Raw genomic sequence first — 121,896 nt, 5'->3', positions numbered from 1 at the left:
TAAGCGTATTTTGATTGGTTTGCGCAAAAGTTATCACGTCTACTAACTACGGGAAATATTTATATCATTTTTATTGTTTTTTTTTTTTTTTTACTAGTAATGACAGCGATCTGCGATTTTTAGCGGGACTGCGACATTGCAGCGGACAGATCTGAACCCTAACTGACATTTTTGACACTTTTGGGGGGACCAGTGACATTACTACAGTAATCACTGCTAAAAATATGCACTGTTACTGTAATAATGCCACTGGCAGTGAAGGGGTTAACCCTGGGGGTGATCAAAGGTGCCGCCAAAACCCCTTCCCCTCCAGTCAAGTAATACTACGTGACTGGACCCAGGGGAGCCGCACTGTCGCAGTAATATTACTGTGGGCAGTCGGCAAGTGGTTACATAAAACGGGGGTGCACAAAGCAAGGTCCATAAAGACATGGATGAACGGGCATGGGGTCGAGAAACTTGACCAATTGTTCTAATCTCAACCCGACAGAACACCTTTGGGATGAATTAGAGTGGAGACTGCGAGCCAGACCTTCTCATCCAACATCAGTGCCTGACCTCACAAATGAGCTTCTGGAAGAATGGTGAAACATTCCCATAGACACACTCCTAAACCTTGTGGACAGCCTTCACAGAAGAACAGAAGCTGTAATAGCTTCAAAGGGTGGGCCAACTCAATAATGAACCCTATGGACTAAGACTGGGAGTCCATTAAAGTCCATGTGCGTGTAAAGGCAGGTGTCCCAATACTTTTGACAATATAGAGTATGTTTAGGTGTCCCTGTATTTATGACTCTTTTCATTCTCTCTACCCCCAGGGTTGGATAGTTCGTAGCAATCTCTATTATTACTGATTTATTACTGATATTTTCAAGGCCACATATCTTTTATTTCCGTCTCTAGCAGTTTCAGCATGATCACAAAGTCACTTTCACTTCTAACAATCCTGCCACACAAGGAAACATTTACTTTCAGTTTACAGAGAAGACAGCAATCGCAACAGCATTCTCTGTTGAAGGGAGTTCAGATCTGTTCCTGCCATTGGATATCCTTCTAAAATTATTTAACGTACAGGAAGGTACCAGGAATTCTTTCTTATTTTAGAAGGTTAATTCTCAAACTTCGGTGGCTTATCCAACTTTACTTAAAGACCAGGGAGCAAGTGACACTGAAGTCTTTGGTTTCATTTCCTCTGTCGTCTCTAATCAGCTATGGACCTGTCAAAAACAAGCAACTATCCGATTTCTGTTGGCTATAAGGTAAGAAATGTGATGGACTTTACAATGCCCACTATACCACAAAGTACTTGATTTAAATGATTATATAAGATGGATTTGATCTTATTTACAGTATCTCACACAAGTGAGTACACCCCTCCCATTTTTATAAATATTTTATTATATCTTTTCATGTGACAACATTGAAGAAATGACACTTTGCTACAATGTAAAGTAGAGAGTGTACAGCTTGTATAAATTTGCTGTCCCCTCAAAATAGCTCAACACACAGCCATGAATGTCTCAACTGCTGGCAACAAAAGTGAAAATGTCCAAATTGGGCCCAAAGTGTCAATATTTTGTGTGGCCACCATTATTTTTCAGCACTGCTTTAACCCTCTTGGGCATGGAGTTCACCAGAGTTTCACAGGTTGCCACTGGAGTCCTCTTCCACTCCTCCTTGACGACATCACAGGGCTGGTGGATGTTAGAGACCTTGTTCTCCTCCACCTTCTGTTTGAGGATGCCCCATAGATGCTCAATAGGGTTTAGGTCTGGAGACATGCTTGGCCAGTCCTTCACCTTTACCCTCAGCTACTTTAGCAAGGCAGTGGTCTTATTGGAGGTGTGTTTGGGGTCGTTATCATGTTGGAATACTGCCCTGAGGCCCAGTCTCCGAAGGGAGGGGGGTCATGCTCTGCTTCAGTATGTCACAGTACATGTTGGCATTCATGCTTCCCTCAATGAATTGTAGCTCCCCAGTGCAGGCAGCACTCATGCAGCCCCAGACTATGACACTCCCACCACAATGCTTGACTGTAGGCAAGACACACTTGTCTTTGTATTCCTCACCTGGTTGCCGCCACACACGCTTGACACCATCTGAACCAAATAAGTTTATCTTGGTCTCATCAGACCACAGGAGATGGTTCCAGTAATCCATGTCCTTAGTCTGCTTGTCTTCAGCAAACTATTTGCGGGCTTTCTTGTGCATCATCTTTAGAAGAGGCTTCCTTCTGGGACGACAGCCATGCAGACAAATTTGATGCAGTGTGTGGTGTATGGTCTGAGCACTGACAGGCTGACCCCCCACCCCTTCAACCTCTGCAGTAATGCTGGCAGCACTCATACATCTATTTCCCAAAGACAACCTCTGGATATGACGTTGAGCACATACACTCAAACTTCTTTGGTTGACTATGGCAAGGCCTGTTCTAAATGGAACCTGTCCTGTTAAACCGCTGTATGTTCTTGGCCACCATGCTGCAGCTCAGTTTCAGGGTCTTGACAATATTCTTATAGCCTAGGCCATCTTTATGTAGAGCAACAATTCTTTTTTTCAGATCCTCAGAGAGTTCTTTGCCATGAGGTGCCATGTTGAACTTCCAGTGACCAGTATGAGAGAGTGAGAGCGATAACAGCAAATTTAACACACCTGCTCCCCATTCACACCTGAGACCTTGTAACACTAACAAGTCACATGACACCGGGGAGTGGAAATGGCTAATTGGGCCCAATTTGGACATTTTTACTTAAGGGTGTACTCACTTTTGTTGCCAGCGGTTTAGACATTAATGGCTGTGTGTTATTTTGAGGGGACAGCAAATTTTCACTGTTTTACAAGCTGTACACTCACTACTTTACATTGTAGCAAAGTGTCATTTCTTCAGTGTTGTCACATGAAAAGATATTATAAAATATTTACACAAATGTGAGGGGTGTACCCACTTTTGTGAGATACTGTATGTCTAGCAAACTGCATTGTCAGCAAGCAGCTTTTTAGTTAATGTGTAAATTCTTTCCTCATTTGGGCTAGATACTTTAACACCTAAGTATGGATTGTGGAACATTTTTTGGGATCATTTTAGCGGTTTGAAAAACAATAAGTTAATATGCAGCTAAAGGAATGACTGGGCAGATGCAAAGACGTATCTGATCACATATCAGGAAGGAATAGAGTTTGGAATCTTTCGCAATGATGTTTACTTAAACGGTAAATACTTTTTTCATGAAAGGAAACCATTACTGAGAGGCTTTTAAAACGTACGTTTTCTGGCTTTTTCTGAATGTAATTCTCTCTGACTGACTCGAAACATGTACACAGATCATGAAATGACGTAATCAGGAGTGACGTAAGAACTCCAAATCTGCATGTATGTTCCAGGTCAGTCACTGAAGCCACTTGATTAGGGGTCTCCTAACTTTAAGGCTGCATTCACATGTCATCGTATAATCGCGGGCAGAACCGCCGCGGTTCCGCCCGCGATTCGGAGATTTATTGCAAATCACGGGACGCCTAGCGTTGCCCGTTGATTTGCAATAGCCCCCCAAACGCCGAGCGATGTTGCCGCGATTTACGCCCGCCGAATCGCGGCAACATCGCGCAAACAAAATCGCGGGACGCAATACGCTCCAAAAAAGTACAAGAGCTTCTTTGGAGCGTATTGCGTCCCGCGATTTTGTTTGCGCGATGTTGCCGCGATTCGGCGGGCGTAAATCGCGGCAACATCGCTCGGCGTTTGGGGGGCTATTGCAAATCAACGGGCAACGCTAGGCGTCCCGCGATTTGCAATAAATCTCCGAATCGCGGGCGGAACCGCGGCGGTTCTGCCCGCGATTATACGCTGACATGTGAATGCAGCCTTAAGTACAAAGGCCACATTGTATTTTTTACAAATATTTATGGGCCGCATAAAAAACAGCTTTATAAAGAGAGCCGAGCAGTGTCCCCCTTAGATTCAGGAGTTTTCATCAGAATTCCCCCTTTACATTTAAGAATACCCAGCAGAATTTCTCTTACATTCAGGAGTGCCCAGCAGAATCTCTCTTACATTCAGGAGTGTCCAGCAGAATCTCTCTTACATTCAGGAGTGCCCAACAGAATCTCTCTTACATTCAGGAGTGCCCAGCAGAATCTCTCTTACATTCAGGAGTGTCCAGCAGAATCTCTCTTACATTCAGGAGTGCCCAGCAGAATTTCTCTTACATTCAGGAGTGCCCAGAAGAATCCCCCTTACATTCAGGAGTGCCCAGCAGAATCTCTCTTACATTCAGGAGTGCCCAGCAGAATCTCTCTTACATTCAGGAGTGCCCAACAGAATCTCTCTTACATTCAGGAGTGCCCAACAGAATCTCTCTTACATTCAGGAGTGCCCAGCAGAATCTCTCTTACATTCAGGAGTGCCCAGAAGAATCCCCCTTACATTCAGGAGTGCCCAGCAGAATCTCTCTTACATTCAGGAGTGCCCAGCAGAATCTCTCTTACATTCAGGAGTGCCCAGCAGAATCTCTCTTACATTCAGGAGTGCCCAGAAGAATCCCCCTTACATTCAGGAGTGCCCAGCAGAATCTCTCTTACATTCAGGAGTGCCCAGCAGAATCTCTCTTACATTCAGGAGTGCCCAACAGAATCTCTCTTACATTCAGGAGTGCCCAACAGAATCTCTCTTACATTCAGGAGTGCCCAGCAGAATCTCTCTTACATTCAGGAGTGTCCAGCAGAATCTCCCTTACATTCAGGAGTGTCCAGCAGAATCCCCCTTACATTCATGAGTGCCCAGCAGAATCCTCCTTACATTCAGGAGTGCCCAGCAGAATCCCCCTTACATTCAGGAGTGCCCAGCAGAATCTCTCTTACATTCAGGAGTGCCCAGCAGAATCCTCCTTACATTCAGGAGTGTCCAGCAGAATCCCCCTTACATTCAGGAGTGCCCAGCAGAATCCCCCTTACATTCAGGAGTGCCCAGCAGAATCCCCCTTACATTCAGGAGTGCCCAGCAGAATCCTCCTTACATTCAGGAGTGCCCAGCAGAATCCCCCTTACATTCAGGAGTGCCCAGCAGAATCCTCCTTACATTCAGGAGTGTCCAGCAGAATCCCCCTTACATTCAGGAGTGCCCAGCAGAATCCCCCTTACATTCAGGAGTGCCCAGCAGAATCCCCCTTACATTCAGGAGTGCCCAGCAGAATCTCTCTTACATTCAGGAGTGTCCAGCAGAATCTGCCTTACATTTAGGAGTGTCCAGCAGAATCCTCCTTATATTGAGGAGTGCCCAGCAGAATCCTCCTTACATTCAGGAGTGCCCAGCAGAATCCTCCTTACATTCAGGAGTGTTCAGCAGAATTCCCCTTACATTTAGGAGTGCTCAGTGGAATCCCTCATACATTCAGGAGTGTCCAGCAGAGTTCTTATGACATTCAGGAGTGCCAGAATCCCCCCTTACATCCAGAAGTGCCCAACAAAGACCTCCTTACACAAAGAAAATGAATAAGGTATTGCGCTGACTGGAACACAACCTGCAGCCTCACAGGGAGCCCTTTGAGGTCCATATTGGTTTATGACAAGTGAGTGCATTTTTATTGTCCTTTAATTTTTTTATATAAATCGCCACACCTTGATGGAGGCACCCTCTTGTGTTTGTTTTTTAAAAGTCCTCCTTACAGCCAGGAGTGCTCAGGAGAATCCCTCTTTATATCAAGGATTGCCCATCAGGGTCCTCCCCTCACATCCTTGACTACCCATCAGAGTCCAAGTATGCCCAGCAGAGTCCCTGTTTACATCCTGGAGTGCCCAGAAGAATCCCTCCTTATATCAAGGAGTGCCCATCAGAGTCCCCCAATACATCCAGGACTTCCCATCAAAAACCCTGTTTACATCAAGGAGTGCTCATCAGAGTCCCCTCTTACATCCAGGACTGCCCATCAGAGTGCCCTTCCATCCTGGACTGCTTATCAGAGTCCCCCCTTACTTCTAGGACTGCCCATCAGAGCCTTCCCTTCCATCCAGGACTGCCCATCAGAGTCCCCCCTTACATCCAGGACTGCCCATCAGAGACCCCCTTCCACCCTGGACTGCTTATCAGAGTCCCCCCTTACATTCAGGACTGCCCATCAGAGTCCCCCCTTCCATCCAGGACTGCCCTTAGAGTCTTCCCTTCCATCCAAGAGTGCCCAGCAGAGTCCCACCCTACATCCAGAAGTGCCCAGAAGAGTTCCTTTTTCCTGCCAGGAGTGCCCAGCAGAGCCCCCCCTAACATCCATGTGTGCCAAGCAGAGTTCCTTACACCCATGTGTACCAAAGCAGAGTTCCCCTTTACCTTTTAAACAGCAGTAAAAAAGTAGTCCGGAAGCAGGGAGGCAAACCAGGTCTGGACATAGAAAATCTGGCCTTCCTGTATATGCTGACAGTGGGGCAATCATTATTGGTTACTAGGACACCAGTGGTCCTAGCAACCAAGCACTAGGGGCCAACAGCTGGCTGGTAGTGAATGCGCCGGAGTCCATATTACAATACACAGACCAGTGCATTCACTGCAAACTAGGCAGGGTATTTTCACAGAAAGTTGCTCAGGACAAACTCTTACAGCGAACTGGGTGTAGCCCATGGGCCATAATTTGGAGACTCCTGAACTAGATCATTATGACAACCAGGGAAACAGCATTTTCTGAAGAATGGTCGCTGCCATGTTTCCTAGGAAAAAAAATCTCCTTTAATGCAATCCCATTACTAAAGTGGTTCTTCCTGCTGGCGGCTACATAAATACAACACAATAGTGATGTAGCCTGTAGAAGGAACCATAGCGCAAAGCGGGGGACCAGTTATCCGACACACCCTGGAGTGTCAGATTCCAGTGTTTCCTGTAGCTCTCTAGGAGCCCAAAGATTTGAAAGTTAAAGCCCCGTACACATGCACCGATTGTCGGCCGTAAATATTCGTCCAACGGCCGATTGTCGGCTTGTTAGTATGATGCTTCCGACAACCGACTGCGACTTTTCGGCCGAACAAAATCTAATCTGCATGCTATAAAATTTTTGTTGGCCAACACCAGAACGGCCGATTGTTCGTCAGTCAGTACAGATTTCGGCCGACAAAAGCCAGATGAGCAAGACTGGGCATGCTCAGAGAAGAAAAAACACACGGAAAGTTAACCATCACATGACATCACTTCTGAAGTTGATTTTTGTTGGCCGACAAAATTTGTGTGCAATCTTGAGCACTTTTCAACCAACACGACAGCACTGGACAAAAGACGGCCGATCGTTCGGCCGACAATCGGTGCGTGTGTACGGGGCTTAAGCCTTAAACATGTTCTTTTACAGGGTACAGTATTTGTTTGCTCTATAGATGGTAGTTAACCCTCCTCTTATGTTAGCTTTCTGTTACTATCCATGATGTTAGGGTCGGTTTTGACCCGTGTCTTAAATCAGCCATAAAATACCCTCTGAATAATTATTTATCATCCAATTTGTTTCTTACCTCTTGGTTACCTTGTTAGGCTTCTTTATCCTTGAAAAGATTGGTTTTAATATTTTTGGTGTGACCCCTTAGACCTTTCTTTTGATAGCATACATCTCATTTTCAAATGTACAAAATGGTAAAATAAACCAGCAACTCTGAAACTCTGAAATGTATTGGTCCTATGTTTCTTCACTTTATTTAGAGAAGCAGACAAGCAGGCAAAGAGATAGGCCGCTCCCTAACTACAGCTCACAGGGTTGAGAGGGGATTGGCTGTCAGTGTTACTAAGCAGAGAGAGTGTTTATGATTTCAGTTTTGGCACTTATTAGTGTCCTAAAATCCTATATTATAACTGGGTCAGAATTGACCCTAACACCATGAACGTCTTAATTTTCACCACAGTATTTTATAATTTAGTGAAAAGGATTATTTTTCTATTACATTGTTTAAATAGAGGTTCCTGACAAAGCAAAAAAATCTTGATGCAATAAACAAATTTATGTGATACTACTAGACATTCAAAACCTGAAAACGGGTCGGTTCTGACCCTAACATAAGAGGAGGGTTAAGAAGAAATACAATTTGTGATTAACCAGAGGATCTCTGTAAAGTCTGATGAAAGATCTAAGATCTGTTCTTGCTTGTTACAATTACTAGATAACAAAGATGCCTTGTTTTCAATCCAATTTTTATGGAACGCTAAAATGATTAGTTTCCTTTTCTCTATGCTTAGTAACGAATATTTTCTAGCCGGAGACAAATTCTCATTAAGTCCCTGTTCACATTAGTGCGATTTGACATGTCAAAGCGCATGCCAAAATCGCAACCTATTGCTGGCAACGGCACTATCCCATTTGGAGAGATGCCAACTTTGCAGCGCCGCACCGATTTTCGAAAGTGGTTCTTGAACTACTTTTGGCGACTTAGGGGGTGATTTCAATAGACATATGCGCATGAACCCGCACAGATGTCATTTAAATCGCCCTTAAACTCGCACTAAAATGCGGGTTTGAAATTGTGTGAGTAAGGCTCCTTTCACACGGTCTGCCTCCGCCAGCGGACTCCGTGCTGCTCAGCGGGGATCGATCCACTGATCCCCGCTGTGCAGGCGAATGACAGCCCTGTCTCTGCTCTGTGTGCTGAGAGGGAGCTGTCAGGTCCCCGCTGTCCTCTATGGGGAGATTGGATGAGAGCGGACCGCCTGTCTGTTCTCATCCGATCCCATCCTTAGGGTGATGATGAGTGTTAGGGCTCTTTCTCACACTCCGTCCGTCGGACGGACTCCGTTTTTCCTCAGCAGGGGAATCGATTCGCCGATCCCCCGCTGAGCAGGAGGATGACAGCTGTCAGTTCCCATGCATCTCTATGGGGGAAATCGGATCGGAACGGACCGTCGGTCCGTTCTCATCTGATCCCATCCGATCCGCTGGACGGATGGAAAATAGGGTTTCCATCCATCCAGATTTCACGGACAGGATCGGAATCGGATAGCAGTGGGTGTCAGCGGAGATGTCTCCGCTGCCCATAGGGATGCATAGAGGATCCGATCAGGTCCACCTAAAAAACTGACAAGCGGATCTGATCGGATCGTTCGTGTGAAAGGACCCTTAAGCTAAACTCGCACGATTTCAGACCTGCATTCAGTGTGAAGGTACCCTAAATCTGGGAACTTAGACTCCATCATTAATTAATTTTTTGTACATGTTCATTTTGTGTGCCCCTTGAAGTGTACAATGTATGACATCTAATGTAAAGCCACAGTAAAACGTAATTGTTCAGACCTTATCAGCCTCTAGCAGAGAGGATAATGTGATCTAGCTAAACAGCTAAATAGCCTAAACACTAATATTTTTTATGGCAGTGCTTCAGACTAGCTGAATTATAAATGAACTCTGAAAGCTGGACTAAGCAGTAATATTGCAGGAAGAGAAAATGGTGCCTCCTGCTGGCAAAATAAAAATAGGACAAGTGCCAATATTACATGGAATACGTTACAGCCAAATGGAGTTCTAACACCTTGGAATGCAAATGCAACATAAACTGGAATATCCTCTATATACAGTATATAAATGGTTCTTCATTTTGAATAGGAAGCAGTTAGGTAATTTAAGCTTTAAAATAAATCAGTACAACTGGTTTGTCATTAGGAAACTGAAACAAGGAAGATATCCTTCTGATTTAAGGTTCCTGAAAAAAATGAAAACGTTACATACATAACATTTTGGATAAAACTTGCCTTAGCAAGATCTGGTATTTGCTGTCTATTACCAAAGAAAATATATACTGCAATTGTTCTTATATAACACAGACCCTGCTTATTTCCCAGCTTCCAACCACAGAATAAAAAATATTAATCCCAAATACCAATAACGCATCGGGAAAAAAAATTCTAACTGTAAATCATGCTTTCCAGTCTTTGCTTTTAGAAAGTGCACCACACCTGCAAGATATAAAAGTAATATACAGGCAAAACGCAGCTAACCCGCATGGGCAAACTGCAGTGCATCAGTGTGAAAGCAGCCTTTGGCCCCTTTCACACGATCGGGCCCGGCCCATTCTATTCAGGCAGATCCGATCGGACCCTCCATTCAGTTTATAGAGCGGCAAATGTAAACTGACTTGTGTCTGTTTACACCCGCCTACCTCCAATCCGATCTACTAAAAAAAAAGGAAGGGAATCTGTTCCCCTCCCTCGGGTAGATTGGAATCAAAGGCCCATAGAGCAGAGCTGGCTATGTCTGTCCGCTCTGCATATGCGGAATGGACACATGATTAGGGTATGACCGATGCCCACTCCTGATCTTAGAATTAAACCACCCTCCTTCTAATCATTCTAAACAAATGATACTGACAACGACTTTGGAGAAAATTGTGGCCCGTTAGGCCATTTTATTAACAACCAATTTAAACATTGTAAACAGTAAACCATAAATACTCCAGTACACTTAAGAGAATAAGGGGTTGTTGGTCTTGGGAGGCACCAAAAAATCCAATTCAAAATGGTATCAGTATCCAAAAACCCAACGGTCCCCAGCCGCTGAACACCAGCTCGGGAACAAAAGACACTTTACCACTGATACCCTTTGTTAACACTTCCCGGTTAATCCCCTATTAACCGGGATACACTAGAGGGCTCCATACCGTAGATGGGTCACCCTATGCACTGACCAAAAACCTGTTACCGCCTCCAAAGACCCCCAACCGCCAACGTCAACAACATTCCCCCAACAACCAAAAACCCCAAAATCCGATTCGACATCCTCCATGTTCACATTCCGAATCCCAAACTCGAGGGCGGGAGGGCGGGGATTCTTCCTTCTTCTTGAACGATCCTCACGGCTCTGCTTGCCACCTACAAGCCCAACCCAGTGTTACCACATCTGAGCCCCACCCCCCCCTTGCATAATCCAATCCCACTCTTGCCCACCAGCCACAGCCCACCAGTTAACCCTTTCCTGCCCAATGTCCCGTGTCCCCTACCAACCCCATCATGAGGCCCTGCGCCTATTTTTTTTTTTATTTGCTCCAGGCCTATCTGACCTGGCATCTGCCCACTCCGCTCTCCTCAGTGGAGGATTAGTGGACAGATCCCCCACTGAGCAAGCAGATTCCGCCCCGTGTGAAAGGGGCTTTTTAGGGGTTACAGGACAGTAAGGGCTTGTTTACATTACATTGTTGCCCACGACCGGTTAATAAATCACTTAAGTGGCCCTTGCTCTTCAAAAGGTTGAGCACCCCTGCACTAGAGCAGTGGTCCTCAACCCTGGCCTACAGGGCCCACTAACAGGCCAGATATTAGGTATTACCTTGGGGAGATGCAGACTAGAATACTGCAATCACTGAGCAGCAAATGATATCACCTGGGATGTATTTCAGTTATCTTGCAAACCTGGCCTGTTAGTGGGCCCTGTAGGCCAGGGTTGAGGACCACTGCACTAGAGGGTGCCACTGGCCAACCCTCACACAATCAAGAGAGTGGAAGAGTTCAATTTAGGAGTGCTGAAGTGTTTATGATATTTCAGCAGACACTGAAGTTTGCCAGTTTTGCTAACCATATCAATATTTCCACATGACCACATTTTAAAGTATGATAACCAACATACAATTGAATAGAAAAAAAAGCAAATTCTGATAGATATTAGACACGGTATTGATGTCATAGCTATTCTCATTGAGAAATGTAATGTTTCCCATCATCTTTCTACACCTTGTAATATAGTGGTGTTTGGTATCTAACTGATTGGTATTTTCCTATACAATCAGTTAGATGCTTGTTTTAAATGTAATTAAATAGTAACCAGGATTAGAGTAGAGTTTGAGACCTGGGAGTTTGAGAGAGGCCATGTGAATTAGAGCCAGATTCCAAAAGTGTTTTGCTTCTACATTATTTTATGACAGCCAATGCCCAGTCTCTGATTTAATGGCAGTTTACGATGCCTATTACCACTCTGGCTATTCAGACTTCTGCTAAGTGATGTTTAGGATGGGCTTAACTGGAATTCATTTGCATATTCGCAATGCCTAAGTACTGTTTATGCACGCCAACCTGATTTGCATGAGCTAGTTATTTTCTAGGGTGGGGAGGTCCAATCTTGCCTGTAGCTTTTTAAATGTTGCTGGCTCTTTCTGCCACACAAATATACGGTTTCAATCTGAAAGTTTTGTTGCATTTTTGAGAAATGAGGGTGGCACTATGCTTAGTAGGAATCTCTATTCTCCTCACCAAGTTTGTGGTTCATTAGGTTTACAGGTGCCAATAATGTTAATAATTTAGCAGCAATATACTTATCAGCAGGGCCATCTTTACTATTGATTGGACCCTGGGCAAACATTTTCTTGGTCCCTCTTAAATCCACTTATCAATTATTTGTGGGCAGTGCGGGCTCAAGGGGCAGCTGCTTTGGGCCCCACAACAATGACTGGACCCGGGGGAAGCTGCCCCTTTTGCCCTGCGTTAAAAAAAAGCCCTGCTTATCAGAGTTTTTCAGCTCAGTTAACTCTGCTGTTATCCTTTTAACATGTTCCTTAATCATATGTGCCTTTGCAAAGTCTGATTTGGGTTCTAGTGTTGCCCCTTTCTTTGCCAGGATTAAAGCTGATGCGCAATGCATGATAGAGGCGAATATCAAGACAGACATTGTCACCTTGCTCCTGCAATGCAAAGTGACAGTGTTTTTGTATAAGGCATCCCTTAACCCCATATACACACCTTAGTTGTGTATCTTAACAGCTCAATGCTCCTCTGCAGCCATCAAAAATTCCCAGCATGGTAATGGGGGAGCATATACAGTAACCTGCCCCCCCCCTGTGATAGTGCCTGGACCTAACAGACAATTGCTAGGCCCAATCAAGGTTGCAGACACAGCCAATTTTCATGGCTGGCTGTGTAGGAGCAAGGAACTGGAGGGAGTGCATGTACAGTGAGTTGTCAGTAAATGCCCTCTGCCCAGCATGGGCAAGATGACAGTGTCTCTTAATGATGCAATTATTCATGGGATGGTAGACAGGACTTGTTATTATCTTAACTTAATACTAATTAAATAATGAGATCTTACACAGCTTTGGAATTTAAAGGCCGCGGCCGTTTAATGCTTGTTAAAATTATCATTAACAAATTCATAAATCAGAATTGACCTGATTACCAAAATCCGGGTCAAACAAATCCAACTTAACTTTTTATAAATTATCCACATCAAAATTCAATAATAAAACATACACAAGCATCGTCCACCTTTGCATTACACACAGGTGACCAAAACAGGCATAAACTGACCGCGACAAAATTAAGAAAAAACAGGGGTGGGGGGGAGGGAGACAAAACTTGAACTTGACACGGCGATCTCTTCTGAGGTGATTGAAGACTTGTGAGAATGAGCCCCCTTATATAACCATAGGCAGGCTCTAAAGGCGGGATAAAAACAGGTTAAAACCAGAATTAAACTTAAACTCCCTAGCTACACATATCTCATAATATGATTGGGGGGTTATCTGACCAAACAAACACCTGAATTCTTAATCTGACCTAGTAACAGCTCAAAACTATAGCCTGTCCTCTAACTGCCTTGTTAAAAATTTTTTAAATTGGCCTGTCACCATCCCATCTGTAAAAAGGGGCTTATTCAAACCCCTTTTTCCTTACATGGGATGGTAGACAGGACTTGTTATTATCTTAACTTAATACTAATTAAATAATGAGATCTTACACAGCTTTGGAATTTAAAGGCCGCGGCCGTTTAATGCTTGTTAAAATTATCATTAACAAATTCATAAATCAGAATTGACCTGATTACCAAAATCCGGGTCAAACAAATCCAACTTAACTTTTTATAAACTATCCATAAGACAGGAGGGCTCACGCCCTCCTGTCACCACCCCACCACGCGGCCTTTTCTACACATGTACCCAGGTTGGCATTAAAAACATCTATCCCCAGATCCGACAGATGTACATCGTCAGACCTGTAAAAATCGGGGGTCCCACCTTCCAGCTCTAAGTGTCTGAAAGAGAAGACACCGATCCCGCTTAATAATTTAGATAAAGCTCGGTTAATTCTCCTCCTGACTCTTTCAAGGGGCTTGAGCTGAGCATGTCTAAACCACAAGAGTCTGGGTATAATTTCGGAAAATACAAACCGTATACCTGGATAGACAGACCTCAAATAGTTAAAATCGTCACGAATTTTGAAAACAAGATCCAGAGTCCTAAACTTCCCTATGTCGTTCCCACCCAGATGAACCAACATCACATCCGGGGGAGGAAGGACTCCTAGTAGCCTAGAGATTTCCGGTAAAAACTCATGCCAGAGCATGCCCCGTTTACTAAACCATTGAATATGATACTTCCGTGGATCCAAGCCAATGTTTTCGGTATAACAGCGTCTTCTGGCCCTTGCGCGTGCCCAATGTACGAACGAGTGGCCGATGATCCAAATCGATAAACATTGATATCCTGAAAATATCAACACGACATATTAGGACGAACATACGTACGGAATGCATCCGATTTCCATCTACCAATATTTTTTAGCATTTGAACATTCACTCCCAATCTGGCGGCCTCCGTGGCAGCGCCAATCCTGAAAGAATGAGAAGAGATACAACAATGATCTAATCTCAGGTATTTCAAACATTTTTTCAACACCGCGTCAAACTGATACTTGGTTAAACTCCTACCAGTTTGATGAACAAACAAGGAGCCACTGCAGGATAACCTCACAGATAAAAAACGCTTCAAAAGCAAAACTGGACATATATCTGAAGTCATGTATTGATTAAGATGAATCCATTTGCCGACACCTAGCTGGTCAGTTTTGGAGGATCGCAGCAAAATACTGATAGAGGACGCATAAATCTTAACATCCGAAAATCGCAAACCGGAATCGCTATTAACATTGTATATTAACTCTGAAATTCTCAACGCCGCAAAAAACATAAGCGAAAACGCCGCCTGAAACATATCCGACTCGTACTCGGAAAAACAAACATGCACAGTTGCACGACACAACCGCTCCAAAAGGCGAGGGGTAACCGCCTCCCTGCGATCAGGGTGCCAATTCGACCTCCTATAGCCTTTTAGCGCCTGGCGCACGGAAAAAAACGACGAACAAGGTGGATGATTATCCAATTTCATAAAAAAGGAAACACCCGCCAGCAATTTGTTAATATGCGACCAAGAGTAATTTTTTGAGAACAAAAAATTTAAAAAGGAAAGAACCAAAGACTCGGAAAAGGAATCATGAGAGACGCCAAGCGAAGTTAGGTGTGATTTCCAAACTTGCCAGGCCGATAGATATCCGGCCAGTGTAGACGGGGCGAGCGAAAGTGCAATATTATGCGATACCAAGTCTAAACTATGTCCCAAAGCTGATCTGGATAAAGGCAGCTGGTCCGGTCCGCTTCTGGAAACAGCTGAAAAAACCGCTCCATCTGCAGACGAGATAAAGAATCTGCCATACAGTTGTCTTTACCAGGCACATAAGAAGCCTTGATCCATATGTTCAACCGCAGACATTTGGAAACAAGGTATCGCAACAACCTAATGACAGGTGGGGATCTGGAGGAAAGACAGTTGATAGCAAACATCACTCCCCTATTATCTGTCCTTACCATTAAACGTTTATTCCTAAACTGGGTTCCCCAAACCTCCAGAGCAACCACAATAGGAAATAACTCCAGCAAAACGCTGTTCCGAGTATAACCCAACTGCAGCCATCTGTCCGGCCAAGAATCTGCGCACCAGTGAGTTCGCCAAATAGCGGCAAAACCCACGGAGCCCGCAGAGTCCGTAAAAAGACAAAAGTCCTTGTCAATAACAAAGTCTTCTTGCCATATTGTCTTACCATTAAAATAAAACAAAAACTGTAACCATACCAGCATATCTTCCTTAACCTCAGAAGACAACCTAACATGGGATGATGGGGATTTCAGACCCGATATAATACTGTACAACTTACGGGAAAACAACTTACCTAACGGTATGATCCTGGAAGCGAATGCTAACAAACCTAGCAACGATTGCATTTCTTTTAGCGTCGTCTTTTTCCTTCGAATCATTTGCAGCAGGCAGTCCTGTAACTTTTCAACTTTTTCAAGTGGTAGACTAAATTCCATTTGGTTGGAGTTCGGTATCAATAGTAATACCTAAAAATTGAACCCTAGTAGAAGGCCATTCCGTTTTTTCATGAGCCAAAGGAACCCCAAACTGCTCGCATACCTCAAAAATGTCTGAAGCAAATGCAAACAATCAGTGGAATTCGCCTGACCCATAAACAAAAAATCGTCCAGATAATGAACGATATCATCAAGACCAGCCCTGAATAAAACTACCCACTCTAAAAAAGTAGAAAAGCATTCAAAATAAAAACACGACAAGGAACAACCCATAGGGAGACATTTGTCGAAAAAATAATGATTCAAAAAGAAAAAACCGAGAGAGTTAAAAGAATCAGGATGAACCGGTAAAAGGCGAAACGCGGATTTAATATCGGTCTTTGCTAAAAGAGCCCCCTTTCCCAACCTCCTCAAAACCACCAGAGCATCCTCAAAAGAAGAGTATTGAACCGAAGCTTCATCCTCGCCAATCTCATCATTCAGCGACGCCCCAAAGGGAAACGACAAATGATGGATAAGGCGATAAGTATTAGGTTCCCTCTTCTGAACAATGCCCAACGGAGATATCCGGAAATTGGGAAATGGGGGGGAAAGAAAAGGACCTGCAAACCTACCCGCCGAAATTTCCTTACCTATTTTTTCTAACACTATGTCCTCAAGGTGATCGACCGACTTGAGGTTCTTAACAATTGTGCAACCGTAACCCGAAAAAGAAGGCAAATAGAACCCGTCAGAAAAACCATCAGTTACCAGAGTGGCTTTCTCCCGGTCTGGGTACAGCTGCAGCCACGGTAACATTGCGCGAAGTCTCACCGGGGTTATGGCCTTTTGAAAAATTACTGGATTGTTGTGAACTGTGCATCTTTTTGAAGCACTTGGCGATGGGGTGGGAACCTGCGCAAAAGGAACATTCGTGTTTATATTTGCAGGTTCCCGGCCACTTACACTGGGAGTCATTGTATGAAAAACAAACTCCCTTGCGAAAGGAATGAGGGGCGGGCTGCTGTTGAGCCCCCGGGACGGCCTGTCTACCGAAATTGGATTTGGGCAAAAACAGATCCAGCCAAAGGCTGACATCCTTCACACCCCATTTTAAATGCTGTTGTACTGACAACTTCTGGCGGAAGGCTACATCATAAGAAAACCAAGCCGTTCCGCCAAAGTTTTTATAAGCTTCCAAAATTATATCTAAGTGTTGAAATAAACCAACACTCTTACCCGGGTGCTTCTCACATAATACGGCAGCATAAATAAAAAATGCCTGTAACCAATTATTAAAAGTCTTAGTAACAGGCCGCCTCCTGTCGTCCTCATCTTTTTTGTCCCCCTTTGATACAAACTCCCTGACTGATGGCAGAAGAGAGAGTAGATCGATAAACTTACCATTCCATATCTTCTCCTTTATACTGTCAGAAAGGTGATAACCCAATGGTGACAACTCGCATGGCAGAGCCTCCCTGAGACATGTCTCTGGGAGATTCTGTGACTTAGCTAGGGCAATAGAAGCAGGGACCGGAGGAGAAGCAATACTGGGGGTCGGTTGACCCACTGGAGATTGCACATTCACAGCTAAAAGCCCACCAGATGGTGCCCAAACGTCCAAAGGGGAAGGTTCATGTACCGCAGTCAACATAGATGTGGAGGATACAGGAAGGTTGTGAGGACTAGAAGCAACAGGCACAGTTGCTACTGCAGCCGCAGAGGACACAGGCATAGGTGAAGAAATAGGCATAGCATCAGAGGATAGTGACAGTGAAGGATTGACATTGGTAGATGAAGCCGGCAAAGGATTGGAGGACTGTAGAATAGCTTGGAAAGAGCTTAGAAACCCCTTCATTAATTCTGACAGTGCCTCTGTCGTATTGGGCCTGGTAATAGGCCCCCCCGGAGCCCCCCCTACCCTGCTGATCGCATCGGGAAGGGGGGGGCAAGCAGACCCTCCTCTCGCTGAATTGGGAACAAGTGAAGGTGATTGGAAAGCCATGCCCCCCATCGGGGCCTGAACTGTGGAAACATGTGAGGTAGAGGGGCCCTGAGACCCCTGTAGTGCATCGATACCCCGGGACCCTTGTGCCATGGCAGATGCAGCACCTTGAGACCCATGTAGCGTGGCCCGAGAGGTGTAGGCAGTATTAATCTCACCTGGCCCTCGGACGGGCGGACGATCCGGAACCCTCAGGCGACGATCCTCTTCTGGTGCAGGAATCGAAGGACCTCCGGCGGAACGAGGAGTAGGCCCACTCCTCTCCGATGTTCGCGAAGATGGACGTGCCGACTGCACCCGTCCAGCGTCGGTGGTCGGCGAGAAGCGTCGTCGCGGAGCCCGTCTCCTCTTCGCCGGGGCGGCATCATCTGCTGCAGGTCTTCTCGATCCTCTTCTGCGCAGGTCCGCGCTCCGGGCGTCAGGATTCTGCGCCGGAGACCTCCGTCCCTCACCGGTGACGACATCCGACACCCGACTTGACCCGGCGACCGGCTCCGTCACAACCGCGGGACGAATGACCTCTTCCGGTGACGCGCCTTGACTCGCGGCGGACGGCATCTCCAGGCAACGTCGGATCCACTCCTCGGCTCCCGCTTCGCCGGCCCGCTCGATGAGGCGTCGCAGAAGACTCATGTTGCTAGAAGACTGGAACTGGTAAGTTGACCCGAAGCTCCAATGCTATCCAGGGGAATGAAACTTGACCCGAAGCTCTTCTTTCTTCAGCGGTACCGGGGCCTTGACCCGAAGTCTTCCTCCCGAAACACCGGCAGCTTGACCCGAAGCTCCAGGAACACCAGCACGGCAGTTGACACGAAGAACCTGCAGACACCGGCGGCAAGAAAGCCCGACGGCCCGTTAGAAAAAGGTCAGTCAGACAAAACTTGAACTTGACACGGCGATCTCTTCTGAGGTGATTGAAGACTTGTGAGAATGAGCCCCCTTATATAACCATAGGCAGGCTCTAAAGGCGGGATAAAAACAGGTTAAAACCAGAATTAAACTTAAACTCCCTAGCTACACATATCTCATAATATGATTGGGGGGTTATCTGACCAAACAAACACCTGAATTCTTAATCTGACCTAGTAACAGCTCAAAACTATAGCCTGTCCTCTAACTGCCTTGTTAAAAATTTTTTAAATTGGCCTGTCACCATCCCATCTGTAAAAAGGGGCTTATTCAAACCCCTTTTTCCTTACATTCTAATAAATATACACAGCTGCCAAAGTCAATTTTTTTTTCATTTTGGATAAAGTAAGGAATGGTTACAAAACACTCTCAGTTTTTTGCCTTAACTTAACTTTATTAATTTTAGAATTCTAATAAATATTGAATAAATTCAAACTCCAAATAAATATGCAAATAAAATTATCGCTTAGTCATAAAAAACTCAAGCGAATAAATAAATAAATCAGAAGTCCCCCCTCATAATAAGGGTGACAAACCACATAAAAGTGCTGGCGACAGGGGTGGGGGGGGGGGGGGGGGGGGAGCTCGCTACGCCGTACTAAACCAACTGAGCCCGGAGCCCTCACGCAGCCGCTTATATAGCCCTATTTGATCACGTGACAGAAGCTTCTAGAAGGTCACGTGTTCTCTCGTGTGACGCAAAGTCACGTTTTTCCCGCCCAGAAGACCCGTGCGTGGCTTAAAGGAATATTCAAAAGTTTTTGTTTTTTTTTAAATATCTTTATTTAAAAGTACAGCGGCAGCCACAATCCCATGTAGCAAGCCGCTTACTGCGCCTCGCTTGCCATTGGACTGTTCAAGCGATTGTATTATTCAGTATACTTTATTATAAAAAGTTTGATATATGAGTGCTGCACCTTTTGAATTCACCAATTAAATATGATGGAGGATCTACTTTGCAAAACATGGTCATTTTGTGAGAGTTTCTCCTGTTGTGGCACTTCAAGGCCTTAAGAGATGTGATAGGTATTCAGCAAATCAGATGCATTATTTCACTTAAAAGCCTTAAGGTGGTGTTTGAATTTTGGGTCCCTCTAGGCATCTAGGCAATGACATGCATGTGGTATTTTCACATACTGTGAGGGGTGAAAGAATGTGTTTTGGGGTGTAATTGTAAGTATGCCTATGCCTTGTGCTAGAAATAATTTGTTAACATGACAAATTTGTCACAAGTGTGAACCGAGCCTAAATAATATAACCCTATTGTTTTTTGTTTTTTTATTACCAAAGAAATGTAGCAGAACATATTGTGGCCTACATTTTCCTTTACTGCCGGTTCACACTACCGCGACTTGTCAGGCGACTTGGTCGCCTGACAAGTTGTGCTCCATTCTGTGCTATGGGAACCGTTTTAATAGGAGAGACTCAAGTCGCTCCGATTTAGAAAAAGGTTCCTGCACTACTTTTGACCGAAGTCGGAGCGACTTGCATTGATTTCCATTATGTGAAGTCCGTGCAAGTCGCGCCGAAGACGCGGTGCACGGCGACTTCACTAGTCGCCCCTGAAGTCGTGTCACCATAGTGTGAACCGACTCTTATACCGTAGTAAAAAATAACAAACCCAACTGCGAATAAATACCACCAAAAGCTCTTTTTGTCTGGAAAAAAATATATAAAAATTGATTTGTGTACATTGTTGGATTGGACAGAAGGGGATTTAACATATTGGTCTTTAAGTGGTAAATGCATTATAATTGGACAGAAGTGGCCCAAAAAAAGGATGTTTAGATGAAGTGATTAGTGAATTTACATGTTTATTCCACAAAAAAATACAATGCCCCTCTTACAGTTTAATGGACCTCATCAGAAGAATTTGATGCACTTGTGGTTTGTCACACTACTGTAGAATAATACAGTCACAATAGACATGCTGCCTTTAAAGCATATCTAAATCCAAAACAAAAATTGTATACGTATTTTAGCCTACATGTTTTTAGATATAGTGGCAGCATTTTTTTAGGCATCCCCCCCCCTTTATTTCAACTGGTAATCCTGAAAATAAAATTGTCTATTTGTGGCTACACTCTACTGCATATATTGGGGCAGCCATGGTTGTCACACAGGCCAGACTTCCAACATTTCTGTCTTTGCTGATCTCCATTAGATTTTAGATTGATGATATTAGTAGTTTGTATGAAAACAGAAAAATTACTGCGCTCAACACTCAGAGACACAAGAAAGTGCTTGTGTGCATATGAACTAATAAGGTATTAATCCAATTAAGTGATAAATAAATGTCCTTTCAAATAGGTGAATATATGTGTTAGTCCTTAAAGTGCTCAGTGCAAAAGGATCTCTCAGCAGAACCGGATGTACTTCAACTTGATGTGAGGGACCTCCACCAATAAATCCACCCAGTGCTCAGATAAGGTACTCCTTACCAGAGCTAGTTGACCCCTTAGTTATAGGGGGTCTCATACAGCATTGATCTCCACATAGATCTCCAGGCTATCCTTGCGATATCCTCATTATTGGTCAAGCTCCGCTAGCATAAGAGACTCCGGGATCAATGGTACCGTCTAACCACCAATCTTAAGGACGTTATTCGCTGGACAAATAATAGGTTTCACTGCACTTGTAAGTAACTTATTTTTCAGAATTGTTTCACCCAGGAATTGCTTCACTAACCCAGTAAGGTCAGCCACTTTTGTATTAGCTGGCAAATAGTCCAAGTAAACCAAATTCTTGATGAATTTATCTTGACCTCCTCTTGAGCTCATTAAGTCACTACCAGCAAACAGAGCCTCCTTGACAGACTCGAAATGCAAGGCTCCAGGAGGTCAAGATAAATTCATCAAGAATTTGGTTTACTTGGACTATTTGCCAGTAAATAACCCCCTGTGTCTTTTCTCTGTATAATAAAGTTCTTGTTTGCAGTTAAGCAGCAAAGCTCATGTGGACTGTGCACTGTATGTCTGTTCTGTAGAGATATATACAGAATTTTTACCATGATTTAGGAAGAAGACTACATATTTGATTTGTGGTGCCTGATTCGTGTTGTATCTGGAATTAAGAGAGTGAGAAATGAACAGTAATTATTCCTTCCTTGATACACCCAAAACATTGGACCATTTAGACCTTGAATAGATTTCGCAGTTCCCTATTCCAATACTTTTGTCCCCGTTTCTACCCACCTTTTCATTTTGAATATCAAAACAGTGTTAAAATGTATACAGGTATATTGTCATTTCCAGTGAATGTTCTCAGGTGCATAAATAGAGTGAATGGCCTGTTACTTTCCAATTAAGAGAACAAACTTCCTTGTTTAAAGAATTACCATTACAACCGATTACAACATAGTAAACATAAGAGGACATTGTACATGTTATACCTGGGGAGTTTGTCCTCACAGAGACAGTTGCTTTCGTAACACAGATTACACATTTTGTCTTTTTTGGATTGTCATCTTTATTTACCTAAAGTGTTACTAAACCCACAACAGTAAAATCAGTCTTTATATGCAGTCAAGCATGCTTGTTATTCTCACTGTGTAACCTAAGGCATTGAATACTCTGCATTATGCAAAAAGGCTGTCTTCTCTGATCATCCCTTCTTCCACTGTCCCCAAATCATCTCCTAATAAGACCAAGCCTTTTGAGTCTCTCTGCACATGCTCAGTTTGGTGTGTATTGCTAGAGAGTTTTTTTTTTGGGAGAGTGTGTGTGATCAGCAAAGGGCCAATCAGCACTATCCAAACAGAGGGTCAGGGGTCCTACAGCCTTATAGGACAGTCAGAGCAGTATGAAAACTCCTCCTACAAGCTTTAACCAGACACTGATAGAAGTCACAAGACTGCTATTTACTGCTGATAAGAAATTTTATTTAGCCGTTTATATTTACAGGAGACCAGATATAGTGAATGCCGGGTCCTAGGTTTAGTAACACTTTAACACACCCTTGGAAATAATATTTTAGCATTTAGTCCCGTTTCACACTATAGCGATGAAAGACATCGCATGTGATTTAGAGCGCACTGCTCTGAAAATCACAGGTGAAGTCTGTGTGATGCAAATTCAGCCATACAGATTGTATGGCTGAATTTGCATCGGATTCAGACACAACATGCACAGGACCCTTTTTTTGGTCCGCAGCAGAATCCAATCGCATTGTGGTTCACACCAATGCGATCCAATTCATGTCTGAACTGTCAGTTCGGACTGCGATATGTGAACTGATCTGGGGGTGTCGTCAACTTTGTATTGACACCCCCAGCAATTCGCATATGGCAGTGTGAAATGCCTGCGATTTTAATGCGATGCGGGAATCCGCAGTGGATTCGCAGGGTTCCCGCATCGCATATATGCACACCTCCCAACATTCTGAGATGGGAACGAGGGACACCTATAAGCAAAAGTGCGCAGGCATAGGACACATAATAATACATTAAAAAAAAATTAATTAAACCCACAAGTGCTTTTTTTACCACTAGTATTCCTTTATATTGGCTTGTGGAATTTACAAATGCAGCAATTTAGAAATTAGATGAAAGGTTTAGCATTGAGAAACATTTTTGAAAGATAAAAAGTGCATTTTATATACAACTATACAGATCAGACCAAAATGGGGGGCAAATGAGGAGGAAGGAGGGACAGAGGGACTTTGTTTTAAATCAGAGACAGTCACTGGAAATCAGGGACAGTTGGGAGCTATGTGTATGTGAACCGGCACTTGCCATGCAAAGAAGGGATGTCTTCAACTTTGTGAATAGTAGTTATTTTGTTTCCTTATGCTTGTATGAGCTCATAATAGATCAGTCATGCCATTTAGGAAATAGTCATTTTTTGAGGTTGCTAAAACAGACATCCCAACCTACAAAAGCTAATTTCAGGGAGGTGGCAAAGTCATTTCAGGAAGGTGGCGCTGGTGGTAGGAGTCAGAAACACTGCACATGCTGGGATATTTACAGTTATGTGCTGGGGGCTGGTTGCACCCCTAGCACATGTGACTTAGGCAGACAGAAAATGTCATGTCCTTATTTATACATGTTTGTACAAGGACATGACATTTTATTACGACAGAACACAGCTAGGTATTAAAAAACACACTGCAACAATTTACACACACTAATGCACATACCTTTTCTACTTATTTTGCAGACTATGCTGGTCTCTGTGGTGCTTGTCTCAGTGGTGCTGGGCTCTGTGGTATCTGTGGTGCCGGGCTCTGTGGTATGCCAGGCTCTGTGGTATGTCGGGATCTGTGGTATGCTGGGATCTATGGTGCTGGGATCTGTGGTGCTGGGATCTGTGGTGCTGGGCTCTGTGGTATCTGTGGTGCCGGGCTCTGTGGCATGCCGGGCTCTGTGGTTTTACCGGGCTCTGTGGTATGCCAGGCTCTGTGGTATGCTAGGATCTGTGGTATGCTAGGATCTGTGGTATGCTAGGATCTGTGGTATGCTGAGATCTGTGGTATGCTGGGATCTGTGGTATGCTGGGATCTGTGGTATGCTGGGATCTGTGGTGTTGGGCTCTGTGGTGCTGGGCTCTGTGGTATCTGTGGTGCCGGGCTCTGTGGTATGCCGGGCTCTGTGGTATGCCAGGCTCTGTGGTATGCTAGGATCTGTGGTATGCTAGGATCTGTGGTATGCTAGGATCTGTGGTATGCTGGGATCTGTGGTGCTGGGCTCTGTGGTGCTGGGCTCTGTGGTATGCTGTGGATATCCCGGCAGGGCTGAGAACGGCAGTGTCAAAGCTCAGCTGTCAAGACTGTGAGAATGGAGCTGCTATTTCCTCCGTAGTACCGGCTCACAGGCGGAGTGATATCAACTGCACTTGGCCTGTGAGAGGAGGAGTCATACAAAGGAAGCACACGGCTGCAGTAGAGAGCAGAACAGCATGCTTCCTCTGTATGGCTCCTCCTCCCACAGGCAGAGTGCACCTGATATCACTCCGCCTGTGAGCCGGACCTAAATAGGGGATCTGTTCTCAGTCATGACAGCTGAGCTCGCCTCTGACACTGCCATCCTCAGCCCTGCCGGGATATCGCCCTGGGCTCGTGGGTGTCCGTGAGTGCAGGACGAAATAAGGGAGACTCCTACAACTTGCGGGAGACTTGAGATGTCTGCTAAAAGGTTGCTGGAGGTGTAGCCTTTAGGTGTCAGAACCCTCGAATGTAATGCCAATCTGATCCAAAAAACCTTCCACCTATCATTGTAATGCATTAGGGAAATGTGGGCCTATAAAGCAGACCGGAGTTCGAAAATGAAGATTTTCTATGTTATAGGGAACATCTCTAATAACTGTAAAAAATGTACCTTTAGTGTTCATTTACTTCTGAAATATTGCAGTACATTTCCTGGTATGTGAGTGTTGACATGAGGAAGTAAAGCTCTGCCTATACTGAAAACGCCTACAATCTACAAACACAAACACAATGAAAAACAAGGCATGGGTAGTCAGTCAATGGAAAGATCAGCTGTAGGGAGACCACAGGTAATTCTGGTGACTAATCCTTTGCCCTCTGTCTGCTTTTTTGACACCGATTTCAGAGTTCTGTTCCTCTTCAAAGCAGTATTAACCACTTACCCACTGGGCACCTAAACCCCCTTCCTAACCAGACCAATTTTCAGCTTTCAGTGCTCTCACAATTTGAGTGACAATTACTCAGTCATGCAACACTGTCCCCATATGAAATTTCCGTCCTATTTTTCACACAAATAGAGCTTTCTTTTGGTGGTATTTAACCATAATTGGGTTTTTTATTTTTTGCGCTATAAATGAAAAAAGACTGAAAATTTTGTAAAAAAAATGCATTTTTCTTTGTTTCGGTTTTACATTTTGCAAATTTAGTCATTTTTCTTCATAAATTTTGGCCAAAATTTATACTGCTACATATCTTTAGTAAAAATAACCCAAATACATGTACATTTTTTGGTCTTTGTGAAGGTTATAGAGTCTACAAGCTATGGTGCCAATCATTGAAAATTGATCACACCTGATGTAATCTCATTTCTTGAGACCCTAACAAGCCAGGACAGTACAAATACCCCCCAGATGACCCCTTTTTGGAAAGTAGACATTCCAAGGTATTTAGTGAGAGGCATGGTGAGTTTTTTGAAGTTGTAATTTTATCCCACAATTCTTTGCAAATTGAAGATTTAAAAAAAAAAGAAATTATTTTTCACAAAATGGTCATATTACGAAGTTATTTCTCACACACTGTATAGGCATACTTGCAACTACACCCCAAAATACATTCTGCTACTCCTCCTGAGTATGGCGATACCACATGTGTGAGACTTTTACACAACCTGACCACATACGAAGCCCCAACATCCAAGGAGCACCGTCAAGAGTTCTAGAAGCAAAAATTACACATATAATTTTCTGACTACCTATCACAGTTTTGAAGGCCCTGGAGCACCAGGACAATGGAAACGCCCACAAAATGACCCCATTTTGGAAAGAAAACACCCCAACACATAATCTAGGAGGCATAATGAGTCTTTTGAACATGTCATTTTTTTCCACAAGTTTTTGGAAAATGTGGAAAGAAAACCAAAACGCATTTTTTTTTACACAAAGTTGTCAATTTATAAGACATTTCTAACACATAGCATGTACATAGCAAATATTACACCCCAAAATACATTCTGCTATTCCTCCTGAGTATGACGATACCACATATGTGACACTTTTCCACAGCCTGACCAATCCACTTCCACCTCGGATCTTCAGCCCCATTATCCCCGGATAGTCACCAAATTCGGCACACAATGGGATCAGGTAAAGGCCATTCTTAATAAACATTGGCAGGTTCTGACAGTCTCTCCTCTTATAGGCCCCATTGTAGGCCCACGGCCACTAGTTACAGCGAAAAGAGCAAAAAATCTCAAGGATAGTCTCACTCATTCGGAGTATGTCAGAACAGGCAAAAGTAGGGATTGGTTATCCTCATTACCCCAATTGAAAGGTATGTTTGCCTGCGGGAGGTGCTCTATATGTAGGTTTGCTATTAAGTCAGACTCCTTTTCCAGTTGTGATGGCTCGACAGACTTCAAGATCAATAGTTTCATTAACTGTCAAACCACACGGGTCATTTATCAGCTGATCTGTCCGTGCAACAAATCCTACATAGGGAAAACTAAAAGACAGCTTAAAGTGAGGATAGCTGAACACCTGACCGACATTAGGAAAAAAGTAGACAACAAAACCATCCCGTTACACTTTTTAGAACATCATGACTCCAAACCAGACGGCCTTAAAATAAGGGGCATTTACGCGCTGAAACTTCCACCTAGAAGGGGCGATTTTGACACCATCTTGTTACAGAAGGAGAAGTATTGGATATACAGAATGGGGTCACTTGTGCCCCGTGGACTAAATGTGGAATTTAGTCTACAACCTTTTTTGGAATCCTAATACGTTCTCCTCCCACCATTCTTGTGGAGGGCTGCTGGTTTAAGGGAACTAAATTGCTCTCTAGACATTCCCTGACCCGACTGTTATATCCATAACAAACCTTTTTACTTCTCTGGAACCCTCACTTTATGTCTGTCATTACATTTTTCTTGTAGACAGTTGGTGAGAAATATATTCATGTTCTTATATATACGGTTCTCTGATATATTGTGTTGTTCCCCTTCCTTCTTTTTCTTTTTCATTTTCCTTTTTTCTTTCTTCATATGCTTTTGGTCCATATCCTCTCCCTATGTGCTGGAGGTGAACGTAATCCGCACTACCATTTATCTTCCTAAGGTTGGTAACAACCTATATCTCTGTGGGGGATGTTTAACCCCCTGAGTGTATGCAGAGGCGAATTGACCTTGGCACATGGGGAGATGGCCTAGCATATGGGAGATACTGTCTGTTTGTACCCACATCTATATTAAGTCCCTTAATTCTTGTGAATCTAGGATGGTATTCCATTTTCTGTTTGGACTTAATTTTTGTTATGGAAAATGGCATCTGGAGGAAAGGCATGTGTATATATATGCATCATTCACAGCAAAACCTTTTCTTATCCTGTATTTGTTTTAATATATTTCTTAAGTGTTAAATCGGGTAATTTTTTGGCCTATATATGCTTTATTTCTCCCAAGAAATGAATAGCTTCCTCTATCATGGCATTCATTTCTATGGAGAAAGGAATGACGTCGGTGGGAGCATTACATGTGTTTATCCTTACATCTCAGTGAGGACATCTTGTGGCCAAAATTGCGTATTGCACCTCGCCCTTACTTGATTAGTATCACACCTGAATTCAATCAATTGGCCCCTATAAATACCTGTTTATATCCTTCCACCATTAGCTCTGAGGAAACTGGCTTGGCACCAGTGAAACACGTCAGCGTTTACGTCATCAGCTTGCATCCATTGGAACTGTGACCATCGTGACCATCGGGCACCGTATGGCTGGAGTCAATACGTTCCCCTGCCCTCAACGTCCGGCGTGACGTCGGGCCGCAATCGGCATGCCTGTACCCGTCATAGGGAAGTATTCAGCGGGGAGCTCAACACGGGGAACGCTAACGCCGGAGTGCACCGCCAGCAGGTCATTTGGGTCCACATTCCCCGGGAGGATTTCCATGGCTTCTGTCCCAGGATGGTAACCAACTACTTTCACTGTTAACAGTTTCTCTATTGATGTCTTCTGAGGGAATCTGCAGTCCACACAGTTTTTGGTTCACCTGGGAACCCCTCTGCATCAGCAAATCCCATTTGCCTGATATTTAGTTACCAACCATTTGGCTCCACCAGACTCTATTTTCTCCCATACAGGATTCTACACCATTATTACTCACTCACCCTAGGTGGTGAATTCATCCATGTGGAACTGTTTCTGTTGAGCCTTATATTGTCATTACAGGTTTACTGGCTTTTTGGCTTTGGGACTGTTTGATACCATCTACTCTATATCTGGCCTTTTGAGCCCGATACTTTATATCTTCATTAATAATTCTCATTTTCAGCCCCCTTATCCGACCCGGGTTGAAGTTCCTCTTTTGGATGTTATCATGTTTTTAATTTTGTTTTTATTCATGCTGTGTCACACCCATCAACACAGTTTTTTCTATTTTGCACTGGCATACGTGCCTAATAAAGTCAATTTTTGTTTGATTTTCAACAACGGTGTCCCTAGTTGACTCTTTCCTTGGGGGGATTCTTGTTCTCTCCATATGTTTGTTTCCACAGTAATTTTTGGTCAACGGCCACCTGGTGTTGGTCTGGGCTCCATTAAGCACTTGCTATTGGTCCCCTTTCATTGTGGCCTCTGGGTATATGCTCTAATTTAGTTTATATACGGCGACGGTCAGCCCCTCCCAGGCAAAGTGACGTACCGGTACGTCACTAGCCTGGGAGCCAATAGGGGGCGAGCGCGCGCCGCAGGAGGCCCCTGCTCCTTCCCTAAGCAGCCCGCGCGTGTAACCGGCGGACCCGATGTCCGCCGGTCACTCGCGATCGTCGGGTGGAGAGGGAGAAAGGCAGGCGGCTAATGTAAACACAGCCGCCTGTCATTCTCCCCTGTGTAAAAGCACAGATCATATGGTCCTGCTATGTAGGACCGTTGATCTCTGCTGTTACACACACAGCCACATCCAATCACAGTTAGAAGCATGCCCCTAGGGACACACTTAACCCCTCCCTCTCCAATAAAATTAACCCCTTCCCTCCCAGTGTCATTTTTTACAGTAACAGTGCATATGTATAGCACTGATTATTGTAGGAATGTCACTGGTACCCCCAAAAGTGTCAAAAAAGTCAATCAAGGGTCCGATCTGTCCGCCGCAATGTCGCAGTCCCGCAAAAAAAATCGCAGATCGCCGCCATTACTCGTTAAAAAAAAACAATAAAAATGACAAAAATCTTTCCCTTAGTTAGTAAACGCAATAACTTTTGCGCAAACCAATCAAAATACGCTTTTTGCGATTTTTCTTACCAAACATATGTAGCAGAAAACAAATTGGACTTTTATGTTAAAAAATTTTGATTTTTACATTTTTTTGGGGGGAATTTCATATAAAAAAATTTGAAAAATATTGTTATTTTTGCAAAATTTCGCTCTTGTTTTGTTTATAGCGCATGATCAAAAAATCGCACAGGTGATCAAATACCACCAAAAGAAAGATCTGTTTGTGGCAAAAAAAGGACGTCAATTTCATTTGGGTATAGCATCGCACGACCGCGCAATTGTCTGTTAAAGTCACGCAGTGCCGAATCGCAAAATAGGCCCTGGTTTTGCGGTACTGCGACATTGCGGCGGACAGATCGGACCCTTGACTGACATTTTTGACACTTTTGGGGTTACCAGTGACATTTCTACAGTAATCAGTGCTATATATATGCACTGTTACTGTAAAAATACACATTGGTAGTGAAGGGGTTAACTTTATTTGGGAGGGAGGGGCTGTGTGTGTCCCTAAGGGCGTGCTTCCTACTGTGATTGGCTGTGGCTTAAGCTGTAAGGACACTGATCAACGGATCTACATAGTAGATCCGTGTGATCAGTGTCTTTACACCGAGGAGAATGACAGGTGGCTTGTTTACACAAGCCGCCTGACTTTCTCCCTCTCCCCCACCGATCGCCGAGTGACCGGCGGACATCGGGTCCGCCAGTCACACGCGCGGGGGGGTCTGTGACCGCGCGGGAGCGGGAGCGCGCCTCCGCGGGCGCGCGCTCGCTCCCCAGACCCTCCCAGGCTAGTGAATTAACGTTAATTAACGTCACTCTGCCTGGCAGGGGCTTACCGCCGGTTAAAATTTTTTAACGGTTACTGGTTTAGAGTTACAGAGAAGGTCTTTTACTAGAATTATTGCTCCCGCTTTGACAATTGCGGCATTACCTCACATGTGTGATTTGAACACCGTTTGTGGGCGCGACTTATTCATGCTTTTTCTTTGGTGCGCGAGCACATGGGGGCGGGGTGCTTTAAAAAAAAAAAATTCCTATTTCTTTTCTTTTTTATTTTTTTTTACTGTTCCTTTAACCCCTTCCCTACCTGCGCATTGTAAAATGACACCAGCAGCTCTCTCCAGGTAGACGTATGACGTCTGCCCGTTCTCGCACGCCCCCGGGGGCGTGCAGCGCGGCGATCGGGATGAGGCGTGTCACTCTGACACAGCCCATCCCCAATCAGGGTAAAGAGCCAAACACTTAACCAGCTGTGTCCAATCACAGCCGGTCACAAATGTCAAGAAACCCGGTAACTGCCTGTTACCGGGTTCTCCTCCTCACACACTGATCCTGTGTGAGATGGAGATTATGGTAATAGGCAGTTACCAAATACAGTGCACAAAAAAAAAAGAAAACATACACAGATTGCCCTCAGTAATAAAGAGTACCTGTCACAGCCCATCAGAGTACCTGTCACAGTCCATCAGAGTACCACAGTACCTGTCACCAGCCCATCAGAGTACCCGAGTTCCAGTCACAGCCCATCAGAGTACCCGCGTACCTGTTACAGCCCATCAGAGTACCCGAGTTCCAGTCACAGCCCATCAGAGTACCCATGTACCTGTCACCAGCCAATCAGAGTACCTGTTTCCAGCCCAGAGTACCCAAGTACCTGTCTCCAGCCCAGAGTACCCAAGTACCTGTCTCCAGCCCAGAGTACCCGAGTACCTGTCTCCAGCCCAGAGTACCCGAGTACCTGTCTCCAGCCCAGAGTATCCGAGTACCTGTCTCCAGCCCAGAGAACCCGAGTATCTGTCTCCAGCCCAAAGTACCTGAGTACCTATCTGAAGCCCATCAAAGTAACTGAGTACCTATCTGCAGCCCAACCAGCCCATCAGAGTACCCGAGTACCTGTCTCCAGCCCATCAGAGTACCCGAGTACCTGTCTCCAGTGTCAGGGTTACCTCCTGCAGGTATCCCTCAAGGGTGATTAGTTCAGCTGGTTGCACTAAGGAATCAGGACACAAATGAATAAGGTTCAAATACATTTAATAAGCAAGTGACATATTCCAATGGCAACACCAGTGGACAAAAACAAGTAACCAAAATATAAATGTAACAGTAAACCCCAATTGTGACCTAACAAACACAAGGAGCAAACAATAGCAAGACATGACTGGAACAGGAGACAAGGAAAGCGGGGAGCCAAGTACAGGAAACAGGGTACAGGGAGCAGAGCTCAGGATAAGGGTACAGGTTGCAGTATAAGGTTTCAGGAACAAGCTCAAACAGGGACAAGGCTAGCAAAGAATGCTGAAGCCCTGAACCTTAGTGAAGGGCGGGCTTATATTCCCACAGCAGTCCTCCTCAGGTGCAGTCTAATTAAAAGGTACAGTCCAGCTGCAGGGAGATACCTGCTGGTGGGCCCTGGAACGGGGCGCACTTCAGCTACCGGAACAACAGAGCCACCAGCAGGTGACCGACAAAATAACACTGATACTGACACCCAGAGCATTAGAGTACCTGAGTACCTGTATCCAGCCCATCAGAGTACCCAAGTACCTATCTGCAGCCCATCAGAGTACCCAAGTACCTATCTGCAGCCCATCGGAGTACCCAAGTACCTGTCTCCAGCCCATCAGAATACCCAAGTACCTATCTGCAGCTCATGCCTCATTGAATATACATTGGCGTGTTTGCTTTTCAAAATGGGGTCATTTTGTGGGCGTTTCCATTGTCCTGGTGCTCCAGGGCTTTCAAAAGTGTGATAGGTAATAATGAAATTATATATGTAATTTATGCTCCTAGAACGCCTGAAGGTGCCACTTGGATGTTGGGCTTTTGTATATGGCCAGGCTGTGTAAAATTCTCACACACGTGGTATTGCCTTACTCAGGAGGGGCAGAATTTATTTTGGGGTGTATTTTGCTATGTACATGCTATGTGTTAGAAATATCTTATGTAGCACTGCCCCCTTGAGGGCTGCTGGATTTCTCACCTTTTCGGGTCCCCTGGGTTACCGGTAGCAACTGCATGCAGAATCTTAACACTTTACTTTCTGGCTCAGTCAATGAACAGTCTAGGGGTTGTTGTTTTTGTTATTTTATTTTATATGGGGATGGGAGAAGGGATGAGTGGGCTACTCCAACTTTGAACTATTCACAATGCTGAGGACTTCTGTTTGAGAACGCAAGCTTTATCCTGCCACTAGATGAGTCTGAGGTAAAGTTCTTTATGCATTTATCTTCAGGGTACACGCCTAGCACCCCCTTTCTATCCACCAGCTGACACCCATCCTCTGAGAAGAGAGACAGGCGCCATGTAGTAAGCCAAAGTAATTTATTACACAACGTTTTACATAATAACTTACACTGGGGTAAGCTTCAGTCCGTGTATCAGCGTATCCAGCCGCACGATCCGGCCGTCCACCGGCCCAGAGGTGACCTCACAGGAAGCTGGTCCGGAGATTTGGTAACACCGGAAGCCGCAGTGGAACGCAGGCTCCCGGAAATGACGCAACGCGTTTCGGAGCATGCGCACTCGGCTCCTTTCTCAAGCGTAAAGGTCCTGCTCCTGAGTAGCTGTCTCTCACCCCTCCCATCCCCTCCCTTTTTTCCCCTCTCTCCTGTTCTTTTTTTTTTTTCCCTTCTCTTTTCCTGCTGAGCGATTGCAAAAAGGAGCTTTTTTTACGCTTCTGTTCAGCTGCGCTTTACCCTAAACGTCTATTCATCCCACCGTCATCGCTTCCTATTTTGCGCTCTGGAGTAAAAGGAAAAAAAAAAAAAAAAGGGATAATCGTTTATCCAGCAGCATCATCGCTGAAAGGTCAATCATGGATCTTTTCTCTAAGTACCAGGTGGCCACCATGTAAATGTGGCAGTCCTTTACGCTTGAGAAAGGAGCCGAGTGCGCATGCTCCGAAACGCATTGCGTCATTTCCGGGAGACTGCGTTCCACTGCGGCTTCCGGTGTTACCAAGTCTCCGGACCAGCTTCCTGTGACGTCACCTCCGGGCCGGTGGACGGCCGGATCGTGCAGCTGGATACGCTGATACACGGACTGAAGCTTACCCCAGTGTAAATTATTATGTAAAACGTTGTGTAATAAATTACTTTGGCTTACTACATGGCGCCTGTCTCTCTTCTCACTTCTACTAGCGGATTCCTCGGAGTTACTCCCGCCAGTGCAGCCTAGTACTCAGCCATTTGGGACAGTTCCTAACAAGATTTTGGAGACATCCCCAGCATCCCTCTTACAGCGGTGAACTTTTTCTCCCTTCTTGCTTGGTCGGAAGCGCCCAACACCCATTTTCTTTGACACCCGTCCTCTGACTACTCTACTCCGGAGTGGCCCCCTTCCTGGTCAGGCCCTTAGACACGATCCCCTGTACTCACAATACTGCTTTCCAGGTTCTCCTGTGCCTCAACACCTTCAGACAGCTCTCCTGGACCTCTAGGTTCAGCTCCTGCCATCTGGCTCACCAGGCCGACTGCCTGTGACCATACACCAACCACTGCAGAAGAGGAGGCAGTCGTCACCCTCCTTCCGGGACTCTGCTCACCAGCCAAAGACCCCGAGCACGTGTGCTCCTGGCTTTTATACTACACCCCACAATGCACCAAGACAGCAGTCTGTGCCAATCCCTGGGGCTGTATGAAAGTATGTGTACTTATTGGCCTGGTTTCCTCCACTGTCCAATGTGCCTCCCCATTGGACCAGTGGGGACACTCCCCAAGACCAAATGAATCACACACTGAGCACATTGAGCAGACCTAACTCACAGATCCTGCTCCCTGTTAAGTAGAGAGAAATATATAATTTACCTGCTGCTCTTCTCATAGGCAGACACAGCCAAAAACTATACTCACTCTTTAGCACCTACCTAGAAGGGTGTTACACTTATAAATTGACAACTTTGTGTAAAAAAAATGTTTTAATTTTCTTTCAGCATTTTCCAAAAACTTGTGGGAAAAAATGACATATTCAAAAGACATTATGCCTCGTAAAATAAAAGTTGGGGTGTTTTCTTTCCAAAATAGAGTAATTTTGTGGGAATTTCAATTGTCCTGTTACTCCAGGGCATTTACAAATGTGATAGGTCGTCAGGAAATTATATGTGTAATTTATGCTCCTAGAATGCTCCCTGCATGTTGGACCTCTTTATGTGGCCAGGCTGTGTAAAAGTCTCACACATGTGGTATCACCATACTCAGGAGGAGTACCAGAATGTATTTTGGGGTGCATTTGCAAGTATGCATATACTGTGTGTGAGAAATAACTTGTTATGACAATTTTGTTTTAAAAAAAAAAAAAATAATAATAATAATTACTTCTTAAAGCGGAGTTCCGGCCACAAAATCATGCCTGTAGATTTTATGGCATCCGCTTCCTTATCCTTACCTGAGCAAGAATTGGATATTCCAGGCTTTTTTTTTTTTTTTTGCTTACTTACCTTATAAGAGAGGATAATATACTCACCTTACCATCCACTTCCTCCTTCCTCGGCCGCGGCCCGCACCGTCACTTCCGCTTTGCAATGATTCCTGGGAGCTGAACGTTATCGCTCCCAGGAATCAATGCGCCTGCACCGGCCCCGACATCAGTTCCCGTGTAGGCGCATCATACCTTGCTAAACAGCTTCTGGGCATGCCCAGAAGTTGTGCAGGGATGACGCTGCAGACCCGGAAGTGACGGCGGGGCCGGCACAGTGCATCGTGGGACCGAAGAGGACGGAAGAGGACACAGACAGGCTTCAAGCTGCCCACACCTGAGATGGCAGCGCTGGAGAAGAAATTTTAAAAGTAAGTATTTCTTCTAAAAGGTAAGTGCGAACCGGGACAGATCAGAGGCTATCCATTGTGGAATGTACTAGCCCTGACTGTCCCGGGGGTATGTTCATTGAAATTTTTTTTCTGTGGCCGGAACTCCGCTTTAATTTTCCCAAGAATTGTGGGAAAATAACAACCTCAAAAAATTCACCATGCCTCTTACCAAATACCTTGGACTGTCTACTTTCCAAAAAGGGGTCATTTGGGGGTTACTTGCACTGTCCTGACATTTTAGGGCCTCAAAAAAATTAAATACGCCGTCAGTACATCAGGTGTGCTTAGGTGTGATCAATTTTCAATGATCGGCACCATTGCTTGTAGGGTCTGTAAAATGACAGCTGTAAAATGTCAGGGATCAATTTCTCCTTATTGGATCGATATGTAGTGGAGTGTGTGGCAGGAGAGGTAAGTTTTTTCATTCTTCTTTGCAAGTACATTTTTCATTAGTACATTACATCAGGGTCGCTTTAAACTGGTTTTTCGTTTGTTCAGTTGTGTTATCTGAATCAGATCATACAATTGAACACCCGGTTTGTATTTGGGGGCACTGGGGGGGAATGGGCACTCAAGCTTACCGTCTGTTAGGGAATGAAGGAGGCATACAAAATATGGAGAAATTTACAGTAGTATAAGGGATATACAAAGACATAGAAGTTTACAATCTTTTGATCAATACTGAATTTTTCTTCCTGATACCTACTATACCTCCGTTCCTGGCCGATCCTCATACCAGCCTACTATGGGTCAGACCCGTACATCTGACCCCCTAGGACAACCCCTAACAAGCTAATAAATCAGAAGTGGCCCCCGAGCCAATGTTTGATGACAAGTACTTGCAATGGAGAATCCTGAGTGGGAACATCTGGCTGACATGAGGTGGAGCCAGAAAAGAAAATGACAGTAATTATTAAGTAGACAATTTTGCGTAGCAATACCACAAGGGAGGGAACTATAAAACAGAACACCAAAAAAAAAAAATTACACCAAATAAATGTATTTAGCTAGAGCAGCTGAGAGAACAAATAGCCAATCTGACATCTAGTCTATAATGGCGAAGGAATGTGTTGGGTATGCTCCACCTTGCATTTCTACAGATTGTCTTCACTGGAACTTTAGCATACCTTGTCCATGGAGCTGCCCTGCCCTTTATTGAATGAGCCTGTATTTCAGAGGGAGGAGAAAGCCCCATTGGCCTATGCTCTTGACAATCCAGGAAGAAAAGATTCACGGTGGAACCACTCTGTATTTTTTTGATCTGGGTGAAATGACAAGAAGACGGTCTTCTAGCTTAAATGAGGCTAATCAGCAAAAATATGCATATTCATTGTGTACTAAATATAGTTTGGACCAATCTTGGTAAGTTTGAGGAAGAAGGTTGAATACTGGCAGTTCTGTTTTACAGTTATGAATGAACAAAGAAATCGCTTTAGACAAGAAGGTAGGAACTAGTCTTAGAATTATCATATCTAATAGTCTAACACAAAGCAACTCCCTAGAAGAAACCCGCCTGGCCAAGGCTAATGCAACAGGGAGGAGAGCCCTTAAAGTGGATCAACATAGGTTAAAATGTTACTGGATCACACAGAGTATTCAAGAGAGATTTCGGAACCAATGTCAAGTCCCATTTGGGAAAGAGTGACCTAAATTGGCTACTGCTTGTATGAACTGTAAAACCAGCTGTTGTACAGGCCATTTTGATCTTGTTAATGTAGCAAGTATGAACATTTGAATGCATAAAGTGTGTCCCAAAATCCAATCCCGGCTGAAAAAAGGGAGGGAGTGAGTGAGCAGAAAGTCCAACACCAGTGAGGTGTTGGATTTGAAGAATTTATTTGGACTATTCACCATTTCTCTTATGGTTTTGAACCCTCATTATCACTTTTTGGGACTGTCCTTGGTTCTCACCAAATATTTATAAGTTATTTGCACGTTTTTATGCCATGTGATTTCAATTTTTATTTGGTGGTTTTTTATATTCATCCATGCTTTTTACATTTATGATTAGCGCTACACTTTTTGCTGTGCTGTAGTGAGCAGAAAAACCCTGTTCTTATAAGGAAAGGAAGAAAATTTTTCCAAATCCTCTTATGGGTTGAGGTGGATGGGAAATTTAGTAACTTTTCTCAAGGTCTGTATACCCTTTTCTGAGACCTGCTGCTCTGTTATTTGGTGCCCTTCAACGTGCAGGCCATGGTGTTCCTGCTTAAGATTTAGATTTTTGCATTTGGCTAGGGTCAGTGTCACTACTGGTAGCATGGGGCGATACCTGGATCCATTAGAGGTTGCACAGGCAGTCCAACTCCTCCAGGGTGGCACATCAATACATGCCATTGCCATGACCAATGTAGAATAGATGTCACCCCCAAACTCTTAGGCTGCTTAAAGCCAAAGGCTCCACCCCCATGCCATAAACCTTTCCCTTTACCTAAATAATTGAGACCACACCGTGCTTGGAGTTAATTGGCCACAGCAGCCATTTTATTAACCCTTTTACCTTAAAATTAACATAAGGAGAAAAAACATTCCTTACAAACATAAAACAATCAGTCATTAGGCCTGTTGGTCTTTGAGGCTCCTCCAAATAATTCCAAATCCTGCATTGCGGGACCTGTGCCCTGATAGGCCTCCAGCCGCGTCACCGGCTCGGAGACAAACCACTCCCCGCAGTGCCACCATTTTGAATTCCATTTAAACTGACATTAAATGGAATGCACCATAGGGACCCATACCAACGATGAGTCCCAACCATACCCTTATCCTAAACTGTTCACCTCCCCCGCCAGCAAAGACCAACAAAACGCCCAGCTGCCATGACAATATAAAATTCCCCCAGAAAGGACAGAAAGCACAAAAGACATGAATCAAAATCAACCATAACAGTCCCAGAAATTAGGGAGGGTGGGTGGGAAGCTTCTTCTTCCTTCGTCCGTTGAACTTCCACTGACCTCCAATCTGAGGGGCCACCCCTCCTAACTGTACCTCAACCCCTCCCAAACCTGATACACCAATCCCTGAATACCCCCCCAACTCAAAACAATTTAATTTAACTCACACCTGCCCTGTCTCCCCTCTTCACATGGTCATGTCTGCCCTGCGCTATTTTTTTTTTTTTTTTTTTTTTTTCGCTTCGGGCCTTGCTTGACCAATGTAGAATAGATGTCACCCCCAAACTCTTAGGCTGCTTAAAGCCAAAGGCTCCACCCCCATGCCATAAACCTTTCCCTTTACCTAAATAATTGAGACCACACCGTGCTTGGAGTTAATTGGCCACAGCAGCCATTTTATTAACCCTTTTACCTTAAAATTAACATAAGGAGAAAAAACATTCCTTACAAACATAAAACAATCAGTCATTAGGCCTGTTGGTCTTTGAGGCTCCTCCAAATAATTCCAAATCCTGCATTGCGGGACCTGTGCCCTGATAGGCCTCCAGCCGCGTCACCGGCTCGGAGACAAACCACTCCCCGCAGTGCCACCATTTTGAATTCCATTTAAACTGACATTAAATGGAATGCACCATAGGGACCCATACCAACGATGAGTCCCAACCATACCCTTATCCTAAACTGTTCACCTCCCCCGCCAGCAAAGACCAACAAAACGCCACCAGCACCCAAGGGTGACACCTTACCCTTGCGTGCCCCTCCAAACCCTCAAGGCTCGCTGGATCCCATCCTGTAATCCCAGGGCCCATAAATCTATACCCACCGCATTGAGGTGGACTCCATCATCCCGCAGATACCGCCATGTGTCCACTTCCAACTCCAGGTGGCGAACCACCAACCCCCCATTCCGACACACAAAGCGCCCCACTTCCTTGTTCAACTTAATCCGAGCCTTATTAAGGCGCGCGACCGACCTGGCCATGCGCCAGGACGTGCGGGCCACCATATCCGACCAAACTACAAGCAGCGCCGGAAAAGCCGTGCGCAGCCTAAGGAAATCCAACTTTATGTCCCTGATCAAGGCCCGCGCGGACCTGGCCCCCAAATCGTTGCCCCCGGCATGCAGCACCAAAACATCTGGCTGCCTGTCCAACCGGGCGAAACGATGCACTTCGGGAAGGACCCTGCCCCAAGTAAGCCCCGGCACCCCCAGCCACCTGACACAAGCCTCGTGCCGAGAAAAACCAAGTTGTCTACCATTAGGACGCACATCAGCTCTCCGGGCCCCCCAGAAAACATACGAGTGTCCCACGATCCAAACAAGGCAGGGTTCCAAACCTACAAGAAAAGGGGACAAAAGGAAAAGAAAACCAACCAATAATCAGATAACCAGCCGGGCCCACACCCCCCCAGCGACAAAACCACCCCCCGTACATACCCTACACCAACAGCTGTGGACTAACGTACAACAAGAACCTCCTAGACTCCCAGCGCCCAATGCGTTTGACCGCATCGTCGTTCAATCCCCAGCGTGCAGCCTCAGTGGCCGCCCCGATCCGAAAGGAATGAGATGCAAACCTACTGGCATCCAAACCCAAAGAGCCCACACACCTTCTGAACACCGATACAAATTGAAAACGAGATAACGACGACCCGTCCGCATGCATTAAAAATGAACCGGGCCGCGAAGGGCGGATTGCCCAGTAATCCCGAACCGCCCCTACCGGGCACAGCGGTGAAGACGGCACCGCGAACAACCGGACACGGACCCCCTTGCCACTCTGGTCCGTTTTGGACCGTCGAAGGAGGATAGTAACCCCCTCCCGACCGACAGAGACATCCTGACCCAATAGGCCCCCCGGCACCGTCCGGGAGGAGCTGACCAATTCCCCAATCCGGAAAGCCCCGAAAAAAGCGAGAGAAAAGGCCGCCTTAAACAACACCACCTCGTAACTCGAGGCGCAGTGCTCCCCCAATTGCCGGCAGACGTCCTGCAAAAGAGCGAAGGACACCGGGCGCCTAGTGTCCCTCCTCCGATAAGCCCTGGAATAGCCCCGTAACGCTTGTCTTACCACGAAGTCCTTCGTGTAATCCTGACAACCCAGAAATTTAAACAGAAAGGCCAAGCCGGACAACTTGCGAGCCACAGCGGAAGCCGACGCGCCCCTCTCAAAATGATCAGAGACAAAAGAAAGTAACACCCACCTGACCTCCGGACCCAGAGGATCCACCGATGCCACCCGCAACACCTCCAGCCACTCCAACCATACCTTGCAATAAGCCGACCACGTGGACTCGCTCACCGACTTCCTGATCCATCCAGCGAGGACCCCAAGGCAATCCCCCATAGCCACTCCGGACACGTGACTCCGCGTTGCTCCGCTGCCGGTGCCAACTCCCGGAACCTGTCCCACTGAAAACGAGACAGCGCGTCAGCAATATCATTCTTAACCCCCGGAATGTGCACCGCGTACAGGAAAACATTCAACCGTAGACACCGCAAAACCAAATACCTGAGGAGGCGCACCACCGGCTGAGACGAAGCCGACGCGCGGTTGATCACCTGAACCACCCCGAGATTGTCGCAATGGAGGCGAACCTTCAGGTTCCTGAACTCCGCCCCCCAAATCTCCAGGGCCACCACCACCGGGAACAGTTCCAGCAACACCAAGTTGCTGACCAGCCCCGCTACCTGCCATGCCCCCGGCCAAGGGGCGGCGCTCCACGCCCCCCGGTGAAAAGCCCCGTACCCCGCCGAACCAGCAGCATCGGTAAACAGTTCCAAATCAAAGTTGCTGATCGGCCCGGCCATCCACAAGGATCTACCATTGTACGTGGCCAAAAAACCGTGCCACAGACGCAAGTCATCCCTGTGTTCCCTGTTGAGCCTGACGAAGTGAGTGGGCAACTTCACCCCCGAAGTCGCCGCCGACAGCCGTCGGCAGAAAACCCGGCCCATGGGCATAATGCGGCAGGCAAAATTCAATTTACCCAGCAACGACTGCAAGCTGCGCAACTGAATCTTGCGCAAACCCAGCACCCCTTCAATTTCAGCTCTCAAAGCCCCCAATTTATCCTCCGGTAGGCGACACTCCATGGCCTCCGAATCCACGACAATGCCCAGGAAGCTGAGCACCGTGGTCGGGCCTTCCGTCTTGTCGGGGGCCAACGGAATGCCGAAGCTCCCGGCCACATGCTGCAACGTGGCAAGCAGGATCGCGCACCCGTTGGAAGAGGGCGGGCCCACACACAGAAAGTCGTCCAAATAGTGGATCACCGAATTCACACCGGAAACCTCCCGAACCACCCACTCCACAAAGGAACTGAAGGTCTCAAACAGCGCGCACGATATGGAGCAGCCCATAGGAAGGCAGCGATCCACATAATACGCCCCTTGCCACCGGCAGCCCAGCAATCGAAAACTGTCCGGGTGAACCGGGAGCAACCTGAACGCCGCCTCAATGTCCGATTTGGCCATCAAGGCCCCCCGCCCATAATGTCGCACCCAGGCCACCGCGGCGTCAAAGGAAATGTAAGACACCGTACAGGCATCCGGGTCGATGGCGTCATTCACAGACCCACCCTTTGGGAAGGAGAGGTGGTGAATGAGGCGAAACTTGTTGGGTTCCTTCTTGGGAACCACCCCCAACGGCGAAACCACCAAGTCACGCACCGGCACCTCCGAGAACGGGCCCGCCATGCGACCGAGAGCCACTTCCTTGTGCAACTTATCCGACACCACCAAAGGGTGGCGCAATGCTGAACGCAAATTCCTCGCCACCGGCGGCACCGAGGCCAAAGAGCAAGGGATACGAAAACCCACCGCAAAACCCTCCCCCAGAAGTCGGGCAGCCGCCCTATCGGGGTACCTATCTAGAAAAGGCCGCAGCCTTTCCACCCTCACCGGCGTCGTCCCCTTTGTGCGAAGGCTCTCCAGACCGCCCTTTTCCGGACTTAAAACACAGAGCCAAGGAATGGGAACCTCCGCAACCGGAGCATTCATGTTTGAAGCGACATGTGCCACCGAACTTACAGGAACCCTCATTAAATTGCCAGCAGAAACCCCTCCTCTTTGCGGCCGGCTGTCCCGGGGTCGCAGAACCACCGGCCCCCCCTGGAAAAAACTGATTCGGAGCCTTCGCAGACGACATGAGCCGCATCCACAGGCTGATGTCCTTGTGGTCCCACCGCAAGGACGGCCTAACCGCCTTCCGCTGCCGGAACTGTTCGTCGTACCGCAGCCAGGCCGACCCCCCGTAAACCCGATAGGCTTCCCCTACAGCGTCCATGTAGCAGAACAGGGCCGAGCAGTTTTCCGGCGCCTTTTCCCCTATGACGCCCGCCAGAATGGCAAAGGCCTGCAGCCAATTGGCGAAGGTCCGAGGGATAAGCCGATAGCGTCGCGCCTCCTCGTCCTCCTTCTTGCGCTCCTCCGGTTTAACCCTGTCCAGGTGAAACTTCTCGAGGGGCAACAGAGTGAAGATTTCCACGTACTCACCCTTCCAGATCTTCTCCCGGACTTCCTGCTTCAAATGTGCCCCCAATGGGCCCTCAAAACAAACATATACCTCACCTTTCGCTGAATCGTCCAGGCGAACAGCGTCCGCCTTCCCCTCCTTCGCCGTCCCGGTCTTGTCCCCCGCCGCCCCGGCCGTCACTGCCACCACTGCCGGCGCACCAACAACCTGGGGAGGGGCCCCAGCCCCCCCCGCAACTGTGGAAGACGGCCCCGCCAGCCCCGGGGCCCCCCCCGGCTCCGTGCCCGAGCCCCCCGCCGGAGGCACCCAAGCCGCCGCTGGAGACAAGCGGCCCCCGTCCCCCGGGGGCAAACGCCCCAAGAGGTCCCGTAGACCCAGGAGGAAGCCCCTCAAACCCCCATCATCACCCCCTTCCGGGGTCCCCGCCCCCCACTGGCCGGGACACCCCCACCCCCCGAGCCCCTCCAGCACTCCCACCCCCCACATCAAACAAGCCCCGCAAATCAGACAAAGCCAGAGAAGGAATTGTGACCTCACCTGTCTGCCCAGGGGGGGCGCCCCCAGCCGCCGATCCAGCCTCCCTCGTCGCCGACCGACCACCGACATCCTCTTCCACATCCGATCCGGACACCTCGCCTTCCGAACGATCGTCCCCGGGCACCGCCGACATCCGTCCACCAGGTGTCGCACTCCCGCCATCTGCAGAGCCGAGCGACAGGCGTCCACGCCCCCGTACTCCAGCTCCGCCCGACGGAGACCTCTGTGAACCAGCCGAACTTCCGATGACCCGGCCACGTGACTTGCCCCGCCGCGTCAACTCTCTGCGCCCAGCCGAGGCCGACTCCGAGTCCCGCCGATCACTGCTGCCACCGGCCGCCATGAAGCCGCTCCCACGCCGAGGCACCCCTCCGACCGGAGCATCGCCAGTAGGGGAGCCCGCCAGTCCAGTAGCACCCCGGCGAGAGGGACGGGGAGAGACCGAAGGCCGCCTCCCCCCACTACCCCCAGAGCTCCGTCCATGCAGAGGATTCCTCCCAGAGGCGCGCACGGCCGCAGCAGGAGGACGCTTAGCCGGCGGCCCTGAAGGGTCCCTGTCGGGGCTCCTAGGATGACGCTGAGCTCGAGGGGAAGGGTCCGGTGAAAAACGCTCCGGCGGCCGTGACCGCCGAGCCCGCGGGACCGCAAGCCCCTCCGAATCCTGTGCAGAGTCCTGAACCCCCATCAACGTGGAGACCTGGGACCGGAGCCACTCAGTCCCCTTCACCGCGGCAGCGGCCTTGATTTGCTCCAGCAAAACGTCCAAATCCGCCATCACAGACCAGGGAAGCTGAGGTGAGATGCTCTGCAGTGAAAAAGGTGGGTGACCAAGCTTCTTCTTCCTTCGTCCGTTGAACTTCCACTGACCTCCAATCTGAGGGGCCACCCCTCCTAACTGTACCTCAACCCCTCCCAAACCTGATACACCAATCCCTGAATACCCCCCCAACTCAAAACAATTTAATTTAACTCACACCTGCCCTGTCTCCCCTCTTCACATGGTCATGTCTGCCCTGCGCTATTTTTTTTTTTTTTTTTTCGCTTCGGGCCTTGCTGAAGGTTTGCTTTGTCTCCCAGCACAGTCTCAAGAGCATGGAGGAAATTCCATGAGACAGCCGGTTACTCTAGGAGAGCTGGACAGGGCTGTAGAAGGTCCTTAACCCATTATTAGGACCGGTATCTGCTCCTTTGTGCAAGGAGAAAAAGGATGAGCACTGCCAGAGCTTTACAAAATTACTTCCAGCAGGCCACTGGTGTGAATATCTCTGATCAAACAATCAGAATCAGACTTCATGAAGGTGGCCTGAGGGTCTGACATCCTCTACTGGGTCCTGTGCTCAATCCCCGGCACTGTGGAGCTCGATTGGCATTTGCCATTAAACACCAGAAATGGCAGGTCTGCCACTGGCACCCTGTGGTTTTCACAGGTGAGAGCAGGGTCACCCTGAGCACATGTGACAGACGTGAAAGGGTCTGGAGAAGCTGTGGAGAACGTTATGCTGTCTGTAGCTTCGTTCAGCATGACTGGCTTGGTGGTGATTTAGTGATGGTCTGGAGAGGCATATCCATGGAGGGACACAAAGACCTCTACAGGCTAGACAATGGCACCCTGACTGCCATTAGGTATCGGGATGAAATCCTTGGACCCATTCTCAGACCCAATGCTGGTGCAGTGGGTCCTGGGTTTCTTCTGATGCACGACAATTCTTGGCCTCATGTGGCGAGGGTATGCAGCCAGTTCCTGAAGGATGAAGGAATTGATACCATTGAATGGCCCCCACGCTCGCCTGACCTAAATCCAATAGAAAACCTCTGGAACATTATGTTTCGGTCCGTCCGAAACCGCCAGGTTGCACCTCAGTCTGTTCAGGAGCTTAGTGATACCCTGGTTCAGATCTGGGAGAAAATACCCAATGACACTGTCCGTCATCTCATTAGGAGCATGCCCTGAAGTTGTCATTCATGCATACAAGCACGTGGGGGCCATACAAACTAAGGACCATTTTTAGTGCTGCAATGAAATTTCAGCAAAATGGACTAGCCTACTACATCATTTTTTCAATTTGAATTAAGCCCTCTATAGGTTGATAATTTTTATTTCCATCAAACAATGTGGCATTCATTCATTCCTAACATATTGCCCAGTTCATATCAGTATAGATATCCAGCATGATATTTTTCCCCATTGAGATCTGATGTGTTTTCAAAGTGTTCCTTTAATTTTTTTGAGCAGTGTATACATATATATATATATATATATATATACACACACTCACCTGCCACTTTTTTAGGTACGTCTTGCTAGTACCGGGTTGGACCACCTTTTGCCTTCAGAACTGCCTTAATTTTTCATGGCATAGATTCAACAAGGTGTTGGAAACATTCCTCAGACATTTTGGTCCATGTTGACATGATAGCATCACGCAGTTGCTGCAGATTTGTTGGCCGCACAGCCATAAAGCAAAACTCCCGTTCCATCACATCCCAAAGGTGCACTATTGTATTTAGATCTGGTGACTGTGGATGCCAATGAAGTACAGTGAACTCATTGTCAAGTTCAAGAAACCAGTTTAAGATGATCTGAGCTTTGTGACATGGTGCATTATCCTGCTGGAAGTAGCTATTAGAAGATGGGTGCACTGTAGTCATAAAGGGATGGACATGGTCAGCAACAATACTCAGGTAGGCCATGGCATTGAAACAATGCTCAATTGGTACTAAGAGGTCCAAAATGTGCCAAGAAAATATCCCCCACACCAAAACACCACCACCAGCCTTCTGACCCTGCCATCTGAATGTTGCAGCTACAATTAAGTCCAATTTTGGTGAACCTGTGCTAATTGTAGCCTCAGTTATCTGTTCTTAGCTGACAGGAGTGTCACCCAGTGTAGTCTTCTGCTGCTGTAGCCAGTCTGCTTCAATCTTCAATGTGTTGTGCATTCAGAGATGGTATTCTTTATACCTTGTTTATAACAAATGTTTTTTTGAGTTACTGTTGCCTTTTTACCATCTTGAACCAGTATGTCCATTCTCCTCTGACCTCTGATATAAACAAGGCATTTTCATCCACACAACTGCTGCTCACTGGATATTTTCTCCTTTTCAGACCATTCTTTGTAAACCCTAGCGATGGTTGTGTATTAAAATTCCAGTAGAACAGCAGTTTTTGAAGTACTCAGACCGGCCCATCTGGCACCAACAACCATGCCATGTTTAAAGTCACTTAAATCCCCTTCCTTCACCAGTATCAAGTTCGGTTTGATGTCTAGATGTCTAAATGCATTAAGTTGCTGCCATGTGATTGATTAGCCATTTGTGTTACCAAGCAATTGAACAGGTGTACCTAATAAAGTGGCAGGTGAGTGTGTGTGTGTATATATACTGTATGTATATATATATATATATATATATATATATATATATATATATATATATATATATATATATTATATTAATAATATTGGAATAGTAGTATCACTTTTTTTCCTAGGTACTAAAGTCTAAAGGGCTTTGAAAATTATGGAGACAATGATTTTAAAAAATACACATATGAAAACACACACATGTCGGCGGGGTCTACTGCGACCGTACATGTGGGGTAACACTCACGCCGAGCTCGCTCATTAATGCCCGGGACCAGGCAGAGACTGCGGTCATGTGAAGAATTAAACATTAGGGCAGTTCCCTGACTTAGAGATGAGCGTTCGCTGTGTACAGCAATTAAAGTAGAGTTCCTCTGAAAAGAGACTTGTCCCATGTCTCCACACACTGTAACTTGTAGGTTTGCATTTGGAGGGACGGGCTGAGCCTGCACCCACTCTACCAGTCCAGCGTACCTCTGTTACCTTACTCATTGTAACAGAATAGAGTCTCCTTTAAGCACCTAGCACGGACCTCATGTGTGCTCCCACTTAACTCTGTCCTTCCCATACCAGTGACCAGGCCATAGGTCTCTGTAACACTAGTCTGCTCCCGGTTACCAAGGCAAATGGACTGCAAGGGTGGGAGTCAGAACACCGACCCCCCTCGCTACCGGAGGACCTGTCACCATACCAGGTACCATGCCTAATGACTGGTTGCTATAGCTTGTTACTTCACTTGGTTGCCCATAGCAATTATATTAATCATCCTTGTCTTGCCTAGTTATCCGTTCTGTAGAAGTGTTACTTCATACCCCTTAGTGCAATTACAGACCCAGAGTATTTGGAATATGCCCTGACTAGCGTAGCTCAGAGGTCGCCACCAAACTTCTTCATACTCCAGCCCCCTTTTACCCCTAAAAAAACGCATGACACAAGGTGGAGTTAAATGGCCGTCAGGCCTTTTATTAAACAAAATAAGCAATAAATAATATTAACATTAAAGCGGAGTTCCACCCGAAATTTATACTTACCTCCATCTTCTCGCTCCCGGTCACCTGAAAAACAAATGGATAATCGCAATTTTTTTTTTTTTTTCACTTACCTTTTAGAGAAAATATACTCACCTTACTTCCTTCTTCCTCCCCTCGGCGGCCACGGCGATTCGTCACTTCCTGGCTTTTGCAATGATTCCTGGGAGCTGAACGTCATCGCTCCCAGGAATCATTGCGCCTGCACCGGCCCCGACGTCAGTTCCGGGGCGCGCGCGTCATTCCCTTCTAAACAGCTTCTGGGCATGCCCAGAAGCTGTGGAGGGATGACGCGCGCGACCCGGAAGTGACGTCGGGGCCGGTGCAGTGCATCGTGGGACCGAAGAAGGAGGAAGAGGACCGAAGAGGACGCGGAAGAGGATCGTGCTGGCTTCAAGCTGCCCACACCTGAGATGGCAGCGCTGGAGAAGACAATTTCAAGGTAAGTATTTCTCCTGAAAGGTAAGTGCAACCCGGGACAGATCAGAGGCTAGCCATTGTGGAATGTGCTAGCCCTGACTGTCCCGGGGGTATTTTTGTAAAAAAATGTATAACCAGGGTGGAACTCCGCTTTAACCAAAGATAGATGTCCCCGGCCGCAAAACACCGCCTTGGGGACATTAACACTTCCTCACAGACCTTACAGGTCTACCACTAACTGGTCCCTCTTATTGGATCACATCCAACCAGAGGACACCATACCAACCGATAGTTCCCCACTTGTACCCCACCAACAGATTTTAAACACAATCCAAGGGGTCCCAACCGCCACTGCACCACAAGTGTAATGCCTTACACTTGTGCACCCCTCCAGACCTTAAAAAGCAAGCTGCACACCATCTTCCAGACCTAAAAACCATAGATCGGTACCTACTGCTTTTAAATACACACCAGCCTCTCTCAGGTAGGGCCAGGTTTCCTGCTCCAACTCTAAATGCCGAACCACTAGCCCCCATTCCTGACAAAGAACTACCCCACCTCCTTTTTGACATTGATACAGACCTTCAATCCATCCACAGACCTTGCCTCCCACAAAAACGTGCGGGCAACACCTCTCCCTTTTGAACACATTAATTCTATGCTGTTTGGTTCCCCTTTCACCCTGTCATGCCAGCCCTATGCTTCATTAGTTCCTCATAGCTCCAGGCCTTCCTGAACAACTTTTACTCTTGGTGATGGCGTCAGTAAAAGGAAATATAGAGAGGGTGAATCTCCCTAACAGGCACAAACAACAATAAAAACCTGATGGGTGATCCAATCCCTCTCAACTCTATTCAAAATGTAAAAGAAATGCTTTTGGTTATTCTTTGAAGTTAGTTTTTAGCTACCTTATGTGATTTTGAGGTGCTTTGAGCTGTTCCCGAGTTGCCTAATTGTTGCTTTAAGCTGCTTTCACATTCACTTTGACTTGTTTGAGGAAGAAAAGTAGTTCAGATGCATACTAATATCTTTGTACACAAGCTCTAAAAAGGAATTGAAAGAAAATCCAGATTACATACATAGAAAGATTATATAGATCATATTCTGGATTTCTAGAAAACATTTTCAAGTATGGTTAAGTTCATCTTTAAAAATAACTTATGTGTACTGTTTGATCAAATATATTTAATCATGGTTAAATTTCAACAGGTCAGACCAATGAAAAAGCTTTCAACAAAGTTAACAGTACTTCCACACTTTCAGCAGCGACTACTTGATCATCGCCGGTCACATTGCTCATTCATTGAAGAAGTAATATGTAAAGTGCCTGGAAGTCTCAGTGAGTATACAACTCATATTGGCAATCCTAGTGGCTAAATATAAAGCACAAACCCTACATTAGTTATATAAAGGGTTATATTTAGTGAAATGCAGAATAAAATGCTTTATAGATTACTGTTTATTTCAGTTAAACTGACAAAAATGATTTCCGATTGGTTGCTGTCATGATGCACATGGCTGCAACCAACAATTATTTTCATAATCAATTAGTTAAGCCTCGTACACACGCACCGATTGTTGGCCGTAAATTTTCGATTGTCGGTTTGTTAGTATGATGCTTCCGACAACCGACTGCGACTTTTCGGCCGAACAAAATCTGGTGTGCATGCTATAAAATTGTTGTTGGCCGTCACCAGAACAGTCGATTGTTCGTCAGTCAGTACAGATTTCGGCCGACAAAAGTCAGATGAGCAAGACTGGGCATGCTCAGAGAAGAAAAAACACACGGAAAGTAAACCAGAACATGACATCACTTCTGAAGTTGGTTGTTGTTGGCCGACAAAATTCGTGTGCAGTCTAGAGCACATTTCAACCAACACAACAACACTGGACAAAAGACGGCCGATCGTTCGGCCGACAGTCGGTGTGTGTGTACGAGGCATAAGCCGATTATTGTTTCGATGAATCGAATAATCAGATAAATACCTCAAAAAAAGTGTGGTGTATAATTTAGTTAATATGTAATGTTTAAAAAAAAAAAACAATTCATTCTTGAGTCTCTATATGCAGTGGTAAATTTAAATACACAGCTACAGTGGGTACGGAAAGTATTCAGACCCCCTTAGATTTTTCACTCTTTGTTATATTGCAGCCATTTGCTAAAATCATTTAAGTTCACTCTTCTTCCTCATGAATGTACACATAGCACCCCATACTGACAGAAAAATACAGAATTGTTGACATTGTTGCAGATTTATTAAAAAAGAAAAACTGAAATATCACATGGTCCTAAGTATTCAGACCCTTTGCTGTGACACTCATATATTTAACTCAGGTGCTTTCCATTTCTTCTGATCATCCTTGAGATGGTTCTACACCTTCATTTGAGTCCAGCTGTGTTTGATTATACTGATTGGACTTGATTAGGAAAGCCACACACCTGTCTATATAAGACCTTCCAGATCGCAATGCATGTCAGAGCAAATGAGAATCATGAGGTCAAAGGAACTGCCTGAAGAGCTCAGAGACAGAATTGTGGCAAGGCACAGATCTGGCCAAGGTTACAAAAAGATTTCTGCTGCACTTAAGGTTCCTAAGAGCACAGTGGCCTCCATAATCCTCAAATGGAAGACGTTTGGGACGACCAGAACCCTTCCTAGAGCTGGCCGTCCGGCCAAACTGAGCTATCGGGGGAGAAGAGCCTTGGTGAGAGAGGTAAAGAAGAACCCAAAGATCACTGTGGCTGATCACAGCAAAGGGTCTGAATACTTAGGACAATGTGATATTTCAGTTTTTCTTTTTTAATAAATCTGCAACAATGTCTACAATTCTGTGTTTTTCTGTCAGTATGGGGTGCTATGTGTACATTCATGAGGAAGAAGAATGAACTTAAATGATATTAGCAAATGGCTGCAATATAACAAAGAGTGAAAAATTTAAGGGGGTCTGAATACTTTCCGTACCCACTGTATATGTTGTAAAGTACTGCGTAAACGGCTGGCCCTATAAAAATCCTGTGTCATAAAAATAAATAATAATGGTTAGAGAACAAAATATCTAATCCACTCTGAGAATAACAGACAGAAGATATATATGTATATGTATTAGAGTTTGAATCTCATACATATCATCAGACTCCAAGATCAAATTTTTATTTTAAAGGAAAAAAAAAATGAAAAAAAGAAAAAATTGCCTAAATCACTGTTTTGAAGATTTTTAGACAGGATTGTAATATATTATTTTGCATGACAGACACTCTTGTTATAGGCAGGTAGCCTGATACAAACTACCTGCGCCTGCTGTCACTAAGACATTTAGTAGCAGCAGCATGCTTTTTGTATCACCTGTCATAATGGTGTTTATTACAAAAATGAGCCCTTTATAGTACAGCAGATATTAACTACTATAAGCCCCCCTTCACACAGGTATGATTTGCCATACCTTTTGACAGTTCCAAATGGCATGACAAGTAGACCCCATTGTCGGCAATGGAACCGTTCAAATTGCCGTAACTCATATTATATATCTTATATCATATACAGTATGTAGTTATAAATATACCCAGAAGTAGATATTTTAACTGGGATACATTTTTTATATTAAAGTAATACTAAAGGCTGAGACCTTTTTACAGGGATATATTCCTTTTGAATATATTGCACCACACTGGTAAACTTTTACTTTAAATGGAATTGTAATACTTTTATATTACCTCCAGCTTTTCTGGGTTCAGATGCTGATCTTCCCTGCACAGAGCCCTTAGGCCCCTTTCACACCTGTCCGTTCCGTTTTCTGCTCAGCGGGGGATCGATCCGCCGATCCCCACTGAGCAGGCGGATGACAGTTCCGTCTCCACTTGTTGCGCGGAGACGGAGGTGTCAGATCCCCGTTGTCCCCTATGGGGGAATCGGATGAGAACGGACCGCCTGTCCGTTCTCATCCAAACTGATCCGCCAGACGGATTGAAAATAGGGTTTCCATCCGCCCGGATTTGATGGACAGGATCGGATGTCAGCGGACTCCGCTGACATCCGCTGCCCCATAGAGATGCATGGGGCATCCGGTCAGATCCGCCTGAAAAACTGACAGGCAGATCTGAACAGTCCGCATGTGTGAAAGGGGCCTTAAGCCCCGGTTCACATTTGTGCGATCACGGAGATCGCATTTAATTCGGAGCGCACTGCTCCTAAATTACATGCGATTTCATGTGCAGTGCAAATTTCAGCCATACACTTTGTATGGCTGAATTCGCACCGCATCCACACTAAACTCGCACATGAGGCTTTTTTTTTAACCACAGCAGAATCGGATCGCATAGTGGTTCACACTTGTGCGATCCGATTCTGTGCAAACTTTCAGATCGCACTGCGATATGCGATCGCAACTGGGGGATGTCGTTAGCTTTTAATTGACACCCCCTGCGTATCCCATATGGCAGTGTGAACTGCCAGAGGTGCGGATGCGATACGGGATCATGCTGCATATTCGCAGCGTTCCCGCATCTCACAAATGTGAACCGGCACTCAAGTGATTGTAAACATTGTTTATTTTTTTTAATAACAAACATGTCATACTTACCTGCTCTGTGTAATGGTTTTGCACAGAGCAACCCCCATCCTCCTCTTCTGGGTCCCCCCGCCGGCACTTCTAGAGTTCACCTAAAGCAACCTGCAAAGTATGGTATAGATTGCTCCTATGGCAACGTTAAAAAAAACTTCTGCTTTAGAATCACTTTAAAACAGTTATTTCTCCTCCCCAGGACTACATGTCCCATGAGGCATTGCTCTTCACACATTCACAACTTCTCAGGCACTTAAGCTGTACTGAGCTGTATGTGTGCTGCACTCTGTATACTGACATGTCAACAAATAATGCATTCTGTATGCAGGCCAACTAATTGGCTGACCAACTAATCAATAATAAAAATAGTTGCAGCACTTGGTTGGGGCTGTGGCTGGAACGTGGGGTGGCCCTGCTCTGACACTGATGGGGCATTTCACAGGTGCCCACGGCATTCCTGAGGGGTTGGAGGCTCAACTCTTTGCTAAATCTAACAAACTCCGCCCTACCTATAGACTTCTTCAGAAAGTCTGGGATAAGGCCAGACAGCTACAACAGGTTACCGGCTACACTTCTTATAGTCCCATATGGCATAATAAAAAAAATAATAAAAATAGTTGACAACTATTTTTATAATTGATTATAATCGATGTTGTTTCAGCCCTACACATGATTCTGCATGTTATTACATGAAGTCTTAACCACTTAAGCCCCGGAAGATTTTACCCCCTTCCTGACCAGGGTTTTTTTTTGCGATTTTTTACTGCGTGACTTTAACGGACAATTGCGCGGTCGTGCGACGCTGTACCTAAACAAATTTGACGTCCTTTTTTTCCCACAAACAGAGCTTTCTTTTGGTGGTATTTGATTACCTGTGCGATTTTTTGATCATGCGCTATAAACAAAAAAAAGCGTAAATTTTGCAAAAATAACAATAGTTTTCACATTTTTTTATATGAAATTCCCCCCCAAAAAAATGTAAAAATCAAAATTTTTTAACATTTTCGGCCAATTTGTTTTATGCTACATATGTTTGGTAAAAAAAATCGCAAAAAGCGTATTTTGATTGGTTTGCGCAAAAGTTATCTCGTTTACTAACTAAGGGAAAGATTTTTGTCATTTTTTGGTGTTTTTTTTTTTTTAACGAGTAATGGCGGTGATCTGCGATTTTTTTTGCCTGACTTCGACATTGCGGCGGACAGATCGGACCCTTGACTGACATTTTTGACACTTTTGGGGTTACCAGTGACATTACTGCAGTAATCAGTGCTATACATATGCACTGTTACTGTAAAAATGACACTGGCAGGGAAGGGGTTAACTGTATTGGAGAGGGAGGGGTTAAGTGTGTCCTAGGGGCGTGATTCTAACTGTGATGGGACATGTGTACTATTGTAAAAACAGAGATCAATGGTTCTACATAGTAGAACCGTCTGATCTCAATTTTTACACAGGGGAGAATGACAGGCGGCTTGTTTACATAAGCCGCCTGACTTTCTTCCTCTCTACCGACAATCGCAGTGAGATCGCTATTGGCTCACAAACCGGTGACAGGCTAGTGACTTACCGGTACGTCACTTTGCCTGGCCGGGGCTAACCGCCGCAGTATATCTACTTGCGGTGGTCGGCAAGTGGTTAAGGGAGTTAAATTAATAAAGACAAATATTCTGTTCACTTTGCAAGGGAATTTACCCCAGATCTTTGTGAATGTGGAAACTTTACCTTTGCAAACAATTACCCCAAATACCAAATCACGGGAAAGGGAAAATAAACTATTTTTTGCTTACACACGATTGGATGATGGAAGTCAGCAGAGCTTCACCTCATTTACTAAGCTCTGGGGCAAATCAACTTCACTTCCAAAGAGAACAGCCTATTTGCCTTTAGTACATCAACCCCAATGTGTCTATAATTGTCAAGATTAAAAGAAGGACCTGAACACACCAATTCAAACATCAGGTGACATGATCATTTTTACAACAAACTATAGCTGAGATGCCAATGCTCATAATATACTCATTACTTCCTTTTATGTGACATTATATAATCAGGTAGATTTTGAAAGCTTATTGATTACTAAATAAAAAGCGTAGCCTATCATGCCCAGACAGTTTACTAAGTCATACTTTGGTTATCAGGAATTCATCCATCCCTGTGGAGTAAAGAGGATGTCATCCACTGGCTAAGATGGGCAGAAGAAGAATATTCTCTCGATAAAACAGATGACAGCAAGTTCATACTGAATGGAAGAGCCCTGTGCATTCTTACTAAAGAAGATTTTAAATCCCGCTCGCCAAGTTCAGGTAAGGTCCCCAATGACATATCACAAATAATAATTAATAAATCATTTTCATTGCTTGCATTTTTATTGCAAAGGTTCTTGTTAGACTTTGGGAAGTAGAAAAAAATGAATAATAAAAACATCAAAATAAATATTGATGATCTTTTTTGGTTTGCATGTGCAATCACTTTAGAGCTGTAGAACTTAACCACTTAAAGCGGAGTTCCGGGCACAGATCTAATTTTTTGATGAACATACCCCCGGGACAGTCAGGGCTAGCACATTCCACAATGGCTAGCCTCTGATCTGTCCCGGTTCGCACTTACCTGCAAGAAGAAATACTTACTTTGAAAATTTCTTCCACAGCGTTTCCATCTCTCTTGTGGGCAGCTGAAGCCGGCGCGGTCCTCTTCGTTGTCTTCTTCCGCGTCTTCTTCTCCCAGAATGCGCCGCACCGGCCCCTCTCGTCACTTCCTGTTTAGCAGGGGAATGCGGCGTCGCCCGGAAGAGACGTGCGGGGCCGGTGCCGTCGCATTGATTCCTGGGAGCGATGACGTTCAGCTCCCAGGAATCATCGTGAGGCAGGAAGTGACGGGGTGAGCCTCGGCGCTGGAGGAGGAAGTACCCTGAGGTGAGTATTTAGGATCTTTGATTACAAGGTGAGTGTACAAAAAAAAAAAAAAATAACTATCCAATTCCTTTTCAGGTTATGTGTAGCTAGCGGAGGGGCACAAAAAAAAAATACCGATTTTGTGCCCGGAACTCCGCTTTAAGGACCGGAAGGTTTTACCCCCTTAATGACCAGGCCATTTTTTTTGCGATACGGCACTGCGTGACTTTAACGGACATTTGCACGGTCCTGCGACACTGCACCAAAATAAAATTGATGTCCTTTTTTCCCACAAATAGAGCTTTCTTTTGGTGGTATTTGATCACCTCTGCGGTTTTTATTTTTTGCGATATATAAACAAAAAAAGAGCGACAATTCTGAAAAAACATTCCCAATAAAAAAAACTCTCTGGATGAACACAGAAACAGTTTTTTCTGTGTTCCTAAATAGCAGGAACACAGATTAATCTCTGACAGTAGTACAGCATCTGCCTTGTTTACATTGGCAGACCGCCGTTCTGTCTACATGGGGAGCAATCGCGGGTTGCTGGCAGAAATCCCGTCTGCCGGACCCACTGATTGGCTCCCACTCTGGCCAATCCACGCGTGTGCATGGCTCCAGCGGCACGCGTTCCCCCCTCTGTTACACAAAGTGATGTACAGGTATGTCGTTTTGCGTAATAGAGCCGACCTGCCACAGTAAAGCTATGGTGACTGGTCGGCACGTGGTAAAGTAGAAGTTCAGGCAAATCTAACTAACACTAAACCTGCACTTTGCCACATTCTAAACCTAATCTATCTAACCCTGTTGAAAGGTAATACCCCTTGCAGGGCCATCTTACCGAATGGGCACGCAGGGCAGTTGTCCGGGGGGGCCCTACCTGCCCAGTGACCCAGCCCCAGCCAAGCATTAGTCCCGATTCCTGTGTGCATCCCGCCGCCGAACTTAGCAGGTGGCAAGTGCCTGTCGGCCTTGTGCTGCTGTCAGGCCACTTGGGCCATGGAGGGGGGAGCCCACAGTTGCAGGAATGCCTGTCTGCCTCCATGGGAACAGACATACACACAAAGGACAGTCGAGTCTTACTCCCATCTGTGTGTGTGTTCTCCGGACCCAGCCGATGAACTTGGAAGCTGTCATTAGCCTGGCACTGCTGTACCAATAAATATATCTTATCGAAAATTTGCTTCAGCTGTCAGCGGTGGCTTCAATGTGGAGGCGGGTGCAGGAGAGGCAGCCGACAACGGAAGCCCCATAGTAACTCTGTGGGTGTTGTCACTTCCCAGGCATTTCACAGCCTTTGTCGGTCCTCTCCTGCAAAGACTTTTCGTCGCTGGAGACCGGACCGGATTGGTTGCAGAATAGGAAAGTACAGCAATTTTTGCTTTACAGGGTTACACAGATTAGGGTTAAGAAGAAAAGGTTAAGCGCTAGTTAGGTTTTGCCTGGACTTACACTTTAAAGTGTTACTAAACCCACAACAGTAAAATCAGTCTGTATATGCAGTACAACATGCTTGTTATACTTACTGTGGAACTTAAGGGGTTAATCCTCCGCATTGTGTAAAAAGGCTGTTTGATCCTGTCTTCTCTGATCCTCCCCTTTTTGCATTGTCCTTAAACCATCTCCTTATAGAACAGAGCATTGGAGACACTTTGCACATGCTCAGTTTGTTGTATATTGCTAGAGATATTTTTTTACTTGGGAAAGTGCATATGATCGGCACAGGACTAGGGATGCACCGATCCGATATTCGGATAGGATATCGGCGCTGATTTGGCCATTTTAGATGGATCGGGGGATCGATAACATTGACCGATCCACTGGCCGATCCGGTTTTTGCTTGGTAACGGCTCAGCCATCCCTTACTAGGTGCAGTAGTAGTATGGGATGGGAGCCGCTACTTCCTGTATAGGTCCGGCTCACAGGCGGAGTGATATCAGATGCACTCCGCCTGTGAATGGAGGAGCCGTACACATGAAGCAGTGGCTTTGCTCTGTACTGCAGCCACTTGCTTTGTGTGTAGCTCCGGATCGGTATCGGCGATTTTACAATGCCAGATATCGGTATCGGTATCTGGTCCAAAAAAGTCGGATCGGTGCATCCCTACACAGGGCCAATCATCAAAGTCAAAACAGAGGGTCAGGGGCCCTGCAGCCTCATAGGACAGTCCGAGTAGAATGAAAACTCCTCTTAAAAGCTTTAACCAGACACTGATAGAAATCACAAGACTGCTATATACTACCGATGAGAAAATGTATTTAGTAGTTTATACTTACTAAAATAATTGCATTTCCATGTTCTGTGTACTGTGGGAGACCAGATATAGTGAATGCAGGGTCCTGAATTTAGAACCATTTTAACCTTTATCCCGTTATGTGTGATTATGCTGTTCACCTGAAAAGCAGATCTAAGTGACTCCATGCATTGTATTTGGGGATGAATTTTAATTACCATCCTCTAAGATCCTTTAGGCCCCGTTCACATAGGGGCGACGCTACTTCGCACCGCGACCTCGGAGCGGCCGCCACGGACTTCATAACATTGAAGTCTATGGCGGTCGCCTCCTGGTCGCCCCAAAAAGCTCCGGACCCTTTTTCTAAGTCGGAGCGACTTGTGTCGCTCCTATTAGAACGGGTCCGCAGCTTCCCTATGGGAGGCGACCTACGGCGACCTGTGAGGCGACCAGGTCGCCTCACAGGTCGCCTTAGTGCCGGTTCACACTGGGGCGACCTGTGAGGCGACCTGGTCGCCTCACAGGTCGCTGCAGGTCGCCTCCCATAGGGAAGCTGCGGACCCGTTCTAATAGGAGCGACACAAGTCGCTCCGACCTAGAAAAAGGGTCCGGAGCTTCTTTGGGGCGACCAGGAGGCGACCGCCATAGACTTCAATGTTATGAAGTCCGTGGCGGCCGCTCCGAGGTCGCGGCGCGCTGCTCGCACCGCGATCTCGGAGGTTGCCCCTGCAAGTAGCGTCGCGGTAATGTGAACCGGCGCTTAGTGTGAACGGGGGCTTAGCTGTGCCATTCTTTTTATTTTATTTATTTATTTTTTAACTCTTTTTATTGATGAAGGAAAAAAACAAGATACATACAATAGGGCACTCAACAGGAATGCCAACAAGTCAAACAAAGCACATACAGAAACGGTGCATCAATTCAATTAAGTATACTGTAAAGGTAGTATCCACGGTATACATGATATGTAAGCAAGTCATTATGGATGACAAACATCACTATGCAGCAAAACACGGTACAAGGTAAAGCAGGCAAACATGACATGAAAGTGGCACTGAAGTCGGTACAGCCTTAGATCTTTTTGGCTAAACATTTTCAGTTTTCCATTCAAAAATAAGTGAGCTGCACTGTACACTGCAATGTGTAATCATGTGTAGCATCTGGAGGTATGGAAAATTAACAAAAACATTTAGCCTGGGTTTACACTGTTGCAGTGCGGGACACCACATGTAATCCTCACAGGAATTGCAGTACATTCCTGTGCAAATTACATGCGGTGCCTCTGGGGTGCGATTTGAGCCATGGATTTGTATGGCTCAAATTACTCCGTATTCGCACCAAACTGGTGCAGGACCCTTTTTGTCTACACCAGAATTGGATCGCATGGGTGCCAACAACCATGCGATTGGATTCCACAAATCGCGCTGCGATTTGCAAACTGATTGCGAGGTGTCCTTAAATTAACATACACTCAGCAATCTGTACACATGGACGGGTTGTGATTCAGATGCGGTGCCGAATCCGCAGCAAATTTGTTGTGAATGCGCACCACATCTAGTTTAAACGCAGGCTTAATCTTGAGGAACGGAGACAGGATACCCATGACAGGCCACTGCCATTCCAGGCAGTTGTGGTCATCTTCAGGTCAGGGTGTAGCACAATCACTTGGGCCAAAACGAATAAAATTGTTTAAGGAGTAATGGTCCTGGGCCTCTACTGATTAATCAGGACATAGTAGTGAGGAAAAAAAAGAGAAGAGAAGCTGAGTCGTCTTTCATGTCTGTCCAGCTACAAGGATACCTAGGAAGGGGCTCAAATATTCGCGTTGCTCTATTAGCCACAAACTAGAAGTGTGCAGGATATATTATTAAAATATTGTTTTTGCTAGAAAACAATGATATAAGCAATAGTCAGCATGAATTCATGAAAGCCCAAAGTTGCCAAACAACTCTGATTTTTTTTTTTATGAGGAAGCAAGCACAAATGTGAACAAAGGAGTGGCTGTGGATATAGTATACTGTACTTGGATTTTGCAAAGGCATTTGGCAAGTTCCCTACACATGTCTAATGTGTAAGTTAAAGTCTGTATACAAAATGTAGTTTGTAGATAGATAGAACATTGGCCATATTCATATTCAGAGAGTAGAGATTAATGATTCATACTCTGAATGGTCTAAGCTTATGAGTGATGAATCCCAGGGTTCAGTGTTAGGACTCTTATTTGTTATCACATATGTATATATATATATATATATATATATATATATATATATATATATATATATATATATATAATAAAGGGTCTGGGATTAATTGTACCATTTAAGTGATGACACCAAACTATGCAGTAGAATAACATCCTTACAGGACGTCTCCTGACCTCAATGCAGTAATTGGACAACTATGTGGCAAATGAGATTTAATATTGATAAGTATAAAGTTATGTTCTTGGAACTTCCAACTGCACCACCTACAAAATTAGACACGGTGTGCAGTAAAGCCTAGTACCCACTGGCCGAATATTGGCTGGTTCAACAGAGACCGGGCGACATTCAGCCAGCATGTACAACAGCTGGTCCGACAGAAGCCGGTCTAAAGTCTGGCTTCTGTCGAACAGGCACGCTGAAAAACCAGCAGCCGATCAGCATCAAGTCAGCACTGGCAGCCAGTGGCTGCAAGCGCTGACCGGTGTGTTCCGGCAAGGGGGGGCGCCCCCCTTTCAGAACACAATAGGTCAGCGGGGGAGATCGCTGTACTAACATTGCATGATTAGTACAGCGAGCTCCTCAGTTTTTTCCGTTCAGCCCGCAGTACCAGGCATTAGACTTTGCCATGAACTTAAAAAATGAATCTGTAGGGGGAAACATCCACCCACCAAGCCACCATGAAGATACTGTAGTGTGTACACTAAAATATGATTGTACAATCTTCCTTAAATTGACCAAACCAGTGTAATATGATGACAAAATAATATCATTCATTTTGTCTGTTTCAAATCAGACAGGCCCTTGTGATGCATACTTGTTGGTAGATCTAAAGAAGATTGTACAGTCAGATTACATAGTATATGGTGAGCTTTACTCTTTTGGAATCACTGCTGCAACATATGACAACAGTTAACAGCGCCAAAGTAGTGAAGAGGTTCTAATTTTCTGTCTATTAAAGGAGAAGTATAGCCAAAGCTTTTTGGTCTGTACTTCTCCAATAGATCACAGGAGTGTAGTTCGTTCTGCACTTCTATGACTCTTTTTCGGCTAACAGCTGGCTAAAGCCCTCTGTCGGCTGACGTCACACAGAGCTGGACCAGGTTCTGAAAAGATACCGACCTTATGGTCGGGGATCTACCCAGATGCCTGGACTGGCAGTCGGCTCAGCCTCTCAGCGAGCTGCTGGGGGACTGAGCCAGCTGCTCCCACCTGCTCCACAGCCCAGCGTTCCAGTGAGCGCTGGAGGGGCAGAGCAGAGAGCCGGTGACTGACAGTCATCAGCAATCTGCAGCTTGAAGACTGAGAGCTGATCAGCAGTGTTTGATTGCTCAGTTCTTGGTCTTAGAGCGGGTTGGGGACAGCTGCAGCATCAGACCGATGCTGCATCCACACCTAGGTGTGTATAATAATTTTATATATATATACATATATTTTTTTTTTTGTGAACCCTTATACTTCTCTTTTAAATATTGTATATGTATGTAAATCCAAAACAGGTATAGAGGTACTCATGGGTCTTGCAGTGGAGGTACATCCAAACAGCCGCATTTTTATTGTTGACATTTTGATGAAGCTCAGTCCATCTTTCCCAAGACACTACAACATGGAAATGAGCAGACAAATAAACCTAAAGTCCCAGAAGAATAGGCAGAATCCAAACAAGGGAGACCGCTCTAGGTGAGGCTGGGATCAGGTGCTGGTCGGATCCGCAATCCAAGGTAGCTTCAAACAAAAGAAATGACCGCACTTCCGATAACTTCAAAGAAAAGGAGTGTCTTTATTCCACATCAATCGAGTTGGCAAATACAAATACACACTGTGAGTGCAGGACAATCGGTGGACGCGTTTCACGACTGGATATGAATAAGCGACATATCCAGTCGTGAAACGCGTCCACCGATTGTCCTGCACTCACAGTGTGTATTTGTATTTGCCAACTCGATTGATGTGAAACCTAAAGTCCCACCCATCAACAACTACCTCCGGTGATGACAACACACAGTGCAAAGGAAAAAAAACACACATAGGGTAGAAGTCAAGCAAAGATCACAAAATGAGCAAATCACAAGGGTAAATAAAAGCAAAATATACAACACTCAAGCTTAAATAAAGCTAAACAGAAATGGCTCATGCACAAAAAAAGGCCAATGCAGAAAAAGTGGACATAACAAAGCATATTGTCAGCACTCACAAGATGGCCACCATTGCACATGGCAATCACCAGGTAGGAATGGACCACCCATAATTAGAAACAAAACACAATATTAAATTGATAAGTGATGCGCAAGGACAACAAAGCAAAAAATGAAAAATTAAAACACAGCTACAAAAAAACACTATGCAAGACCAAACACCACACATGTGCCAAAAAGTAAACAAGTGTAAGAGTATGAATAGCACCCTACACAGGACAAAGACAATAGATCCACAGAAAACACTGACAGTGCACAAAGACACAAAGATAGGAATACACACACATCTACGTAGTACTCCGCAACTAGATAGAAGAAACCCAAGGACTCCGCTATATGAAAAGTTTCAGGAGGAGGACAACTGTTATCAGGGCCAAAATAGTGAGGAGTTTCTATTTCTCTGTGAATTATATGGATGTATGTATATATATATATAGAAATACCACAGAAAACACCACTACAAATAGGTAAATGTGATCCTCTGCGCTTACAAGATGTTTCAAATAAATAACGTATAGTGCAGCTACTTAAAACTAGAGTCATATGTAAGTAAAATTCATCACAGAAAATCTTCAAAGAATTCTATAGAACTTTAGTAGCGCAAGGATGGTGCCACCCTCCTGTCATATAGTGCAAACAGTGCATAAATGTCAGGGAAGTGAGTGAGTAGAAGAGAGAGCGACACTCTCTAACTGTCTGTGTAGCAAGTGGAAGCTCTCAGATAAGCTGAGACACGAGCTGCTAACAACCTTGTCTGGCCTGCCTGGCACCCTTACTTCGGAGGAGCCTGACCCCTGTATGGGGCCAAAGACTAGCGGTGTGTTCTAAGGCCAGTCACCATCTCCGTGTGAAGTCAACACTCGCTACAACAGGAGGAAGTTTTGCAGGAGCCAGAGATACCAGGAGGGATTGACCTTATCCATTTATGCATCTGTAGCCTATTCCATGAGAGTGGTTAGGCATGGTTCTCAGGTGAGTGTGCATTTTTCACCAAATTCTCCCCAGCACTGGTGGTGGTGATATTCTCTGGTGATCCCTACATTGACACCGACAGGACCCTCGTCATACTGTGACATAAATATTTTAAGGACTTTAAATAAGGACTTGTGAAGGACTATTGCTGTATGGTCACAGATGGTTATTTTATAATTTTTACGTTCTTTATATGCTATTTATGCACTGTTTGCACTATATGATAGGAGGGTGGCACCAACCTTGCGCTACTAAAGTTCTATAGAATTCTTTGAAGATTTTCTGTGATTAATTTTACTTACATATGTATGTATATATAAATAATTATATTATTATGATTTTTTTTTTTTACATTTTAGGTGATGTATTATATGAACTGCTACGATGCATTAAGACTCACAGACAGGGGCTCACAAGTCATCCTGACTTCAGCCAGACGATAAGAAAATACAACCATCTTCATACTCAGACTTGTATAGGTGAGTAAGATCATTTGCAATAGTATTTTTTATTTTTTTTGCTAGGTACAAGATGTGTTATATATTAAAAAGTGTACATTTCACAATGCATATAATTTTTATGATGCACAGGCTCAGAAACCCTGAACCATACTTCATTCCACAACCACTGAGCAGCATTTGCCTGACCTGAAACATGCTATTTAATGAATGAAAATAGCAAGGCTCAAGAGGGAATAAAGTAAATGTTAAATGACAGTTACAATGAATTCATATGTAGGGCACTCATTTTGCAACCTGCAACAGTGCAGACTAAATGTTCAATGTGACATGGATACTGTGGATTGACTTCTAAAGGAATGTACTCTGTTTACTTAGCAAAAGACATGTTCATATAGTTTAGTAAATAAGGTGAAGCTGCGTTGACTTCAATTGTTCAATTGCATGTAAAGGTTTTTTTTTTCTTTGCAGATGATCAAAGTGAACACAGCTTTATTTACTGATTTTTCTTAAGAGCCGGTTCACACTGAGGCGACACGACTCCTTACTACTTCGGGGGCGACTTGTGCATTACCATGCACCACGACTTCGGAGCGACTTGCAGGGACTTAACATAATGGAAGTCTATGCAAGTTGCTCCGAGGTCGCCCGAAGTAGTACAGGACCCTTTTTCTAAGTCGGAGCGACTTGTGCCGCTCCTATTAGAACGGGTCCTGTAGCGGTCAATGGACCGCGGGGGAGCGCGACTTGTCAGGCTGACAAGTCGCCTGACAAGTCGCGCTAGTGTGAACCGACTCTAAGGCCTCTTTCACACGGTCCGCCTCCGTAGGCGGATCCGTGTTGCTCAGCGGGGATTGATCCGCAATCCCCGCTGAGCCGGGCGGATGACAGCTCCGTCTCTGCTTGCAGAGCGGAGAGGGAGGTGTCTCAGCCCCCGCTGCCCTCTATGGGGGATCGGATGAGAGCCGACTGCCTGTCCGCTCTCATCCGATCCGATCCGATCACTGAACGGATGGAAAAATAGGGTTTCCATCCGTCCAGATTTCACGGACAGGATCGGATACGGATGGCAGCGGGTGTCAGTGGAGGTGTCTCCGCCGACATCCGCTGCCCCATAGAGCTGCATGGAGGATCCGATCAGATCCGCCTAAAAAACTGACAGGCGGATCTGATCGGATCGCCCGTGTGAAAGAGCCCTAATATACTTTTTCCAAAGTGAACAGTCTAGACTCCTTTAGTAAACAAACCCCACTGTGTTGGTATTGAACTGGTTCTACATAATATGGGAGCTTACAATGTAACCAAACAAAACTGACAACTATTATTGGTTTAACAATCACACGCTAAAAGGTGCGAAAAAATGCTGTAAATTAGGAGTGCTTTCATAAATAGAAGTGTAATAGTTTATTTTTATACATTTTTACAAAATGGAAAGTATATGAACGGAAGAGAAATCCAGATCAAATTCATGGCTGTATGACCACCCTTGGCCTTCAAAACAGCATTAATTCTTGCACACTTGCACACAGCTTTTCAAGAAACTTGTCAGGTAAGTTGTTCCAAATATCTTGGAGAACTAACCACAGATCTTCTGTGGATAAAGACTGTCTAAAATATATCTGTCTCTTCATGTAATCCCAGAAAGACTTGATGATGTTGGGATCGGGGCTCTAAGGGAGCCAAACTATTCCTAGGACTCCTTGTTCTTCTTTATGCTGAAGATAGTTCATAATGACATTTGCTGTATATTTTGGATACTTGTCCTGCTGCAGAATACATTTGTATGGTATGTTGGATAAATATCTGCCTGTATTTCTCTGTATTTCACACCATTGGTCCTGACCAAATCTCCAACTTCATTTGCAGAAGTGCAGTCAAAAACATGCAAAGAACCTCCACTATGTTTTACTACTGTCTTCAGACACTCATTATTTTACTGCTCTCCAGCCCTTCTGCAAACAAACTGCCTCCTGTTACAGACAAATATTTTACATTTTTACTCATCAGTCCAGAGCACCTGCTGCCATTTTCTGCACCCCAGTTCCTATGTTTTTGTGCATAGTTGAGTCACTTGGCCTTGGTTCCACGTCAGAGTTATGACTTTTTGGCCATGATTCTTACATAAAGTCTCTGGTTAGACTTTTCCAGACAGTAGATGGGTGTACCTATGTCCCACTGGTTTCTGCCAACCCTGTGCTGATGACACTGCTGGACATCTTCCGATGTCAAAGTGAAGTAACCATGATGTGTCAATCATCTGCTGCATTAAGTTGCCTTGGCCGACTATTGTGTCTATGGTCCATAACATTGCCCGTTTCATTGTGCTTCTTTAATAGAGATCCCAATCTGCTATGAAATCTTTGCCTGGAAGAAACCTTGCTGATGTAATATAACTACCTTGTGTCTTGTTGCTGTGCTCAGTCTTGCCATTGTGTATGACCTGTGACATGAAACTGTCTTCGACAACCTCACCCAGCTGGGTTTAGCTGTTCCTCACCCAGTTTTAAGCCTCCTACACCGCTATTTCTGTTTCAGTTAATGACTGTGTTTCAACCTACTGTATGTATGGAATTGATTATCGTTAGCACATGCTTGCTATAATGGGTTAATCATACACCTGACTCTAATCCTACAAAATCCCATGACTTTGTTCAATTGTACAAGGTGATCAAGTTTAAAGCGGAGTTCCGGCCACAAAATTGACATAATCGATTTTGTGGCCATCCGCTTGCTTTTCGTCACCTGAAAAGGAAATGGATAGTTACGATTTTTTTTTTTTTTTTACTTACCTTGTTATTGTAGAAAAATATACTCACCTTTCTTCCACTTCCTCCCTCGGCAGCCGCGGCCCGCGCCGTCACTTCCGGTTTGCAATGATTCCGGGGAGCTGAACGTCATCGCTCCCAGGAATCAATGCGACGGGACCGGCCCCGCTCGTCACTTCCGGTGCGGCGCCGCATTCCCTGCTAAACAGCTTCTGGGCATGCCCAGAAGCTGTGGAGGAATGCGGCGCCGCACCGGAAGTGATGAGCGGGGCCGGTGCAGGCGAATTCTGGGAGAAGAGGACACGGAAGAGGACGCAGAAGAGGATCGCGCTGGCTTCAGCTGCCCACATCCGAGATGGCAACGCTGGAGAACAAATTTTAAAGGTAAGTATTTCTTCTTGCAGATAAGTGCGACCCGGGACAGTACAGAGGCTATCCATTGTGGAATGTACTAGCCCTGACTGTCCCAGGGGTATTTTTATTGAAATTTTTTTTTCATGGCTGAAACTCCGCTTTAAGAACTGATGTTGGTTTGAAAGAAAAAGGGTAGTCACACCAAATATTGATTTGATTTTCATGATTCTTCAGTTTGCTCAATCTGCATGTTGTAAATTGAAAAAAATAAACAATTATTAAAATATATATTTGTAATAGCCTTTTTACTTTACAGCGTTTCTGCACACCTGCCTAAAACTTTCGCACTACTGTATACTGTATATAGTTTAAAGGAGGTGTAATTTGAAATGTTTATTTATTTGCTTTAGTCAGCTACAAAAGTATACAGACTTCAGAGAGATTTTACTGTCTTTCTATATGCACATTAATATATAATATACTATGCTTATTCAACAGCAGAAACACCAAAATGCCCTACAAAGACAAAAGAAACAGAGGTTGCAGGCAGTATCCTCCAAGATGCTCCTCTCAATCTTTCTCAGCGAATGCCCAGAACTCCGGAATCTCCAAACAAAGGGGGCTGCGTAGATGGAAAAATAAAAGGTAAATACATACTGGATATACTTGTAGGTGCAATAAAATGAAATGAAAACCCTAACATATAGCTACTATAACTTGGGACTGGTGGTTTGGTCTTCTTTGTTGCTTAAAGCCTTATTCTAGATGGATGTTGTAAAATAAATGTCAAAGTAGGGGAAGTGGGCAGTGCATAAAAAATATATACATAGCAAAAGCAGTTACAAAAAATACACAAAAGATAAAAAGACACACAATTGGCAATTTGCTATGAAAATAAAAAGGAATAAAAACAGAAATAAACTTTACCGAAGCTTATTTTGTGGCAGAAGTATACCGGAAACCGCGTGGGAACTCCCCAGTTCAGAACTGGCTTCAAGGAAGAACAATGAACATATCTCAGGTTTCCCAATTTATTGGAATATGAATGTGGGCTGGACTTTAGCCCTTGACCAGTCAACCCCAGGGGGTGTCCCCACCTCAGCCCACACGATGTTCTGTGTTCTGAACTGACCACAGTTGAATTGGCCCAGAACGGCGATGACCGCTGGGTCAGGGATAGGAGTTCTGACACCAGCGCATCGGTCTGATCGCGACAGTACCAAACACTGCCTGCCTGCCGCAATCAGGCGCCATACAATGGTTTTGTGCAATTCTCCAGGACCCCACACATGCCACAGACACAGATTTACATGTACTTGTAGCCCAACACGTGAATCATAAGAAGGGATTATTTTCATCTCTCTGCCACTAATATTTTAACTTTTATGAGAAATAAAATACATTCCTTTGATCTGATGATATCAATCCATGCTGGCAGACTGTTAGGAGCCTCTCACTGAGTCCCTGCAGATTTCCGCAGCCAAAATGACTAGTAGTCTTCTTTTGAAGCTTCAGGGAGGTAACAATTCTCTTGTTTACTAGTATGGGATACTCTAATTGGCACCCAGGTGTCAACTCTACCCCAGAGAGAAGCTCTGTCCTTTCAAATGCTAATAAAAGGACATATTGACTGATAATAAATACTATTTCTTAATAGCCCAAAATGACAGTACATATACAATTATACTATTTCTACAGATCACTTCATATCTCGCTAATGCAAAGCTACCCTACTTTGACGTTTATGTCACAGATGTATTCTTTTTTTTAATTTTGAAAAGCGAGGAAAAGGGTTAGAACCTCTGTCAGGATTCTACAACTTTAGGGGTATTGTGTGTGTGTCTGTATTAGAGGTATTTTCCCTAGTTGCATGTCCCAGTGACACCTCTGTGGCACCAAGGCAAGAGATGAGGGGAAAATCGAGACATGAATAAAAACCAGATATAGGTTTTAACTATTCCATACTGTATTAAATTATATATTTTTGTTCCAGTCTTTGTTCTCTATACCCTCTGACTCCCTATTACTAGGACAGAAAGTGAGAATAAAACCTCTCCAATGGAAACCAAGATTGCAATTGAACCATAAGAAAAGTTCTAACTAGGGATGCACGATACATTTTTAAGACTGAGTACGGGTACCGATACTTTTGCTAAAGTACTCGCCAATACCAATTAACGATACCCTGCGGTGCAATTTGAGGTCATACAAAATGAATGGGCTCAAATTGCACTGCAAAAAATCACATGTGATTTGAACAGCCTCGGGCAGGAAAAGAAGAAGAGCAGAGATCTTACCGCTACCACACTGCCACCTCCTGTACACAGAGAGAACTGCAGGCGCTGCTGTCAGACCCACCATCTGCAATACCTGGGGAGAGAATACAGAGACTGATATATACTGCACTGTATATATACTAATATTTACTAATATATAATACTACAATACTAGGAGAGATCAGACAGAGCAACAAAGACTGATCTATAATATCTAATATCTGCTACAAAAACTCTAACATATACATTACACAAATCTCCATTATACGTTCATCTGAAATATATACCACACCAACCTATGATATATATGTACTATAATATATATATATATATATATATATATATATATATATATATATATATATATATATATATACTACACTAACATATAATATACACTCACCGGCCACTTTATTGGGTACACCTGTTCAATTGCTTGGTAACACAAATTGCTAATTAGCACATCACATGGCAATGACTCAATGCATTTAGGCATCTAGACGTGGTGAAGACGGCTTACTGAAGTCCAAACCAACCATCAGAATGGAGAGGAAAAAGGATTTAAGTAGCTTTGAATGTCGCATGGTTGTTGGTATCAGACGGGCTGGTCTGAGTATTTCAAAAACTGCTGATTTACTGTGATTTTAACACACAACCATCTTCAGGGTTTACAGAGAATGGTCCAAAAAAGAGAAAATATCCAGTGAGTGGCAGCTGTGTGGATGAAAATGCCTTGTTGAGGTGACAGGAGAATGGGCAGACAGGTTTGAGATGATAGAGAGGCAACAGTAACTCAAATAACCACTCGTTACAACCAAGGTATGCAGAATATTGTGGACACACAACACATCGAACCTTGAAGCAGATGTTCTACAGTAGCAGAAGCCCACACCGGGTGCCACTCCTGTCAGTTAAGAACAAGAAACTGAGGCTACAATTTGCACAGGCTCACCAAAATTGGACAATAGGAGATTGGAAAAACTTTGCCTGGTCTGATGAATCTCGATTTTAGCTGCGACATTCAGATGGTAGGGTCAGAATTTGGCGTAAACAACATGTAAGCAAGGATCTATCCTGCCTTGTATGAACGGTTCCGGCTGGTGGTGTTGGTTTAATGGTGTGAAGGATATTTCTTGGCACACTTTGGGCCCCTTAGTACCAACTAGTTATCGTTTAAACACCACGGCCTACCGGAGTATTGTTGCTGACCATGTCCATCCTTTTATGACCACAGTGTACTCATTTTCTGATGGTTACTTCCAGCAGGTTAATGCACCATGTCACAAAGCTCAAATCATCTTAAACTGATTTCTTGAACATGACAATGAGGTCACTGAACTTTAATGGCCTTCACACTCACCAGATCTCAATCCAATAGAGCACTTTTGGGATGTGGTGGAAAAGGAGATTTGCATCATAAATGTGCAGCCAACAAATCTTCAGCAACTGCTATCATATCAATATGGACCAAAATCTCTGAGGGATATTTCCAACCCCTTGCTGAATCTATGCCACAAAGATTTATGCTAGTTCTAAAGGCAAAAGTGGGTCCAACCCTGTACTAGCAAGGTGTACCTAATAAAGGGACCAGTGAGTGTATGTACACACTATAGAAGGATATCCTTTGTTCATTTTTGTCAGAGGTTTACAACCACTTTAATTTACAAAATAAAGTATTTTGACATTGTATGGAAAGAAAACTGGTTGCAGAAGCGTGCCTAGAGGGCGATGATTAATGGCATATTTTCTGAATGCAATAAAAATCAAAAATCAAATGGATGGGTAAGCAGCTGTACACCAGGATAGGTCAAACCTACCAAAACCTATAATATGCAGTAAAAGAAAATAAAGTGCAGCGCTATAAAATTACAAATAGTGCATAAAATCATTCACATTAAAATGTATAAAATGCACAATAAAAAGAATGTGGATCATAAATCATAAAGTTCTTAAAAGCTGATATCATTTTATACATTTTAATGTGAATGATTTTATGCACTATTTATATTTTCTGAATGGTCTATTCGTGGTAAGTGCTCTGTCCTAGGGCCAATTCTGTTTAACTTGCTCATAAACAATATTGAGGTTGGACGCTTAAGAAGGATATAATCGCAATATATAGATCTTTAAACAGTGACTTTAGTATTGGGAGGAAACTATTTAGCCTTAGTTCTCCAAAGAAGAGAAGTTCAGTCTTAAACTGTGCGTGGAGTTCTCTACTATGAATCTTACAAATACAAGCTAACAAGGAGATTGCCCAGTCTATAGAGTAACAGATTGGCCTCAGCCGGTCCCCTCCCTAGCCCCCCCAACGTATTTCACACAATCATAGGCTTACTCTACAACTAATCCTGTGATTGGGTGAAATACATTAGAGGAGCATTGCTGGGGAGGGAACAAGCTGAAGCCCATCTGTTACTCTATTGACTGGGCAGTCTCCTGTCTGCCCCTCCGTGTTTGTTATATTCATAGTGGCAGAGGTCAAGACAAGCTCGCTGGAGGCTAGCATGTGACAGTGTTTCAGAGTCACTGGTCTGTATAAATGTACACTTGGAGTAGTGCTTTTTTGTTCACATGGGTCACAGGGGTTCTTTACTGTTAGAGCGGTAAGGATATAGAACTCCTTTCTACAGCTGGTGGTGTCCGCGGGGAGTGTAGATAAATTCAAAAAATTTTAGATGTGTTTCTTTGTGGACACAATGTAAATGGGTTTTGAAAATTATAGTGACATAAACACAAACTCAGGTTAAACTGGATGGACCGGTGTCTTTGTTCAACCTTACCAACTATGTACCTATGTAACCATGATTTTTTTGCACGCAATTTCAATGCCTGACATATTTGGTATTTATTTACTCAATGCAGTCTCGCTTTTTTTTTTCTTTTTACCAAAAAAGGGAATTGTGTTGTGTTTGTGTGCACTAATTTGTACAAAAAATAAGTGGTAAAAACAGTTGCGCAAATATTGCATAACATAAATCTTTGCAACTTCTTTGCAACTATCATTTTGTTATACAGGTATTCTCCTTTAAGAAAATATATACTATTTTGGGAGTTTAAGTAATTTTTAGGCCTACAATATATGTTTTATCATGTGTGAAAGAAAAAAAAACAATTTTTTGCTTGCTAGGCATACAGATTACAGTTTTACACCTCCATCTTACTAGTGTCAGGTCACCTGTGGCCAGGTGACAACTGCACCCTGTTGGGGACAGAGGTGCACCACAAGGTAGTGAACCCAATAGCTGACTGCTGCGGATTGAGCCCAAGATTCCCCAGGGCACGGAGTCTAAGGCCCAGCAGGTGTTCACCAGAGCCTCTAATGGTGAGGATAGCCTTCGCTGCAGCTGAACCCAGGTCGCAGCCCCTGGAGTCCCCCAGGTCACGCTCCGTAGGAAGAGAGGGGAAGCAGCCACTCAGGACACAAGGGATAGTGATGGGTCAGCCGAGGTCGGGGAAAACAGGCAGACGAGGGTAACCAAGAGACAGGCCAAAGGTCAGGGTCACAGGGAAACAGGAGTAGTCAGAGAAGAGCCAAAGATCGGTACACAGCAAGGTAGCCGTAGCACACGGCAGAGAGGAACACTAAAGCTAAGCTAAAGAAAAAGTTGAACAACAAAGCAGACCTGCAGTGCACTAGTTAATATAGACTTCCTGGAATGGCCTGGGGTGGAGCCATACAGGGAGGAGTGACGATAAAAGGCAGCCAGAAAGAGAGTCAGGCCTCTAATGGAGACATGGAGGAGAAGGTAAGCTGCCGGACACTATTGCATGTCCATGGCAACTAGTAACTGACAGAATCTGTGGGTGATAATAACTGGAAACTATTTTCATTTAATTTTTTATGCTTTTTACCTGTAAAGGATATATTATGTACATTTAAGTATATTAATATTAAATATATTAATTTCCATTTTGAATTTAGATTGCAGGCTGCTGTGGGATTATTTATACCAGCTACTTGATGACAAGCGCTATGAACCCTACATTAAATGGCAAGACAGAGAATCCAAAGTGTTTAGAGTGGTGGATCCAAACAAACTTGCTGCGCTGTGGGGAAACCACAAGGTGCTTTCTATTTTGCACATTAATGAAAATGTTATGCTGTATATTTACCTCTGACTCTGCCATTCTCTACTGCCTTGAGGCTTTGTACATACTACTAATTTTCTTTTCGTTCTTTTCATTTTCTAGTTTTCAACCCGATGGGTTGAATTACCAAACACTGACAGCTCAGGTTGGACCTGCTGTACTAACTATCCGATGTTAGAATAGCGATCTCCCCTGCTGTTCTATTGTGTTCTGGCAGGGGGACGGCCCCCCCGCCAGAACGCTCCGGTCAGTGCTCTCAGCCATTTGCTGAAAGCACTGATTGGGAGTCGGTTGGCCGCCCAACATTCGCCCGTGTGTACTAGGTTTAGTCATTCACCAACCATAATATTTGAGTCCCCCCCCCCCCCCCAGTCCTTCCAGTGAGCAGACTGAAAAAGTTTTCTTGAGTTTGGCTGATTTTTATTTTAGGACATAGACGCTTTAAAAGTGTTCTGCTGTGCCACAGTTTAAAGTCATTTATACTTTATAGATAATATTCATATGCTGTATGGTCAGACAGAGTGGTATAAACCTTGCCATCAAGCTTTTGCACAAAGATAGTATTCTTTCTTGTCTAGCCTGAATATCACTGAAGTTATCATTGATTGCACCAGTAGTGACCATCATACTGACACCATTGTCACCCTGTGACAAACAATGTGCTGTCAGGTTGTTGGAGGGTCAAAACATGATCAGTGTTTGCTTGTAAAGATATCTTTGTAGCTTGGGCTGAGCAATATATACCTAAAGCCTATATAAACACAAACACAAAAATGTAATATATTACAGCTTACCAGTTTTTAGATGTGGTGGCTGCATTAGTTTTCTTTTTTAAGCTTTTATTTTCTTTATTTTCACATAGTGTTCTGCCCAGGAACACACTTCCTATCTTAGGGTGGCTACAGTCAGTACTCCACTCGATCTCTGGAGGAGCAATGTAGTCACAGCAACATTTTCAACCTGTGAAAGGGTAGTGTTAAATGGACTAGTAGATTTAGATAAGTGACAAACAAATTAAAACCTACCTAAAGGGAACACTTTTTGATGAGTTAAAGAAACAATTTTTTTTCTTTTCGCATAAAGGTTTTACATAAATGAACAACTGCTGACCATTTCAGGCACTTCTGTAAGTGTTAATTTATTTGTCTCGACTCTGTAACTGCCACTATTGCTGGACAACTTGATCTGTTAAAGAAAATTGGGAAAATCCTGGACAACTGGAACCTTCCCAGCAATGTCACACCTCCTAACACACCAAGGCTGGGAAATAAATATTTATTGTTGCAGCACACTGGATATCAGTACCCAAAAAATATCAATGCAACAGTAAACACTTTAACAAGTATACCAGTACAGATGCAAAATAATATGTAACGCTGAAAATAACAAGTGGATCAATATCCTTGTCCTTAAGACCTATACTGAGGGGGGGATCCTTATTAAAGGCAATGCAAGAAACAGAGGTCCATAGTTTCTATCTAACCCCTTCCCACTGACCAGTGTGTTGGTGTATATTTGGTCTAGATCCTGCACTGACACACTAAAACGTGAGCTATCCAAAACCTGACAAGATGCCCAAATGTTGTCCCAAATAGGTGATACTCTTCCCTTAATAGTGGTCAGAAGGTTGTGGCCAGTGGCATCTCACTATCACAAAAGTGAATGACTCGTCTCCTCTCACTCTCTGATGTCACTAGTCGAACCTTTCTGTGACTCCAGCACACCGTAGTAATTGTCCACTCGTGAATGTAGAGCCTCATTGTAGGGGGGGGGAAGCCGCCACTGGCAGGCGGGGTTGAAAGGGAGTCGATTCTCCTCTCAGCGATCAGCCAGGAAACTGTGGGGAAGGGAGAGGAGAGGAAGAGGAGAGCAGCCCGATCACACAGAGAGGGGAACTTCTTCTGTAACACAGCTTGGATCTGAAACTCCAGCCTCTGTCAAAAAAGTCCCGCCTTCTGGACAAGCTCCTATGATAGACAGCACACTGGTCCAATGCTGGAAAATTGAAGTAGTGTAACGACTATGATAAGAGACAGTCCAGGAGGCGGGACTTTGTTTGAGAGTGGCCGGCGTTTAAGATCCAAGTTGTGTTACAGGGAAAGATCCTCTCTCTCTGTGTGATCAAGCTGGCTCTCCTCCCTGTAATCCCCCGTGCAGTGATAGGCTGCATTGATGGACAGTGATAGGCTGCACTGATGGGCACTGATGAGGCTGCACTGACGAGGTTGCACTGAAGGGCACTGATAGGCTGCATTGATTGGCACTGATGAGGCTGCATTGATGGGCAACGATAGGCTGCAATAACGGGCACTGGTAGGCTGCATTGATGGGCACTGATGAGGCTGCACTGATGGGCACTAATGAGGCTGCACTGATAGGCTGCATTGATGGGCACTGATGTGGCAGCACTGATAAGCTGTACTAATGGGCACTGATAAGCTGCACTGATAGGCTGCATTGATAGGCACTGATAGGCTATATTGATGGGCACTTATGGGGCTGCACTAATGGGCACTGATTGTTGTTTAAGTTGCTGCTAATATTTATTTTTGTAACCTAATTCTGCATAAAACATTGAACTGTATCACTTCATGAGATAATTTACGAGGACATGTTTAGGGGCAGAATTAGGTGCAGAGCAGGGTAGGGATTGGGTGGGGCAACTGGTGGCGAGTAACTGTTAAAGCCTGGCTAGTAGCTCAGGACTTGACATTTTGAGCCCTGGTCTAGTAGACAGCCTACTCACTGTCCTCCAAATCTCTGCTCCCAGCCCAGGAATTTTTTGCCTTTTTCCTTTTCTGCAGATCCCTAGGCTTGATGGGACTTGTAGTTCCAAAACATTCTGCAGCACCAGATACAGTCTCTCTTGGGACATCTACCAGAAGTCCTTGCTCCTCCCAGCAGGCTCCGTCCTTTCCCAGGCAGCACAGCAACAGCATTACTGCTTCCTATGGTTTCCCGGGTCGTGGGCGGGCCTTTCCTCTGGCTGTACACAGCTCTGCAGCATCTGTGTCCTCTCTCCCCTCTCTCCCCACACAGCCACTCTGGCTCTCTTTTGGGTTGAGAGAGGAAGATAAGGTGTGAGGACGGCAGTACAGTGATAGTGATTGCCTGGTCCATGCTGCAAAGCAGAGCAGTGCTGTGGACTGGGGCTACAGGTGATAACAAAAGAAAAAAATCTTTAACCACTTGCCGACCGCCGCCCGACTATATACAGCGGCAGTCAGCCCCTCCCAGGCAAAGTGACGTACCAGTACGTCACTAGCCTGGGAGCGAATAGGGGGCGAGCGCGCACCGCCAGAGGCGCGCTCCCGCCCCCGCTCGTACCCGAAGAAGCCGTTGCGTGTGACCGGCGGACCCGATGTCCGCCGGTCACTCGCGATCGTCGGGTAGAGAGGGAGAAAGGCAGGCGGCTGATGTAAACAAAGCCACCTGTCATTCTCCCCTGTGTAAAAGCACAGATCACTCGGTCCTGCTATGTAGGACCGTTGATCTGTGCTGTTACACACACAGCCACATCCAATGACAGTAAGAAACACGCCCCTAGGGACACACTTAACCCCTCCCTCTCCAATAAAGTTAACCCCTTCCCTCCCAGTGTCATTTTTACAGTAACAGTGCATATGTATAGCACTGATTACTGTAGTAATGTCACTGGTACCCCCAAAAGTGTCAAAAATGTCAGTCAAGGGTCCGATCTGTCCGCCGCAATGACGCAGTACTGCAAAAAAAAAATCGCACATCGCCGCCATTACTCGTGAAAAAAAAAAAACAACAAAAATGACAAAAATCTTTCCCTTAGTTAGTAAACGCAATAACTTCTACGCAAACCAATCAAAATACGCTTATTGTGATTTTTTTTACCAAACATAGGTAGCAGAAAACAAATTGGCACATATTCAGGATCAATCAGGTATTTTTCATTCTAATCCAGAAACTATCAATCACAATTTTACGGATTATTATCAGGCCCTATATAATACTAGGATCAATTATTCAGGAGATGAATTGGATCATTACTTGCAGGCAGTGGACTTTCCGGTCTTAATCGATAGAGATAGGGCCAAATTAGATGCCCCTATTACTCTCTTGGAGATTCAGGAAGTGGTGGCTTCCTTACAACCTGATAAAACACCAGGACCGGATGGAATTCCTGTTGAATTCTATAAGGCCCATATGGACCTTTTGGGCCCGCATCTATTAGCCACTCTTGCAGGATCTCTAAATGATGGGGAACTCCCTAAAACAATGAGCGAAGCGGTTATCGTTGTGATCCCTAAGCCAGGGAAGGATCCATCATTATGTTCATCATATAGACCTATCTCTTTATTAAATGTGGATGGGAAGATCCTTTCAAAGATTTTGGCCACTCGACTTAATAGTGTTATTATAGACTTGATTCACCCGGACCAAACCGGATTTATACCTGAACGGGGCACGGACATCAATATCCGGAGATTGTTTACACATATGGCCTTGGCGTCGGGGGAGGGAGCAGGTGTGGTCGCCTCCCTCGACGCCGAGAAAGCATTTGATTCTGTTGAGTGGCCATTTCTTTGGAAGATCCTAGCTAGCTTCGGGTTTGGCCCTAACTTTGTCTCATGGATTAAGCTTCTTTATGGGAATCCTACGGCTAGGGTCCGCACTAACTCATCCCTGTCGGATAAATTCCCTCTACTGAGGGGCAACCGACAGGGATGCCCGTTATCCCCGGCCTTGTTTGCCTTGGCTTTGGAGCCGCTCGCGATTATGTTGCGGGCGGACCCACAAGTCCGAGGCATTAAGGTGGGGGTCATTGAAGAGAAGTTGTCCTTATATGCAGACGACACCTTGATCTATTTGGCTGATGCTTCCACTTCATTACATAGGGCCCTACAATTATTCGACATCTTTGGTCGTTTTTCAGGTATACGTATTAACTGGTCTAAGTCTATCCTCTTTCCATTACACCCATCGGTACCTTTAATTGATACTCAGACACCGTTGAAATGGGTACAGGATATGGTGTACTTAGGTATCAAAGTGGGTCCAACATTGGATGTGTACCAGCAAAATAACATCGACCCTTTAGTTTTACAATTAAATAAAAGGTGTGCGTCATGGCACATGCTTCCCTTGTCCCCGGTTGGCAGAATTAACTTATTAAAAATGAGTTATCTCCCGAAATTTCTGTATTTTTTTCGTAACTCCCCCATTGATATGACTAGAACCTTTTTTTCGAGATTAGATAGTATGGTGACAACTTTTGTATGGGCCGGGCGTACTCCACGAGTCGCAAGGCACACGTTATATCTTCCTCTTGCAAGAGGAGGTTTAGCGTTTCCTAACTTCAAGCTGTATTTTTGGGCGGCTGTACTGGTGACGGTTCGGTGGTGGTTCTCCCACCCCAAAACTAACTCCGCAGTTACATTAGAAGCAGCATTGCTGGGTTCCTATGCGGCCCTTAGTAATCTGGTTTTCCGGGGTGAACGGGCACATCCTCAAATAACCAGTCTGATGAAGACGGTGCTGCGGATATGGACTCGGGCGCGGGTGATATATAATACACCTCTACATATATCCCCCCACACTCCGCTGTGGGGTAATCCTAATCGAATACATCTGTATCAACTTCCTGATCCCCAGCTATGGGCAGCCAGAGGGATTGTGACCATGAAACATGTTATTAAAGATGAAAGATTTCAAGGCTTTGACGCTCTCCAGTCTACCCACTTATTGCCTCCCACTATGGGGTTTCGTTACCGCCAGCTTAGTCATGCTATGCAGGCTCAGTTCCAAGGCCCTGTTGTCTTGGAATCAGACCCTTTGGAGAAAATGCTAACTTTTAAGGTAATAGGGAAAACTCTCTCTGCTATATATTTTATACTCTCAACAGATCATAGTCAGTCTCTTGAGAAAACCTATAATAAATGGAAGGATGACATCCCAGACCTGACTGTTGAAGATTGGGAGGACTCGGTTAATAATTAGATCCCCTCAATGATAGCGGCTAGGGACAGATTCATGCAACTCAAATTCTTACATAGAGCATACTTAACGCCGCAACGTCTTGCTAGGATATATCCTATGAAGGATCCTTTGTGCACCAGATGTGGACATGAAATTGGTACTTTTTTACACGTTGTTTGGTCGTGCCCTGAGCTGGCAACTTTTTGGAAAGCGGTGACGGATACTATTGGGGAAATTTTTGACACTATGATTCCTTTGGACCCAAAGGTAACTCTATTGAGTAACCTTACAGAAGTGGCTGGGGATAAATATGCTAAAATGTGCATTATGTATACCCTGTTTTATGCCAGGAGAGAAATCCTTTTGCGATGGAAGTTACCTGAACCTCCCACCCGATCAACCTGGATAGCTGCCGTTACTAAGACACTTCCATTCTACCGTTTTACATACGGTAGTAGGAACTGCCCAAAAAAATTTGATAAAGTGTGGTCAGCCTGGATTGATGCTGTAGGCGTACCAATGTCACCTGTTCCATAATGATAGAAGCAGGAACTTATTTACTAATTGATGATATTCTATTTTTTTTATATTACATTATATATATATATATATTTTTTTTTTCCTTTTTGTCCCTAAATTGGTTTATTGATATTCCCCTTCTCTTCCTCTCCCAAATATTTTTTTTTTTTTTTTGTGTGTTTGTATGTATGGATAATATTTTTTCTTGTGCAGAGTAATGTATTGTAAATATTTGTCTTGTTTACATGTCTAACAATAAAATAAAAATTTAATTGTAAAAAAAAAAAAGAAAACAAATTGGCCAAAAATTTAAAACAATTTTGATTTTTACATTTTTTTGGGGGGGAATTTCATATAAAAAAATGTGAAAAATATTGTTATTTTTGCAAAATTGTCACTCTTTTTTTTTGTTTATAGCGCATGATCAAAAAATCGCACAGGTGATCAAATACCACCAAAAGAAAGCTCTGTTTGTGGGGAAAAAAGGACGTCAAATTAATTTGGGTACAGCGTCGCACGACCGCGCAATTGTCCGTTAAAATCACGCAGTGCTGAATCGCAAAATACCCCCTGGTCAGGAAGGGGGTAAAATCTTCCGGGGCTTAAGTGATTAAAATAAAACACAAATGCAGCGACCACATCTAAGAATTGTTATTCTGATGTATTTTTTTTTATTTTAGATATGCTTTAAGGAAAACAATATGCTTTGGTTTCTGCTGCCTTCCATTTTTAATTTTAGAAAATCCCACCACACACACTTTTTAATGCTTTTTCTATTTTTCTTCTTCTTGCTGTCTCTGCCATTGCAATATTTTTTTTTCCGCATTATTTCCATGTTTCCTTATGTCTCTTTTGATCTCAATCACATGTGTAAACTGACAATTGTTGAATAAAGCCACAACACAGCAGGGCATAAAGGAGCATTTGTGTATTTATGTAGATCTCCAGATACAAGGGCAGCAGCAGCACAGAATTCTGGTGGCATCCTTCTCTTTGATAGCAAATGCACATTGTTCTGTTAATTATAGCATCTTGGCCTCTGAACAGTATATAGTTATATTTAGGGGCAGTGGTAAAGTGCTAAAAGTCTTCAGACTGCTACATGCGTGCAAAGATAGACATATAGTTAATAGTTTTTGTATAGTGTTGTAAGTTTTTTTAGTAAATAGCGGTATCTTAGGGAGTGGACTATAGTTATCTGTGGTTATACAGTGATTTAACTTCTCAATCTGTTTTCATGCAGAATCGTCCAAACATGACCTATGAGAAGATGTCAAGAGCTATGAGACAGTATTACAAAATCAATCTTTTAAAAAAAGAATTTGGACAGAAACTAACTTTTAGGTAATAATAAACTTGTTGTTCATGTTCTAGTCAGATGTTGGCTTTATCACATGGCAAATATATTACACAGCATTAGAAGAACATTTTTAGCCTAGTGATACCCCCGTAGGGGCTCCTGGTATTAACTGGTTCTTCTCTAAAACTACAGAGGCTGCCCACCACCGCAAGCACCAGTCTATTCACACAACTCCAATAAAACAGTCCAGGGGATGTCTTTTTAGTATTTATTGCTTGTAGAAGCTTTAACAGGAGAGGGGTTTAGGGTCACAGGATACTCCAAAACAATCAATAGCAAAAATAGGGGGACAAACTTCTCACTATTCTTCTTAAAGCAGCCTTTCCTTGAGGTAACAGGGAATGGCTAGTATATCTAGGACAACATCAGAGCAGCTCCAGTCCATGTAGCAACCTTTGGCACTTAGTTCCCCTCTAGGACAAGCATACCCAATGTCCACAGCCAGCGTTTTACTCACAATGTTCTTGGAGCTGTTTACCCCCCAGCCTCAAAAGTTTCTCCTTAGTGAGAGTGATAAAACAATCCTTCCCTAGACCCAGAACTTCAGAACAGTGCCCTCCAGCGAATACTCCTTTTAGCGGTCTTCCCTGGGCCCTCAGCCCAGCTCCTGCTGAGACCTACCTACCTAGACTGCAATCTCCTGTTGCAGAAACTCTCTCCGAGGGACAGTAGCCCCCCAGGAGACTGGAACTCTGCCTGAAGAGGAAAGACACTCACCCAGAACATCCCAAGCATTTATGACCTTCCCAGCCACCTTCTGCATGTCTCCTTCCAGGGATTGGGCTGGAGCATGATAAATATTCATACTGGTCATCTGCATGTCCCTGCTCTATATTCTGGAAGCTTTTTGCAAAGATAGGCAATCAAACACCCGGCTTAGAAAACTCTGAACAGACAAATTAAATCAATTATTGCTTCACTCCCTACAGTGAAGCCAAAAATTCAATTTACCTAGCTGCCTAACTAGGAGGGCACTACATCAGCATGAAAAATAGAGTGAAATTAGAGCCTTAACAGTTATTATGGCATATCTCACCTTCTTTAATAACTTCATGTAACATATCAATTGCATACATAATAAAAATCACATTGTGTTTCATGATATTGCAGGAGGGCATAATACTGGAGGATACATGAAAAACAATGATAATATTATAGGATATGTTTATAAGAATGTCCAGGGCATAGTAATGAGATAAGAAAAATCTATCTCATTGTATTGCACATTAGCAGTTCCAGGGACCATGCAGTGGTTTTGTATATATTTGAGTTCCTTATTTATTACGGTCAAAACTGAAAAAACAACATATATATATATACATACATAAATACATACATACATACAGTGCCTTGCAATTTTTCCTTTTTAAATGTTTTTTATTGGGATTTTATGTGATAGAACAACACAAAGGGGCACATAATTGTGAAGTGGAAGGACAATGATAAATGGTTTTCAAATGTTTTACAAATAAATATCTGAATAATATATATCTGTTTTTTAGTCAAATACAAATACATATGAAATATTGTTAATGTTTTTTTTTAGTCTTTTTTTCCAGCATGCTGAAAATGATTCCTTTTAATATTTTTTAGGCTATCATCTGTTTTGATGAAAGCCTGCTTGTTTACAGAGCTCAATAGCTCAAGAAATGTACTCACCCCGGTGGAATGAGGAATGACTCATCTTTCCTCACCTCCCCACCTTGATTTTTAAGATGACTGCCTACTAAGGTTTAGATACAGTTTAAAAGTAACAGCTCCTGTTCTGCTCTCTCTTTAGAAAGCTCTGTTCACACTGGTGCACTTTTGCCACGCTAAAACGCACCTTTCCAGTGAGACAAAAGTGCACGAAAATTATTCCCTTTTCAATTCTATGTCATTGTTCACCTCACTGCACTGCATTTTGAAGAGTCCTGCATGCAACATCTTTGGTGCCTTTTTTAAAAGTGCAACAGAAACTTCTAACCTTTACAGTTAATAGAAAGTCAGTAAAAACACACCAAAAACGCACCGTGGTGCTTCTTTGGTGCATTTTTTGGAGTCACAGGTCAAGTTGTTAAGGGGCCGGTAGTCGCCGGTGTCCTAACAACTAGTGACTTATCCCTGCTGTTAGCAGCAGGGATGAGTCATTGGTTGTTAGGAAGCCGGCACATGCTTGCGTCCTAACAACCTATGATTAATCCCTGCTGTCAGCTGGGGATTCTCAGCTGACAGCAGAATGTAAACAAAGAAGCCCATCAGTAAAAATGAAAAACAAAAAAACGTGGAGGCCCCCCCCCCCCCCCACCTAAAGGGTCTGGTATTGATTTTCAGCGGGACCCATGCCAAAATGACAAATAAAGATGGCATGAGTTCCCTCCAAAATCTATACCAGGCCCTAATCCGAGCATGCAGTTTGGCAGGCTAGGAATGGGGAGAGAATGCTCCCCCTCCATGAGCTATACTTGGTCACATGCCCTCAACATGAAACAAAGCACCATGTCCCCATGTTGATGAGGGCAAGGGCCTCTTCCCCCCACACAACTGTGGCCCAGTTGTTGTAGGGGTCTGTGGGCAAGGGGCTTATCGGAACCTGGAAGCCCCTTTAACAATAAGGGGGACCCCCGAATCCCAGCTCCCCCCTATATGAATGAGTAGGGGGTACATAATAGCCCTACTTATTCATAACAAAATATAATTTTGTCCTTAATCACAGCGCTTAAACCATCAACCATAAGTTATACCAAATAATACAAAATTAATAAAATATAATGTCCCATATCATGTATAATTCATATAGTGCAGCTTTTTTTTTTTATTCAAATGTTCTTTATTGAAAAAGGTTTTTTATAGTGCAGCAGTAAAGAGAAAGTCCATCAATTAATAACAACCTTCAAGTGCTGTTGCAGCTATCATTTATTGTGTGCAATACTGTTCAATAAAGTTCTCCATGCAAATTGTGCAAACCAAATTCTATTGATCATAAAGTGCTCTTCAAAAAGTGCTCTTATGTTCAGCATAAAGCCACTACCACATACGAGAACTCACCAGACAAGATTGACCCCTTGCTAGAGTAGGTCAGTCAGCACTTTCACCCAAGGGGTTAATCATCCAAGGTAACACTGCACCATGGTCAGGGATTCAATTAAATCAGAGGAGATAAAGGGCTTCAATAGTATAAAAACCTTTTTTAATTAGGCGACTGACATATACAACTTTAAAAATCCATAAGCTATTATGTTCGCATTTAACTGTGCATATCGCCCTGCATCCGAGTTATGTAGCCATTTTATCCAATGCTGGCTTCACTATAACAAGCGCAATCCCTGTTTGAAGCTCATATCATTCGGGCCTCTCACTACATACAAGTGTCTCCAGCGGACCAGCTTTCCTTCCTGTAAAGAACATAACAATAATAGAAAACGTGCTGGCAGCAGAAAAAAAGCTGCTGGCAAAAAAAAAAAATCAGACAAACTATATTACAGTGATAATTGTGTAATTCACCCTGCTAAAATATGATAATATGCAAGGTGACTCAAGGTCAAGATTCTGTGCAGGCCAGTCAAGTTCCTCCACCCCAATTTCGCTTATCCTCGTCTTTATGGACCTTGTTGGTGCACTGGTGCTCAGTCATGGTGGAACAGGAAGGGGCCATCCCCAAACAACAAGCTGGGAGAATTAAATTATCCAAAATGTCTTTGTAGGCTGACATCTTAAAAGTTCCCTTAGCTGGGACTAAGGGGCAAAGCCCTACCCCTAAAAAACATCCCCATACCATAAGCCCCCCTCCACCAAAGGATTTTGACCAGTGCACAAAGCAAGATCAATAAAGACATGGATGGGCGAGTTTGGGGTGGAGGAACTGGACTGGTCTGACCTCAACCCAATAGAACATTTTTAGGATGAAGTAGAGCAGAGACTGCGAGCCAGGCCTTCTCTTCTGCATCAGTGCCTGACTTCACAAATGCACTTCCGAAAGAATGGTCAAATATTCCCAAAGACATACTCCTAAACCCTGTAGACAGCCTTCCCAGAAGAGTTGAAACTGTTATAACGTCCCAATACTTTTGGTAATATAGTGTATCTCGTTATTTCAATCAATGGTAACATCAATGGCAACCCTAAATGCAGGAAATTCCACATACAATCAAAATGGAAGAATTCACATAGTGTAAAACTGTTAAAAAAGTTTATTGCACTTCAGAGTATGATTACTACTCACATACCTAAAATCAATATGCACCTTGTATGTAAAACATTCCCAGGATGCAAGATAGAGGTTCCAAACAATGGTTCCACGCTTACTTGGACTAGTCATTTTTGTGAAGGATTGTTTGGAACCTCTATCATGCATCCTGGTTATGTTATACATACAAAGTGCGTATTGATTTTATTTATGTGAGTAGGATTCACACTTTGAAGAACAATAAAACTTTTTAGACAGTTTTACACTATGTGAATTCTTCCATTTTGGTTCTATGTGGAATTTCATGCATTTACAGTTGATATTGATGTTACCATTGATTGGAATAATGAGATACAGTAAACTGCTGAACTCCAGCCAAACAATATGAACCAGATTTTTGCTTGATGGGACTTATATATGCTGATTTGACTCTGTAGTGGAGTCCTCATGTTCTGGTAAGAGTCCATTGCTTGTGGTTGGTGAAAGTTCACGTAGTGATTGCCAAAGTGGATTGAACACTCCCTTTCTGTAAAGTGTCACTGCAGTGTTTTGGAAGACATAATTTGGACTTACTTTTTTTATCACTTACATATACACATTTGTTTGTTTCATATTTTATATGTTATGTCTCACCTCAACTGGGTCACCATATTTTAGCGTGACAATTTACACAATTTTCTTCCTATAACCCCAACTGAGGAATACTTTGGAAAGTATTGCACAAGATATATTCTAGCTGCAAGCAGCACTTGAAGGATGTTATTCATTAATGGACTTTCTCTTTAAAGCGACACTTAATGGATTATGCACTATATGGGACATTATAATTTTATGATTTAATCATTATTTCTTTTTTGAGAGCCTTTGGCTTAAATCTAAATAAAATCCATTTGATTTTACTTTTATTATTTTGGAGTTCAATCCTACATTTTTCAATACCTTGTTACCTGTAAAGTCCCAACCACTGTAGGGGGTTCTTTTTCAACCAGGGATTATGGTAACACTATACCCCAGGTTGTCTACATAACATAACTCTTTAAAACAACACTTAATGGATTATGCACTATATGGGACATTATCATTCTATGATTTAATAATTTTGAATTATTTGGTATAATTTGTGGTTGATGGTTGAACCCCTTCACGCCGACAGTTCGCAAATATGCGGCCCCGCTGGACTGGGCTTGCTTCCGTGGGGCCGCATATTTGCATACCTCTCGGCTGGTTCCGGGTCACCTGATCACTGTGATAGCCTCTGATTGGCTATCACAGTGATCGGTCACTGGTAAGCCCCGCCTTGTGTTTTCTGTCACTGTGAATGGACGAGAGCGATACATGGTATCGCTCTCTGTCCTTGCAGAGATAGAAAAAAATAAAAAAATAAATAATAATTTAAATTAAAAAAAAATAAAAAAAAAATAAAAAAAAAAATACCTAGGTCAAGATTTGATCAAAGTCAGTGCCAGGGTTAGGGCTCTTTCACACGGGCGTTCCGATCAGATCTGCCTGTCAGTTTTTTAGGCGGATCTGATGCCCCATTCAGCCCTATGGAGCAGCGGATGTCAGCGGTGACATGTTCGCTGACACACGCTGCCATCCGCATCCGATCCTGTCCGTGAAATCCGGACGGATGGAACCCCTATTTTCCATCCGTCCTGGGGATCGGATCGGATGTGATCGGATGAGAGCAGACAGGCGGTCCGCTCTCATCCGATTCCCCATAGAGAGCAGCGGGGCTCTGACACCTCCCTCTCCACACACAGTGCGGAGACTGAGCTGTCATCCTCCGGCTCAGCGGGGATTGGCGGATCGATCCCTGCTGAGCAGAGCACAGTCCGCAACGGAATGCAGACCATGTGAAAGGGGCCTTAGTGTCAGGATCAGTATTTTTTGGTCAGGGATTTCTTCTTTTTTTTTTTTTTTTTTTTAATTAGTATGAGTGTCAGTTAGTGTCAGTGTGTTTTAGGCAGGATTAAAAAAAAAAAAAAAAAGAATGCACACTATTATTTCTGGGCTGTACTACAGGCACAAACAACAACTTACATACACATATGTTGTATTGCTGCAATCATCAGGAGCAGGAGAATACATTTTGTGTTGTTCTTTGGTGATAGGTTATGGTAGTAGCAAGAAATATACAGTTATATTTTGAAAAAAAATTTTTTTTTTACTATTTTGGGCCACCTTTTCCTTTGATAATAATAAAAAAAAAATATCCATTACTATTTACCACCAAATGAAAGCCCAATTTGTCCTTAAACAAACAAGGTATAATCCACCTGGATGAACAAAGTAGTTGTGTTGATGTGAGCGGTTATGCTAGCACATGTCAAAATGACAAAATTGGGCTTGGGCATTAAGATTTGTTTTACCCTTAAGGGGTAAAGCCCTTACCCTTAAGGGGTTAAGCGCTGTGATTAAGAACAACATTTTTTGCAAACACATTGGGTGTTACGCACAGCAGCTGATAATCTTGGTCATTGAGTTAATATTTTTTTGCTCACTGAGCACAGGTGTTTAATATTTATCCAAAAAAATAGATTATACCCTAGAAAATTAACATGTACCATGTTTTTAAGCGCACAAGTATGAACGTATCCTAATCCTTAGTTTATTGTGTTAGGATGCCCCATGTATCAAATATTTCTTTCTAAAACAATTATTTATTATAAATAGTAAAATCAAGTGTAAAATCTATACACTAAGAAATCCAAATACAAAAAAATAGTTTTCATTATAAAAGGCTTTTTCGTGTCCCTTGGTATTTTGGTCTTGCTTAGCCTTTGTTGCCGGACCTCATGATTCTCTGACCTCATGATTAAGCACTGCTACCTGCTACTACAATGTCCAACAAGACTGCTTCACTACCTATTAGAAACACCGCAAAGCCGCTAATACATGGGAAGTTGTAGTCATTACTAATTAACCGCTTGCCGACCGCCGCATGACTATTTACTGCGGCGGTCAGCCCCTCACAGGCAAAGCGACGTAGTACTACGTCGCTAGCCTGTGAGGCTCTAGGGAGCGAGTGCGCGCCGCCGGAGGCGTGCTCCCGCGCGGTCATGGACTCCCCCGCGCGTGTGCCCGGAGGACCCGATGTCCGCCGGGCACTCTCGATTGTCCGTTACACCGGAAGAAAGGCAGGCGGCTAATGTAAACAAAGCCGCCTGTCATTCTTCCCTGTGTAAGAATGGAGATCAGACGGTTCTACTATGTAGGACCGTTGATCTCTGTTCTTACACTAGTAGCCACAGCCAATCACGGTTAGAAACACGACCCTAGGACACACTTAACCCCTCCCTCTCCAAAACAGTTAACTCCTTCACTGCCAGTGTCATTTTTTCAGTAACAGTGTATATGTATAGCACTGATTATTGCAGTAATGTCACTGGTAATCCCAAAAGTGTCAAAAATGTCAGTCAAGGGTCCGATCTGTCCACCGCAATGTCGCAGTCCCGCAAAAAAAATCGCAGATCGCCGCCATTACTCGTTAAACGAAAAACAACTAAAATGACAAAAATCTTTCCCTTTGTTAGTAAACGCGATAACTTTTGCGCAAACCAATCAAAATACGCTTTTTGCGATTTTTTTTTACCAAACATATGTAGCATAAAACAAATTGGCCGAAAATGTTAAAAAAATTTGATTTTTACATTTTTTTGGGGGGGAATTTCATATAAAAAAAATTGAAAAATATTGTTATTTTTGCAAAATTGACGCTCTTTTTTTGTTTATAGCGCATGATCAAAAAATCGCACAGGTGATCAAATACCACCAAAAGAAAGCTCTGTTTGAGGGAAAAAAGAACATCAAATTCGTTTAGGTACAGCGTCGCACGACCATGCAATTGTCAGTTAAAGTCACGCAGTGCCGAATCGCAAAATAGGCCCTGGTCAGGAAGGGGGTAAAAGCTTAAGTGGTTCAATAGAATACAATTTTCTTTCTACTTTCTATGGCTGTTAAAAGTTTTGAAGTTGTCTGTAGAAACCGGTAAATCTTACCCATACAAATCTTGACGTTTCAATTCAACGTAATATAGAAATGCAGCAAAAGTAAATGTATCCATCAACTTTGCTATTAAACTTGATTTTGGAATGGCTGAACAATACAACTGTATTCAAACGTATAATGCATTTACTCATCAAAACTGTTTTTGGAACTGTGTACTTGCAGGTTTCTCAGGTCACCTAAAGAGAAATTACCATCGGAGAAGCTACAGCAGTTGGAAGCTAATGATGTATTGGATCCTAGTGATGTATTAGATTCAAATGAAGATGGGTTTGCAGTTTCACCATGAGATTTTGCATTATTTGAGTGTGGTTGTAATTTTGTAAATTATGTTGACTATTATGTTTAATATGTAACTTATGACTGTATAGGCTGTATACAGATGGGCAAGGCTGTTCACTCCTCAGAGACCTATAGTTTTCAGTTATCCAGGCATTCAGACATATCCATTTGTATAGAAACTTCTGTTCTAAGGTGAGGGACTGAAGACAGTGGGGAATAGTATGTCAGATGTTTTATTATATATTATATTATAATGCCTGTCAAACTTTTACAAAGCCTTCAAGTGTATGTAAACCCAAAATCTATTATTCAGTATGATTGCCATAATTCCTCACTGTTTCCAATTTTCTCAAGCAAATCATTTTTGGGGGGTTTTCCATTGCAAATTTACCTACCTGGAGATCCTGGCAGTAAAAGCATGTCCTGTTGAGGGTTGACAAAGCTAAACGGCTTCCTCTCAATTAGCAGCACTGTCAGCATGAGTAGAAGAAAGAGCTGCCGAACAATGGATATGTCATAGGTGTCCACGTTTATTGTAGAAATTGTCCATAAACATAGCAATCACAGTCCCTGCCCTAAGACTATCTTTGACCCTTTTTCTCCCCCTCCTTCCACTTTCACTTTTTTTTTCCTTTCCCCTTTATTTCTGACCCCTACCCCTTCTTCACCCTTCCCTTTCAACCCATAACCCTTCATGTGCCCCCCACCCCATGTTTTACTTTTCCATAATTTTTTCATGTTTCAATGTATACATTTTCTACACACACATTTTATGTCTCACTACATGATCATTGTCTTTACCTACAGTGGTGATCGAAAGTTTGGGCACCCCAGGTAAAATTTTTTATTAATGTGCATAAAGAAGCCAAGGAAAGATGGAAAAATCTCCAAAAGGCATCAAACTACAGATTAGACATTATTTTAATATGTCAACAAAAGTTAGTTTTTATTTCCATCGTTTACACTTTCAAAATAACAGAAAACAAACAAATGGTGTCTGCAAAAGTTTGGGAACCCTGCAGAGTTAATATCTTGTACTGCTCCCTTTGGCAAGAATCACAGCTTGTAAACGCTTTTTTGTAGCCAGCCAAGAGTCTTTTGATTTTTGTTTGAGGTGTCTTTGCCCATTCTTCCTTACAAAAGTCTTCCAGTTCTTTGAGATTTCTGGGCTGTCTGTCACCCACTGCTCTTTTAAGGTTTGTCCATAGATTTTCAATTATGTTGAGGTCAGGAGATTGTGAAGGCCATGGCAAAACCTTCAGTTTACGCCTCTTGATGTAATCCCCTGTGGATTTTGAGGTGTGTTTAGGATCATTATCCATTTGTAGAAGCCATCTTCTCTTTAATTTCAGCTTTTTCACAGATGGCATCAAGTTATTCCCAAGATTTGCTGAAATTTTATTGAATCCATTTTTCCTTCCACTCGTGAGATGTTCCCTGTGCTACTGGCTGCAATACAACCCCATAGCATGATTGATCCACCCCAATGCTTAACAGTTGGACAGAGGTTCTTTTCATTAAATTCTGTGCCCCTTCTTCTCCAAACGTACCTTTGCTCATTCCGGGCAAAAAGTTCAATTTTAACCTCATCGGTTCACAGAACTTGTTTCCAAAATGCATCAGGCTTGTCTATATGTTCATTTGCAAAGTTCAAACACTGATTTTTGTGGTGAGGACGTAGAAGAGGTTTTCTTCTGATGACTCTTCCATGAAGACCATATTTGTACAAGTATCTCTTTATAAGTGGAATAGTGTACCACAACTCCAGTGTCTGCCAGATCTTTCTGGAGGGATCGTGCAGTCAAACGTGGGTTTTGAATTGTTCTTCTCACAATCCTGCGAGCTGTTCTGTCTGATATTTTTCTTGGTCTTCCAGATCTTGCTTTAACTTCCACTGTTCCTGATGACTGCCATTTCTTAATTACATTCCAAACAGAGGATATTGACATCTGAAAACACTTTGCTATCTTCTTATAGCCTTCTCCAGCTTTGTGAGCGTCAACTATTTTCAGTTTCAGTTTTCTAGACAACTGCTTAGAAGATCCCATGGTGCTGATTGTTGGGGCAAGGTCAGATGAGTCTGGGCATTTAAAACTTTTGAGATTGACATCACCTGGTCTTCCCAGACAATGATTGAGAACAATCCATGACACTGGAAGGTCTCAGCCTTGCAAAGGGGGAAGTGCATGCTATAAATTCTGCAGGGTGCCCAAACTTTTGCAGACACCATTTTTTTGTATTCTGTCATTTTGAAAGTGTCAATGATGGAAATAAAATCTAACTTTTGTTGACATATTATCAGAATGTCTAATCTGTAGCACATTCATACAAATTTTTACCTGGGGTGCCCAAACTTTCAATCCCCACTGTACATACAAGGTTTAATATTGAAAATATAATATTTAAGTACTTGTTTTATTGATATTAATATGTTTTTAATTTATGATGTAATAAATATAAGGTTTTATATATATATAGTGTAAAAATGGGGTTATATTATACATATATTTATATAGATATATATTTGTATTGAACTTTTTATAGCTTCTTAATTTCACATTGTATTTTTTTTTTAATTTGTAATTTTTATTGTAATTCTGATGCATAGTTTGACATCCCTCAGGGGAATACTCTCCCATCTGTACAAGTAAGCCCTGTTCAGATCAAAATCAGCGAACGTTTGTGATTTATCCTGTGTGCGTCATCAGCATGTTGTTGTGGGTTATTGAGCTGCCTACAATAATTTGTTCTGCAGGAGGCAAGCGCAGACCTGTTAGGCAGACTGCTTGGGTTCCAGGCATTTGTCCATGGGCACATACTACCCTAAACATTAGTACCACTTGGTGCGCTGGCTAACCGCAGCAAATTTCAGCCTCTCATAGAGTTTTACAAGCGGCCAGTGTTGACGTCTCTGCCTTGTACCTGCACCTAAACACTGGGATTTCATGCACCGAGGCTAATACCCTCAGTGTGCATGAGGCCCAAGAAAATTGTATACAGTCAGGCATGATATCAGACATACAGGAAAAAAGATTTGGGGTTTAAACTTTTAATTAATTCGTTGAAAATACTCCTATTGGATGTGTGTTGGTTGAGAAATGTAAAAACTGAATTTTTGTAAAATCTTACCGTAAAATTCCTTTCTCTGAGTCCTCCGACACTCGCCGCCTCCTCTAAGTCATCACTATTGGGTATTGACTTCCGCTCCGCAGGAGTAGCTACTCCTGCGGAGCGGAAGTCAATACCCAATAGTGATGACTCCGAGGAGGCGGCGACTGTCGGAGGACGTAAGAGAAATGTCATTTATTGTGGTTACTGGGCTATTGCTTATAATTAATTCACAGTGTTTTCTGTAGTTACTGATTTGTCGATATGCATGCTAAACATTTAATATGAACTTTTGTGGGTACACAACCATAACACTACATTAACTTAGTGATTGAAGTGGATAACATTTATTATGTCATAAGAAAAACACTGTGGTGTAGGGCAATAGAACATAATGGGATACCTTAAAGGAAACGTCCACTTTTAATTAACTTGTGCCTCTTTGACACCAAATATACAGTTCAGGGGTGACCTGGCCAATCATAATCCAAGCTTCCTTTGAGCTGTCAACCTGATACACTTATCCCCTTATCCAAGAGCAAACTGTATACTGGAAGAAAAAACTGATTTAGATTTATCAAAAACCATATAATATGAGGTCAAACCTAAACAACACTTTCAATTTGTATTTACTCAGGCAGGCCCTTGCACTACATAGATGAAGGTAAATCTAAAGGAGATTGTACAGAAATTGTACAAGAACATTGTATAACGTGTGGCTAGCTTTAACTCTAGTGCTCTTATATGTTATATTCATACATTCATTGTTAGAAGATAGCTGGTGGGTGGCACAAAACCAAAATGTTCTTATTTATTAGTACACAAGGATTGAGCATCTTGTGTTATAGGGAAACTGTACTGAAAGAAATATGGGGGCTGCCAGTGCTGACCTTCTAAAAATCAATAGTTGCCTAACTGTCTCTGGTTTCAATACTTTCTTGGTCTCGGACCTGGAACAATCAAGGAGATTACAAAGCCAGAATTCATGATCTACTGTACATACTTGTCACAGGTCTCTGAGGCATGATCTAAGGTAGCATAAGAGCCAGGCACCTGGAATTTTCAGAAAAAACGGTCAGCATTGTTAACCCCCCTCTGTATGTGTTTCCCCCCCTCTGTATGTGTTTCTGCCCATAGGTCAGGGTCTGCCCTCTTTGTTTCACCAATGAGTAGCTGAAGTGGATGCTTTAAGTGAACTCAACTTGGCATGAGTACCCTAAATATCAATAGTGTTGAACTGCATTACCTTATTTTGTCTGCAATTATCAGCATTGGTCTTCAATTTAATTCTTGTGTCCTACTCTGATCATAGACATAGGCTGTACACAGGGTCTCAGCTTCTCTGAAAGTTAAGAGTAAGCATTGCCCCTCCATGTGCTAAGTCTTCCCCATACCATTCTTTACCTGTCAAATGCAAGAGCCATTATTGTTTACTGGGGTTTCAGGATTCAGCAGTTTAATGACAGAGATGAGACTTAGCTTTCAGGGCAGGAGCTTAATATTGAATTTAAAGTGGTATTAAAGGTTTAAATACAAATACTATACTTAGCCTCGAGCCTTCTCTTCTCGGGTCTCTTATCTTTTTCCCCCCCTGCCGAGTGCCTCCATAGCAGGATGCTCGCTGCAGGGGCACTTGTGCGTCACACAGAACAGGCTCGGCCCCTCCCCTGCTGCCTTTTCACTGGCTGTGATTGACAGCAGTAGGAGCCAATGGTAGGAGGCAGGGAGCTGGGACACTCGTGCACATTGCTGGATCAGGCTTAGATAAGTATGAGAGTGCTGCTGTGGGAGCTGCATACTGAAGGTTTTTCAATTTTAGGCTTTACAACCACTTTAAAGTTGAGATCCTATGCACAGGCTAGGGCTTGGAAAAAGAGGGCTCAAAAAGGTCACACAAATTGATTTGAAGACAAACAAATGTACCTGCAGGCATCATAAGGTGCCTGCATATTAGAAATAGTTTACCTTAACCAATTCAGCCCCGGAAGGTTTTATCCCCTTAATGACCAGGCTATTTTTTGCGATTCGGCAATGTGTTGCTTTATCTAACAATTGCACGGTCGTGCGACGCCGTACCCAAATACATTTTTTTTCCACAAATAGAGCTTTCTTTTGGTGGTATTTGATCACCTCTGCGGTTTTTCGTTTTTGCGCTATAAACAATAAAAGAGCGTAAATGATGAAAAAACACCAATATTTTCTACTTTCTGCTATAAAAAATCCCCAATAAAAACAATTTATAAAATCATATTTTTTTATCAGTTTAGGCCAATTTGTATTCTGCTTCATATTTTTGGTAATAAAAATCCCAAAAAACATATAATAATTGGTTTTGCGATCAATACTTAATAAAATGCACTGTTACTGTATAAATGACACTGGCATGGAAGAGGTTAACACGGGGGGTGATCATGGGGTTAAATATGTTCCCTATTTGTGCTTGCGAACTGTGGGGGGGGGGGGGAGGATTGAACAGAGGCAGAGAGAGATCTGTGATTTAGCTTAGCTTAGCTGAATCACACAATCTTTGCCTGCCTCTTTGACAGGAGAGCCGTTTTGCATTGTTTACATTCCAGATGACTCTCCTGCCGAAGATTGTGGGAGGCCGGCGGCGATTGAGCTCGCTCCTCCCGTGGTCTGCCTCCTGCTTTGTCTAATCACAGCGGGAGTGCGGCTCCGGCACGCGCCGCCAAAACCGCGTTCACACAATCATGTAGATCTACGTGATTATGCGTAGGTGAGCCACCCTGCCTCAGAAAATCTGTGTGGGGTGGTAGGCAATTGGTAAAGCAGATCCTCAATCAGGGAGCAGGTACCTTTTTTTGAAAGGTACCTGCTCCCATTTCCTCAATCCTTGCTTAGATTAGGATGAAGTCAGTTTAGCTCTCCCCACACTAAGCTGATGGTGAGACATCAGGAAGTCACAGCCAGCTCCCACATCTAAGATGAAAGCTCCAGGGATTCAAAGCTCAGCTCAGCTAAGAACCAGTTCTGGGAAAGACAGACTCCAAGAGCTGTCAAACATCTGTTTGATAAAAGTCAGTAGCTACAGTATTCATAGCTCCTGACTTTGAATGAAGGGGGAGGGAGCCCTCTTTAACCATATTTTAGCCAAAGTTTCAGGAAATGTTCCTATTCAGCCTTTCTAAAGCCATTTCTAGAATATACATTGGTCTACAAAGTACTTCAGTTTAAATCCTGCAAGTTAAAATTGTAGTTTCATTACCTACAGCAGAAATAAACTGTATATGAACACCACAAATTGAAAACACTATTTAGTTCATTTTTAAAATTCAAAGCAAACTCACCCATCCATCCATGTCTCCATGCTTTATTTTGTTGAGAAATTACTTTGAACCCCCTCCCCCCCTCCCCTCCTTAGCATTTCTAGCCAAGGCCATCTTGAGTGAGAGCAAATATTCATGTAGAATTTAATTTCCTGGAATCCAATCTGCCCTTAGCTCAGGCATGCAGTCAGGAGGGTGTGGTTAACTGAGAAAGCCCCTCCTCCCAGTGGTGTATTTTGGTTTTGTGCTGCCCTAGGCAAGACTAAAATTGTGCGCCCCCGCGCCCCCCCCCCCCATGTAAATGTTCCCCACTCCTTTTTTAACAGATGTGACTCCATCCAAAACTGAGGGACTACATGGGGGGGTGAGAGTTGGCGAGAGAGAGGGTGGGTGAGGGAGGAAGAGAGAGAGGGGATGAGAGAGAGAGGGGGTGGGTAAGGGAGGGAGAGAGAGAGGGGTGGGTGAGGGAGGAAGGGAGAGAGAGAGGGGGATGAAAGGGAGAGGGGGGATAAAAGAGAGAGGGGGGATCTAAGAGAGAGAAGGGGGGATGAGAGAGAGAGAGAGGGGGAGGAGAGAGAGAAAGAGAGAGGGGGATGAGAGAGAGAGAGAGAGGGGGATGAGAGAGAGAGAGGGGGATGAGTAAGAGAGAGAGAGAAGGGGGGTGAGAGGGGGGATGAGAGAAAGAGAGGAGGAGGATAGAGAAAGAGAGAGGGGGTGAGAGAGAGCGAGGGAGGTGAGAGAGAAGAGGGGTGAAAGAGGGGGGTGAGTCAGAGAGGGGGGGGTGAGAGAGGCGGTTCTAGCAAGCAGTGGCCAATAGAGTCTCAGGTGGAGGGAGGTTGGCTTTTTTGCTGCCCACCTGCAAAGTGCTGCCCTAGGCCTGGGCCTTGTTGGCCTAGGCCAAAATACAGCACTGCCTCCTCCTCCTCCTTTAGATGGAAGAAAAAAATGCACATGAAGACTCATCTATGACATAATTTTGGCCTAGGCTGCAAACAGGAAGCAACTGATGAAGAAATGTAAAAACGAGTAAATATGATATACCTTCCTATCTGTTTACTAAGCAGAAATGGTCAGTCAATCAAAACTGAATCCAAGATCAGCTTATTACTTCTTTATAAGATGTAAAGATCTCTGCACCTTGGTTTCCAGGTTTCTTCAATAGCTGCCAAAAGAGGTGTCCTAGTCACTGCTGTCTAAATTGGGGGGAAGGAGGCGGGGCTGAAAGTTTCATAGATCGCCGCAATCGCCGTGCAGTGATCTTCCCCGAAAGTGGGGGGCGGGTATCTGGTTTTCACTGGTATTGACTCCCCCTTCCCCCCCAAAAAGTGCCAAATTTGGCAATGGAGGGGGGGTGCACACAAGTGGAGTTCCCCTTTTGGGTGGAGCTCCGCTTTAAGGCATAGTAGTTGGGAATTAAGGCACACTTAAAAATCCTTCTGACATAGCAAGTTAGAAGAGAAAGATAAATCATGAAAAACTGCCAGTATATTAAACACTCCTGGGGGTTAAAATATGTTAAGTGACTGAATATTTATTTCACCATCGCATTAGTTGGAGTGTCATGACATCTTATGCAAACTTTTGTCACATGTTATTTGCTTTTTATTGGCTAAATAATAGCATCAGAAAGTAGTGGTTACATTTTGTTATTTTAGTCTTTGAAAATTGTTTACCTTTGGCTGTTTTCTGTTTTTTGGGCCTTCTTTTTCAGTTTTGTGTATGGTATATTATATTGCAATTACATTGTTTAGAAACCTTGTTCCATCATTTTTGTTTGTTATTCATAGTACACATCATCCACTACTAATGTATATGTAAATAAATAAAATATTTAAACCACATATTGCTGTAGTGCCATATTTGTGCAAGACCATATACAAATTTAAAAATACATTCCCATGTGAATCCATCGCTTTGCTACTTCATCATCTGATCATTAAAAGTGCATTCCTATCTGTACTCCCCAGTCAGAGTAAAAGTCTTGAGACTCCAACAATTGTTCACTATAGTCACTAAAATTGTGCAAAACCCATTGACTGCCAAATGCGGAATGTTGGGTTCACATCAGGAGTGTAGTGACGTTGCAGGTCCTATTAGTACAGAGGTCTGGAGCAGAGCTGCAACACTGATCCAGAGGAGAATTATGCTGGCCATAAACTATACGAAAAATCGTTCAAACTCATTTTAAAAAAACAAACACTCGGCCGTGAGAGCAAACAATCGTGCCATCATGTAATGACCGATGAATCGTTCAATAGACAGAAATGAATCAGTTTTTTGTTTGTTTTTTTCACATATACCTAGTGCAAACAGTTTGTATGAGAAACACTTTAACCTTTCAATTTATTGGTCGTTTGGCAGAAAATTTCCAAACTTGTCCTTCGTTTTTTCGGCTCAAAAACGTCACAACTGATTACCGATTCGTGCTCAATAACTGGCCGAAAAACGAAAGATCTGTCCAAATGACCAAATTTCGGCTGATTTTTCATATAGTGTATGGCCAGCATTAGGCTCAGATTATGGGTGTGGCTAAATTGCACTAAGTTGGAGGGGCTTAAAACTTAAGCATACACTGGGACATATTCATGTACCAACAAAATATGCTTTAAAGTGACATTAAAGGTTCATTAAAAAAACATACTTACCTGCTCTGTGCAGTGGTTTTGCACAGAGCAGCACCAATCCTCCTCTTTTTGGGTCCCCCGCTGGCACATCTGGCTCCTCCTCTTCAGCCCACAATAGAAAGCCATTTGATTTGGGGGTATTGGTGCATGCTCCCTCCTATGCTCCGCTCTATGCGTCCATAAGACACACAGAGTTGTGACTCGGCCCCACCCCCGCTATTTCCTCATTGGCTCACTGGCTGTGATTGACAGTAGCAGGAGCCAATGGCTCCCACTGCTTTTTTAGCCAATGAGGAATGAGAGACCTAGGAGCAGCTTAGCTCAGGTGAGTATTAGGGGGGGCTGGTGGCAGGGCCGTATCTGCCACAGGGCAAACAAGGCATTTTTCAGGGGGGCGGCGCCACCTCCAGCCTGAACACGTGTTTACCCAGCTTAGCAGAGCGGTGACAGGCAGCGGAGCCAAGTCTAGGCGATGCAGAAGAAGAAGCAGATGCCCTAGACTAGTGATGGCAAACATTGGCACCCCAGATGTTTTGGAACTACATTTCCCATGATGCTCAACTACACTGCAGAGTGCATGAGCATCATGGGAAATGTAGTCCCAAAACATCTAGGATGCCAAGGTTCGCCATCACTGCCCTAGACAATTTACTGGAGGGGGAGTGCAGGTGAAGTGCAGTGAGCAGGCAGCCCTGGGGGGAAAGGCAGGACAGACAGGACACAAGCAGGGCACACACATCCACAGCTGAGCATAGACAGAGGCGCCGCCACCAGGTACTGGAGTCCAAGAACACTGACAAGCGACAATCGGTAAACAAAGGTAAGTCCAAAAATCTGACCCTGAGCTTCCTACAGATGAAGAGCGACCACCAGGGAGACTATGTGTGGTGCCAAAGTGACAGCTTGATAGAGGCTCTCTTGGGCGGGTTTCTTAGCATTATTGGTCTGGCTGGGGATGACAGGCAGGAGGACCATGGTATTGGTATTTACCGCTGTTAGCTACTGGTTGCTAGCGGGCACAGCAGTACAATGGGGGTGAAGGTGAAGTGAAGATTCTGCTTGACCACTTAGAACATGCTGCACACAAGCAGGAGCTCACACAAGGAAATTCCTCACATGACCATCAACAGGCCTCTCCCCCAACCTCATGGTATGTAGAGAATGTGGGGGGGGGGGGGGGGTAAGGGAAAAAGGAGGGCACTTTGTCCTGGGGGGGCTCGTGCTCTGTGTACTAGAAGGCTAAGGGGTGGGTAAGCTTTGTCCTGGGAGGGAGCTGTGCCCTGGGGATGGGAGGAAAGGGAGAGCTCGATGTACTGGGGGACTAGAGGTGGTTGGAGCTCTGGAGTGGGGGCTGGGAGAAAGGGGGAGCTCTATGTACTGAGGGAGAATGGTGAGTTAGGCTTGTAGTGAGGAAAGGGCTAAAACTGTAAGACCTATATTAAAGTGGAACTTTAGTCTTGAGTTTTAAAGTGGGTGGACAGGCCGGAATTTTAATTGTAATGAAATAGAGGGTCCAATTGGGTCTGCCTGAAAAACAGACAAGCGGATCCAATTGGACTGCTTATGTAAAAGTAAAAGGTGGGTCGAATTTAGATGGGGGCGCCTGATTTTAGTCCTGCCTAGGGCAGCACAAAACCAAAATACACCACTGGGTGGGGGGGCCACTACACAAAGAAGGTTTTTTACCTTCATGCAGATAATGCATCAAGGTTACAGCCTTGAGCCTTGAAACCACGTAAACTTCTGTGCCACAAGTAAAAGTCTAACAGACACATACAAACCTCAACACAAACATTTGTAAAAAAAATGAAACTTTTATTACATATGCTTTTTTTGTAAACAGCCTACTTTCAGTGGTTGGAAGAATGTCATGTACAGTATCTCACAAAAGTGAGTACACCCCTCACATTTTTGTAAATATTTTATTATACCTTTTTATGTGACAACACTGAAGAAATTACCCTTTGCTACAATGTAAAGTAGTGAGTATACAACTTGTATAACAGTGTAAATTTGCTGTCCCCTCAAAATAACTCAACACACAGCCATTAATGTCTAAAGCGCTGGCAACAAAAGTGAGTACACTGTTAAGTCAAAATGTTCAAATTGGGCCCAAAGTGTCAATATTTTGGCCATCATTATTTAACAGCATTGCCTTAACCTTCTTGGGCATGAAGTTCACCAGAGCTTCACAGGTTGCCTCTGGATTCCTCTTCCACTCCTCCATGATGACATCACGGAGCTAGTGGATGTTTGGGACCGTAGCCAGATACTGTAGCCAGCCTGTGGGAGCCAGAATTATTGTTGGTTGGTAGGGAATCAAATACTTTTTTATTTACTGAACTGCAACCAATTGTATCGTGTTTTTTTCTGGATTTTTGGTTGATATTCTGTCTCAAACTTACAAAATCTGCAGGGGATCAAATAAATATTTCCCCACTGTATACTGTTTAAAGTGGCCTTTAAAAGAGAATTAAAGGTTTATTTGTTTATTTTAAATCATACTTACCTAGGGGGAGCAGCATCGATGTGATGCTGCCATATGTTCACCACCATCTCTAAGGCTAAGAACTGTGCAATCAAACACCACTGATCGCTCAGTTCTCCCCGCCGATCTGTCATTTACAATACGTGTCTAGCACTTAGCTGACTCATTGGGGTTAACAGGGCCGGATTAAGAGCATCATGGGCCTGGTACTGAAGATTTTGGTGGGCCCTTTTATGGAAATAAATAAAATAAAAAAGCAAACAATTTTTTGCTAAGGAAGTGAGAGTCTCCAGCCACCCCTACATTTACAAACCGTCCCATAGGCGTTTATGGACAGGAGAAATCAGGCTCATGCTGCTGGCTGGGTGGGCCTATCGTAAGGGAGGGGGCCTGGTGCTGCAGCTCCAATAGCCCCTATGTTAATCCGGCCCTGGGGGTTAATATACTAAAGGAATAAAACATCTTTACTTTGCAATGTGTGTATTCAAAATATTTTTTTTCAGTTTTTAATAACATTATTTTGTATTTAACCCAATGAACATTTTTTTCCACTTGCTGATTAGAAGCTAAGCACAGTGATTGAAAATAAGTGTTTTCTCCCTCTAATGGCTAATCAACAAATTGTAAAATTTACTATAACTTAACCAGTTCCCTACTGGCGCATAGTAATTTTGACGACGGCAGGAATACTTCGTCCCTCTGGGCAGGTGTCATATGACGTCCGCCCCTTCTCGCCGCTACTGCGCGCCCCTGGGGGCACGCAGCACGTTGGTCGGGGATGAGGCATGTCGCTCGGACAAAGCCCATCCCTGATCAGGGTAAAGAGCCAATGAAATGAAATTGGCTCTTTACCATGTGACCGGCTGTGTCCAATCACAGCCGGTCTCATGAGAGGTCTCTGTGTACGCTGCTCTAGCACCCCCGGGGGCACGCAGCGATTGGGGACGAGGCTTGTCCCTCGGACAAAGCCCATCCCCAATCAGGGTAAAGAGCCAATGAAATTGGCTCTTTATCACATGACCGCCTATGTCCAATCACACCTGGTCATAAATGTAAACAAGAAGGGGGAAACTGCTTGATACTGGGTTCTCCTCCTCACACACCAATCCAGTGCGAGGAGGAGATCAGATCGTGGAACAGTAAGTTCTCATTTACTATGTGAATTATTGTGCCCTGATTGCCCCACTGAATAAAGAGGACCTGTCACCAGCTTATCAGAGTACCTATCTGTGAGCCCATCAGAGTACCTGTCACCAGCTCATCAGAGTACCCAAGTACCTGTCACCAGCTCATCAAAGTACCCGAGTACCTGTCACCAGCTCATCAGAGTACCAGAGTACCTGTCATCTGCTTATCAGAGTAACCGAGTACATGTCATCTGCTTATCAGAGTATCCAAGTACCTGTCACCTGCTCATCAGAGTAACCGAGTACCTGTCCTCAGCTCATCTGAGCACCTGAGTACCTGTCACCAGCTCATTAGAGTACCCGAGTACCTGTCACCTGCTCATCAGAGCACCCTAGTACCTGTCATCAGCTTATCAGAGCACCGAGTACCTGTCACCTGCTCATCAGAGTACCTGTCTCCAGCTCATCAGAGCACCCAAGTACCTGTCATAAAAGCACCCGAGTACCTGTCACCAGCCCATCAGAGTACCTGTCTCCAGCTCATCAGATCACTCAAGTACCTGTCACCAGCTCATCAGAGTACCTGTCACCAGCCCATCAGAGTACCTGTCTCAAGCTCATCAGAGCATCCAAGTACCTGTCACCAGCCCATCAGAGTACCTGTCACCAGCCCATATGTGTACCTGTCTCCAGCTCATCAAAGCACCCGGGTACCTGTCACCAGCCCATCAGAGTACCTGTCGTGCAACCCAGCAGTACCTGACATGCATCCCATTAGTACCTGACATAGATCCCATAAGTACCTGACTTGCAGCCCAATAGTGCGTGACGCGTAGCCCATCACTACCTGTCGTGCAGCCCATCACTACTTGTTGTGAAGCCCATCAGTGTCACCTGTCATACAGCCACCATGTCCAAAAAAGTTCACTACCGAAGAGGCATATCAATTTCTAAGCCTGACGGATGAGAGCAGCGGGGAGCTCTCACTGTCCGATTCCAGTTCCAAATCCGGTTCAGAATTAGAGCCCTTTGAAGGCAGTACATCGGCGACTGAATCGGAGGAGGAAGCAGTCCGTCCTAAAATAAGACGCTCTGGAAACCAAGCAGCCACCAGCAGCGCCATACATCCCAATGGCCAATCGGCAAATGCCAACAACGCTAGACTTCAGGAGAAAAGGCCCAGAACAAGCAATAGAATTTCACGCCAGACCCAAGGAATTAGAGCCCAAACTCATGTTCTGGATGCCTTAGCAAACCCATTGTGGCTGCCTTCAAGCTCAGGGTCAGGTACAATCCCCCCTTTCACAGCACAGCCAGGTGTGCAGGTCAACACCAAAATAATTTCTGTGATTGATTTTTTAAATGTATTTTTCCCTGATGAGTTACTTCAAAGCATCATGGGCCAAACAAATCTTTTTGCCCAACAGTACATAGAGAACAACCCCAACTCATGCTATGCCCATCCTTTTGAATGGAGACACCTGACAGTGGAAGAGCTTAGATTGTTTTTGGGCCTTACAATCCATATGGGGCTTACAAAATGTAGCACCCTCCTAGGTAGGTGCTAGTGAGAGAGTATAGTTATGAGTTTTGTCTGCTTACCAGAGGGGCTGCAGGTAAATCTATATTGTTATCTGCCTTCCAGGGAGCAGGATCTGTTAGTGAGGTCTGCTCATTGTGCTCAGTATGCGATTCATTCAGTCTGGAGAGTGTTTCACGCTGGTCCAATAAGGAGGCATGTTGGACAGTGGGAGGAAACCTGATGAATGGGTGCATAGGCTTTTGATACAGTCCTGATAATTGGCAGGGGGCAGGTCGCCTCGGTGCATGCTGGAGATACTGTATAAAAGCCAGGAGCACATGTGCTCTGGGTTTTTCGTTGGAGAGCAGAGTCCCAGAGGGAGGGGGCGGCTGCCTCCACCTCTGTAGAGGTGCCATGCGGTCGCAGGAGGTCATCCTGAAGGCCAGAGGAGCGGTTGAGAGGAGCTGAACCCAGAGGTCCAGGGAAGATGACTGAGACGAGAGACACTGGAGACCCTGTGGCTGCAGTATCGTGAGTACAAGGACTCGTGTCAAGGGGCCTGATCTGAGGGGGGCCACCCCTACTCATAGGGTAGTCAGTGGATGGGTGTCAGCAGAAAGAGGACACTAGGGAGAGTGTCCTGAAGATAAAATAAGATATTGCCCACCAAGTCATCTCTAGGGAAAACAAGAGACGTAATCCCATTCATCTAAAGTGGCAGGATGAAGTAACAGCTTGGCTTTTCCATATCTACAAGTGAAGTAGAGAAAATAGAAGTCTTCAGATATTGTGAAAAGTTAATTGGTGTATCCCTCTATTTGCTTCTCTTATCCCCATTATAAAATAAACAACAAAACAACCAAATACCCCTGAACTGTTTATTGAAGTGAGAGCCAAGAGGAATGTAAAAATTGCATTTGCTTATAGCCGTGTATTGGTAACCAGGGGCACCCGCAGAGTGGATATCCAGCAGTCCTTATGGAGGCAGTGCTACAAAAAAAAAAAAAAAAACGAATTGCATTCTTATAGGTCTACCTACCCCATCCACCACATGCCATTTTTTTCAGCTGTCATGTCCAGGTCCTGCTATGACACGATAATGCGCTTCCTGCATTTCAGTGAAATAGGTTTTCCAAACTTTATTTTCTTGACCAGAACATCTCTGTGGACAAATTCCTGGTCCATTTCACAGACTGGCTGGAATTTAAGCATTTTACATTCCCAGTAAGAGGACCAGGTACAGATTAAATCTCAACAAGCTCTGTGAAAGCACCACTAAATATGTGTATGCCTTCCACGTGTACGAAGGCAGAGACTCCCAGCTCCAGCCCCCTGAGTGCTCAACATACATTCTTATTATTATTATTATTATACAGGATTTATATAGCGCCGACAGTTTGCGCAGCGCTTTACAATATGAGGGAAGACAATACAGTTACAATACAAATCAATACAGGAGGATTTAGAGGGCCCTGCTCGTTAGAGCTTACAATCTAGAAGAATAAGAAGAAAAATTGTCTGGGACCTAGCATTCCCACTGTTGCAAAAGGGGTATCACATTTAGATAGACAATTATTATACAAGTTTGCCCCTTTTCCGACACTTGAACCTTAAGAAAATGTTGATAATAAAGGTGGAAATAATCAGCGCAATCCTCAAAATAAAAGTGATGAACACAAAGCTGCAAGCAATCAGTGCCTAACACAAAACACCCACAGTAATCAATAAATAATATTGCTGCGCTAAGTGAATAAATGTTAACCAATATCGCTTAAATATGTGACAAGTAATAGACAAATAATATGGTGATATTCGTAAATTAATATGAATCAAACAAACCAAGATATTAAATGTCCCAATTAAAAATAAAAATAAAGTGACTTAATATTGTATGTGAAAAAGTCCCAATACACAGTGCAATCTCAGTGACAGATAAATAAAACAATCTTCATCTGTGCAAAAAAGTGCTGCATGCTTCACTCCAAGTGTTCCAGTGACAGAGACTCAAATTTTTAATTGGGACATTTAATATCTTGGTTTGTTTGATTCATATTAATTTACGAATATCACCATATTATTTGTCTATTACTTGTCACATATTTAAGCGATATTGGTTAACATTTATTCACTTAGCGCAGCAATATTATTTATTGCTTAAGAAAATGTTGGCCTGCGGTAAGCAAGAAAAAACAGGAAGGGCCACAGCATCTAGTCACCACAAAGCGATGAAGGGGGAATCCCCAAGCCTTAGGAACGAGAAAGTTTTGGCCGTTATATAAAGGATGTGTACATCATGTCCACTATCCACAAAGACACCTCGGTGGAACTTCACAGAAGATGCGGCCCCGTTCAAAAGCCTGGGTGTATCCATGATTACAATAGGTTCATAGGGGGGGGGGGTGGATTTAAATGACCAAATGCCGCAGCCCTATCTATCAACATGAAAGTCCCTCTTCTGGTATAAAAAAGTCGCAATTTAATTTTTCCATTTGGCCATTTATAACGCATACATCACCTATCACAAATCTACTGAAACACCAAGCACCTTCCTCAAATGTATACTGTCACTGCCCTGATCTACCAGCAAGGATCCCCCCAGAAAGCGTTTGCTCCGATTGTGTCAGTAGACTGCATGAGTGCCATCTCCCTGACAATATCCCACCATCAGAAACCGGAAGAAGACATAAAAAAAATGTAGGGTGTGTAGCAAAAGAGGAATTAGGAAAGACATCAGTTTTCATTGTCCCCAATGTCCCTCCTAGACATATGCCGGTTTTCGGTTATGCGATATATTGCGGTATCGCATATCCACAGTATTGATATTACCATCATTTTTAAAATACCGTATATTTCTGTCTGCCCCCGCATCTCCCCGCTGTGTCGGACTCTCAGCTCAGCTCTCCTCCTACTGGAACGGAGCCGCTACTTCCTGTATAGGTACGGCTCACAGGCAGAGTGCTATCAGATGCAATCTGCCTGTGACAGGAGGAGCCATACACAGGAAGCAGAGGCTTTGCTCTATACTGCAGCCGCATCCTTCCCGGGCTCAGACACAGTGCCACTGCCTACTATTATCTATGCAAATACCTACCTACCCACTATATACTGTTACTGTATATATATATATATATATATATATATATATATGATACTGTATATAAATATATATATATATATATATATATATATATATATATATATATATCTATATATATATATATATATATAAATATATAATATATATACTGTATATATGCACAGGCATAGCAGCCCACATTACATTATTATATAGTCAAAAAGCAGTGTTTGGCCTACCTGATGACTGGTCCTGGCGCTCGGCTCCGATCCGATGGCCTGGTAAGTAAGGGGGCAAATCCTTGCGGTCCAAAAGTGGTTAAACCTGCAGGAGGACCAGTGCTTTTATTTATAAATATTGCTTTAGGCCTGGTTCACATGCATGTGGGTTGCAGTGTTGCCAACCGCCCGTAGATTTACGGACAGCCCGTTAAAACAGGGCACTTTTCTCCTGCCCGTAAATGCCGTAGCAGGAGAAAAGTGGCAGTAAATCTACGGCGGCGGCGGCACTGTCAGAACTGCGCATGTGCGGCGCGCAGTTCCGGAGATCCCCGAGTTATCGACGTCGGACGAGTGCCACGGCCCGCCTCTGCCTCCGCCCCCGCCTCCGCCCCCGCCCCTTCGCACTCATTTATGTTTTCCCGCCTGTGTAATGAAGCCGACCCGGCCGGAACTTCGCCTGACACAGCCTGAGCTTCATCCGCTCACCGAGGGGGGGGGGGGATCGGCGTGAGCTATGGAGGGGTCACCTACCTATCCGTGTGGGCATAGCCGTGCTGGGCACCATGGCCACTGACTGTCCAATCCATCCGCCCCAGGTAAGTCATACTCAGAGCCAGCTCCTCTCATCTGGATGGAAGGGTGAGGGGGGGCACACACTGGTCCTGGCGTCACGAGGAGTCGGAGATGTTTCATGTAAGTGCTGTAACTTGTACTGCCTTGCCTTTCCTGACCCACTTCCCTGCCTCTGAGTCTCTGACCCGGTCCCCGCCGGACACTGTCACTCCATTCCCTGCCTCACTGCCTGTCACCTAACTGCCACTCCGGGACCCCAGGGGAGCTACCTATCTATCCACTTATTTATCTACCAGTAGTACCTGTGTGATATGAGGGGAGCTACCTACCTACCCACCCACCCATCCATCTATCTACCTACCTGTGTAATATCAGGGGAGCTACCTACCGGGTAGGTAAGTAGCTCCCCTGATATCACACAGGTAGGTAGATGGATGGGTAGGTACTGGTAGCTCCCCTGATATCACACAGGTAGGTAGATAGATGGATGGGTAGGACCTACCTCCTCCTGTATCATGTCCGCAGTCTCTGACCCTCTCCTGTACCATGTCCGCAGTCTCTGACCTTGTCCTGTACTATGCCTGCAGTCTCTGACCTTGTCCTGTACTATGTCCGCAGTCTCTGACCACCTCCTGTACCATGTCTGCAGTCTCTGACCCCCCTCCTGTACCATGTCTGCAGTCTCTGACCACCTCCTGTATCATGTCCGCAGTCTCTGACCCCTCTCCTGTACCATGTCCGCAGTCTCTGACCACCTCCTGTATCATGTCTGCAGTCTCTAACCATCTCCTGTACCATGTCTGCAGTCTCTGACCCCCCTACTGTACCATGTCCGCAGTCTCTGACCACCTCCTGTACCATGTCCGCAGTCTCTGACCACCTCCTGTACCATGTCCGCAGTCTCTGACCACCTCCTGTACCGTGTCTGACCAGAGTCTGCAGACTCTGATGTAAGGGGGATCTCTGTGCTGGCTGGGTTATGGTAACCCAACCTTCATGTAAATTTGAGAAATATGTTTTTTGACTTTTGTTTAACTTAAACACATTGCTAATAGCACTAGCTATATGTTTATAGTTAAAATATTGATATTTGCACTGTTTAGCACTGAAAATTGTTATTTTAGGTACCTTTTTCAGTGTCCGTAAAAAATGCGGCTTGGTCAGTAAATTTCATGATTTTTTGACAGTAAAAAATTGGTGCCGTCCGTAAATTTTGGACGTTCTGCCAGTAATTTTACCTCCGAGGGGTTGGCAACACTGGTGGGTTGGCGGCCCACATTTGCACAGGCATAGCAGCCCATTGATTTGAATGGGCTTGGGCTGCTTTGCCTACGTTTTCAGCTGAAAAAAGGTGCATGCAGAATTTAAAAAAATGCAGTGGCCGTGAAATCCATCCTGCTTTTGCACCATGCGACTTACCTGTAGTTCCTGGGCCAACGTATACAAAAACGCAGAAAGCTTGCTAGAGTAGGAACTGCAGTTAAGTCGCATTGTGCAAAAGCATTATGGATTTCAAGGCCACTACATTTTTTCAATGCTGCATGCACCTTTTTTCTGCGGAAAACTAGGGCACAGCAGCCCATTGAAATCAATGGGCTGCTATGCCTGTGCAAATGTGGGCCGCTAACCCGCATACATGTGAACCAGGCCTAAAGCAATAGTAAAGTAATTTATAAATAAAAACACTGGTCCTCCTGCAGCATTTGCCTTAATGACCAGGCCACCTGATCGGAGCTGAGCACCAGGACCAGTCATCACCAGGTAGGCCAGACACTGCTTGACGGCTTATTTTAGGCCTGGTTCACAGAGCCTGTACTGACTGACTGTATAATATTGTGCAAAAGAGAACCAAAGTCCTTAAATTCAGCAATGAAATTGAAGTGAGGTAGAAATTTAATAATTTAAATGTATTAATTGAATACTGTGATAATACCGTATACTGTGGCAAAACCTTAATTAATTAATCGCAGCATGGAAATCTGATACCGTCACATGCCTAGTCTCTCCCAACCTGACCTATGCATCGGAGAATGCTTCAGATGCTATCACACTGACCTAAACTATTAGCCCATATTTCTAACAGACTGCGATTTCCCCGTTTTCAATTTCTGTACTGAATATTTCCCTGCTGCCTCAACCAGCCATATCACTTCCTTTCATGTGAACTGACCCTGGCCTGTTTATCGACTATACCTCTGCCTGCCTTCTGCACTGTTTACCTGCCACGTTTCTGCCTTTCACGTGAACTGACCCTGGACTGTTTATCGACTATGCCTTTGCCTACCATCTATTTCTGCCTTTTACCTGCACTAGCCTCAGCCTGTTATGACCATGTTTTTGCCTGCCATTTGGACTGATGTTTCTTTTAGGATTCAAAATAACACAGGAGTCTCACATATGTGAGGGGCTTCAGAATAGTGTTCTGAGTTGAGAAAAACTGTTTTTGGTTTTCTCTGGGTTTTGTAATTCCCAGAACAGGGTCTGGAGTCCGGAGGCTTTAAAGTGATTTGGGTTGGAGAAGCCTCCACCCCTGTTCCCATTCTTTCGTAACCGAGGCCCTAAGCTTGATGGTCCTGCCTGCTGCCTGGACCAATACTTTGGCTGTGCTGACAATATCTCTGATTGCACTGACCCAGGACTTTTTATTGAACATGTGCCTGTTGCCTGGACCAATATTTGGGCTGTACTGACCATATCTCTGCCTGCTGCCTTTACTAACAATGGACAGTATTCCTGCCTGCTGCATGGATAATACTTTTGCTGCTGCTGACCACATCCCTGCCTGCTACCTGGACCAATGCTTTGGCTGTGCTAACAATATCTTTGCCTGTGCTGACTATGGATAGTATTCCTGCCTGCTTCCTGGACGATCCTTTCACAGTCTCTGTCTATGTTCCTGCCCGCTGCCTGGACCAATGCTCTTCTCTGTGGACCACTGCACTGCTAAAACCACAAGGTAATCTTTTGTTTACCCTTTGCTCAGCAGAACGTATTTTCGTGTGTATTAATGTGTTAGACATATGAAGGGCCTTCAACAATATGATAGGTTGTCAGGAATTTATGTGTGTGATTTATGTCCCTAGAACTCCTGATGATGCTCCTTGGATGTTGGGCCTCTCTTTGTGGCTAGGCTGTAAAAAAGTCTTACACATGTAGTATTGCCATACTCAGGAGGAGTAGCAGAATGTATTTTGGGGGTGTCATTTTTTCTATGTACATGCTATGTGTTGGAAATATCTTATAAATTGACTACTTTGTGTAAAAAAAAAATGTTTTAATTTTTTTCCCACATTTTCCAAAAACTTGTGGAAAAAAAATGACATGCTGTATACTTTCCCTTTAAAGGGCACATGGTTAGATTAAAGGTATACAGAAAAAGGAGGGGGGTAGGTCTAACTTGAATGGTTGGGTGTAAATTCCCTGGGAACACCGCGGGTATGGCGGTCCTACCCCTGGCTCTATAACATATGCAGAAAAAAGCTGTACTGGAAGGGACCAGTAGACAAAAAGAGAGCCTTTTGGGGATGGATGAATGACACACAGGGATTTGCATTGTTCAAATAGAATGTGTTTTATTCAGGTGTGAATAATATAAACACAGGTATAGGCTATGGTTCAGGCAGAGGAGTACAGAGGTATTAGTGGTGCAAACAAGGAGTGAATAAGATAACTATTGTAATGTAACCGACATAGTGAAATGGTGGTAATAATAATCAAATGAGGTGATAAACAATATAGTTCAATAAAAAACATATAAATTGCAATGAATCATCCAGACATCCGGTGGGGGGGGGGGGGGGGAGGGGTGGCACTGGCAGAGAGATCCCTCAGGCAAATCGCCTTGAATAAACCATGTGAATAATCGGTATGTAGGGGGATCATGGGCAATCAAAGGCAGTGACAAGACTCGGTGTGCAAGAGCTAAAGGTGCCAGAGATCTGGCAAGGGTACACAGGTTTTCCAGAGATCAGTATAATACCACAAAGAGGTGTGGGGGTCCCACAGGTTGGCCAAGCTAGGGCCGAATCCTGGCAGGAATTCCTAGGATTGGGGCCAAGGACCAGGTGGGGAGTAAGGGAGGGGGAGGTGGGGGAAGGGTGGGAGAGCAAGAAGTATGGAAGTAGCTGGCAGGGCTGGTAGAGCGGTATACTCCTGTTGTACAGGAAAGTAAAGAGGAGGAGGGGGGTGTGCATCAGATCCTGCAGGAGTAATAAATCAACCCTTGTGTAGGGGTCAATAGACAGTACCTTAGTCCTGTGAGCACTACCCGCCTGATTCCTGCTGCTTCTGTGCAGTCTGTCCTTCTGTAGACCGATGGGATGGATGAGTCACTGCTCTACTCTGCTGCTCTGCTGTTGTTGGTCCTTCCTGAGCCTCGTCCTTTGGCGTGGTGATTCCTGGGGTCCTGGGGGTCTGGGTGGGGCTCTATGTGGTGTCCGTGGAGTTTCTGAGATCCTGGGGTGGGATGTGGTTTGTATTTAAAGGTAAACTTAAGGAAACTAGCTAAATACAGATTTGAATGACATTTCAAATGTTTTAGTGAGTAAAGCCTCGTACACACGCGTAAAAATTCGTGAATTTTCGTCCGACGACCTATCTGCCGATTTTCGGCTTGTTAGTATGATGCTTCCGACAACCGACTCTGACTTTTCGGCCGAAAAAATTATGGTGTGCAGGCTATAAAATGTTTGTCCTCCGTCAAAACACGTCCGATTTTCGTGCAGTCAGTACAGATTTCGACAGGGAAAAATCTTATGAGCAAGACTGGGCATGCTCAGAGAAGAAAGAACACAAAGAAAGCAAACCAGCACATGACATCACTTCTGAAGTAGAATTTTGTCGTGCGGGAAAATTCGTGTGCAGTCTAGGCACATTCCAACCAACAAAACACCACTCTGGACAAAAGACGGATGACCAGTTGGCGGAAATTAGTTGCGTGTGTACTAGGCTTAAGAACATTTGTTAGGTCTTTTATCGCTGTCTGTATGTATCTAAGGAACATTTACAGTATCCACATTTTACAGTTACAAATACTAGAAATGAGCAGAATATCTTTAAAGGATGCAAGGACACCAATAAACCACTCTAGATTTACAAACGCAGGAATAGATTAGTACCAATAGCTTTTTCTCACTGTGACTCCACTAGGGAGCATACCATTACATTCTGTGTGATCAGTGGAACAGGATCTAGAGGGAAAATCTTAATTAGGATAACCTGGCAGATGTTATAACTGTTCTCTGTTTGACCAAACTGTACAGGCAAAACTTTTTTTGGAGCTCAGTGGACAGGGGTGATAATGCTGATTTACAGTCAAGTGAAAAGGCTGGAGGAGGATGATGTGTAGAACAGCTTCTGGCCCTTTAAGCCTTGCAGCAGAACATCTCCTGGTTTCAGATTTTCGTTCTCCTCCTTCTGGTGATGGACAAAGCTGAGAGTAGAAAGTTCTCCCCCAGGATAAGAATCATCTTGGCAGAGACCAGAAGAAATCAGGACTCTGGCTGCAGCAGCAGTCTAGAGCTTTTAACCACATCCACCAAATTTGACTAGAGAACAAAGCTGTACAGCCCAAGCAGCAGGGCTGGATTTACATCTCATGAGCCTATAGGCAGAGGATTCTACAGTGCCCCCTGCCCCCCCCACTCCATAACACATCTACTACATTACCCACCGTCTCCTCTTCACATACCCCTTCTACTACTTACTACCCCTATACCCATCCCCCATCTCTCCACATACATCTTTTACTGCCCCTATTCCCACCTCTCCTCATAGCCCTTCTACTACCCCTATAGCTACCTCTCCACATACCCCTTCTACTACCACTATACCCACAACACCTCTCTCAGACACCCTCCATAATCTCCCATTAAACAGACAGTCCCCTTATTTCCTCATTAATCTTTTTCTTCTCTCCATATTTCTCCACTTTTAGTCCTCACACTCAATTTCCTCTTTCTCATTCATTGTTGGCAGCCCTGTGCTCGCTCCTCTCACATGTAATGGTCACCTGCTCTCTCATATCACAGCTGCCATTAGGGGTCTCCTCAGCGCCTCCATTCCTGGAACTCTTCCCTCTCACACAGCCCTCAACTCTTCCTCCCCCTCATGCCTATCCCTGGTATCTCTCCACATTCTTTCTCTCACTCTCTCTCCCGCCACCTCCATCGCTACACAGTGCACAGCACTTCCAGTCAGACCACTGATCTCACTTTCCTCCCCACCAGATTGGACTGTAAACCTTCCAGCGGGTGGGCCTGCTACAACAATGCTCCCTGCATCCTGGAATCACATGCCCGCACTGCGATTGCCCCTTCCCAGGCTAGTTTCGGGCCGGCAGCGCAGTCGGTAAATCATGCCGTCGGACTGGCGCACAGACACCAGAGGGGTGACACCGTCGCAGTCAGATTTCACTTCCTACTTGATGGTGTCACCCCTCTGGCGGCTCCCCCGCAACCCCATAGCGACGCCACTGGCGGCCACCTTTCACGTGCTTACAGTGCCTAATGAGAAATCCAGCCCTGCCAAGCAGAGTCACAAGGGAGTGAACTGTGCAGATGGAGTAAAGCTGAGAGCTGCAGGGCTGTGTGTCTGGTTTAGAGCCCAAGTGCCTGCTGTTCTGCATGCAGGGAGCAGGAGAGAGGCCCAGAGCTGGGAGCTGCCTTTTGCCTGATTTCACTCTTAAGTTTCGGCCTACTCTCCATTCACTTCCATTATGACCATAAGAGTGGTCATCTATAAATAGATTTTGACTAAGATGGCAGTATTAAAACACAGAGAGACCTATTGGTCACCCTGATATGTTTATTTGGCTGCTGTTGTCACTTTTGCTGTTTGTCGTTGAATTCTACCATAAGAGGTTTGTACTGCTTCTATTTATCTTGGAGTTACAAATACTCTCCCTAGGAGAGTGAGCACTCCTACAAGTAATCCAAGGGTCCCAACAACAGCAGACTTGAAAGCCCACTGGTGAGTAGTTAGATATGGCATTTCTACAGTAGGAAGGCTATACTGCTGTTGGAACAGTTATTTGCATTGGTATACTGTAGAGCAGATGTCACCATAGTCACTCAAAATGAATGCACAGATAATTGGATGACTTATCGTTCACATTTTGTTGCATGATGCTAATATCGAATTCAACAGTGCTGAATGCGCTCTACTAAATGTATGATTTTTATCGTACGATTATTGAAAAGCTTCCTGTTTGCATAGCTACTTATTGAAAGTGATGTCATATACATGTGACCCCTGTGTCTGCCACGCCTTTTGGCTATTTCCATTCGTATTGTAGAGGCATATTTGCATATTTTCAAAGTACTGACCGAACGTTGAGAGACATTGTAACAGCCTGCAAATGATTTTCTGGTCGTGTTTTGCGGTTTGAACATCGTTCTTCCATCTCCATCCAGGTTATTTTTGTGTTTCCGATTATGCGTGGTCTTTGTCTATCGTTTTTTAGCAGACGCATACTGTACTGATTAAATGATTGTCATTCGCTAGGCTATCGTATAAGAAACGTTTTTGTAGTTGTCTCTTCGGATAATGTTGGACGAACTGGTGTGATCAGCTGTCGAAAGCTGTGTACTAAAGATCAGGTTATCGTGCGATCAATTTGAAAGCAATGTTTTTCTTCCGATTATCTGATCATGTGTAGGAGGCATAAGTGAAAATAAATGTTATTTATTAGAGAAACAGTGTGGGTGACAAGTAATATAAACACAGCAATCAATACAAACATCTAAATACACCAAAATACAAAAACTCAGTGAACTTCTAAAATAGTTAACCTATCCAATGGAATAAAATACAACTAACCACATGCTATATACAGATTGCGAAATAGGGCTGAGCAGGATCAGGCTGAGGAGAAAGGAGTGCGCCAGAATGGTGAGAAGGTACAAATAGGAGGAACAGCAACAGAAACAGAGTTACAGGTTACAAGAAACAGAGAACATGGGGCACATGGGCAAAACATTGAGGCACTGTGGAATTCTAGAGGAGGGGTTAAATACCCTCCCATTAGCAAGCATCAGACGAGGGCTAATTTCTGTGATCTGCTGGCTACTGGCAGACATTTGCTGTTGGACATCGGGGCAACACCCATCAGAAAACACAGCACCACCAGCAGGTGATTTCGTTTTTTAAAATTATCTTTTTTACTGCTTTACGTCATCATGCTAGTACTGCTGTAACAAATAGGTGTGTCAGCATCATATGTATAGAAACGTTGGTTCTAAAATCTAATTGAACATCTAAATCACTAGCAGTTGTATTAAGAGCAATATAAAAATATAAATCTCAATCTCATCTCTTACAATTAACCAGTACAAGTCAAAGTAAGAATATGTGTACAAATTAACTAAATAACCTGACATAGTCTGGGAGACCTGTCCTTACTGTCAGTGGCAGACAGGCATTTGACTGACCCAAAATTTAACTTGAAGGCATAGCCTATTAAAGCAATGTTAATCTATGACAAGGTCAAACTACCAATAAAGCTATGACAAACATCTTCCAATGGACCCTTCTGAAAGCTGAAGTTCCTCAGGTCAATAGGAAGTATCTTTTTCTGGAGTTAAAGCCCCACCCTATCACCCCATGTGTCATCACGGTTGGGGGTCAGGCTCAGAGGCCAATAGCTATGCCAGTGGAAATGCTAACAGAGAAACAGGCAAAACAAATGCAGAAGCAAGTCTGTCTGGCAGGTGACACAGGCTCATCTGAGGTGTGGGGTCTAAGCACTAGCTTGTCTTCACCAGAGCTCTTGATGGTGGAGATGGGTTTTGCAGCATGCTAGTGCCAGGTCATGGTACTGAGAATCACCCCACCAGTAGGAAAGCAAGCTGGGGTCTGGTAGTAGAAGTAGCAGGTAGGGATCAAGCAGAAATGTATTTGGTAAACAAGCCAAAGGTGGGCAACAAGCGATTGCAGGTTGAGATCAAGTGGAAGCATAGTCGAGGAAAAAGCCAAAGGCCTGTAACAGATGATAGTAAAGATACAGATGGCAGCCGGAGTGTAAGGAGCAAGATATTGGCTGGAGAAGAGCACAATAATCTTGCAAACAGAAAGTACAAAGATGTGGCTTAAATAGGAAATTTATGGGTGGAGCACGGAGTTCAAGGTTCACTAGAAACAAGATCAAAAGTAAGGTTGTCCTAGGGTACAGGCATCATCTGCTTCTCCTCTACTCACATAACATGTTGCATTCTTTAAAAAGAATGCAATAAATTCTATGAGTGGAAGAGGAGGGCTAAGTCAAAGAGTCTGGACAGTTAGGTAATTAACCCATGCAGCACCAAAATTTCACTGACATGAAGTTGACTGGCATCAGTGAAATAGGGATTTTTACAGGAACCACCAGCCTGAAGGACATGGGACACTCTTCGTTATAAGAATGTAAATACCAAAGAAAACAATTCACGCTAATACAAAAGAAGCTGACAAAAAGAACGATATATGCAGTCTTAGCGCTTCAACTTATATTTGGTATTCTATAGGTAAGTAGTGTTGAGCGAACACGGACTGTATTATTCGTGTTCGTACCGAATAATTGGATTTTTTTTACCCGAACACGGACACGGACACTTTACTGTATGTTCGGGTAAAAATCCGTGTTCGGTCGTTTTATTTCCGGGTTTTGCATGCTTTGGCGCTCTTTTCATGGCGGGCTTTCAACAGCCAATCAACAATCGTTTAACTGGTGTGCCTTAAGCCATTCCAGCCATGCCTGCAAATGTCTTAGTAGCTGTGATTGGCCGTCTGAAGCATGTGACCAAGTCTTTATAAGTTCGAGGCAGCCGCCGCAGCAGCGTCATTCTGCTGCTTAGCTAAGGGACAGAGCACACATCAATGTGCTGGCTGCTGATTAGGGAAAGATAGGCAGGAAAAAACCATTTGTGTCCGGATAGAATTGAGGGACAGGTCGGAGTGTTTAGGCAGGGCGAGTTGTAGGCATTTTAGGGATAGAGTCTGCTGAATTATAGGGTCAGTGTCTTCTACAAACTACAATCGATATTGCTGTGTGGGGGGTGGGGTGAATCTGCACTCAATCCTGATCTACGATCTCTTCTCAATCCTGTTAGGGACAGAGTCTGCTGAATTTTAGGGAAACTGTGTTCTACAAACTACAATCGATATTGCTGTGTGGTGTGGGATTGGAAATAGGCAGGTGTCAGTGATCCACATCCATTTTTCTGTGTGTGAGCTGCAGTGAACACAATCTTTTTGGGCTGCAGTGAACACAATCTTTTTGGGCTGCAGTGAACACAATCTTTTTGGGCTGCAGTGAACACAATCTTTTTGGGCTGCAGTGAACACAATCTTTTTGGGCTGCAGTGAACACAATCTTTTTGGGGTGCAGTGAACAAAATCTTTTTGGGGTGCAGTGAACACAATCCTTTTTGGTGTGCAGTGAACACAATCTTTGTGGGGTGCAGTGAACAAAATCCTTTGTGGGGTGCAGTGAACACAATCTTTTTGGGGTGCAGTGAACAAAATCCTTTTTGGGGTGCAGTGAACAACATCCTTTTTGGGGTGCAGTGAACACAATCTTTTTGGGGTGCAGTGAACAAAATCCTTTGTGGGGTGCAGTGAACACAATCTTTTTGGGGTGCAGTGAACACAATCTTTTTGGGGTGGAGTGAACAACATCCTTTTTGGGGTGCAGTGAACAAAATCCTTTTTGGGGTGCAGTGAACAAAATCATTTTTGGGGTGCAGTGAACACAATCTATTTGGGGTGCAGTGAACACAATCTTTGTGGGGTGCAGTGAACACAATCTTTTTGGGGTGGAGTGAACAACATCCTTTTTGGGGTGCAGTGAACAACATCCTTTTTGGGGTGCAGTGAACACAATCTTTTTGGGGTGCAGTGAACACAATCTTTGTGGGGTACAGTGAACAGAATCTTTGTGGGGTGCAGTGAACACAATCTTTGGGGGGTACAGTGAACACAATCTTTTTGGGGTGCAGTGAACACAATCTTTGTGGGGTGCAGTGAACACAATCTTTTTGGGGTGGAGTGAACAAAATCATTTTTGGGGTGCAGTGAACAACATCCTTTTTGGGGTGCAGTGATCAAAATCCTTTTTGGGGTGCAGTGAACACAATCTTTTTGGGGTGCAGTGAACAAAATCCTTTGTGGGGTGCAGTGAACAGAATCTTTGTGGGGTGCAGTGAACACAATCTTTGGGGGGGTACAGTGAACACAATCTTTTTGGGGTGCAGTGAACACAATCTTTGTGGGGTACAGTGAACAGAATCTTTGTGGGGTGCAGTGAACACAATCTTTGGGGGGTACAGTGAACACAATCTTTTTGGGGTGCAGTGAACACAATCTTTGGGGGGTACAGTGAACACAATCTTTTTGGGGTGCAGTGAACACAATCTTTGTGGGGTGCAGTGAACACAATCTTTGGGGGGGTACAGTGAACACAATCTTTTTGGGGTGCAGTGAACAACATCCTTTTAGGGTGCAGTGAACACAATCTTTGTGGGGTGCAGTGAACAACATCCTTTTAGGGTGCAGTGAACACAATCTTTGTGGGGTACAGTGAACAGAATCTTTGTGGGGTGCAGTGAACACAATCTTTGGGGGGTACAGTGAACACAATCTTTGTGAGGTGCAGTGAACACAATCTTTGTGGGGTGCAGTGAACACAATCATTGTGGGGTGCAGTGAACTCAATCTTTGTGGGGTACAGTGAACACAATCTCATACTTCTGAAGATTTGAGGGTGCTGCCTGTTCCATACTCCCCCTACTCCTCATCTAGCCTTTTAGGGGTACAAACAATAGTAATTGGGGCCTAGTGTGGTTGTGTACGTGTGATATACATACACTTTTTTTGGATCATATTTTCTATTCCGCTATTTAATCAAAAACCTTTGGGGATCAGTTAAATTGGGGGATAGTCTGTGTTGGTACGTGTGAGAGAGATCCACCTTTCCAAGTTGTTGGGGTTCATCTCATACTTCTGAAGGTTTGAGGGTGCTGCCTGTTCCATACTCCCCCTACTCCTAGCCTTTTAGGGGTACAAACAATAGTAATTGGGGCCTAGTGTGGTTGTGTACGTGTGATATACATACACTTTTTTTGGATCATATTTTCTATTCCGCTATTTAATCAAAAACCTTTGGGGATCAGTTAAATTGGGGGATAGTCTGTGTTGGTACGTGTGAGAGAGATCCACCTTTCCAAGTTGTTGGGGTTCATCTCATACTTCTGAAGGTTTGAGGGTGCTGCCTGTTCCATACTCCCCCTACTCCTAGCCTTTTAGGGGTACAAACAATAGTAATTGGGGCCTAGTGTGGTTGTGTACGTGTGATATACATACACTTTTTTTGGATCATATTTTCTATTCCGCTATTTAATCAAAAACCTTTGGGGATCAGTTAAATTGGGGGATAGTCTGTGTTGGTACGTGTGAGAGAGATCCACCTTTCCAAGTTGTTGGGGTTCATCTCATACTTCTGAAGGTTTGAGGGTGCTGCCTGTTCCATACTCCCCCTACTCCTCATCTAGCCTTTTAGGGGTACAAACAATAGTAATTGGGGCCTAGTGTGGTTGTGTACGTGTGATATACATACACTTTTTTTGGATCATATTTTCTATTCCGCTATTTAATCAAAAACCTTTGGGGATCAGTTAAATTGGGGGATAGTCTGTGTTGGTACGTGTGAGAGAGATCCACCTTTCCAAGTTTTTGGGGTTCATCTCATACTTCTGAAGATTTGAGGGTGCTGCCTGTTCCATACCCCCCCTACTCCTCATCTAGCCTTTTAGGGGTACAAACAATAGTAATTGGGGCCTAGTGTGGTTGTGTACGTGTGATATACATACACTTTTTTTGGATCATATTTTCTATTCCGCTATTTAATCAAAAACCTTTGGGGATCAGTTAAATTGGGGGATAGTCTGTGTTGGTACGTGTGAGAGAGATCCACCTTTCCAAGTTGTTGGGGTTCATCTCATACTTCTGAAGGTTTGAGGGTGCTGCCTGTTCCATACTCCCCCTACTCCTCATCTAGCCTTTTAGGGGTACAAACAATAGTAATTGGGGCCTAGTGTGGTTGTGTACGTGTGATATACATACACTTTTTTTGGATCATATTTTCTATTCCGCTATTTAATCAAAAACCTTTGGGGATCAGTTAAATTGGGGGATAGTCTGTGTTGGTACGTGTGAGAGAGATCCACCTTTCCAAGTTGTTGGGGTTCATCTCATACTTCTGAAGGTTTGAGGGTGCTGCCTGTTCCATACTCCCCCTACTCCTAGCCTTTTAGGGGTACAAACAATAGTAATTGGGGCCTAGTGTGGTTGTGTACGTGTGATATACATACACTTTTTTTGGATCATATTTTCTATTCCGCTATTTAATCAAAAACCTTTGGGGATCAGTTAAATTGGGGGATAGTCTGTGTTGGTACGTGTGAGAGAGATCCACCTTTCCAAGTTGTTGGGGTTCATCTCATACTTCTGAAGGTTTGAGGGTGCTGCCTGTTCCATACTCCCCCTACTCCTAGCCTTTTAGGGGTACAAACAATAGTAATTGGGGCCTAGTGTGGTTGTGTACGTGTGATATACATACACTTTTTTTGGATCATATTTTCTATTCCGCTATTTAATCAAAAACCTTTGGGGATCAGTTAAATTGGGGGATAGTCTGTGTTGGTACGTGTGAGAGAGATCCACCTTTCCAAGTTGTTGGGGTTCATCTCATACTTCTGAAGGTTTGAGGGTGCTGCCTGTTCCATACCCCCCCTACTCCTCATCTAGCCTTTTAGGGGTACAAACAATAGTAATTGGGGCCTAGTGTGGTTGTGTACGTGTGATATACATACACTTTTTTTGGATCATATTTTCTATTCCGCTATTTAATCAAAAACCTTTGGGGATCAGTTAAATTGGGGGATAGTCTGTGTTGGTACGTGTGAGAGAGATCCACCTTTCCAAGTTTTTGGGGTTCATCTCATACTTCTGAAGATTTGAGGGTGCTGCCTGTTCCATACCCCCCCTACTCCTCATCTAGCCTTTTAGGGGTACAAACAATAGTAATTGGGGCCTAGTGTGGTTGTGTACGTGTGATATACATACACTTTTTTTGGATCATATTTTCTATTCCGCTATTTAATCAAAAACCTTTGGGGATCAGTTAAATTGGGGGATAGTCTGTGTTGGTACGTGTGAGAGAGATCC

General features: G+C 44.2%; 1 protein-coding gene across 2 annotated transcripts; it reads left to right on the top strand.

Moving 5' to 3' along the window:
- The first annotated feature begins 1,004 nt into the window (after positions 1 to 1,004).
- On the top strand, positions 1,005 to 90,270 carry LOC309545260 (transcription factor ETV7-like). Of its 2 annotated transcripts, none has more exons than XM_082244399.1 (8): positions 1,005 to 1,259; positions 49,598 to 49,727; positions 55,087 to 55,251; positions 63,803 to 63,922; positions 67,522 to 67,665; positions 73,222 to 73,364; positions 81,100 to 81,200; positions 89,555 to 90,270. In XM_082244399.1, the coding sequence occupies exons 1-8, from the start codon at positions 1,212 to 1,214 to the stop codon at positions 89,676 to 89,678; spliced, it is 975 nt and encodes a 324-aa protein (XP_082100525.1). In that variant the 5' UTR covers positions 1,005 to 1,211; the 3' UTR covers positions 89,679 to 90,270. The 2 variants fall into 2 exon arrangements, with proteins under 2 accessions (XP_082100525.1, XP_082100524.1); XM_082244398.1 differs by having other exon boundaries at positions 67,519 to 67,665.
- The last annotated feature ends 31,626 nt before the right edge of the window (positions 90,271 to 121,896 follow it).

Source organism: Pelophylax lessonae, assembly GCF_965119305.1.
Source record: "Pelophylax lessonae genome assembly, chromosome: 2".
Lineage (NCBI taxonomy): Eukaryota > Metazoa > Chordata > Amphibia > Anura > Ranidae > Pelophylax > Pelophylax lessonae.
This window is presented reverse-complemented; position numbering and strand designations above follow the sequence as displayed.

Bases quoted from the DNA above. Each gene is read 5' to 3' on its own strand.
- LOC309545260 (XM_082244398.1), top strand. From the start codon at position 1,212: ATGGACCTGTCAAAAACAAGCAACTATCCGATTTCTGTTGGCTATAAG. The intron at 63,923-67,518 runs GTGAGTAAGATC...CTTATTCAACAG, and splicing joins TCATACTCAGACTTGTATAG to CAGAAACACCAAAATGCCCT. The intron at 81,201-89,554 runs GTAATAATAAAC...GTGTACTTGCAG, and splicing joins GGACAGAAACTAACTTTTAG to GTTTCTCAGGTCACCTAAAG.